General features: G+C 38.2%; 2 protein-coding genes and 1 long non-coding RNA gene across 5 annotated transcripts; 2 read left to right on the forward strand and 1 right to left on the reverse strand.

Moving 5' to 3' along the window:
* Nucleotides 1–28,012: 28,012 nt before the first annotated feature.
* On the reverse strand, nt 28,013–82,237 carry LOC121134179. The gene is made up of 3 exons (XR_005871221.1): nt 82,162–82,237; nt 80,020–80,077; nt 28,013–28,186 (listed from the first exon to the last, which is right to left on the reverse strand). It is a non-coding gene; the product is annotated as an uncharacterized LOC121134179 (long non-coding RNA).
* LOC101838740 (disintegrin and metalloproteinase domain-containing protein 26A-like) lies at nt 72,385–106,743 on the forward strand. 3 transcript variants are annotated; one of them, XM_040731975.1, is made up of 3 exons: nt 102,489–102,542; nt 104,001–104,085; nt 104,312–106,743. In XM_040731975.1, exon 3 carries the CDS (start codon nt 104,480–104,482, stop codon nt 106,586–106,588), a length of 2,109 nt encoding a protein of 702 aa, XP_040587909.1. In that variant the 5' UTR covers nt 102,489–102,542; nt 104,001–104,085; nt 104,312–104,479; the 3' UTR covers nt 106,589–106,743. The 3 variants fall into 3 exon arrangements, with proteins under 3 accessions (XP_040587910.1, XP_040587907.1, XP_040587909.1); XM_040731976.1 differs by lacking the exons at nt 102,489–102,542; nt 104,001–104,085 and adding an exon at nt 72,385–72,479; XM_040731973.1 differs by lacking the exon at nt 104,001–104,085 and having other exon boundaries at nt 102,455–102,542.
* LOC121134178 (disintegrin and metalloproteinase domain-containing protein 26A-like) lies at nt 72,395–95,434 on the forward strand. Its single transcript, XM_040731972.1, has 2 exons — nt 72,395–72,479; nt 92,858–95,434. The coding sequence occupies exon 2, from the start codon at nt 92,980–92,982 to the stop codon at nt 95,281–95,283; it is 2,304 nt and encodes a 767-aa protein (XP_040587906.1). The 5' UTR covers nt 72,395–72,479; nt 92,858–92,979; the 3' UTR covers nt 95,284–95,434.
* Nucleotides 106,744–144,179: the final 37,436 nt, after the last annotated feature.

Genomic DNA, 144,179 nt, shown 5'->3' on the forward strand with positions numbered 1-144,179 from the left:
TCAGAGAATTAATTTAAGAAATCAGAAATAATATATAACCTCAAGATTGGAAAACCTTTTAGTTCAATAGCTTCGTGATATTGCATCTACTTTATGTGTCAATTTTATAAACTGAACACCATTTGACCAGGAACCATTTAAAACATTCTAAAAATATATATTGACGATATGTATTTATTGATCTGCATAATATTTTATGGGTTTTTTCAAATGAGGAAGTTTAATCTCAGTAACAGTTAATAACCTATGCCAAGTTCCATAGTGAGTGAGACAGCAGATATTCAAATACAGACTTTGTCCACGTTAGTGTCAGACTGCCTTCTCAGCACATGTGACATGCAATATTGATGCTCACTGACCGTCTCTGGAACTGAGCACATTCCCTGAGTGTGACTGACAGCTACTAAGCTCGGTAAGTATTCATAGAAGTGAAAGTTCCAGAAAGGAAGTCAAGAAATTATTTAAAGAGATACTAATTCAACTTGAAAAAGGCACTTTCCCTGCCAGGCATATAATATAAAAGTACAGATTTGTACTCTGGTTGATAAACGCTCTTAAGAAATTCAGCTTTTAGGCCTGGGAAGAGAGCTCAGTGGTTAGGAGAGCTGGATGTTCTTCCACAGGAGCCCAGTTCAGTATTCTGTGGCTCCTAATGCTTGTAACTTTAACTCTTTAGTTAGAATTTAGAGCTCTAATTCCCTTCTGTGGCATGTGCACTCACTCATATCCCCATGCAGTCTCACACACACAGACACATGATTAAAAGTAAAACATATCATTAGAATATAACTTTTAAGTGAATCAGTCCTCTGTAATAGAACTGCAGTTTGACAATCAAGTTACTATCTAAGACTTTTGCTTCTGTGACATTTTCAAGGATAATTCACACACCAAGAAACGTGTCAAAAGCTGAAGGCAGAGTAATCCACAGAATTATAAATGTACAGTATTTAAGTTCATGAATGTGTGCATGGTGTGCAATGGTTATTATTGACCATGAGACGGAAATCCTTTAGTTTGTGGATTTATTTTCCTCTATATTCTCTGCTATAGCCGTTGCTCTCCCTCAGTTTTATCTCTTCTCGTGTTCACAGGCTTACTTAATTTCAAAGGCAATTAGATCAGCTCTAGTCATGATTCTACAGATGTGGAAGTATATCCTGAGATGACTACATTACGGACATAGCAGTAAGAAGAGAATGGAAAGAGAACAGCTGGATGTTTATCAGAGACGGCTTTATTGGTTGAAATAAACCTAATTTTATCTTGTTCTTTAATTAAGCAATTTTGGTGTGCTTTTTTTTTTTTTTTTTTGCTTTTTGAAGAATCAACAAAAGAGCAAAATCCTGGATGTTTTCCTCTTTGATGGCTGCTGCTAAACTGATGATTTAAAATTTTTAATTAATTCCTCAATGTGAAATGTATGTGGGCTACATCTATGGGACATAAAATCTAAGGACAGACATGTTTTATGGAATCATGTTCAAAGTACTCAAATACAATATGGACTTTATTGTGTAGACTTCCTCTACAGATGAAAATGAAAGAGAATTTTGTCTAATACAATCTTACCCTTCCTGTGTGATAAGAAATAATAAATATTTTAATAAATAATTCCTTCTACTGATGTAGAATAATAGAAAATAAAGGGTAGACTGTTCTAGGGAGATTTACAAATTTCTTATACACAAAAAAGAAAACTAGGATTAGTGACTAAAATGCCTTTTTAGAAACACATCGGTTCACTGTTCCAAGTAACAAGTTGTTCCTACTCTGTACAAAAAAAAGGACAAGAGTCCCCTGACATGACAATGAATTCTTCATGCAGTCTGACCACAGTCACACAGATTTGGGCTAGTTATGGGGCCCTTAAGTAATTTAAGGCAAACAATGAGTATTTAAATAAAAACAAATGTGGAGGTTAGCAGCTTTGGGACCTAGACTCTATTAAATCTTGGTTAAACTTTGGCCCAGCAAATGCTAGGGTTACTAACCTAAAGCAAGTTCATTACACTACTGAGGACCGTTGACTCAGTAAGTGGGGATAAGTGGGTATTCCTTGTCTATAAGGTCATGAAGATGATTAAGTGAGATAATGAACTGAAATGCTTAGAGTGGTGCTTGACTTAGTGTACAATACGTGTTCTACATTCTGCTTCCATGTTGTTGTAATTTTTATATAACCATATAGCCATATTCACTCCAGAAGGTATGTCCATAGTGTGCTCTTTCTTTCATCATTTCTGCTAATTATCAAATGCCATAAACTTTCTAAGATCTAACTTATTCATCATTACTATATTTTGCCAATCCAGTCTACCCAGAAGTTAATTTTTTCCAAATATAATATAATTCTAAAAGTCAACAATATTGCTACATAATTAATATTTAATTCTGATAGACCTAATGAGTGCTTGTGTTGGTAGGCATTTCTTAATGTGATACTTAGTGCCTTCAAGTAAGTTATCTTCAGTATCTCTACATATTTGACTTTACCGGCTACTTGTTGCAGTGATCAAATACCTGATAAGAAACAACTTGGGGGAGGAAAACTTCACAATTTAAGATGAAATATAGTCCATCATGATGAGGAAGGCATGGCAGCATAGGCAGGAGACATTTGATGCAGCTGACCCTGCAACCAAGAAGTAGAACATGGACAAAAAGTAGGATGAGCTATAACATCTTAGGGCCCACAGGCAGTGACACATCTCCTCTTGTGAGGTTCTGCCTGGTTCAAGTCTTGACCAACCTGCAGGCCCACAAAGCTGTATTTCTGAGGATACCTGTGAATGTAGTCCAACAGAGAATCATCTTTAGGTATGAGACTGCTTTGTGAAATTGGAAAATATAACTCAACTTTGCAGTTCTTGAGTGTGAACTTTGTAGATGATAGTGTTATTATCCAATGTTTCCATGATTGGAATACCTACAGAGTTCTACCTTTAGGAGACAGTACTATTAGTTGAGGACCAGGAATTAAAACACATTTCACACCTAAACTACACAGGTTTGCAAGAACTAAATATTTGTTTTACTTGATATAAAATGATCCCAGTGTTCCCAACTCATACATAAAATGGCCACAAAATCTCTTAATCATGAAATAACTAAGGCATATGTCATCATCCATTGTTTGAGAATGTAAGAAATATCTTTGAAATCTTATAATGAAAAATTAAGACAGCATATTTCAAAGGTAGGACTGCCTTGTTAAAAATCTGGGTTATATATGAGTAGATGATATACTTTGAGTGTCAGTCACCATATTAAACTGTTAAAAATATAATTTCTAGCTTTAGAGGTATTGTGGCTATAATCAGTAAGAAATGGAAAGGCTGTTCCAGGAATCTGAGAGCTGTCCTGAATTCCCTATGCTCTGCTGGTGAATATAAACTTTTTGAGAACACCATTATTAGACTAATCTTAGGAAAAAGGGAGTGTCTAGCTGCTTGTCCACTAAGCAAACTACTGAAATCAAACTGAGTTAAGAAAACTTTGGGAGCTGGAGAGATGGCTCAGAGGTTAAGAGCACTGGCTACTCTTGAGAATGTCCTGAGTTCAGTTCCCAGCAGCCATATGGTGGCTCATAATCATCTGTAATGAAATCTTGTGCCCTCCTGGTATGCAAGCATACATGCAGGCAGAACATTGTACATATAATAATTTTTTTTAAAAAATCATTACTTATTGTGGTAAAGCATGCAGTCTTCTGCATATAGTAACCCAGATAAGTATGTAGTCAAGGTAGGAATTAGGAAAAGAACATTCAGTGTTTCATAATATGGGATCCATCTCATGCATTGGTCAATGTAATTTTGCTTCTCCCTCAAGAGTCTGATGAGTCCTTGTTACAGTTTTAATGTGAAATATCTCCATAAGCTTATAGGGTATCTACTTGCAAGTTCTACAAATTTGAGACTCTGTGTCTTAGTTGGAAGAGCACATTGCAAGGCACTAGGTTTAGAAGGTTGTACCTTCTCCCAGTCCCTTCCTTATCTGGATCACTATTCACTATAGGATTCTACATACTTCTACAGCAACATTATGAGTCTTCTAAAATCAATAACAAAACATGTATGTACTTCTTTAAGGCGATTGTGGCAAAGATTTGGCATAGCAGTAAGAAAAGTTGTTAAAAATAGTTCTGTGAGCTGTTCCTCTGGCAGCATCAGGTAAACAGGCCGGCTTCCCGGCCTGCGTTCCAGTGCCTGCAGATCGCCTGGGAACTGCACAGAGCTCCTAATCCCTGTGGGAGCCAAGCACCCCAGACCCCAGATCTTCTCTCCCACCATCGAGACCAGGAAACCAGAGGAGTCAGGGAGACCAGGGGAGTAGCTGTTCCAGATCAGGTACAACAGGACCCAGCATAGGGTCCAGGGGGCCAGGTAGGAGGCTAAGCGCCCCAGATTCCTGTTCTTCTTCTCCACCCACGGGACCAGCATTTGGACAAGGAATAGAAGAACCACCAGATTATTGGACTTGCTAGCACCCACCAAAAGGGAACTCTGGTCCCCAGACCAGTAAGGGGCTCTTTCTGCACCCACTAGAAGAAGAGATGGGAAAGAGACAATACAAAAACACAGTCAGCAACAGAAGAACAAATATGACACCGCCAGATTCAAGAGACTCCACACCAGCAAGACCCCAACATTCTAATGCGAACAAAGCAGAAGAGAACGACCTTAAAAGCACTTTCATGAAAATGATAGAGGCCCTAAAAGAGGATATTGGAAAATCCCTCAAAGAAATGGAAGAAAAAACAAACCAAAAAATGCAAGAAATGGAAGAAAAAACACACCAAAAAATGCAAGAATTGGAAGAAAAAACAAACCAAAAAAGGCAGGAAATGGAAGAAGAAATGAAGCAAAAAATGCAAGAAATGGAAGAAGAAACAAAGCAAAAAATGCAAGAAATGGTAAAAAAAAAAACAAAGCAAAAAATGAAAATAATGGAAGAAGAAACAAACCAAAAAAGGCAGGAAATGGAAGAAGAAACAAAGCACAAAATGCGAGAAATGGAACAAAAAGCAAACCAAAAAATGCAAGAAATGGAAGAAAGAACAAACCAAAAAATTCATAAAAGGCAACAAACGGAAGAACAGATAAACATAAAATTGCAAGAAGCAATGCAAACACTGCAAGGGTTGAAAACTGAAATAGAGACATTAAAAAAACACAATCTGAAGAAAGGCAGAAAATAGAAAAGCTGGACAAACAGTCAAGCACTACCAATACAAGCATTACCAACAGAATAGAAGAGATGGAAGAGACAATCTCAAGTGTTGAAGATACACTAGGAGAAATGGATTTATCAACCAAAGAAAACCTTAAATCCAACAAATCCTTAACACAAAACATCCAGGAAATATGGGACACCATGAAAAGACCAAACCTAAGAATAATAGGTATAGAAGAAGAAGAAATCCACCTCAAAGGGGCAGAAGGCATATTCAACAAAATCATAGAAGAAAACTTTCCCAACCTTAAGAAAGACATGCCAATGAAGGTACAAGAAGCTTACAGAACACAAAATAGAGTGGACCACAAAAAAAAATCCCCTCGCCACATAATAATCAAGACCCCAAACATACAGAATAAAGAAAGAATATTAAGAGCAGCTAAGGAAAAAGGTCAAGTAACATATAAAGGCAGACCTATCAGAATTACACCTGATTTCTCCATGGAAACTCTGAAAGCCAGAAGGTCCTGGATAGATATTCTACCTACACTAAGAGACCATGGATGCCAGCCCAGACTACTATACCCAGCAAAGCTCTCAATCACTATAGACGGAGAAAACAAGATATTCCATGACAAAACTAGATTCAAGCAATGTGTGTCCACTAACCCAGCCCTACAGAAAATTTTGGAAGGAAAACTCCAACCCAAGGAAGCTAACTACAACCAGAAAAACATAAGCATTAGAGAATCCCTCTCTACCAACAGCCAAAAGAACAAAGGGGTGAAATTCCATACATAATTCCACCACCAACAACCATCGCAAATCGAAGAAGGATGAGCAATCAATGGTCATTAATATCCCTCAATATTAACAGCCTTGACTCACCCATAAAAAGACACAGACTAGCAGAATGGAATCGAAGACAGAACCCTTCCTTCTGCTGCATACAAGAAACACACCTCACCCTCAAAGACAGACATTACCTTAGAGTTAAAGGTTGGGAAAAAAATTTTCAATCAAATGGACCCAAGAAACAAGCAGGGGTAGCAATCCTAATATCTAACAAACTAGACTTTAAAATAAAATCAATCAAAAGAGATGAAGGAGGTCATTACATACTCATCACAGGTGAAACCCACCAAGATGAAGTGTCTATCCTGAACATCTATGCCCCAAATACAAAGGCATCCACATTTGTTAAAGAAACATTATTAGAACTTAAATCTCATCTGAAGCCCCACACAGTTATAGTGGGAGATTTCAACACACCACTCTCACCACTAGACAGGAATACCAGACAGAAACTCAACAAAGAAGCAAAGCGTCTAATAGAAGTAATGACCCAACTGGGATTAACAGATATCTATACAACATTTCATCCACATAAAAAAGAATATACCTTCTTCTCACCACCACATGGAACCTTCTCAAAAATCGACCACATACTTGGCAACATATCAAACCTCAGCAGCTACAAAAAAATTGGAATAACTCCATGCATCTTATCAGACCCCCATGCTTTAAAATTAGAATTCAACAACAAAACAAATTGCAGAAAACCTACAAACTCATGGAAATTGAATAATGCTCAACTGCACCATCCCTGGGTCAAAGAGGAAATAAAAAAAGAAATTAAAGACTTCCTCGAATTCAATGAGAATGAAGACACAACATACCCAAACCTATGGGACACTTTGAAAGCAGTGCTACGGGGGAAGTTCATAGCACTAAGTGCTCACATGAAGAAACAGGAGAACAGTTATACCAGAGAATTAACATCACAGCTGAAAGCTCTAGAACACAAAGAAGCAAACTCCCCCAGGAGGAGTAGACGCCAGGAAATAATCAAATTGAGGGCTGAAATCAATAAAGTAGAAACCAGGAAAACAATACAAAGAATCAATGCAACAAAGAGTTGGTTCTTTGAGAAAATCAACAAGATAGACAAACCTTTGTCCAAACTTACCAAACAGCAGAGAGTGAACACGCAAATTAACAAAATCAGAAATGAAAAGGGGGACATAACAACAGACTCTGAGGAAATCCAGAGAATCATTAGGTCATACTTTGAAAACCTGTACTCCACAAAATTCGAAAATTTAAAGGAAATGGATGACTTCCTGGACAGCTATCATTTGCCAAAACTACATCAAGAACAGATAAGCAACTTAAATAGACCTGTAACCCCTATGGAAATAGAAGCTGTAATCAAAAGTCTCCCAACCAAAAAAAGTCCAGGTCCAGATGGCCTCAGTGCAGAATTCCACCAGAGATTCAAAGAACAGCTTATACCAATTCTTCTCAAAGTGTTCCACACAATAGAAGCAGAAGGGTCTTTGCCAAACTCATTCTATGAGGCTTCAATAACCTTGACCCCAAGCCCACAGAGATACAACTAAGAAAGAGAACTTCAGACCAATATCCCTCATGAACATTGATGCAAAAATACTCAATAAAATACTGGCAAATCGGATCCAAGAACACATCAAAACAATCATTCACCACGATCAAGTAGGTTTCATCCCAGGGATGCAGGGATGGTTCAACATATGAAAATCCATCAATGTAATCCACCATATAAACACGCTGAAAAACAAAAATCACATGATCATCTCACTAGATGCTGAAAAAGCCTTTGACAAAATCCAACACCCCTTCATGATAAAGGTCTTGGAGAGATCTGGGATAACAGGGACAAACTTAAACATAATAAAAGCTATATACAGTAAACCAACAGCCAACATCAAACTAAATGGACAGAAACTCAACGCAATTCCTCTAAAATCAGGAACAAAACAAGGCTGTCCACTCTCTCCATACCTTTTCAACATGGTACTTGAAGTTCTAGCTATTGCCATCCGACAACAAAGGGGGATTAAGGGGATACAAATTGGGAAGGAAGAGGTCAAACTTTCACTGTTTGCAGATGATATGATAGTTTACATCAATGACCCAAAGAACTCTACCAGGGAACTCTTACAGCTGATTAGCACCTTCAGCAAAGTGGCAGGTTACAAGATCAACTCAAGAAAATCAGTAGCCCTACTATATACAGATGATAAAAGGGCTGAAAGAGAAATAAGAGAAACATCACCCTTTACAATTGCCACAAACAACATAAAATACCTTGGGGTAACGCTAACCAAACAAGTGAAAGACCTGTATCGTAAGAACTTTGAATCTCTAAAGAAAGAAATTAAAGAAGCCCTCAGAAAATGGAAATATCTCCCATGCTCTTGGATAGGTAGGATCAATGTAGTAAAAATGGCAATCGGCCAAAATCCCAGCACAATTCTTCACAGACCTTGAAAGAACAATAATCAATTTTGTATGGAAAAACAAAAGACCCAGGATAGCCAAAACAACCCTGTTCAACAAGGCAACGTCCGGAGGCATCACCATCCCTGACCTCAAGCTCTATTACAGAGCTATATTTCTGAAAACAGCTTGGTATTGGCAAAAAAATAGACAGGTAGACCAATGGAATCGAATTGAAAACCCGGCTATTAACCCACACACGTACGAACATCTGATCTTTGACAAAGAAGCTAAAAATATACAATGGAATAAAGAAAGCATCTTTAACAAAGGTGCTGGCATAACTGGATGCTGGCATGTAGAAGAATGTGGATCGATCCATGTTTATCGCCATGCGCAAAACTTAAGTCCAAATGGATCAAAGACCTCAACATAAATCCAGCCACACTGAACCTCTTAGAAGAGAAAGTGGGTGGTACCCTTGAACGAATTGGTACAGAAGACAGCTTCCTGAACATAACACCAGTAGCACAGACAGTGAGATCAACAATTAATAAATGGGACCTACTGAAACTGAGAAGCTTCTGTAAGGCAAAGGACACAGTCAGCAAGACAAAAAGGCAGCCCACAGAATGGGAAAAATATTCACTAATCCCACATCTGACAGAGGGTTGATCTCCAAAATTTACAAAGAACTCAAGAAGCAAGTCTCCAAAACACCAAAGGACCCTATTAAAAAGTGTGCTGCAGAACTAAATAGAGAGTTTTCAATAGAGGAGCCTAAAATGGCTGATAGGCACTTGAGAAAGTGCTCAACATCCTTAGCCATCCGGGAAATGCAAATCAAAACAACTCTGAGATACCATCTCACTCCTGTCAGAATGGCTAAAATCAAAAACACCAATGACAATTTATGCTGGAGAGGATGTGGTGAAAGGAGAACACTCCTCCATTGCTGGTGGGAGTGCCAACTGGTTCAGCCACTTTGGAAATCAGTGTGGAGATTCCTCAGAAAAATGGGAATAAACCTACCACAAGACCCAGCAACTCCACTCTTAGGCATATATCCAAAAGATGCCCATTCATACAACAAAGATGTCTGTTCCACTATGTTCATAGCAGCTTTATTTGTAATAGCCAGAACTTGGAAGCAACCTAGATGTGCCTCACCCGAAGAGTGGATAGAGAAAATGTGGTACATCTACACAATGGAGTACTATTCAGCAGAAAAAAATAATGGAATCATGAGATTCGCAGGCAAATGGATGACACTAGAAGAAACCATCCTGAGTGAGGTAACCCAGTCACAAAAAGAGAAACATGGCATGTACTCTCTCATATATGGATTTTAGACATAGATCTGGGGAATGCCAGCCTACAATCCTATGGCCAGAGAGTCTGGGAAACAGAAACTTCATTTAGTGGCTGATCAAAGAAGAGGCAGACTCCCTTGGTTAAGTACTGAGCTGAACTCAAGAAAGCCAGTAACAGAGAGGGAGGACTGGTGATCAAAGGGATTAAGACTGGGCTGGTTTAACCCCCAGAAACAGCTGGCCAGACAAAGGTTAACTCTTGAATCCCAGGCATCAGCCTGGGAATCCAGCATGGGACTGATCAAGACCCCCTGAATCTGGGTGTCAGTGAGGAGGCCTAGGGAACCTATTGAGCCTTGGGCAGCAGATCAGTACCCATCCCAAGTATACACACGGACTTTGGACTCCCATAGAACAATGTGAGGTGCACTCTCACCCTGAACTCTTGGGGAAGGGTCTAGACCCTGCCCTATATGAAATGACAGACTATGGACACCCCCATGGAGGGCCTCACACTCCCTGGGGGAATGAGGGGATAACGGGGGGGGGGGGCTGGGGGGAGGGCACGGGAGGAGGGGAGGGAATGTGAGAGGGACCTGGAACTGACTTGTGAAGCAACCTCGTTTCTTATCTAAATTTAAACTGGAAAATAAAATATAAAAAAAAAGAAATGAAGTGAAATAAACAGTATTCTCAAAGGAAAAAAAATAGTTCTGTTCCATTCACCTTAAATTTTTAATGTTTTTTTGTTGTTGTTGTTGTTGTTTGGTTTTTGGTTTTTGTTTTTTGGATTTTTTGGTGTTTCGAGACAGGATTTCTCTGTATTGTTTTGGAGGCTGTCCTGAAACTCACTCTATAGACGAGGCTGGCCTTGAACTCACAGAGATCTGCCTGCCTCTGCCTCTTGAGTGCTGGGATTAAAGGCGAGCGCCACCAATGCCAGGCTGATGTTTTTAATTAAATAAAATTCATTTTTTGTAATGAGCACATGCAGAATCACACAGCTGGATTACAGTAACTACTCAAAAAAGCATGTGAGGTAACAAGTCATATGACAGAGTATAGATTAAAATAAATGGGATGAATTAAATTATGAGATTTAGAGGGACACGTCTAAGCTAAAGCTAAGTTTTCATTATTAATATGTCTCCATGTCATTATGTGTGAGCTGGTGGCCCAAAGAAAAATTGGACATGGGAGAGGGCCTAGGCACTGCCCTGGATGATATGACAGACTCTGAAAACCCCTGATGGAAGCCCTTACCCTCACTATGATCTTTTGGGAGCCCTTCCATATTGCCCAACCTAAAATAAAACCCCTCTAATTTGTTCCCACTACTTTCTTTTATGATTATTATTTTAATTTTCTTTACTATTTATTATTGTGATCTCTGAATATTATATGTGGTCTCTTTGCTTACTAGAACTCTCCTCCTATATAAAGAATTCTGGGTAATTTTTTCATTCCTCTCTTTTTCTTCAACGTTTAGATAAGTGACTTGCACAGAATAAGTTTATTAAATTAAAATCACTGTTATAAGAGACAAGACTCCCTTTTCACTAAAATCTCTTTCTGTCTTTCTCTGTACCTTTATCTCTGCCTCTGACTCTCTCTGTGTATATCTCTGTCTCTCTCTGTGAATAATCTGCAATGCAATATTTCAGCATAATTTCCTCAATTACTTGTTGATGATTGACCCTTTATTCTTCAGCTCTTCACTTTCTGTTAATATTCAGAAATTAATATTCAGAAATTGATCTCCTTTTGCTTACTCCCCACACTATCTCTTGGGTGAATTCCTCCAGTATCAGATGTTCTATAGAGCTCATACGTGATAGGCTAGTTATTGTGCACTTTAAATGTTCATATCCTCGTTTCAAGAATGTGTGAGTATATTTTCTTGAATGATGAATAGGATATTGATAGTATGGAGTGGGTTAAGAATCTCAAAGTCAAAAGATTTTGTTGTTATTTGGTATTTGAAAACTGCCTTTCATATATTTTCAAACGTGTTTGGAAACTCGAGTGATTCCACTGTTTATATTGACCAGACTGCAAATTATACTCAGTGAATATTTTACTGACTAACGTTTAGTTAAACAAAAGTTACTAACACCCTTGACTACTTCAGTTTTTCATCAAAATGTTAAAGTAATTGTGCTGTCTATGAAGACAACTGCTATTCAGGAATTATGCTAATGAAAACATCAGTGTATTTTCCTCATATATAGAATTCTTTCAGGGTAACATTTTGAAACATTGGATGGCAGAGTCCTTAAGATGTAGATGTAAAAGATGGGTTTTGTTTTGTTTTTAGGTAATTTCGAAAAAACTCACAGCAAACGTGCAAAAACTGTCTGGTTTTCTTTTATTAAAAATTAGAAAAATTAAGAAATAGCTTTCTTTTCCTGAACTTAACTCTCTGCAAACTGTAAACAACAGCAGCGTTTGTTAAAGCTTGTCAGTCCCACTTAGCTTAAGAATGAAGACAGGGCCCATAATGGGCATCACCTAGAAAGCATTCCTCAGAAAATATTCTCTATTGGTTTTATCAGTCTGGCTAATAAATACAACAGTGACAGAACTAGCTGAAGAAAGTTGGTGATCGGTTTGTTTTCTTCTAGTAAAGAGAATGCGGAGGGTGGCGGACCCAAACTCACAGTAATGCATCTTCAAAACAAAGAGAATGCTTCAAAGCAACTAGGAAGCCACCACAGAGCAAAAGATTTCCACTACAGAAAAGATAATAGGTAGCATTCACAAAAGGCTCTCTGTGAACTCTTGAAAAATAATTATAAGCACATTGTAATGCACTTACAAACTTTTGAGTGTTCTACAAATGTCAAAAAGGAATGCATGCCTTGTCCAAATTTGATTAACTAAGTTTAGCTAGAAAGTCTGCTTATTCCCAGAGATGGTAAAATTGTTTCCCTTTAGACATTTCTCAGCTGGGTCCTACTAAGGAACAGCTTAAACGTAAGTATGCCCATACTATTACATACTAGTAGTAGTTGACTTGATTTCTCTACATCCACTGCTATCTTTTTGTTTTTGATAATTCCTCCTTTTGTGTGTCAAGTTATAAGAATAATTATGAAGTAGTGTTATCTAGCAAGAAGAGTTTTCCTGTTATCTGATTATTATTTTATCCCTGGAAATCTTGGGCAAGTTTTTTGCAATGAGATTCCAGAACTGAAGTCCAAGGGGGGGCACTAAGGTAGCTTGGCATTTTAGGAAAAAAGACTTATGAATACAATTGCTAATGCTAGAGACACAGTATGTGGGACTTCTTTTTTTTCTTTTTTTTCTTTTTCTTTTTGTTTTGTTTTGTTTTGTTTTGTTTTGTTTTTATGAGACAGGGTTTCTCTGTATTGTTTTGGAGGCTGTCGGTCCAGCCTGGCCTTGAACTCACAGATATCCGCCTGCCTCTGCCTCCCGAGTGCTGGGATTAAAGGCATGAGCCACCACCAACCGGCCATATGTGGAACTTCTAAGGAGAGTTTATACCCATGATGCAGAATCCAAGGGAACTATACAATGTAGTTGATGTGTAGCCCATACCATGTTCTTGTGATCAAGTTGTCCACTTACTGGATTGCATGGGGTGGAGGGGAGTGTCACAAAAGTTTGGCCTTTTAGTAAATTTGTGTCCACCCTATAGGATATTTACCACCTCTAACTTCTTGTTTCCTAGGGTAAACTTTCTTTATAGAAGTGTGCATTACAGATTCACAGGTAGACTATCTCAGTAGGGTGCCTGTCTTCCCAAATAGCAGTGAGAATTACAGAGCCAGCTATGAGGGTAGAGAGAAAAAGAGGTTACTGCAGGTGAGCATGGCCTGAATAACCTCTAGCCCAAGCTTACTACTGTGAGTAGAAAGTTGAGAGTTCTCAGTGTGTAGAGTGGCTCCCCAGTGCTTCCTAATCAGATGGCACCACGACAAAGCACAGAGGAAACAGACAGGTTCTGTGTTTGGTGTGATTCTGCTATGTTGTGCCGTCTTCCCAGGCTTCCTTAAGCCCTGAGCACCAGAACTGACATCATAATCCAGTGTCAGTACACAAGTTAGCCAGTGCTTGAGTATGTCAATAATACAGATATTTCATATCACATGGAAACTAGAGTCTACGGTTAAATTAATTAAGAGACATGGGAAGATGGGAAGAGAATTCCCCAAAAATCTCCATGCCTGAATTTTTCATTCACTGATGAGTGCTGAAGACATGGTACATGGGAATTTTTAGATGTCATCAACACTATCATTTTAAAAAATAATGAGCAAAATGTGAATGTTTTTTATCTACTTCATCCATTTTCTGCAGCATCAAAGGAACTGGAAGAATTGTTTTGCAAAGTTTTCTTTTTCATTTTTTGTAGTTCAAAAAATGTTGGCTGTCAGTATCACTGTGACTTTAAGATTCAAGCACCCCTATTTTCCTGACCATAAGCATCTAAGAAATAGTCACTTTTATTTAGAAATAAGCAAAATTGATGACATATAGTCCTTTTACTTTTGTCCAGCCAGTTTTTCAAGGAAGACAATATTTCATATTACTCTGCTAGAAAAATAATAAAAGACAATATAATTTTTAGATATTTTAATTGATTAAATAAATGATACAGTGGCAAGATTAAATACATATCAATAATTTTATAGGGTTTTTTGGAGGGATGGTTCTCTTTCTATGTAGCTCATTGAAAAAAGAAATTTCAAGGAACAAGCACTCTATGGGGGCTGTAAGGATCCACAACTAACAAGGGAAAATTATGATCTCTAGTAGTAGGTGATCTAGATATCATTCAAGTGGGTGGAGTGCTTGTAGATGAGCAAACTCAAAGAGGCAAGCAAATGAATAAAAATTAGATACAGATTACTATAATCTAGGAAAATCCATCAAGAATGAAGCCTGTTGCAAAATAATTAGAAAAAAATTAAAAGGTCATAGAGGGTCATCATTGTTAGTTGAACAAAGAAATGCTCAGGGGTTTGTTGAAACGTCTGTAAAGCATGTTAGTTGAGGAAACTATTGCACTTCCCCTGAAATTTAACTTGGTTCTTTCTGGAATCAGTTTATATTGTGTCAGAGGTCAGTTTCCTAACAGACCATAAAAAATGCAAAGTGCTCTGCAAACTGCTAGGGTTAGGAACTGTCATTAACAGTCTTAGGAGTAGAGCCTGTCTGTATGTGATAGTACTGACTGTATATGAAAGATGTGATCCCTGATGCAATAAAGGTAACTCTGTTATTGGGGAACCAACCACTTTATTGAATTTGAGTGAAACTGCAGAGAAAGAAATTCACATTTGGTACTGAAAACCCAGTCAAAAATGCCTGGCTGGGAAGATCATAAGCTCCAGTAGAAAATCTGTTGCTGTTGTTTTGCTAAACAGACACATTGTGCCTGTCAAATGCACTCTAAATAAATACATTTATGCCTATATGTTAGTGTTGATTTGGCCAAAGAAAATTCCTTCTGCAGTGGTCAGTGGTTAATTTCATAGACTCATATATAGTCAGAGTGCTGAGAATAAGTTATTATTGAATACTAAACCATAAATAGCACATCAATTTCACTCCCTAGAAGGCTCATGAAACAGGGCAGAAGAGAAGACGAAAATGAAGCAATTGAAATACCACCTCTGGGGACTGATACAGCCATTACATTCTTGAACATAAACCAGGTGTAACTACCTGCCGAAGCCTATGCAAGACTGGACCAACTAATGTGAAGGAAGTAGATTCAGAGGCCCCACTCTTTTGTGAGGATATTTAGACAGTCATGGTTGCCACACAGATGCGATGGGTAATTTTCAACTTGATGAGTTCTAGAATCTTCTCCTGGGAGACAGGCCTCAGGGAATTCCTCTGAAAGGCTCTCTTGTTTAGTTTAGTTGAGGCAGCATGCATACGGACTGTGAATAGAAGCATTCTCTGGCATGAAATCCTTGACTGTATAAAAAGGGGGAAAATTATCCTAAGTCCAAACTTCACGTCTCTCTATTTCCTGATGATGTGTGAATATTACCACCTACTTTAAGTTTCAGCTGCATTAAATTCCACACCATAGTGGAATGTATTATAGAACTGTGACCCAAAATAAACCATTTCCCTATTTAAGTTGCATTTGTCAGGTATTTTATCTATCAGGCATTTTATCATGGCAATAAGAAATGTAACTAAGGCAAAAGTTAAACGGGTTTTTGTTTGTTTGGTTTTGGTTTTTGGTTTTGGTTTTGGTTTTGGTTTTTGGTGTATAGCTAGTAGCAAGGCCTTTATGCTCCTCTAAATTACCTTCCTCCTATGCTCCTAAAAGCAACCATAATACCTCATCACAAAACACACACACACACACAGTGTGGACAGGGGGTGGGAGGGGAGTGGGTAAAAGAGGGACTAGTTGAGAAGAGGGAGATATCTATGGGATCATAAAGAGGACCACAAGGGGAAATGGAGCTTGAATATAATCAAAATCCATTACATGCATAGATGAATACATCATAGTGAAGCTTGTCACTATGACATACATTTAATCTATGCAAACAAAAATTCAAGTGGGTCAATGCTTTCTGATGTTAAATATTCATAATAGTTTACCTTGAAGGAAGGGCAGTCAAGTGGATTAAAGTATGTGAAGTTCATTGCCAGTTGTTATCTTTGAGAAGGATTTAAGCTCTCAATGTTGAGTCTCAAATGCATATACCAATATAGCAAGGGATGAATCAGTGGAGAGCATCATGGGTTTTTAGCTTAATTTTAGTTTAATTTAGCAATGTAAAACATCTGCTCTGGAAAGAGCTTAACTAGTTCTCATCTGATGTCACCCACTGCTACTAGGGAACATCATTGGAATGCATGGACTGATTACACCTCTTTTATTTTTTTAAGAAAATGTGTATAAATCCTGCCACCCAGAAGGTGAACAGATACTTAAGTTCTTCCATGCTTAAATTACCATGTTGAGGAAAATACATAAGATGATGTTTATTTTACATTACAACAGACTCATCCTCCATTGTATAATGAGTTAAACACAGTTATATTCTTGACTACATTATATTATTAAACAATAAATGAAACCACAAAGACAATCTCTGATGACCATGACGGTGCTTCCTGGGTCAGAAGAACCTCATCACGGAGAATCTTGATTCTGTCTCTTGCACAGTCAGTATTTAGGTATTCATTAAGTATGAAAGCAAAGTTGGGAGTTGAAATTCTATATTAATTATCTTTAGGGAGCAGGAAAATCTTCAGTTCTACTAGGCTTGATGAGAAGACATATGACTTATCTGGCCTTGACTCTTATCTCTAGAAACAAGTGCATTTTTGAAAGTTAGTGGTCACCAGCTCCAGAAATTCTACACCTCTTCAAGCTGTGCCTTACAGGGGAGATTCACTACCTGCCATGCTTCAAGATATAAAAGCAATGATTTAGCCAAGATCAGATTTATCCCAAGACTAGAAAGAAATTCTAGGAAGCAACAACAACAAATAATGAACTAAAAGTTGCAGCACTCCAATAAATTAATATAATGATGGCTTTTTGCTTGATACTTTTATTATATGCTTAAAATTATAATTCTATTAAAATAATACAATGTCTATGCTTTGTATTTTTCAGATTATCTTAGGGAGAACAATAGATTTTAATTTCTAAATATAAATGTGTATATACAATGCCAGTGATTGGACAAAGGTCATGATCATGGTCAAAGGAATATATCTTGTACCTCTGAGCTACAACTTATGAGGAAGACTTCTTTATATTTTAAAATTACCTAATTTAATATTTATGTATATTATCCAGCACCATAATATCACAGAGTTAAATTTCTCACTGAGAATCTGGGCCAAAAAATTAAACACATTCCTTTAAATTTTGTTTCTTTACAATAGCATTTATATGGAAATATTTTATGACATAAATGTCAGTAGAATTTCTGAAGACATACAAGCATGTAATAAAAGAACTTGGTTATCACACTTGTACCAAAACACGTACTTAAACTATTTTAGCACTCATTTTTTCATTCGGTGGACAAGAGAAATCAACATAGTCAGTTAGGAATTATAGAAGTTTCCACCTTTTTTACCATTGTCTCATCATTCTAGGAAAACACACAACTCCACCTCATATACACACATACCGACACAGTACAAGCCAACATGTATTTTGATTCAAACATGTTTGTACAGGCTGGTTTTGTGTCTCAACATGGCACAAACTAGAGTCGTCAGAGAGGAAGGAGCTTTAGTTGAGGAAATGTCTCCGTAAGATCCATCAGTTAGGCATTTTCTCAGTTAGTGATTAATGGAGGGGGACCCAGCCCATTGTGGGTAATGTAATCCCTGGGCTAGTGTTCTTGGCTTCTATAAAAATCAGGCTGAGCAAAGCATGGGCAGCCAGTCAGTGAGCAGCTCCCCTCATGACCTCTACATCAGTTCCTGCCTTCAGGATCCTCTTTCAGCTTCTGTCCTGACTTCCTTCAGTGGTGAACAGCAATGTAGAAGTGTAGGGTGAATAGACCCTTTCTTCCCCAGCTTGCTTTATGGAAGGTAAGTAATAAAACCTTCCCCTGAAAACACCCAAAAACTCGTTTCTCAGTCTTTATGAAAGCTGCCACAGCCAAGTAAATAATGCCCAAAAAGTAAAAGGTCTACCACATCAAGGATAGCTAGAACAAAATTCTGTTTCAGCCTCTATTGTCAAATTCAAGGACCTGTGGTTATTGACACATTGAAGAATTTGTGCAATACCTTCGTTTCATGACTCAGGTAATCTGTACACTTTAGTCAAAGAAAAACCAGCATCTCAATGCATTCAAAATAAACTTGTCACATTAAGGTTTTAAATATTTCTTGGTACAACAAGATCAAGTTGTAATATTTGCTTCAAAAAGGAGTTTCTGGTCTGTGTGGTTTGAAAGTTAAACTATGTGAGTCTGCATGTGATACACACTGTTTTCTGATCACACAACGTTTTTGGTAATTGTTTTCATTTTTAAAAATTGTATTCATTAATTTTGTGACAGTGTTCATGGGGAGATGAGAGAAAACTTGAGGGATTCAGGTCTCACCTTCCATTATGTGGATGCCCTGGATTGAACTCAGGTCACCAAGCTTGGTACCTCATCACCCACTGAGTCATTTCACCAGTGCGAAACTTTTGTTCAAACCAAACAGTGAGTTAAACTCAGGGGAAAAAATCTTTTCTGGTGCCCTTGATATTAATGAATGCAAGTAGACGTTGAAAAAAAAAACTGAAAGAACTCAAGGAGTAGCCAGCAGAGCAGCGCAAGGCTTTTTATGTCCTTGATATTTTCTTCCCTGCCATGATGACAAAATATAAACATTACAAGGCTGGGTTTTGTTCTGTAGGAAACCAGTGTTTCTTCAAGATAAAAACAGGGAATTAATTGTTTACATTAGAGCCTTTTAGGACTGGTGTTGTTTTATATGCAAATTTACTAGACCAATTTGTTTCACATGTATATTAAGTCAAATGAATCAAACTGTCTGAGTGGGTAGAGCCTGGATGATAGGCTATTTCATTCTGGTTGAAAAGAATTTGCAATTCAGCATTTTGCACAAATCTAATTGAAATGTAATCACAGCTCTGGAAGGCGGTGATAAACCTAATATATGGAAACAGTTATTAAGTGCCAATAAATTATCAAACCCCAGCAAATTAAAGAACAGTTATCAGGATGGCTGTTTAAAATGATATGACTAGTTTAAAATCTGGAGCAAAATAAATAAATAACAATAAAACCCAACTTATTTTAATGTTCAAAGGGCAGCTGGTGGAATGAAGTTCGTTTTTCCAACTACAATTAAATTTCTCTGTCAAATGATGATAAAAGAGTCTATCATGAGGTAGACTTTGTGTATCCCAGATGGGAACTCAGGAGTCTCACTGTTAGCTGAGCCCAAGCAGCCAGAATCTCCAGGCCTGCCCTCAGCACTCAGTGGCCTATGGCCTGTGGCCCGCACCAAAAAGTCTGTGATCATTGTGGAGGGAGATGCCTTGTTACCACAGTTAAAGGGTAAAATAGGACATTAAATTAACAAATCATTTAAGACTGTGTGGTTGGCTAATGTCAGCTGTTTTTTTTTTCTTCCACTTCCAGATGCCAGGCAGGATCATGGCCCTCTCCATATTATCTGGTAAGCTGGTGAAATAAGAAAGAATAAAAAAGTAGAAGGTCTCAGCACCCAAGAAAGCATTTTGTGGAATTATGTAGCAAGTTTTTTAAGTGCCTCTTATTATTCTGCTTTTGATTTTCTTTTGGTTTGGTTTTGTTCTACGATTTTTTTTTCTAAATAAATTTGATCTACAGTAGCTCTACTAGAAATGTCTCCTTTGCTAGCATTACTAAACTTTCTTTGTTACTAAATGTTGGGGTCCATGGAATAGCTTTACCTGACTGCAGTATAATTTGGAAATATTTGTGCTTTCATTGCACTTTGAAATGTTTTTAAAGCTGTGCAAGCTGGGACAAGCCTCTAAGTCCATCATGCAGAAGGTCAAAGTGGAGGAGCAGGAGTATGAAGTCAGCCATATTAATAGCTTTGCAATGAGATGCTAATGCAATATTTGTATAAGAAATTTCTGTTTCCTTTCTAGCATCTTGCAAAGTTCAGAATTTTAAAAGCAAGCTGCTGATTACCCTAGCTATCGGGCAAATTGTATTAATGACTTTTCCATTGCTATGACAAAACAATTGCCAGAAAGTATTTACAGGGAGAAATATTTATTTAACTTCACACTTACAGAGGATGTTATTGTCTCATGGATAAGGAAGCATGGGAGAACTCATGGCAGTATACCTGGCCTGTCAGAAATAAAGATATTTTATAAAGACATTTGTGTCTCTCAGTCTGACTATCAGATCTCTGAAACAATGAATCCCAAAGAAATGCAATTTTCACTGAAGTCTCATTCTGTAAGAAGGAAAAAAGCACCAGCCAGAGGGAGACTTGTGTCCCTAAAAGAGATTATACACACAACCAACAACTTGCTAGGCCACCTTATAGAATGGGACTAATACCCATACAATGATTAATATTCCATGGTGGATTGGACTACATCTTGACTTCATGTAGTTCACATTAGATGCATATATCTGGGCTCTTTGTTTGAACTTTGATATTACTTCAGAACATAGAAGGTGGAACTCTTTGTCCCTCTTCCCAATGTGGTCACTTTGGATATATCTTTGTATTTTTCGTTATGAATATGGCTCCCTTAATTGGCTGGTTCAAGACAGATGGCCAGATCTGTCTTGAGACACAGGAATGACTCCTCAGTCTGATAAGAGTAACAAAGCTTGAGGTAGACCAGTAGGCACAGATTGAGGCAGAAGTCAGGAACTAAGCTTTAGCCATTGAAGGCCTGTCCCTCTCAGCCTGCTTCTGCTACCTTGACCTCATTTCCTAAAACTTCCAGTTTCCAAAAGATTGCAATCATCTTGAGAGGACACTAAAAGCCTGGACTCTTGGGAAAACTTTGCAAGTTCAAAATAGAACTCAGGGTGATGCCAATGTTAGCGCAGAATGCAGAAGCTGAAGTCTAGCCCTGTACCATGGAACGATGTACTGCTCATGTGTCCTGCTTTACACAGGCATCCCTGAAAGGCTGATGAGCATCAGTCTTTGGAAAGAGGTCCAGCTCTGCAGGAGGAGAACATCTGTAAAGGTCCACAGACCACACCGGTTTCATTCCTTTTTTCAAAAACATATTATTTAGGATTTTGATTTTCCTGGGACAAAAAAAATTCACGGAGCATATGTAGTGAGAAATGAGTATCAGAAATAAATACTGAACGTAATCGAAGACCAGATTAGCAGACATACTGAAGTTACAGTCTCTAACATTCTCTCATTATGAAAATGTTTATTTGGAGGGTGAGTTTCTTCCTAGAGTTGTATGTGTGTGCATGTGTGTGTGTGTGTGTATATGCATGAGTTTGTGTGTGTTCATGTGTGTGTACCTGTGTGTGTGTTTGTATGTATGTGTATGTTCATGTGTTTATGTGTCTGTTCATGTGTGTGTATGTGTGCATGTTTGTATGTCTGTGTACATGTGTATGTTTATGTGTTTGTGTGTGTGTACTTGTGCATATATGTGTGTGTACTAGCGTGTGTGTGTGTGTGTGTGTGTGTGTGTGCCACTTAGAGAATATTCTGGGTGCTCTACTTCATATAACACCAAACAGACAAAGCAAAATGAAATGATGTTTAAATGTTGGTTATAGATTAAAGACATACTTGAGAAGCATTTTTAAAGTAAAATTGGAAAAGCATGAGAGATCCACCTAACGAATCATGTGCAAAGGGACTGTGACACAAATGCCATGTGCACACAAGTTTCAAAATAGAGAATCCAGTTGAAAGACTCATACAGACACCAAGAAGAAACCTAATTATTAAAATGAAAACATCTTCTCAAATGAATCAGAAGAGAAGGAGGAAGAGTTCCAAGAGCAGAATCCTCCACTCTAGTGATTGTATTCTTACCATCCCCAGGCACATTCATTGCACTGATTGAAAAGTCAAGATGTTGGTTACAACTGTCAGCCAATTATTAGAAACCTCCGATCCTGCCAAGTCCAAAACATAGTAGAATTCTATTCAAATAATTCTTTTTGTGAGCTGGATGCAATGGTACATACTTACAACTCAGCATCTCAAGACTGAGGTAGGAGAATCAAGAGTTCAACAGCCATAATGGGCTATATACTGAGACCCTGAAAAGAAAGACAGAGAGAGTGACAGAGTTTCTTATACACTTCTTCTATGTGTGGGAAAGAAATGATCGTTTATGAATATAGTGTGGATTTCACTTCTCAAAACGTTTTGGTAACAACTGGAGGAGTTTATTTTACTAAAAATACAGTACTTTTTATTTAGTTACCAGATGACATACTCCACACGTACTTTTTTCAAATAGGATGTGAAAGTCATGCTATATAACTATGTGAAAATCAACAGCCTCTTTAGCTATTCCTCTACTCATTTAGGAATTACTTGTTCTGTTAAATGCTAATTTCTAGAATCCTCTTGGAGGGTGTTATGTTTGTCATTTCATCACATGGCCTGGTCCTGGGAGATTTACTCAGTGTCTATGAAATTGCAATGTACAAGTAGATTTCTTAAATATCAAATATAATTAGGACTAAATATTCACATTATTATGAGACTGTTCCTGTAGATAGAAAGCAAAGTAAATTCCCAGCAGGTGATAATTCAGGGAATATTTGCATTTTTAACATTTGTAGCATTAAACCTGTCTTCCCGAGTTTGCATTAAAATTGCTTTAGTGACCAACTTTGAATGCTAAAGGGTAAATAAATAAATCAAAATCTGTCCTAAATGATAACTACTTGAGCAAATGTAATAATTTTGCTACAGACTATTGAATTAATTTTCATATCTAACAAGTTTTTCTCCCCTTAATAAGTAGGATGTACATACACCAACAATTTTACCAGTTTACAAATAACATTCTTTAATGATTTTTAAATGATTCTTAATCCTGTATAGGTTTAAATGTATGAAATCTTTATGACTGAGGAATAAAAATCCTTTACTGTGTCCTTTCTAAACACAGTTTGTCTTTCCTTTTTTTTTGTTTTGTTTTGTTTTGTTTTGTTTTTTGAGACAGGGTTTCTCTGTATTGTTTTGGAAGCTGTCCTGGAACTCACTTTTATATTCCAGGCTGGTCTCGAACTCACAAAGATCCGCCTGCCTCTGCCTCCTGAGTGCTGGGATTAAAGGTGTGCGCCACCAACGCCCAGCTCAGTTTGTCTTTCTTGATGATTCTTTTACACTGTGATTTCTTCAACTTCTTCCAATGTTGCGGAGATTAAAACCATAGTCTCAACTGTTTTATTCACAGAGCTATAAGAAAATGTTGCATGTTTGCCTGCAGGCCAGAAGAGGGCCCAAGATCTCATTATAGATGGAAGTGAGCCACCATGAGGTTGCTAGGAATTGAACTCTGGACCCCTGGAAGAGCAGTCAGTACTCTTAACCTCTGAGCCCTCTCTCCAGCCCAGAATAAAAGAATGGAAAAGTAGAGGAAATACAGAAGGCTTTGTAGTTAGGTTTTCTGGTAGTGAGCTCTATAATCTATTTCTTATAATTTCTTATATCAGTCAACATATTTTCTGAACCACCATAGATAAATGCCCAAGTCATACCATATCTATGACACTATCTGGATTATTTTCCATAGTGTATTCATTTGTTCCCAGGATTGGTGGTTAACTTAAATATACTATATGTATTTATTGTCAACTCATTTGCCAAGACTCATAAAAGTTATTACAGGTTGACAAATAGCATGGAGGTAAAATAACACACGTGGGTTCATCTTTGCATTCTGACACTTAAATGAGCTTGGAAAATTTGATTATCTCTAAGCTTTAATAAAATCCTCAGTACAGTACAATAGTGAGGAAAAAGAAAGAAAGAAAATGTTGCAGTCTAGGGGGTTTGGTCTGGTTTATTTTCCTTACCAGTTAAAGAATTAAAAGACAGGAAGAGTCTGGGGCAGGAACAGGGAAAGCTCAAATAGGAGCAGACAAAATTAGCAGCTGAAAAAGGTGATAATTGGGGATGAGGAGATAGGCACTGTAAAGTAGGGGGTGGGGGCAGGACTCAGAAGGTTCAACAATCCAGTTTCTTCTCAAGGACTGGGGTTTTTAAAGCCTCAGAGGAGTTTTCTCCCCTAAGTTAGTGCTGGTCACTTTGAAGAAAGATGGGGTGGGTGTTGGCCCCACAAGTGTAGTGTAACATGTCCTGATCTTGCCCTGAGCTTGTGGATCCATTCCATCATCAGGGAACCTTCGGGTGGCAGAGAAAAAAAATGAGGTGGTAATGCTACCATGAGCAAATGAAATCCTGAAAACTTTTGGTGAAACTTTTGTATTTTACTTTAAGCATGAAAGAAAGTAATTATGAAGATTCATAATCAATAGAAGAAATAAGATTTAAAGTTTTTTTCTTTGTATATATTCAGTGCGCATGGCATTTATTATGTGATGTAAAAACATTTATATGTAAGCATATGTTGTATATTGAGCATAGTCACCCTTTACCATGGCATTATTACCTTTTACCACTAGAAAGTTTTATTCTACATTCACATTATATATATATATATTCACATAATATATATATATATGTATATACACACGATTTTATGTATTTATGAAAAATCTAGAATACACATATAAAAGAAAACCTAAGATATTTTGCTCTCTGAGAGTGGCTTTATCCACACAGTAAGATTATATTCAACTGTATCCACTTTAATGCAAGTGAAATAACTTCATTCTTTATTATTGGTTGAAAAATATTGCATTATGCATGTGTACATTTCATTCATTTCTCTATTCTTGGCTTCCTATGTTTTTTTCTATAGCTTTGCTGTTGTGAGTAATGCTGCAAGAAAGATTGATGCGTAAGTATCTCTGGGACATGGTTACTGGTTTCAATTGCATAAATATTAGAAGTGTTATAATTGGGTTATATGGTAGACCTACTTTAAGGGTGGTCTTGTTGTTGTTTTAGTGTATATATGTGCATGTGTCTTTATAAGTACAGTCCATGTGGAGAGATGCCCTCAGAGGTCAAAAGGAGGTCACACAACTTCGGGAGCTACAATTATAGGTGCGTGTAAGCAGCCTGACAAGGTTGCTGTGAACTGATATCAGGTTCTCTAGAAGAGCATGAAGCCCCCTAACTGCTGAGACATTCCTGCCTCTGCTCTTCCTGTCTTCAGCATGTGTTTGAAAGAAACTTTGTCCCGATTTCCATAGCCATTGGACTAGCTTACATTTTACCACTTGGTGTGGAAGGGTTATTTTTTTGTCCACAACCTTATCAACATCCATTGTTGTTTTCTTTATGGCTGCTGCTATGACTGGGATGAGAAGGAATCTCGGTATAGGATTAGCTTAATTTCTCTGATGCTTAGGAAAACTGGACCTTTTTGTTTTCATGTCTATATTGGCTGTTTCTGTTTCAGTTTTGAAAACTGTAGATTCATTTTATTAACCCATGTTTTGATTGAGATATTTGAGCAATAGTTTTACTTTTTAAATTACTTTAATACACTGAATTTTAATTCTCTGGCAACTGCATAACTATCAAAGATACTCTCCCATCCTGAAATCTTTCTCTTCACTCATTGTACATTGTGTTTGCTATGGAGAAAATTTCTCATATAATGATGTCCCATTGGTCAAACACTGACATTACTTCCCCCGAGTGATCACATACAGTCTTATACAGAAAGCACTTGCCTATGTCTATGTCTTAAATTGTTTTTCTTAATTTTTCCTTTAGTAGCTTCAGTACACGCATCTTATACTAAATATTTGGGGTTAATCCTTGCACATAATGAGCGATAAGAATCTAGTTGCCTTCTACATGAGAATAGTCAGTTTTCCCTAGCACTATTTGTAAAACAATCAGTCCTTTTCTGTAATGCATAGTTTTGGCATCTTTGTTCAAAAGCACATATCTAGATCAGCATGGGTTTGTATATGAGTCTTCTGTTCTATTGCATTGATCTACATGTTTGTTTATGTCTCAGTAACCTGATGGTTTTGTTACAATAGCTCTGTAATAGATCTTGAAATGGATTCTGGAGACAGCTCAGCACTATTCTTATTGTTCAGAATTGGTTTTGCTACTCAAGGTCTTTTGTGTGTACATATGAATTTCAAGACTGTACTTTCTATTTATGGAATGAATGCTGCTGGAATTTTGATGAGGATGGCCTTGGATCTGTGGATTATTTTTGGTAGCATAAGCATTTCACAATACTAATCCTTTTTATGCATAAAGTTGCAGGTCTTCCTGGCTCTTAGTGTCTTCTATTTCATTTGGTAACTTTTTAAAAAATATGTATTTTTGTTACTTCTTTGAGAATTTCATTTGGTATGTTTTCATTATCTGCACATCCCCAATTCCTCACCAATTTACCCCCACTTCCCAACCCACCAAACCTTGAGTCCTTTTTAAAAGAAATTGAAAATATATATATAATTTTCCCCCTTCCTTTTCCAACAACTCCTCCAATTATCATCACCATCTACATCCAAAAATTATAGCCTTTTTTCTCTAGTGTTATTGTTATAGATGTATATTTCTTTATGTAATAGTTTATCAGTTCTCATGTTTGTTCTATACTATTGCTCAAACCTATGTTGTGTGTTGCCATTTCTTTCTTATTGATCTGTATTTATGTTGTATATTATTTAATTTGTAAAGTTGCATATATACCTAAAATTCTATTATAACATCATCTTATCATATATAACTTCCATCCAAAATGGAATCTCTTACCCATAGTATATAATGTAAATATGGGTTCATGTAAATGACATAAAATTTAACACAGAGAAGATTAACCATATGCTTCCAAAGTCCAGGAAATTACTAGAATCTGAAGGAAAATTATGAAATCAAATCATCCCTTAGCAACATCAGCAAATGTGTGGCTCAGAGGACACATTACATTGGGGTTATGGCTTTCCAATCTATCAGACAATAAATAGCTTCTGTTTAAGTTTGTGTTACTTTGTAAAGAAAGTTATCAAACACTAATTAGTAAAGTAAAGCTGTCTGATCAAATTAGGTCCTATTAACAGCTAATTGTGATAGAAGCTGTAAGCAATGTGTGAAACAGAGTAGCTCTGGACACAGTAAGGTGGAAGGATAATGAACACACTGGCAGAAATGACACGTAGATATTAAAGCCCTTTAGAAAAGAAAGAGTGATCACACTTGTTCCTAACATTTGTGCCACATGGCGAATTAAATGCACTCGCCTTGGATTGCTGTCTTTTCAATCATCAGCCCTTAAATGGCAGCTGTAATTCACCCCTATGCTGTTACTTTCCATCTTCTACATTCTGTTTTTCTTTTTCTTTTGTATGACAGTTCCATGGAAAGCAAAGACTTCTGCACCTGCAGATGTGCAATGATATTTGCTGAGTTACTCACTGACCTGAGAAGGATAACAGGGAACAGTGGACCCTCAGCTTTGGGGACTATTTTGAAAAGGGGGTAGAGTGATTTTCTTGGACTAGGAATAGGTTCAGTGTCCGATAACATACTTCAGTGTTGAGGAAATAAACACGAACGAGGTCTGTAACATGAAAGAAAGTATAGAACATAAACTAGTTATTTTTTTACCGTATTTAAGAAGCAAGAGGAATAACAGTGAGAAAATTTATTCAGATTAAAGTTACTGTAACAGAACAAACAAGGGTGAGTTACTCAGACTTGCTGATTTTGAGAACTAAATTTGGTTGAGAAGAAGTTGCAGAGTTGGGAGGCAGCTCAGTTGGTTGCCATGTTCTGTAGACTGGGAGGTTCTTGTTGCTCATCATGAGGAGTCTCAAATGTCTCTGCTCAAAAGATGGGTATATCAAAATGAGTCATGAAGAGAACCACACTGAGAAAGAATCATAGACATTCCCTCACCTGTTGGTAACCTTTTAAAGGAAAGCATAGATAATTAGCATATGATTATCTTCACACTTCCCATAATTCTTTTCCAATTGTCTGTACATTGAAATTGGCAAAATACTTTGTAATTTCATACATACTTTCTTCTATTGTGTTAGGTGAGGATAAACAGATGTTAATGTATTAAAGTGTAGTCTTAATGAAAGAGAGAATGTGTGGTCACTGATTTTTGAACTGATGTATTTATGATGTTAATGGATAAAAGATGACATGTGACATATTAACTACAAGACTCTGATTTTATGGATTATGGCTTTGTACCATTTTTATATGAAAATTGTATTTTCTCAGTGGTTGTTAGCTCTGAGATAATTGTGAGAGTAAGGTAAGATGGTCTAGTCCAAATATCCTTTCAAGTTTGTTTCTATCACAAGCTTCTAGAAAGAATTATGTGATTTAAATTCTGACAAACTTTTGTTGGTAGAGTCTCAACAGTGCCGCAGTAGTGGTAAATACAGCCTTTATATTATGGCACAAGTCTATACTCTTAAATTGTTACCAAGTATGAATCAAAACAGTCATGTACAGTGACAGCCTGACAGAATTTTAATCACAGTTTCAGGATCTTGTCCTCAGATGTCTTTTTCTGAACTTTCCCTTCCATGTTCTTGGCACTCTGTGTGGTGATGCTTCTATTTTCTTACTTGATTACTTCCTCCAAACATAAAGATGTTTATGGAGGGTTAGTGAAGTAACTCAGTTGGCAACGTGTTTGCTGTGCTGACACAAGAACAGGAGTTTAATTGTCACCACACCTCTTAAAAAGCCATGCATAACAGCATGTGCTACTAATCCCAGATCTGAAGCAGTAGAGACAGTTCATCCACAGGGCTTGTTTGCTAGATAACCACACTTAATTGGTTGGCTGGTCCAAGAGAAGACTCTATTTCCAAACTAATATGGGTGGAGCCTGAGAAACAAAACCTGATGTTTGCTTCTGCCACCTAGATATATGCCATGCACACTGGCACCTGCACCAGAACGTGTGTACAAGCACACCTACACACACTCACATGTCCTCAACACACACTACCCAGCATGTGAAGAAATACCCAAAGCACATACTACACATGTACAAACACATTCCTATACCATATAACGCATCATATGCATACAGATACCTCTGTAGACACCACTACACCAGCTATAAATAAATAAAAGTGTTTGGGTTTTACAATTTAAAGTACCATTACTTGTAAAGAGAAGCTTTTTCCTTGAGAGAAGCCTTCCCGACAGCCTGGTTCTAGAGCCCCATCAGTCCCAAATAAACACACAGGAGGCTATATTAATTATGAAGCTGTTGGCCTTGCTTGTTTCTTACTGGCTAGCTCTGACTTAAGTAATTACCCCATAATTGCTAATCTAAGTATGTCTCTTACCGGAGAAGTTTCCGGGCTTCCTACCTCATGGTGTTACATCTCGACTCTCTGTGTTTCTCCTTCCCAGAGTCCTCCTGGACTCCTAGTCCCACCTATCTAGATTCCTATTGGCCAGCAGTGCTTTATTGACAAATGCACAGGACTTCCCCCGAACATCTCCTCTTTTCTGTTTAAACAAAAAGAAAGGTCTTAACTTTAACATAGTTAAATTGTATATAACAGAACAGTTATCAAATAAGAACATAGTTACAATATTTTAGCAAGATTCATCCCATCCTTGTGAGTCCAAAGTTCTATATGTAGCTTATCTTTTATCATAACTAAGGAAAACTATAATTATAACTATCTGTCTTCAACTCCATCAAAGACCACAGAAGGATAATATATAAACACTAGGATTGACAGAGACATCTTACTGTCTGGACAATCACCCGAAGTTCCTCTGTAACGTTGGGGCATCCATCTTCAGCCCACAGGCCACAATGTGTCCAGAAGATTTCTCAGCAAAGCAGGAAATTTCAAAACTGTCCATCTGCATTGGCAGTCGGTCAGTCATTTTTCTTTGTCCTGCAGAAAGTCTCGTAGACTCTTCCATGAAGCAGGAACCCTGTAAGACTGAGTTCAGCTGTCACTTTCCTGTGGGTCCTGCATATCCAGATTATACAGCAACAGTCAAGCAGTCCAGGCAAAAGCAGTTTCTTGCCCAAATGGCTAATCTTGCCATGTTGAAAGCAAACTCCATAACGAGTTTCTTCGATGCCTATCTTCCTCTCAGACATAATTGGTGCTGCCAGGAGCAGACATTTCTCATTGTCAAGAAAAACCCTAAACCATTTTAAATGCCATTTTCTGAAGGTCTTTGAGAGGTTTGAAGACTGTTTATCTATCTCAAATATATTCCTGTATATCTAGAAAACCTAACTTACCTAACTATAAATTCTATTATAAGTAACTATCTATAGTGTGTATTCAATTATGCATTATGTTTTAAAAGATCAGTATAAGCACAATGCTTAATCAAAAGGAGAAATATACACATCATAAAATTGACCTTGAATTTGTATCAATAAATGAAAAACAATACCCATACCATAATTCCCCTTTTTACCATTAAAAAGAGATTGGTTGTGACCATTAACCAATTATAAACAAACAATCCCATTTAAATGAAAACAAAGATTTATAAACAAGATGGGAATTACGACGTCGCTCATTCCAAACTGCTTCATGCTGGAAACGGGCGCTGTTCATTTTATGGGGATCATGACAAAACTCAGAAACCTGTATAAGTCCTTATTTTCAGTGTCTGTGAAGCTCCATCATCTTAGCTGTCTCAATTGTTGGAACACCTGGCCCACTGCTTCCGGGGGTCTTGGTTCATCAAACCACAGAAGCCTGGAAGGAATCCTCAGCTTTTCATTTTCTGTAGAAACATAAGCAAAATCTCCTTTCCCAAGTAACATATCCTTATACTTAAATTTTGAAGTCAAGGCATTTTTCAAAAGATATAAGTTGAATTAATTCAGCAGCATTTATAATCAAGTATACTTTAGCAGTTGTTCCTTCCTTAGCAATGAAAAAACTGAAAAACACAATAGCGTACAGTATCCAGACTCTCTGTGTATTTTCCATCTTTATGTGGCTTATTTATTTATCTATTATTATTACTCTATTTCTTTTACTTTTATTTCTTTATTTATTTCTCTGAGACTGGGTTTCTCTGGAAATCTGCCTGCCTCTGCCTCTGCAGCAAATCTTACTCTGCCTCCCAAGTGCTAGGATTAAAGGCATGCACCACCAATGCCAGCTTCTCTATTTTACCACTATGCCTTTTCGTTTTCTCTCTCAATCTTACGTATATGTTTAAACACACTGTAAACCTTTAGAGGTTTTTTCCATCCAAGTCTGACTTTACTGTAAAGCTTTATGTTTTTCTGGCCACGTGTTTTATCTGTTAAAACTGCAGCAGTTTAAACTGCCGTTTTTCCAAGATGGCGGGCATAAGCGTGACTCCAGCTGCCGGCTTGGAGATGTGGTCACTGCCACTTCCAGCTATACGTACTTACCTTTTAATTGTTAGTACAGACTCTTAAAACAACCTTGCTGGCTGGTTTTTTTTTTCTTTTTATGCAGAGTCAGGAAGACTCCGGTAAGCGAGCCGTGTGAATCTCAGCTTGTCGCTAGCAAAACAGAGCCCACCTGAGAAAAATGCTGCTACCAAAAATCTGTACTTCTCTCTGTTCTTCTGTTTCTAAAATTCCTTTAAAGCTTTTGTCATACTACGTGGAAATTCATCATCCCACTCCTGATCACCATTTTGTAAAGAGAAGCTTTTTCCTTGAGAGAAGCCTTCCCGCCTGCCTGGTTCTAGAGCCGCATCAGTTTCAAATAAACACACAGGAGGCTATATTAATTATGAAGCTGTTGGCCTTGCTTGTTTCTTACTGGCTAGCTCTGACTTAAGTAATTACCCCATAATTGTTAATCTAAGTATGTCTCTTACCAGAGAAGTTTCCGGACTTCCTACCCCATGGTGTTACATCTCGACTCTCTGTGTTTCTCCTTCCCAGAGTCCTCCTGGACTCCTAGTCCCACCTATTTAGATTCCTATTGGCCAGCAGTGCTTTATTGACAAATGCACAGGACTTCCCCAGAACATCTACTAAAGTCAATAATAACAACTTATGAAAAGCATTTGAGGAGCCTATGTGCTGTTGAAGACAGGTAGAAAATTAAAGGAAAACTATAAAAACCATAGGAGCATTTGAGAAAAAATATACATCTTAGGGACTTTGGTCTTCAGGCTGAACTGTGTGTGACATGCCCTCATCTCCACTGGTTTGAACAATGTAGTCAGTAGTAGTGAGTCTAAAGCTTCACAGTGGGGATGACAGGCACAATTTGGGGTGTTTGTAAAGAAAACAAAGAACAGTTATGACACATCTAAAAGAATTAATGAGCTTTGGGTTAGTGATTGACTTTCTTGTGTAGAGGCACCTCAGTATCCCCCATCACCAGTGTTTACTCCATAGATATTTCAGCCTTCATTTTACTCCACATGACCAGTAACTTTGGAAATAATTTTTCCTTAAGAGATAATGAAGTGTGAACATCCTTGAGTATCAATTTAGCATCCCAGATTCCAAGATTCTGCTGGCTTCAGCTTTCCTAGTGTTCAGTTTAGCCAGCCATGGTGCATGTTATGGTACACAGAAATTATTTTGAAGGACACTGGTGCTTTGACACTAGCTTTGCAATTTGAGGGGATTAGAGGAAGAAAGAAAAGTTAATGGCTTATTCAATGAAATACATATTAATAGCCATGAATAATCAATGAATGTGTATCTTTAAAAAATATAAATAGTTCATTCTTTAAAATGTGAGTGTTGGTACTTATTCTATATTAGCATGAATACCCCAAAAGTCTCTTTCAGCTTCCCATTAGCACTCTTTTTAAACTACCTTTTTAATGAAAATGTTCACAAATGTACAGTTATTTTAAAACTTAATGAAAGCCATGAGTCCTTTATCTTCATTAAGAAATTCTCTCAGCTTATGCCAATTATCATTCTATATACCGACAGTAGTCTAACTGTACTTTACCACAACTATAGAGAGTAGAGAGCTGACGAGATGGCTCACTGGTTTGGAGAACTTGCTGCTCTTTCAGAGAGCTGGGATTGGGTTTTCAATAACTTATAATAATACTTAACTCCAGCTCCAGAATAGCCTATCCCTTCCTTAACATCTACTGGTACCATCACATATCTGAACACACACACATACACATAAGTAACTTTTAAAATAAATCTTGTTCAAAAATACTGAAGGTTAAAACAATGTATTAAGTCACACCTTGGTCAAATGCTGATTTCTATTTCTATTAGCCCATGGCCTGATTTTTCTCTTCTACCCTGATGTAGTCATGGCTTACCCCTACATATTTTTGCCTTCTTTCTCCTTTTTTCTTCAGTTCTCCTATCTTAATGGATTGACTGTACCAGAAGATAGACCATTACAAGTCAGTGATTAACACAACCAAGGTAAAGGGTACACACAAGAACACTAGCCTCTTTACAACACTCTATTGCTCTCATGTTTTGTTTGATACCCTGGTACATGTGAAGATCACTTTCCTGCAGGTTTGGCTGAGGACATGGCTCTTCCTATCTTTATGGTCACCGTCTTGGCATTTTGAACAATGCAGCATCCCACCAGAAGTGATGGTACCCTTGAGGGTCAGTGATATTAACAGAGACACTAGTCCTTCAAGATGGCTGTCCTACAGCTTGCATATTGAGGGTCAGAATCACATTATCTCCATGAAGTCCAAGAAAAATTTAGTATCCAAATATCTTTCTGTATTCCCTTACACTGATCAAGGTGCTCTCCATGAGGACCAGCCTTTTGTACAGAATGTCTGCTACTATCATGGCTATATAGATGGAGATCCAGAATCCATGGTTGCTCTTACCACCTGCTTTGGGGGTCTTTTATGACCACTGAAAATAAATGGCATAACTTATGAAATAAAGCCCAAAAGCTTTTCTTCCACATTTGAACAACTGGTTTGTAAGATGTAAAGTAAAGAGACAGAATCACTTACCATGAGATGTGGCTTAACAGAAGAAGAAATAACGGCAACTAAAAGTTGAAAATGATAATTTCACATTGAAGCAGAGCAGCAACACTGGCTGGGGGACCAACAGACTTACTGGGGAATGTACAATGGTGATAGACAAGTATCGATTTGTTTATCAGGAAATTAATGCTTCAAATGTATATGAGGATGTGATCACTGTTTTAAATGTAATAAGAGTCCATTTTTCTTCATTGGAAGTTGTGATTGTTTTAGTGGCACTTGAGATATGGAATAAAGAAATCTTATAGACATAGAAACAAAAAATAGCACCTCTTATAGGAAGAATTTGCACCTGGAAGATAGAGAACCTTGAACGTTGCATCTGTCATGATGTTGGACATCTTTTTGTAATTTACCCATATGGTACATTAACTGGCATGGCCTACATTGGAATGGTTAGCATTCTGGTCTTAATTGTGGCACTGATAGTTTCAGGGGTCCGTCAGCAACTAGCTTTGCCCAGACAGAGTCACATGTGTTAGGCCATAATTTGGGTACGCTTCGTGATGAAAGTAAAAATAAATGTACATATGGTCAAAAATTCTGTGTAATGTATCCAACAAAAGGTGATGGTGTAACATTTAGCCACTGCAGTTATGATAGATATTTTCAAACAAGTTTTGCAAGGACCTGCTAGCATGATTCACCAAATAAACAGGATACCATGGCATTGACAAAATGTGGAAATGGTGAGGCTGAAAATGGACAGGTATGTGATTGTGACACGCTTCAATCATGCTTAAAAGATTCAAGTTGCCAAAACAACTGTGTTCTGAAACCCAATGCTGACTGTGCTAGAGGGCTTTGTTGTAAAAATTGTCAGTTCAGGCCATCAGGCACAGTATGTAGAGCAAAACACAATGAGTGTGACCTTCCAGAGGGGTGCTTTGAAGAGGTGTATGTATGCAATGGTAGGCCTTGCCATGATGGTGTTTAGTGCTATGGGAAGAAATATAAAAATAGTGCAATGCAGTGTAAGGAAATTTTTGGGAGGGAAGCCAAGAATGCAGGCAAAAGTTGCTACATGGAAATGAATACCTGGGGTGACTGTTTTGGCAACTGTGGGATCATTAATGGAGGAAAATGTGTAAAATACAATATCTCAGATATCCTTTGTGGTTGAATTCAGTGTGGAAATGTGACAAGGATTCCTTGTCTGTCATTTCATTGTGCATTAGAGTCACTACAATGAGGAAAATTGCTGGGGTACAGACTACCATTTTGGGATAACCAGACATGACATTGGTGAGGTGGAGGATGGCACAGACTGTGCCCCACACCACATGTACATTAACAGAAAATGTGTTCATACATCCGAGCTGATAAGACATTGTTCACCAAAGACCATCAATTTGAAAGGGATCTGCAATAATAGAGATGACTGCCATTTCAACCCTGATTGGAGCTCACCACATTGCAAGGAAAGGGGCAATGGAGGGAGTGTTGACAGTGGCCCACCTCCTGGGAAAAGAGATAACGGAACAGCAAGGCTTAATGACCATACCTTAGGTTTGTTGATTCCTTTTGGGGTTATTTTTTTTGCTTGTTTCTAATTTTGTCTTGTATGAGAAACAATAAAGGGCACATCAAAGCATCACTTGACACAAAACAGCTAAATGGTAGACTTAAGGAAGAGTTCAATATTCAAACTTCACCTGAAATTGGAGAGGATAATGCTCACACCTCACTTGGGATGAAACAGCTCAAGGATAAATCCCAAACAAGGAAAAACAAAACGTGAATAGTCAAAGTCCAATAGAAAATGAAGAGCATACTGCACAAATTACAACTGGAGGTCAAATTTTTCCAACTTCAGAAATAATCTCAATTAATCTGGAACATCCCCTCCCCCACACACATTGCTCTGTAATGTGCTGGCAGTAACACTTTGACTGCATCTGTCAGAAACCTGGACAAGAGGTCCTGGAGAGCTACATTGTTTCTGGATCATCAGAATTTACTACCAAATAAATGGGATTCCTAGAAAACCCACACATATTACGTTAAGAATTCCATTGATTCATTTTTATTCAATTGTTATGTGTTCCCTAAGCATAAATCTAATTTTTTTCTAATGGTAATGTTTTCTCTGGTGAGTAGACTTTTCCATCCTTCACCTCTTCTCTGATCCATCTAGGTATTGGGGTCTGTTTTATACTCAAATTCTATGTGATGATCTTATTTAAATTCTATAAGTGGGTGGGATTATGTATAATATTAATCCTTGGTTTTTGTTTTCTTTCACTTCACTTATGTCCTCCAAGCCCATTCATGTTGTTTACCATGAGGTTTTATTCGTGGATAATTTATTCTATTCCGTATGTACGACACACTTTCTATTTCTCTGTTGATATACATGATAGGTTTATTTTTTCTGCCTTTGGCTATTAAATATAGTGTTACAGTAAACATGGCAGGATATGTCTGTGTTCCAATCACTGATTTCACTTACTTTTATATACAGTCGGAGTGGGATTGCTAAATCATATTATTGTTTTAAAGACTGTTTTTCATTTTGTTATAATTTTTTAGTTCTGGGTATCAAGTATAGAGCCTAAGCATGAGCAGAAAATATCCCAACTCTGAACTAAGATTTTCACTCTTGCATTTTTAGGGCTTTAGGACCTCTCAACTTATATAATAGTACCTGTACTAGGAAACATTCTCATAATCAACATGAGAGATTTCTCATTCTCAACCTTCTTACTCCATTTGCTTTATTAAGTGATTTTATTTTTTCATTGACTACTTCTTACATGCATATAAAGTGTCTGAGTTATGTTTCTATTGCTGTGATAACACACCTTGACCAAAATCAAGTTAGGGAAGAAAAGGTTTATTTGACTTACACTTCTATGACATAATTATTCATTGTAGGAAGTAGGACAGGAGCTCAAACATTTCAGGGATATGGAGGCAGAAGCTGATGTAGAAGTTAGGGATGAGTACCTGTAATGTGAACTCTTCCTGCTAGCCTGGTCCCATAGCCGCATCAACCCCAAATGAACACACAAGACTTATATTAATTATAAAGCTGTTGGCCATTAGCTGTGGTTTCTTATTAGCTAGCTCTGATTTAATTATTAACCTATTTCTATCAATCTATTTTTCTGGTCCTTACCAGAGAAAGGGTATGGACATGTTACTCCTCTAGAGTCCTACATAGTGACTAACTCAGTGTTTCCTCAGAGAACAGAAGAGAAGAGAGCAATTTCCTGTTTGTCATTGTTTATATATGGATTCTGCCCAGCTACGTCACTTCCTGCCTGTCTGTGCAGACCTCCAGACCTTTATGGTTAACTAGTGGCAGTTTCTGCCCAGCTATGTTACTTACTGGGATCACATGACGACTCCTCTCTGCCTACACTTCCATAAAACTCCTTGTCTCCTTGTCCTACCTATCATCCTGCCTGGCCAGTGTTTTATTCATTAACCAATAAGACAAACATATATAAAGATGAATGTTCCCCATCAAGTACCACTTATTGGTTAGCTTCCCATGGCACGCTCAGCTTGTTTTTCTATAGAAATGAGGATTACCAACTCAGTGAAGGCACCATCTACAGTGCAATGGGTACTCTCGCATCAATCACTAATTAAGAAAATTCCCTACAAGCTTACCCACAGTATGAAGACATTTTATTAATTGAGCTTCCCTCCTCTTAGATGACTTTAGTTTGTGTCGAATTGACATAAAGCTATCCAGTACATAAAGTATAGGAATACTTTTTGTGGTGGTTTGAATAAGAATGTCCCCCCTAAGCTCAGAGATTTCAATGCTTGGTCACAAGGGACTGGCAGTATTTAAAGAGATTAGGTGTGGCCTTGTTGAAGGCAGTATATAACTGAAGATTGGTTTTTATAGTTTCAAAAGTCTATGCCGAGCTGAGTGGCTTTCCCTTCCTTGTGCCTGCAGATCTGGATGTAGTGCCCTCAGCTATTACCTCCAGCACAATGTGTTTCCTACCATGATGATAACGGACAAAACCTCTGGAACTGTAAGCAAGCCCAATTAACTTTTTCTTTTCAAGAGTTACTGTGGTTATGTTGTCCCTTTACAGCAATAGAACACTGAGTAAGACAATTTTCATCCCCTATTACTCTCTGAACACCCCTCCAACTCTCTCAGTCTACCCCTTCTTGCTAGGAAGTCCCTCTCATATTCTTGTGTCTTTGGCATTTTTGCATATGCTTCTTTTGGCAATAGGTGGAAGCCATTACAAAAAGCCACAACTGATCAAAAATCAGAAAGTGTTGACTGTGGAGTTTTATCCCCAATTAATATATTTGCACCACAACCCCATCTCTTAAACTCCAAGCAACATGATTTTAGATGTTTTGATGTTGGATTCATCTATATTAAATTATCATATCTTCTTGTTGAATCTTTTAGTCACCATATCACTACATTTTTCTATCTCTAGTAATGAGCTTTAAAAAGCATAGTTTGTCTGATATAAAAATAATACCTTGTTTTCTTTGGTTTTTATTTGCATGACCTACCTTTTCAGTTCTTTGTTTTCATTCTGTATATTCACAGCCAAAGAGGCTCCTTTGAAGTCAGCATATATGTAAATGACATATATATATATATGTAAAGACACCAATATATTTAATCTTAAAATATTACTTTTGAAAACAGTATTTTTGACAGAGAAATTTCCATTAGCTTTGCAAGGTTTTTGTTCTCTTTTTAATGGAGATTTACAAATTTTGTGAAATATTCATATATTCTCCCTGAACTTGCCCCAAATTCTCTAACAGATCAGTGTACACAAAGCATCATGTCATTCCTTACTCTTAAAAAAAAAAGCAAAAATCAGAACACTGAGTCCAATTTGTGTCGGCTGATGACTCCTGAGCTTGGGGCCAGCTCTGGAATGTGATTGATTTTGCCAGTGTCACCCCATTAAAGAAATCTGACTTTCTCTCTCCCACCAGCTGTCAATTGACACTGTCTTCTTTACAAGGAGTGGGATGTCATTCCACCTTCCCTCCTCCATGCTGGGATTTTATCTAGCTAGAACTTGTTCAGGTCTTGTGCCTGGTGTGACATTCTCTGTGTATCCATTATGTGTTGGATCTATATGTGTATCCATTCGGTGTTGTCCAGAAAGCACTGTTTCCTTGTTGTCATCCACCACCTCTGACTCTTACAATCTTTTCCAATGTATCTTTGTCATAGATACCTGATATCCCATTTAGATCTAACAATTCCAAAGTTTATTTTCTCCATGTTGACTAGTTGTGGTTTTCTGTGTTGATCGCCATCCACTGCAAGACTAAGCTTCTCTAAGCTTCTCTGATGAAAGCTAAACAATGCATTGATCTCTGGCTATAGAAATATGTCATTGGGTGTCATTTTAGTGTTATGTTCATTTAGCAGAGTAATAGTAGTAGGCGTTCCTCTAGGTCTAATGGCCTATCCTCATGTTCATGGCTCATTGACAGTGTCTGTTAAAAATTCCATCTCATGGAGTGAGCCTTAAAAAATAAAAAGCTTAGTTACTCCCACCACATCTATACCATCATTACAACCAGTGGACATATACTGTCAGGATGGCCATTATTGTGGCTTACAGGATTTATAACTGGATGAGACTGATAGTTTCATTTTCAGTAGCTTGTGTAACATTGGAAATAATAGCTACTAGGGGTGAAGCTTTTAGGGGTATGTTACAAGTTTTATTTCTCCATGTTCTATGACTTAATTATATAATTTTTTCAACAATATTGTCTTACTTTCAAGCTCTGGAGGGTAACCAAACATATTGGCAATAGACTCATGTTTAAAGGCTATATGGAAATCTATTATCCAGCAAATCAAAAATATGTAAGTACTCCTAATGCTGGATGTATTATTTGGTGGCATGTCATTGCTTGTTGTAGATTTGTCTTATCCAATTATACAGTAGGATTCTATGTCTCTTCAATTCTTAAAGTTTTTATTGTATATTTTTTCACTTAATTACTTAATAGTTTTTCTAAAAACCTTTTGAGACTAATGGAAAAGATATTTTACGTCTTGTTCTCTGTGTTTTCCATTTGTGTATAGGAAAGCTACAAATTTCTGAATGTTTTATATACAACTACATTGCAGAGTATACTTACCAGCTGTACAAGTTTCCTGGAGTAGTCTTTAGAGTCTTTCATATATAAAATTATACCATTTGCCATTAAGGACACTAGCTTCTTTCTTTCCTATTTCTATTCCATCACTCTTCTTCAGATTTCTTATTGCTCTAGCTAAGATTTCAAGCCCCATACTTAACAGATACATAAAGAGTAAAAAAATCCTTGTCCTGTTCCTAATTTTAATGGAAATGCTTTGAGTTTCCATATAGAATTATGTGGATGTGAGCTCTCTGGAAATTTCCTTTATTACACCAATATATGTTCCTGTATCCCTTGTCTCTTTAGGACTCTTATCATGAAGGGATGTTAGGTTTTTCTCAAAAACCTTCTCTTCTAAGATAATCATATGGTTTCCATCCTTTAGTCCTTTTATGCAGGGTATTGTGTTTATTGATTTATGTGCATTGAGCCATCCCACATCTACTGGAGGAAGCCACCTTGAATATCAGAAAACCTTTTGTTGTGTTCTGGAATTTGGGATATAAGTACTTTATTGAGAATTTTACATCTTTGTTCACAATAGCTATTAGTCTGCACTGAATTTTTGAATCTTTGTCTGAATTTGGAAACAGAGAAACAGTGGCTTCATAAAAAGAATTTGGGAATGTTCCTTCATATGTTTAATAAAGTAACTTAAGAAATGTTTATATCAGTGCTTGTTTGAGAGTGTCATGGAATTCTGTACTGAATCTATCTTGCCCTGAAGTTCTTTAAGTTGAGATAAATTGCTTTAATTATTGCTTCGATACTGATAGATTTCATATGTCTATTAAAATTATTTGTTTCATCTTGACTTAATTTTGGAAGATTGTATATATTAGGAAATTCATTCTTTTCTTTTAGGCTTTTTGGTTCAGCGGAATACAGATTTTTATAGTGAGTTTATGATTTTCTAAATTTCTTCAGTGACTCTACAAATACTCCATTTTGATCTCCAATTTCTATTAACTTGGATCCTCTTTCCTTTGGTAAATAAGGCTAACAGTATGCCAATCTAAATTTTTTAAACAAATTATATGTTTCATTGATTTTTTTGATATTTCTTTTCATTTTTATTTCATTTTTATTGAATTAATTTTAGTCTTGAATTTATAATTCTTCCATTGAGTCTTCACAAATATTCTTAAAGCTTTCAAATTATATCAGTACTCCTCAATTTCTTGATGTAGTAGTCTTATGCTAGAAATTTCCTCTTAGACCTGCTTACACCGGGTCACTTACTTTGACATACTGTGTTTTCATTTACATACAATTCTGTAAAGTTTTGAGTTTTCTTCCTGATTTTTCCCTGAACCCAATTTTCTTCAGTAGTGTATTACTTAGTTTCAATAAGTGTCTATGATTTCTGTCACTTATTTTGTTGTTGATGTCCATCTTTGATTCAAGGGGTCAGGTAGGATGCAGGATGTGGTTCCAATTTTCCTAACTGTGTTAAGACTTGCTTTGTGTCCTGATATGTGGTCAATATTGAAGAAATTTCCATACATTGTTGAGAAGAAAGTATATTGTTTAATGTGTATATGGAACATTCTGTAGATGTCTGCTAAGTTGATCTTCATTTATGATATTATTTAATGCTAGTGTTTCTCCATTAGATTTTTGTCTGGATGAAGTATTGATGAATGTGTGAACTGTGTTGGGGTCAGTATAGGATTTTATATCCTGTGTTTGGCACGTAGATGTTTAGAATTGTAATAGCCTCTTGGTGGGAATTTTATTAATTGAATAAATACTGTCAATCGCCATCACTTCCGAATACTTTGGGTTTAAAGTCCATTTTGTCAGAATTTAATATGTGCACAACTTGTTATTTATAAGTTACATTCAATTGAAATTCCTTTTTCTGTCCTTTTAACCTAAGGTGGGGGCACTCCTTGGTGATGAAATATCATTCTTGGAAGTAGCTCAAGGATGGAGTCTGACTATAACCCAATCTAATATTCTGAGTCTTTTTACTGGATAATTGAGACTATAAACACTGAGAGTCAGTTTTGAGAAATGTCTGTTAGTTCAGGCTGTTTCATTGTTTTGATCATATTTTTAGAGTTATTTTGCTTAACTGTTCTGTGATTATTTCTGGTATTGGTAGGCTTCTCTTTAAACTGAAATATTTTTTCTAGAATCCTCTGTAGAGTTAATTGTTTTGGTGAACATAAATTCTTTATTTTTATCACAAAATATTTTTCTGTCTCTCTTAATCAGGTCAGATAGTTTTAATATTTAATATGTGTAACATTCTGGTATGGCTTCTGTATGGTTATTCATAGCTTGTATAGTATTAAATCAGAGCCTTCCAACCTTCAGAGTTTTGGGGTCTGGTTTTTTATTTTTATGACTTGGTTTTTTTCCTTGCAGCTTTTACTATCCTATTGTGTCATATACATTGAGTGTTTTGATTATTATATGCCATGGGAGTTCAATTTCTGATTCTATTATCTTTTGTTATTTATTAGTCTTGCATATTGTTAATCATCTCTTTCTTTATATTTGGGAAATAATGTTTGTGTATGAAATATTTTCTCTACCTTTGGTTTTGTCTCTTTCCCCTATACTACACTTACTGGTGGTAGGTTTGGTCTTTTCATATTGCCCATATTTCTTGGATATTTTGTCCCTGGCTTTGGCATTATTTGCATTTGTTTTACTGAATGTCTAAGATTTGATGTTCTTTATTCCACTTCATCCAACCTGTTGTTGGAGAGGCTTTCCTCTAAGCATTTTACTTAACTTACTTTCACATCCCACCTTCTATTAAGCCTACAGTCTAGGTAAGCCGCAGGTCTGTTTCTGGAATTTGGCAGGTAACAGGGTGGTCCCGAATCATATACTTTCTATTAGGGTCTTTTCTTATGAGTACGTGAGGCAGCCATATCTGGTTGATGGCCAGAGGTCCCTGACAGTACTTCAGCTATGTCAGTTTTCTAAGTGAGGATTAAAGGAGGATGCTGGGGTCTGAAGGAGGTATGTCATTGTGGATTTTCGCGTGTTTGTTTTGAAGATGGAGTCAAGGCATCTAGAGTCTGTCTTTGTGTGAATATCCAATCTTGCCTTTGTTGGATGAGTGTTTAGTTATTTATTTAATGTTACCCCCAACATGTCAAATGTATACCAACCAAATAATACTTGATTTTCAATCTGGGGCCACTCTGGGTTATTGGGTTCAAAGTCCTCATCATCCCACATTAGCACAGGAGGTAAGATTGCTGACAGAAGAGAAGACATGGAGGAAGAGGACTAGCTTTGCATATCTGTAACTGGGATACTGGGTTGATGTCCATGACATCTGGGAGAGGAGCAGCAAAATGAAGGAGGAAGTGGCTAAGAGTCTGGAGGTGAGTGGTCTGGCAGTTCCTTCCTGAAGTTCAGGTTTAGAGTCTAGGTTCACATTCCAAACTGTCCCAGATTGATGTGGGTGGGGTTTGTATGGTCAGCAGGTGCTGAAGATCCCCCATGGAGGGCCTCTTCCCCCCTCTGCTCCCATGGAGGGACTCTCTCCAGAGGTATTTTAGTAGAGTTTAGGGAATATTGCAACATGTGCTTAGGGCTCAGTGGTGAGTGGGATGGCTATCAGAAGAGTCCAGACTTGTCAACTCAAAGGTATGATTTGAAATCATGGTTCTGAAGCCAAGTGTGCTGGTTGATAAGTGAGCATGCAGGGAGAAAGAACTGATTCTAGAGACCTCTAACTAGGCTCCTGGGTGTGGCTCTCCATGGCCTAGGGTTTATTTCTGAGTGGGGTGGCTGACAGCAGAGTGTGTGAAAGCAGCTCTGGAATTTCCTACCTGAGGTTTTGATTTGAACTGCAGGTGCAAACTCATAGCATTAACAAATTGCCATGGTGGGTGGGTGGCTTGTTCTGTTCCTTTTTATCTTTTATGTATCTATTAAAAATTTGGTAATTATCAGAAAGCTAACACATTATGTTTTGTTTGTTATCTGGACATGGTTAGGAGTTACTTGAATCACCTTTATGAACAATACAAGATATCATATACTTTGTATATTCTGTAGTAATGAAGTTACATTGGTTACTTTTAATAATTATATTTTAGGAGCCGGGCGGTGGTGGCGTACGCCTTTAATCCCAGCACTCGGGAGGCAGAGGCAGGCGGATCTCTATGAGTTCGAGGCCATACTGGACCGACAGCCTCCAAAACAATACAGAGAAACCTTGTCTCGTAAAACCAAAAAAAATTATATTTTAGTTACATTTGTGGTTGAAATTATGCTTCATATCTTTGTCTTTTAACATAGAGTAATTATAATTAACTTGTACAGTACCACTTAATAATTGTTGCTATATATTTGTCTATATATTTGCTTTCACCAGTGAGATTATTCATTATGCAAGTATAATGTTGGTGAACTTCATCAGATTTTGTTGTCTAGAAAAATATTCATGCCTTTTCTTGTTACTAGGTTCTTTTGCCTGGTATAGCCTTCCTTACTACCATATTTCGTTCCTTCTTTGTCTAAAGTCATTAACATTTCTACTTAGAAGGTATAAGATGACTTTATGGGGTTTCCAGAATATATGAGGAGTTGTTTTTCACTTATTAACCTCAAAACTCGGTGTTTTTGACTTAGTATTCTTAGTAGATATCTTTGTAAATTTTCTTGTATTTAGTATGTTTGTGTGATGTGTGTCTTTGCAAATGTGTGTGCATGTGTTATTGTGTGATTGATGAATAACACATGAGTGTGAGAGGTCAGATCTCGGACCATTTATGAGACAGGGTACCTTTGTTTGCTACTCTTAGGGCAAAGTAGCTGGGCCTGGAGCTTCTGAGGAGCACCTGTCTCTGCTTCCCATCTTACCTCAGGAGCACTGGGAATCCAGATGTATGACACTTTGCCTGGTTTTGTGTGGATTCTGAGGATCCAAAAATTAGGTCCTCAACCTTGAGCAGCATATTATTAATATACTAAGACATCTCTCCAGTGCAATGTTGAGCTTTTAAAGACACTTGATTTACAAAACAAATATGAAACAGAATCATTATCCTATTAAGGCAAAAACAATATAAAGCTGAGAAGAGAACATTAGCTTCCTAAATGTTTGTTGTTGTTGCTGTTTGTTTTGTTTTGTTTTTTGAGACAGAGTTTTTCTGTATAATAGCCCATGATGTCCTGGAACTACCTCAGTAGACCATACTGGCCTTGAGCTCACTGAGATCTGCCTGCCTCTGCTTCCCCCAGTGCTGGGATTAAAGGCATGCACCACCACACCCTACTATTTCATAATTTTTATATGGATTATTGATCATTATGTTAAATAATTATCCCTAAACGAGTGACTTAACACACATGCATACATGACCTTAGTATCTCCATGAACAAGGAATTAAGGCACAGCCAATCTTTTTGAATGTTTTTTTCACTGGGCATCACTAAGCTATAAGTGAGGTATTTTGCAAGAAATGGCCAAGGAACAAACCCATTTTGTCACTCTTTCACATTCCTACCCTGACAGGTCTTCTGCTAGCAGTACACAGAGTCCCTAGCATCCTATTTCCTGTTGTCTTAGTACTTCCAACAGTTCACGGCTACCCTGAAAATTCACTCTGAGCATATTCAAAGTGAGGCTTAGAAAAATTTGCAATTTAACAGCTAACACTTCTGTGAAAGACCCAATGGTACTGATTCTGACTGTTAATATGCTCTATGCTATCTCCTTTAATCAATATTCTCAATGAACCTAGTCTTTTCCTTTAATTTTAAACTTTATTATGAAAACTTGCTGGGGAATTGATACAGAGTCCCATTGTCTAGTGCATAATTTCTGGAAGAAATACATCCTTAAACTGTAGATTTTCATTCGGTTTCAGGAACATAAATGGCTTATAGAAACATAAGCACTATACATACTACTTTTCATAAAGAATGTTCAAGGATTCCTCAAAGAATATGTTCCAGTTAAGCTTTACAGATGCTGCTTCTAAGGAAGGGAGGAAGATGTCTCTCTCACTGGGTTAATGGCCTTGTCATTTGTTATAATATTGGAAGCAAAAGAATTAGTAGAGAATGAGCTCATTATATGCTATGTAAAGTTTAATAGGTCATACATAATGTATCTTAAAAGTTAACATAATATCCTTGGTGAAGCCTGTCACTGGCAAAAATGAGTCATTAATAAAGACCACGTTCACCAGAATAAGAAGTGGGAGAAGATGATGTATGAGAACAAACTATGGTGGCACAAAAGCATGCAAGCTATTCTTTATTGTGAACGCTAACATAAAAACCTTTATCAAACGATCTCATGTAGTTCCCATTTGATAGTAATATGAATGATATTACAAAAATGCAATATCCACTAGCATATAGGATTAAGTTAGTATTATAAATTAGCTAGTTGAAGACTCATACTTGTTTCTTTTCACTTTAAAATCTAAGTTGACCTGCATTTATCTATAGGACACTCCTCAAGCTAGTAAGTGTGGTCCAGCTAGTCCAGCTAGTATAACAGTGGCTACCTATCAATGGAGGGTTCAATAATCTAGCAATTATTCAGCCCACAAGGCTGATGTCTCCACTGGTTTTAAGTTTATGCCACAATCCTGAAGAAATAGACTTTAATGATAATGAAGGAATAGCCTTTCCTATAAGAGGGAGAGCAAGCAAGGCAAAAGCACAACATGTCTGTGTCCTTTCAGTAGGCTACTGCCTGAAGGTAGGGCCCAGGATATGCCCACATCAGAAGATCTGAATTAAATATCTGTCTTCCCACTCCAAATGATTTAGTGAAGAAAAAAAGCCTTGGTTGCAATTCCTAGAGACTTCATCCAGTAGCTGAACAAAGCAGAAGCAGGTACCCACAGTTAAACACTGAACCCAACTCCTGAAATCCAGTTGTGGAGAGAGAGGAAGGATGAACAAATGAGTCAAGACTAGACTGGAGAAACACATAGAAACAATTGACCTGACCTAGTGAGAGCAAGGAAACCCTAGTCATAAAACTGGGGAACCAGCATTGGACGCAACCAAGCCCTCTTAATATCGGAGTCAGTTAGGAGGTCTGGGCAGTTTATGGGACCTCTAACAGTGGATCCAGTGTTTATCCCTAGTGCACAAATGGACTTTGGGAGCCCATTCCCTACGGAGGGATACTATTGCAGCCCAGATACACAAAAAAGGGCCTAGGCCCTCCCCCAAATGATGTGACAGACTTTGATGGCCCCCAGTGGAAGGTGGGTTGGGGGACTTAGTGGGGGCCATGGGAGGATAGTAGGAATTCGAGGGAATGGGAGAATTGATATGTAAAATAAGATTACTTCTAAAAAAAACAAAAAAACCTCTTACACATGTATCCAGCCACTTGAATTTAAGATAATTCCAGATGTACTCAGGTTGACAACCAAGAATGCCCATCATAAATCCTAAGAAACTTACAGGGAGCCTTATTTTTAGCTGCAGAGAGGAATGAGCATAGCAGAAAAACTGTGGAAGGAAATATGAAGTCATATTTAATAAAGCACAATATGCCATTGAGGACACAAATAATGCCAAAAATATACATGACAACCACAACTAACTATCACATACATTTCAATAATTTTAAGTATCAGTGGCCTCAATTGTCTAATCAAAAGACACAGACTGATTGAATGTGCTATAATCAAAGCAAAAGAACCCAAATCCACTTATCTTCTGTCTACAAGAACACATTTCAGTGTTAAAGGTAGGTACTGACTGCCTTAGAGTAAAAGGATAGACAAAAGTATTCTACCCAAAAGGGAACAGGAATGACGCTGGCATTGCTATCCAAAAATCCAACAAAATATATTTTAAACTAAAACTAATCAGAAGAGATAAACAGAGACATTTCATTTATATCGAGAAAACAGTTAACCAAGAAGACATAACTATCCTACAAATATATGCATCAAACTCAGGGGTAGCCCGTTTCACAATAAAATCTAACATCTGAATGAAAAATACAGATTAAAATTAATCCATTAATAGAATGTGATTGCAACACACTACTTTCTCCAATAGACAGATTCTGAACAAAACATGAACACAGAATTATCATACATCAAATGTATTTAATATACATCTACAGAATATTCTATCCAACACCAAAAAATGCACATTCTACTTAGCAACATATGGAATATTTTATAAAATAGACCACATGCTGGGACACAAAACAAGTCTTTATGAATTCAAAAGGATTGAAATCACTCCCTGAATACAATCTGATCAAAATGCAGTAACTTGAAATTGACAACAATAAAAAATCTCTAGTAAATACATAAACTCATGGAGATTAAACAACTCATTACTAAACAATGAAGGGGAGAAATCAAGACAGAAATAAAAAGCTTACTGGAACTAAATGAAAGTGGAAATACAACACAGCAAAACCATTAGGACATATTGAAAACTACCCCACAGAGGACACTGATAGTTCTAAATACCCATATTATAAAAAAACAACAACATCAGAAAGAACACCAATAAATGACTTAATGATTCAACTCAAAAATGTAAACAAACAAGAATAAACCTTTCAAACTCAGTCCTTGGCCAGAAACAATAAAAATCAGAGCAAGAATCAATGAAATAGAAACAAAGAAAAAGTACAGAAAATGAATACATCTAAAAGCTGTTTCCTTGAGAAGACAAACAAAATTGGCACACCGTTTGGCCAACTAACAAACAAAAAAGTAAAAGGAAGATCCAAATTAACAAAGTCAGAAATGAGCAATGAAACATTAGAGCAGAAACCAAGGGAATGTGCAATATTAAAAGTGATTATTTTTAAAATCTGCTTTCTGTGAAGCTGGCAAACCTAGATGAAAGGGCAATAGTAGTAAACCTAGAACAGATAGATTTGAAGCAAAATTCTACCAACAATTGAGAGATCTAGAGTCAGTTCTTAAACCATTTAAAAATAGAAACAGAATGAACACTTCCAAACTCATTCTCTGAAGTCAGTAGCACTCTAAAACAAAAATAAGGTCTAAACACAACAACAACAAAGAAAACCACAGGTCATATCACATATCCCTAATAAATATAGACTCAAAATTAATAAAGTAATTGCAAACAGAATAAAACTTAGACATTATGACTAAGTTTTCTTTATTCCTGAAATGCAGAGATGTGTCATCATACTTTTATCAATAAACATAATAAACCGTATATATGGACTTAAAGACAAAATTAAATGATCATCTCAATAGATGCAGAAAAAGCCTTTCTTTGATGATTTCCAATACACCTTTGTAATAAAAGCCTTAAGGTATAAGGAACTAGAGGTAACATACCTCAACATAATAAAAGGTAAATACAAGAAACCCACATCCAACATCATCCTAAAAAGTAAAAGGCTTCAAGCATTCCTGCTGAACTCAAGAAAGAGACAAGGATGTCCGCTATACCCCAAAAGGATATAAAATTATGTGTCAAAACAAAAACAAATACACATGTAAAAAAAGAATAATTTAAACACTTCTACCCTTTCCTCCCTCCAAATCCTCCGATGATATACCTCCTTACTCCCTTCAGCTTCATAACCTCATTTTTGAATTGCTATCACAGTTTGTATGAGCATATGATGAATGTGATAGCAATTATACATGTTTCTTCCTAAATATAATATGTTCTGTCCATCTATTACTACTTGTACGTATGTTTTCAGGCTTTGACACATGGCACTGGATAGCAATTGGTGCTCTATTCCCAGGGGCAGATCACGTCTCTTGATCCTAGCTTTACTCGGTTGCTTATAGTTCTTAGTATAGAACTGAGGCCTCATGGGGTTTTCTCCATCCAATTTGGCATAATAATTAGTGTTCTTCTTGTTCTACTCACATGTGGACAGTCATGAGACAGTATGGGTGTAGACACAATTTCATAACAAACTTTGTGATCTTTTCCCTCTTACAATTTCTCCACTCTCTCTTCTGCAATGTTCCCTAACCTTGGATGTAGGAGTGTTTTGTAGATGTAGCCTTTGAGAATGTACTCCACAACTCTGCATTTTAATTGATTGTGGTTTCCTGTAATACTCTTCATCAGTTACAGAGGGGAATTCCTTGATCAGCATGAAGACTACATGTGCCTGTGGATACAAGGACAAGTATTTATAGATTGTTGTTAGGTATTACTCTGATTCAGCACTGCACAGTAATTGTTGCTCTATTCCTTAGGGCAAAGTTTACTGTGGTTTCAGGAGCAAACTGAGTTCCCTTCACTGACCCTTTTTAACCTTTTGGCTCTATTTTCAAGGCTAAAACATACTTCTTTCACTGGCTCTTGTTCTAGAGCCAAAGCGCAATTCTTTGGTTTCAGTTTCAGGGCTAAAGCCTTTCTTCCATTGACTAGCGTTTCAGATCCAGGGGATGTTACTTTCACTGGCTCTGGGTTCAGGGTCAGGGTGCTAGATTTCATGCTCAGGGATTGGTTGGTTTTCCTGCTCAGTTGGTCAGAGGCAGAGTTGGCTCTGATCATAGGACCTAACCATGTTTCTTTCACTGGACATTTTTTAGCTTTTTGACTCTAATGTGGGGACCAGCGAGTATTTCTTTCACTTGCTCTGGGTCCAAGGTCAAAATGTGTTTTTTGGGGGGGGTATAGTTTCTGAGTCAGGGTGTGTTTCTTAGGTTCTGGGTTTAGGGATAAAATGCTTTTTGCAATAGCTTGGCTTTCAGTTCTAGAGTGTGTTTCTTTCACTGACATTGGTTTCAGGGCCAGGGTGGGTCGCTTTCACTAGCTCTGGTTTCAGGGCTAAGGTAGGTTTATTTGACTGGCCCCTTTTCCCTACAGTGGCTGTAGAAATTGGGGTTTTATTTATTAATTGCATTTTACCATATAAATCATGACACAAGTGAATGGGGTAAAATGCAAAAACAGACAAGTGACATGTAGAATTATGCTCCCAAAGCTAAGGGGACTGCAAGAAGTTGAAGGAGCCTCATGAAATTAATAATCACTTAGCATCATCAGAGGAAGGGTTTGTCCTGAGGACGACAAGATATTGATACTTTGGACTGAAAATATCTCAGACGGTAAATGAATGCTATTTAATAGGGTAATTTTTGTTACCTTACAATTAATGTGATAGAAAAATATTATGGAGATGAAAAACACCAGATTGAAAGAGGTCTGTTCAGTAACTAGTTGTGATGACAGCTAGAATAAAAGATGTGAGAGTCCAAAAAATGACACGGTGCACACATGGATATAAACAGTATAGGAAGATGGAAGGGTCAAGAAAGCCGACTGAGAGGGGTCAAGCCAACTGTAGCTAGAAGGTAGACTTGTTTCTGTCATTTGCTTTAGTCACACTGTTAAAAGAATTGGTCTTGGATTTTTTTTCAAGTATCAGCTACTAAACTGCCAACAAACTTTAGAACTGTTCTATTATTTTATCCATCCTTCTTCTTCTAATTTGTTTATGCCTTAGTTTTTATTACAACTATATAAGCTAGACAAAGCATCTTCACGAGCAGGTGGAGTGTCTGAGATATTCATTGACCATTGAAAAAACGAGAAGTGACAGAAGCTTGATTCCTTAGTCTCTGTTGTAAAAGGGGTGGGATGATTTTGGAGGATTTGAAATACTTAAGAGCCTTCCGTAGTATTGTTTGCTATTGATGAAATGAACTGGAAAAAAAGGTTGCAATATGGAAAAAAGTACAGAGTCCAACTGATTCTCTTGTTCTTACATGGTAAAATAAAATGGATGCAATAAAATGGGGTTGTCCATATTAGAGACACTGGGGAATGTCAAATGAGGGTGAGAAGGCAGACTTTCTTACAATGAAGAAGCCCTACTAAGTTTGGTAGAGATGTCTGGAGAACAGTTTGGGAGAACCTCATCGGTTGCCAAGTTCTATGGACTGAGAGGCTTCTGTTGCTAGGCACAGAATTCTAGAACTTTGTCCATGAGAAAGAAAGGAGAGATCTTGAGTTCTCTATGTCATGTGTGCTCTCAGGAGACAAGTATTGCAGATGATTCTGCAGCAGAGCCAGAACTAGAGCTGTGGGCATCACTCCTGTCGTGGTAGGTTTTTCAAGAGTGTCATTCTACGTGAGAAAAGGATAGATGATTACAAGGTGAAACACAATTCCCATAATTTTTTTTACCAATTGTTCAGATTTTGGTCACAGAATTCCCTTTAAATGTTTTCTAGTTTCCTCTTTTCTTTGTTGATTATGTAGAATTTTGGTTGTTCTTGTTTTTGAGAACAACTGTCATTATGAGGGATGCAGTTCTATTTATAGGAAAACCAGAAATACAATTTTAGTGTGGAGATTAAAACACATGTTTGTATATTTTTAAAACATTTATGCATTAAATATGCTATTTGTTATTAGATATTAGTACCAAGGAAATTCTGATATAGACCCAGTTTTTCCAAATTCTTTTGAATTTTTATGAAAGGATTTTCTTCATCACAGAGAATTCCATTATTTAGCCAGATGTTAATTTGTTTGTTTTTCAACAGGGTCTCATGAATGGTCTTGTCTTTGATATGTAGTTTGAACTACTGACCTTCCTGCCTTCACTATTTCTGGGGGATTGTTATATTAAACATATCCAATTTTGTACCAAACAGAAAGCTGCAAGCAACTGATTCTCAAATGTGCCAAGGTCTCACTCAGAGCTACTATGTCCTATGAGAAGCAGAGGGACAGACAACCCTGCAGTATGTGTCTTTGGACTCTGTGTTTTATGTGCAGGACTAGCCTTTACTGGTCACTATTCTGTTAGAGCTCATCCATCAGATGCCAGGATTAAAAAAATGTGGAAAACACGGACAGACACAGGCACAGGAGAACTATGATCAAGTTGGATTAGAGGATAAATTGACAGAGAATAGGCTAAAATGGGTTGGTGTTTGGTCCAAAGTATGTCAACATTGTATTTTCTGTTTAACTGTGTAAAAGTAAACTTGTTCCTTCAGAAGTATGTTTCTCATCCACCCCAGGCTTTATTAAAGTTCCTTTTTTTAACATTATTTCTAAATGATCCTGCTTTTGGCTTTTTCAAAAGACAAGCTTTTGGAGAAACACCACACTGTTCTCCATAGGGGGACCCACTACCTACAGTACCAACAGTAAGTAGTTATTTCTATCCCAACAACCCCATTTGCATTTGTTGTAAAGTTGTTTTCATGATGATAATCTTTCCAACTAGGGTTGATGGAATCTCATAGTACTTTAGTTTTCATCTCTCTGATGGATAAGATGTCACCATAGGACAGAACCAGGCCCCCTGAACATAGGTGTCAGTTAGGAGAGTTAGTACGGAGCCTCTGGTAGTGGAACAGTATTTATTCCTACTGTATGAAAGGACATTGGGAGTCTATTCCCTTAGAAACACAAGCGAGGGCCTAGGTCCTGCCCCACATGATTTGGCAGACTTTGATGATTCCCCCATGGAAGGCCTCACATTTTCTATGGAACAGAAGAGAGATGGGATGGGGGGTCAGTGGGGGAACATGGGAGGATGGGAGGGATAGGAAACTGGGATTGATATATAAAGTAAGATTGTTTCTAATTTAAAAAATAAAAAAGAAGAGGTCATTAATTTGAAGGAGGAAGAAATGAGAGAAGCAGGTGGGAGAAGAGAACTGATAAAATGATGTAAATACAGTACTAGGATATGAGAAGAATTTTCAATAAATTAACACACCTCTCGACTCTCAAAAACAAATGCATTTGTATTTTTGTGTGAATGCATGCACATTCATGCCGCAATACTCTTTGAGATTATAGGGACCAATTACATTCAAACTACCATGGGGTGGTATCCCAGTACTGGCGTTGAGATGTTTTTGAAATAAGCCACAGATTCAAGAAGCATGGGGTACCTTTTGTTGAGATTTAAATTAACTTGCATATTTGTATGATCCCATGTGACTTTTCATGTATCTCTGGCTTGGATAACACTTTTCCTTCCTCTCATACATGTTCACAAACTAATCCTCTAAACACATTATCGCATGCATTTTTCATGTCATATATGGGTTTGTTGGGTTGGGGGTTTTGGATTTGTTTTTGTTGTTGTTGGGGTTTGGGAAAGGACGTTGGGTTTTTTTTTCTTTGTTTATTTGGTTGTTTTTTTATTTGTTTCATTTTTGTTTTTCTGAGACAGAGTTTCATTATGTAGCTGTACCTGTCATGAACTGACTCTTTAGACCAGGTTGGCCTTGAGCTCATAGAGATCTTCCTGTCTCTGTCCCAGGAGCGATGAGATTAAAGGCTGTGCCATCATATCCATCTGTATCACATATGCTTTTTTATCCTTCTTAAGGCTTCTATTTTCATCTCATTTCCCTGCCATCCTTCTAGCTCCTAGACTCTACAGTCTCAAATTAAATAATCAAATCTACATATCCAAAAACAGGATCCACATATGAGAGAAAAATGATAGCATTGTACTTCTGTGTCAATCAATATTTTTGCAAAATTAATAATTTCATTTTTATAGCTGAATAAAATTCCATTGTGCATGTGTACCACATCATCATTATTCAATCATTAGTTAATAAAAATACATAGGATCTCATTATTTTACTATTTTTTCTCTTGTGAATAAAGCAGCAGTGAACACGAATGTACAAATATTTTTCTGCTGCAATACAGAATTCTTTGAGCATACATGCAGACAAAGTTTAAGTGGATCATATCTTACTTATGTTTTTAGTATTTTAAGATTCCTACAAATGAGCCAGATGTGGTGGCACACATCTTAATACCAGCTCATAGAATGCAGAGGCATGCAAATCCTTGTCTATGTACTAACATTCAGGCCAACACAAAATAAAAAATGAGATTATGTCAATAATTTAGAATGCCCTGTATTGATAATAGTAATTTATTTGCCAATTTATACTCACAGTGTAAAAGCCTCACCATCACTAGCTTTAACATATTGTAGTCTCCGTCTTATCCATTCTGACTGGAATAAGGTATAATATCAAAACTATATTGATACAAATAGGAAACTATAAAATCAAAACATTCATAATTACAAATCATGTAATTCTAAACATATCAGACCCTAAATTCTCAACTACAAAAACCTTAGAGTTTAGAAACACTTTCAGCAAAGTTGCAACATGTAAAATAAGAAAAATTTAGTAGCCATCCTACATAAACAGTGACAGAAGGAAATCAGGAAAAGAGTCAAATTTATAACAGGCTCAAAATAAAAAAAAACCTTAGGTAAATCTAACCATGGAAGTATAATAATTCTCTGATGAAGACTTTCAAACATTGAACAAAGCAGTAGAAGACACTAGAGGATAGAAAGTCTCCCATGCTCACAGATTATCCAGATTAATATTGCAAAAAGGACCACTCTAGCAACAACAATATATAGATGCTTTTGGCATTCTTCCTTTCTCTTTGAACATTGAAAGTTTGATTTAACATGTGAAGTGGCTGATTTTTGACTGGCTTTTATCAAACTCTTATCAAGTTATTTATTTTCTATTGGTTAAATTATGTAAATGGAGGACAGAGTAATGGAAATATCCTTACATGAGCTTCCATGCTCATGGCTTAAAAACTATGAAAGATAAAAAAGTAAAAAACAATACAGTATATTCCTTGTTGTACCACACATAGTATCAGAGTCACAGGAGAATGCAATATGGTTTATTAATGATAGAAATAATGTGTATTATTAGTTGTAAGAATTGTATAAAAAAAGAAAAGATTTCAACCCACAACTTCAGAGTGGATAACATGCCTCTCAAGGGTATTTTTTTCCTTCGTCATTCATTGTTTTATTTCTGGTAATCTTTTTTCTTGAGTTTATTTATCCTTCAAACATGTATTTTTCTTTCAGGTCAGTTCTTTGATTGAGCAATCTAATATTTTTTTGATTTTTATAATTATATTTTCCATCTCAAGGATTTTCACTGGGTTTCTGGATATGACAACTCGTTATGCCTGAAGAAGCATTTAAATTTGTTGATATTTTGTCAGGAGTTGCACATAAATTACGTTAAATCAGTCAATTTCATTTGTTTGGTTTACAGTTAACTTTAATGGTTTTGCCTTTTAAGCTTTACAGTAGTAAAAATTAAGTTATATGGGACCATTTGCTAACTTTAATATCATGTTTGTTTATTTATTTACACCACTGAGATGTTTATACTCATGTGAAAACTTTGTGTTTTTGAGCTCCACCATATTTTGTTTGTCTGGAATAGTCTTAATGTCTCTTTGGTGGTATAAGTTCATTTTCTTGACAAATGTGTTCCTGATTGACACATTATTCTTTATGACACTTTTAATAAACTAGCACCTCCTGTTTACTGCAGATCCTTTGAGAAATCCACTCAAAATACTCTGGACTTTCTTGGGTAGAGAGGAATTGCTTTTGATTTTCTCTTGCTACTTTCAAAATCCTCTCTTTAACTCTTGCCAATGTAATTATAGTGGGGTCCAAAAACTTGGTACACATCTACATTGATTCAAATTGACACAAATTATGCATATTTGAGAAGTATCCTGGGATTTAATTCAATATATTAACTGTGTGATCTTCAAGTCAGGGTTAGCATTTCAGTTTTCTGGTTCATTGCTTTTTGTTAAAGGCATTACAAATTATTAGTGTAAGTTATATTAGCCAAGAAGAAAGGGTTAAATATTGCATAATCACTATTAAATGTAAAATAAAAAATCAAACAAAGTATTGAGAGATTGGATGGCAATTGCAGGATGTGGGGGAAATTAAGTGCATGATCAAAGGGTACAAACTTCCGGTTGCAGGATGACTAAACTCTAAAGCTACATATGTAATATACAGCACAGTAAGCTAGTTGCTGTAGACAGTGAAGTTATTTGTTGTTACTAAAGTGGGAAAAGCATAAATCTTTTATTGATGGGAATATTTTGTTTGATTTGCTAACCATTGCAATAGTATTTTTATAAGAAAATTGCCAGATTTAGCAACATCAGTCTTCAAAGACAGACGTATGATCTGAGTATCATCCCTAGATGCTCATGTTCCCACAGGAAATTTAAATAAAATAAGTTGCTACATCAATGGGTATGCTTTCTGTTTCACTTTTAAAAATTCTTATATTAAATCATATAATTTGTATAACACTATGTATTTTCTATATTCTATCATGTTTCCATTTTTTTCCATTTTTCAAGTGCAGAGTATTATTTCCAGGTTCTAGACAGAAATTCTCAGATAGTAGACACACTGAAGACATTTTCCTTGGCTCAAGTCTTAATGTCTAAGGCACACACTCAAAAGCTGTGCAGGAAGAAAAAAGTACACCATAAAAGGCTCAGAGACTATAACCACGAATTATTTGCAAAGCTACATTTATACCTGAATAGAAAGATTTTAATGGGCTTCTCTTTAATTTTTTTCTTTATGGGTTTATCATTGCTTTAAAAGCAATTTCCACAAGCCTGTCATAAGTGTAGTAGAAATTTAATTAATGTCATTTTCAAAATTTGATACCACTGCAAGTGTTATTTACAAAATATTTTTTCCGATTTACATTTAGATATAACTCAAAAGCTGCATCGGGATGTAATCAGAGGTATTTTCAAGGTTGAAAACACCCATTTTTTTCCCTGCATTTGCCTTAAAATGCATACGAAATCCATTTCCTAAATGTCTTTAGTGATGTTTTATTTGCAATCATATAATTTTCAATTTCTTTTTGCTGCAAAGCAAAAGTGCATGCCCATTAAAGATATTGTATTAATGGAAATCCCTTATTCCCTGAACCTAATCTTAAAACAGAAATATCACAACCCACAGTGTCATTCATGGGTCCATTGTTTGCTAGAAAGTTAATGAAGCATGAAAAATCATTCTGAATCTACACCTTTGGTTCAGTTTCCCAACTGGGGATGTGAAGAAGCCCTATAAAAACACAGTAACTTACATACGATATGACTCCTGCTTACAATCTTATCTGTAATGAAAATGTGTTGAAGGATGACTACTAAATACCAGACTCCTGCCTAAACACATTACATACAAATGACCTTCTCTAATAACTATACCTGCCTAGAACAGTTACATTGTTATGAGTATTCCTTTTCAAATATCAAATAATGAAGGACAAAAGATTAAGAAATGGTGCAGTCACTAGGCCTTGGTGATGTCTGGGCCTGAGCTGCTGCCAGGGGTCATGTCTGGGTCCTTAGAGCTGCTGCAGTTGGGATGCTATAGCAGGAAAGCTGGTCCTGCCCCCTCAGGGGAGAATACTCAAGAAAGATGGCTCCAGCCCTCACCACAGTAGTGGACCTCACCTGGCCAGCACACTAGATTCAGCTCTAAAGACATAAGAGCTACAGAGCAAACCCCACCCACCCTTGTCTGCCATGTGATATGCAATATCAGTGATGAGGGAAAGATGCCCTTCTGTCTCAACCCCTTGCTACCTATAACAAGTGAGAGAGTTTGCACCTGGGTCACAAGAGTAAGAGAACGAGCCCCGCCCCTCATCATCTGCAGCACACAGGAGAGCAGGCCCTGCACCCCACCTGGTCAGCACACTAGAGCTGACCATGTTGTCAGGGGCACAGGTGAGTCAGTCCAGAGGGCTTGAGAGCAGGAGAGATGACACCCTCCCACCTCATATGTCCCCTACAGCAATCAGGAGAGAGGGAAAAACAGTAGAGTTGGTCCTGATGATGTGAATCTGAGGACCTGAGAGCAGGAGAACTGGTCCTGCTCCTCCCTGCAGGCTGCATGGACTGGGCTAGTTTAGGCAGTGCTGGAGAGCCTGCCTGGATAGTGACCATGAGGGAAAGCTGGCAGGCTGACCAATCCAGCTACCAACCAGGCCCAGAACCAGGACTGTGAGTTAGCCCACCCCAACATCCCCTGAATCTATGAACTGTTGGAGCATGTAAAGAGGATGAATCTACAGATCCAAAACAACAGGATCTCCATGATACAGGACAACAGGATATCCAAGAACCCCAGTGAGAGCCCATTATTGATGGTGCAGTAGAAACCAGAGGCCGCCAACCAGAAGAGTAACTCGAGGCAATGAACACTTGCACATAAAGATGAATGGGTCAACTGTGCGACTCAACAAGCCACAGTACAGCTTCCACAATAATATTCCTCTCCTATTGTTTTGCTTGCTTGTTTTGATTTGTGTTTGGTTTTGCTCTGTTTTCTTTGGGTTTTAGTTTTCCTTTTAAATTTGGTTTTGATGGGGGGGGTTGCAAAGGAAGAGTGTGGATACTAAGGAACAAAGAGGTAAGTGGGATCAGAATGCATGATGTAAAATTCACAAGGAACGATAAAAGTTAAAAAAACAAAACGCAGGCAAAAAATGTTGCTGGTAGATGGAGGACATAAGTGGTCTAAATGGGGCATCATCTGGGCTCTTCTTTTCTACATTCTACAGTCATGTCTTGCAAAAGTTAGAGAGAGCAAATTCTAACTACTCAAGGAGTTGTATATGGAAGGACTGCAAGAGAAGTACAGAAAATGAAAAGTTTCTTTGAGTTGAAGTAGTGAAAATTGAACAGATGTATTATGAATGAAGGATCTCATGAGAAGAGAGGAAGAGATCTTAAGGGAGGTGGGAAATAGAGACAGGAATGGAATCCATTGTGGGAAGACAGAAGGGTTGAGTGACTAAAGGAAGAAAAGAAAGCAGGTAGAATGGATGAATGGGAGAGAGGATGACAATGACAGAGGTGAATGAAACTAAGACACAGTGTATATGAAGACTCCATGATGAAACCCATTTCTATGTATGCTAACATAGAAACAATAAAGACACAAAAAAGGCTGCTACACTTAAATCGACTGATAGGCTGGTACAATAACTGACTTGTTAAACGCACTTGCATGGTAACTGATACAAAATAGGTGCTCATATATTAGCTAAGTGACTGAACATGTAATAAAGAAATGACACTCTAAAACTTCGTTCAGATCTCATCTCCAAAAACAAATGAGCAGTTTAGTTTCATTCTGTATGCCATAGTTCATGCAGGACATTTCATTGGCATTTCCTGTGCATTCAATCAGGCATTTCTAATTTTCATTCTGACATTTCTCATTCTGTTTGTTAAGATGCAGAGAGAGACAATGCCAAAGTATTTTTCATGAGTTCAAGACCAGCCTGGGAAGCAATAGGAAGTTCTAGGCCAGCATGGGCTATAATAGGTACTTCTAGGTCAGCTTGGCCTAGAGTAGACTCTTATAAACCAGACTGTAAGAGGAGAGAGTTCTGGGCCAAGCTGATGAAAATTATCTCAGAACTTTGTCTTTTTGAATGACACTTTCATAACTTCTCAGTGGCTCTTTAGACTGTGCTCTCTTCAACCTTATCATTGTTGCAGATGATATGATCACAACTTGATTTGCACAGTTACACAGCAAACTTGTGATCTGGTCCTTACACTACTTCTGCCTCATTTTCCCCAATGCTCTCTGAGACATAGATGGAGGAGCTGTACCCATTGGGTCGAGCTCTTCCCAACAGTCTATTAGTCTACATACTATGACTTGCTGTGAAAAGAGGACTCTTTGCTGAGGGGTGGCATCTGCACTTAAATAACAGCTTAAAGATAAGTTAAGTATATAGGATGGAATTTTGCTGGTCTTGCAAAGTGGTAGTAGATAGTTTTCTGTGATCCATGACCTCACTAACCCTGGGAAGTTAATTAGATATCCAATACCAGGCACACTTTCCTTCCTGGTAAATGGGTCTTAGGTCCAACTGGATTCCATCAACATATGAATGCCACTTACTGTACTTTTACATTTAGTAATCACAGGAGATTTCAGTAAGAATAGTTAACAATTTTGAAAACATACATCATTTGAACATATTTGAAGAAGTACCTCCTTGGGCTTTATTTATTTGATTTAACTAGTTTTTCTCCATTCTGTATTGCCTAACAGGACATAGGTCCTGAAATGATGTTACTGATGGGTTTATCAAACATTACCATGGTTTTATAACTGTACTTATTCAGATTTTCATCACAGTAACAAGTAATCAGAGTGAAAAAACTGTTTGATTTATTTAGGCTATGGGTTATTGAGATTTGTGTCCATAGTTATCTGTTTCAATTTCCTTAGTCTTGGGGAAGCAGGACATAGTGGTTGGTGCCAGGAACATGAGGCAGAGGTCATTCATCAGGAAGCAGAAAGTTTGGGCCAGAGAGATGGGTCCAAACACAGATATACTTCTCCAGGACTTGTCCCTAGCACCCATTACCCTATTTCATTAAAAACAACTCCAACTTACACAGTACTATCACCTCTTCCTCATGGTCTCATTACTTCCTTAAAACCCCACCTAAGAACACTGTTTCTATCCAGGACAAAACAATCACGACATGAGACTTTGCCTGGATTCCTTGTATACAGTATCAATAGTCCAAAGGAAGCTCAAATGTCTTCACATGTCTATCTCATTGAATCCCAAGTCTTATTTTTAAAAACTCCATTAGTAAGACTTTGAACTCCATTAGTAAGGATTAGATTCTGAGAAAAACATAGAATAACTCTCAATTTACCAATTCAAAATCATTTCTTTTCTTGACAATGTCTAATTTAATTTTGTAACCTGTATAGTCCAGGGTTCTCATGAAGAATGTAACTGATATAATGAATATGTACTCAAATGGGATTATTATATTTGCTTACACAGTAATGTCTGCAAAGTCCGGCAGTGGATGTCTTTACACCAGAGAAGGGAGAACCCATAAGGTTCCATGCTTCAATAGTACTATCGTGGCATTGTAAGTCTGGAGGATTCTTCAAGGTTTATGGGTCCTTTATTCCACATGGAAGACCAAAGAATCTGCATTCAGATTCTTTGTAGCATGGGATACTGCTATATCCTTGGTAAGGATAGCCCATGAACAATGTAAGGTAGATGAACTTGTAGACAGTCTATATAAAATCATTTGCAGGGTCTGACAACTGTAGCAAGTGCCTTTAATCCTAGCTCTCAGGAGGCAGAGGCAGGTGGATCCCTCTAAGTTTGAGGCTAATATGGTCTACAGAGCAAGTTCCAGGAAAGGCTTCAAAGCTACAGGGAAACCCTCTCTCAAAAAAGCCAAAACAAAAATCACTTGCAAAATGAAAGACAATGAAGGAAAGAAAAAACAAAACAAAATAACAAACAATGAAGCTTCTCCCCTTATACTTCCTTTTGTCTGGATGTACCAGAGAGGTCTACTTTCATTTAATGTGGCTCTTCCTGTACAAAATAAACTTATGAAGAAAACCCCTTACAGGTGTACTCAGTGGGGTTCTCGTAGTTGATTCCAGATCCATTCAAGATGATAACAAATATTCATCATAGCAACTTTTATAGAATTAAGAGACAATTTTTATTCTTACATAATGCTCAGAGAAATATTTTAAAAATTCTAAGGGCAAAATAGTATCAACACATTTCTGTGAATGATACGTACACTAACTGTAAAAATTAGAAGTCCTGTCTTCAGTCCCAACAATTTCTCATGTGCTTTCAGCTCAACAAACGCATTTCAAAGTCTCCTACCCTAAATGGAAGTAATGTAGACATGGCTAGCTAACAGGTGTCATAATCTTACATCCATGGACTGTCGCTTCTGATCTTGGAAAAGCATAGAGGTGTCATTGCTCTGTCTGATTTGAAAAAGGTCTCTGCCTATTGAATTCCCTTGGAACTTCATTTTTATTAATGAGTTTGAAAATGTGTATTTCTGTGTCTTTTACTTAAAGTAGATTGCTGTATATCATATGCACCAAACACAGACCCTCAAGCAGAATTTTGACATTGAACAATTCATTGATATGATTTTTCTCTGGGAAAGATCACCTCTTCCACTTCCAGTCCTCCTGCATTGCCTATGGATCTTTGTATAGGATTTAGGTCTTGTGAGCTTATCCCTAACCAACTATCAATGTTATTTGGTATCATCTTTCTTCAGCTCTCATTTGGGCAGTCATGTGAAGCCAGTACATTTGTTTAAACTTCAACCTTACTCTCTTATGAAAAATTGTTGGAGATTTGATACAAATTTGCATTGATGGAATGAATAATTTCTGGAGTAAATAAACACATTAAACTCTAGGCTTTCTTTTTCATGGATACAAGTGGTTTATAGAAACAGAAGCACTACACATACTTCTTTACATAAAGAAAGCTCAAGAAGTCACAGGGAAATGTGTTGTAGTTCAGCTTTATAGGGAGGAAGAGAATTAGCAATCATCAGGTTATTGTCCTCAGTATTGGATTATGAACTAGGAAGCAAAAATATTATTGTGAAATAAATGCTTTATAAGTCATGCAATAATTGAGATCACACATATTGTAATCCAAAAAGTTAGCATAATATCACTGATCAAGCCTGTCATTGACAAAATTGGATTGCTTGTCAAAGAGATTTTAATAGATAAAGATATGGTATGAACAATGAATGACAAAAAAATATTATGGCACAGATGTCTGAAGATGCCATGATGAAATCCATTACTGTGAATGATACCTTAATAAACTGACTAAAAAAGATTATTATTCCTCTATTAATGTTATGTTAATATTACTAAGTATGAATAACTACACAAAGAAATATAATAAAAATTCATTAGCATATAGAAATCAGTTAATATATTAGCTATTTTTAACTGCATTTTTGTTTCCTTTTCATTTTAAAATCAAATAAATTTATTCATTTTTCTTTTAAACACTGCAATTTGTTAATTTTATGTTGTACATCCCTTTGGGTATTCAGGATAAACTGATTCATTCATTAATAATGACAAAATCAGAGCAGTTATTGTCATTCCCAGAAAAAAAGTTATTTCTTTGATAAAAGTTTCCAGCTCCTCTAATTCTTCACAATATGTACCTCAGAGTTAAAGGTTGGGAAAAAATTTTCCAATTAAATGGACCCAAGAAACAAGCAGGGGTAGCAAACCTAATATCTAACAAATTAGACTTTAAAATAATATCAATCAAAAGAGATGAAGGAGGTCAATACATACTCATCACAGGCAAAATCCACCAAGATGAAGTGTCTATCCTGAACATCTATGCCCCAAATACAAAGGCATCCACATTCGTAAAAGAAACATTACTAAAACTTAAATCACATATAAAGCCCCACACACTTATAGTGGGAGATTTCAACCGCCACTCTCACCACTAGACAGGAATACCAGACAGAAACTCAACAAAGAAGCAAAGGGTCTAATAGAAGTAATACCCAAGTGGGATTAACAGACATCTATAGAACATTTCATCCATATAAAAAAGAATATACATTCTTCTCACCACCACATGGAACCTTCTCAAACATCGACCACATACTTGGCAACATATCAAACCTCAGCAGGTTCAAAAAAATTGGAATAACTCCATGCATCTTATCAGACCACCATGCGTTAAAATTAGAATTCAAAAACAACACAAATTGCAGAAAACCTACAAATATACAATGGAATAAAGAAACCATCTTCAACAAATGGTGCTGGCATAACTGGATATAGGCATGTAGAAGACTGTGGATAGATCCATGTCTATCGCCATGCACAAAACTTAAGTCCAAATGGATCAAAGACCTCAACATAAATCCAGCCACACTGAACCTCTTAGAAGAAAAAGTGGGTGGTACCCTTGAACGAATTGGTACAGGAGACTGCTTCCTTATCATAACACCAGTAGCACAGACAGTGGGATCCACAATTAATAGATGGGACCTCCTGAAACTGAGAAACTTCTGTAAGGCAAAGGACACAGTCAGCAAGACAAAAAGGCAGCCCACAGAATGGGAAAAAATACTCACTAACTCCACATCTGACAGAGGGTTGATCTCCAAAATTTACAAAGAACTCAAGAAGCAAGTCTCCAAATCACCAAATGATCCAATTAAAAAGTGTGCTGCAGAACTAAATAGAGAATTTTCAATAGAGGAGTCTAAAATGGCTGAGAGGCACTTGAGAAAGTGCTCAACATCCTTAGCCATCCGGGAAATGCAAATCAAGACAACTCTGAGATACCATCTCACTCCTGTCAGAATGGCTGAAATCAAAAACACCAACGACAATTTATGCTGGAGAGGATGTGGCAAAAGGGGAACACTCCTCCATTGCTGGTGGGAGTGCCAACTTGTTCAGCCACTTTGGAAATCAGTGTGGAGATTCCTCAGAAAAATGGGAATAAACCTACCACAAGACCCAGCAACTCCCCTCTTAGGCACATATTCAAATAATGCCCATTCATACAACAAGGATGTCTGTTCCACTATGTTCATAGCAGCATTATTTGTAATAGCCAAAACTTGGAAGCAAGCTAGATGCCCCTCAACTGAAGAGTGGATAGAGAACATGTGGTACATTTACACAATGGAGTACTATTCAGCAGAAAAAAAAATAATGGAATCCTGATATTTGCAGGCAAATGGATTATACTAGAAGAAACCATCCTGAGTGAGGTAACCCAGTCACAAAAAGAGAAACATGACATGTATTCTCTCATATATTGATTTTAGACATAGATCTGGGGAGTGTCAGCCTACAATCCCATGGCCAGAGAGTCTGGGAAACAGAACCTTCATTCAGTGGCTGATGGAGGCAGAGGCAGATTCCCATGGCTAAGCACTGAGCTGAACTCAAGAAAGCCAGTGACAGAGAGGGAGGACTGATGCCAAAGGGATTAAGACTGGGTTGGTTTAACCCCCAGCTGACCTGACAAGGGTTAACTCTTGAATCCAGGATGATGCCTGGGAATCCAGCATGAGGCTGATCAAGACCCCCTGAATTGGGGTGTCAGTGAGGAGGCCTAGGCAATCTACGGGGCCTTTGGTAGTTGACCAGTATTTATTCCTGGCATACAAATGGACATTGGGTGCCTATCTCATATTGAGAGATGCACTCTCACCCTGGACTCTTGGGGGGAGGTTCTAGGCCCTGTCCTGGATGAAATGACAGACTATGGAGACCCCATGGAAGAACTCACCCTCCCTGGGGAAAGGAGGGGGTATTGGGTGGGTGGTGGGGGGGTGGGAGGAAGGGAGGGAAAGGGAGAGGGATGTGAGATTGACATGTGAAGAAACCTTGTTTCTAATTTGAATTTAAATTTAAAAATAAAAATTTTTGGAAGATCTTTTCCCAGCCCTTTACTCTGAGATAACGTCTGTCTTTGGTGTTGAGATGTGTTTCTTGTATGCAGCAGAAGGAAGGGTTCTGTCTTCGTATCCATTCTGCTAGTCTGTGTCTTTTTATAGGTAAGTCAAGCGGGCGTAGCAATCCTAATATCTAACAAATTAGGCTTCAAATTAAAATCAATCAAAAGAGATGAAGAAGGGCACTTCATATTCATCAAAGGAAAAATACATCAAGACGAAGTCTCGATTTTAAACATCTACGCCCCAAATACAAAGGCACCTACATTCGTGAAAGAAACATTACTAAAGCTCAAAATGCACATAAAATCTCACACACTAATAGTAGGAGACTTCAACACTCCGCTCTCACCGTTAGATAGGACCTCCAGACAGAAACTTAACAAAGAAACAAAAGAATTAATAGAAGTTATGACCCAACTGGGTTTAACAGACATCTATAGAACATTCCACCCAAATACAAAGGGATATACCTTCTTCTCGGCACCACATGGAACCTTCTCTAAAATTGACCACATAATAGGAAACATAGCAAATCTCCACAGATACAAAAAAATTGGAATAACCCCCTGCATCTTATCAGACCACCATGCATTAACATTAGAATTCAACAATAACACAAATCGCAGAAACCCTACAAACTCATGGAGATTGAACAATGCACAATTGCACCATCCCTGGGTAAAGGAACAAATAAAAAAAGAAATTAAAGACTTCCTCGATTTCAATGAGAATGAAGACACAACATACACAAACTTATGGGACACTTTGAAAGCAGTGCTGAGAGGAAAGTTTATAGCACTAAGTGCCCACATGAAAAAACTGGAGAACAGTCATACTAGAGAATTAATAGCACAGCTGAATGTTCTAGAACAAAAGAAGCAAACTCCCCAGGAGGAGCAGACGCCAGGAAATAATCAAATTGAGGGCTGAAATCAATCAAGTAGAAACCAGGAAAACATTGAGAAGAATCAATGAAACAAAGAGTTGGTTCTTTGAGAAAATCAACAAAATAGACAAACCTCTGTCCAAACTAACCAAAAGACAGAGAGAGAACATGCTAATTAACGAAATCAGGGATGAGAAAGGGGACATAACAACGGACTCTGAGGAAATCAAGAGAATCATCAGGGCATACTTTGAAAATCTGTACTCCACAAAATTTGAAAATTTAAAGGAAATGGACAATTTCCTGGATAGATATCACTTGCCAAAACTAAATCAAGAACAGATAAATAATCTAAACAGACCTATAACCACTAATGAAATAGAAGCAGTCATCAAAAGTCTCCCAAACAAAAAAAGCCCAGGCCCAGATGGCTTCAGTGCAGAATTCTACCAGAAATTCAAAGAAGAGCTCATTCCAATACTCGTCAAAGTATTCCACACTATAGAAGCAGGAGGCTCACTGCCAAACTCTTTTTACGAGGCTACAATTACCTTGATACCCAAGCCACACAAAGACACAACTAAGAAAGAGAACTATAGACCAATTTCCCTCATGAACATTGATGCAAAAATACTCAATAAAATACTTGCAAACCGGATTCAAGAACACATCAGAAAAATCATCCACCATGATCAAGTAGGCTTCATTCCAGGAATGTAGGGATGGTTCAACATTAGAAAATCTATCAATGTAATCCACCATATTAATAATCTGCGAAAGAAAAACCACATGATCATCTCACTAGATGCTGAAAAAGCCTTTGACAAAATCCAGCACCCCTTCATGATAAAGGTCCTAGAGAGATCAGGGATAACAGGAACGTACCTGAATATAATAAAAGCAATATACAGTACACCAACAGCTAACATCAAACTAAATGGAGAGAAACTCAAAGCAATTCCTCTAAAATCAGGAACAAGACAAGGCTGTCCACTCTCTCCATATCTCTTCAATATTGTACTTGAAGTTCTAGCTACAGCAATAAGACAACAAAAGGAGATAAAGGGGATACAAATAGGAAAAGAAGAAGTCAAACTTTCATTATTTGCAGATGATATGATAGTTTACATAAGTGACCCAAAAAGCTCCGCAAGGTTACTCCTAGAGCTGATAAACACCTTCAGCAATGTGGCAGGATACAAGGTAAACTCAAAAAAATCAGTGGCCCTATTATATACAGATGATGAAGTGACTGAGAAAGAAATCAGAGAAACATCACCTTTTACAATAGCCAAAAACAGCATCAAATATCTGGGGATAATGTTAACCAAGGAAGTGAAAGACCTGTATATCAAGAACTTTGTGTCTTTGAAGAAAGAAATCAAAGAAGATACCAGAAAATGGAAAGATCTCCCATGCTCTTGGATTGGTAGGATCAACATAATAAAAATGGCAATCTTGCCAAAAGCAGTCTATAGATTCAATGCAATCCCTATCAAAATTCCATCACAATTCTTCAAGGACCTGGAAAGAACATTAATCAACTTTATATGGAAAAACAAAAGGCCCAGGATAGCTAAAACATCCCTATACAATAAAGGACCTTCAGGAGGCATCACCATACCTGACTTCAAGCTCTATTATAGAGCTATAGTCCTGAAAACAGCTTGGTATTGGCACAAAAATAGGCAGGTAGACCAATGGAACCGAATCGAAAGCCCTAATTTTAACCCACACACCTATGAACACCTGATTTTTGACAAAGAAGCTAAAACTGTACAGTGGAAAAAAGAAAGCATCTTCAACAAATGGTGCTGGCATAACTGGGTAGTGGTATGCAGAAGACTGCAGATAGATCCATGTTTATCGCCTTGTACAAAACTTAAGTCCAAATGGATCAAAGATCTCAACATACATCCAGCCACACTGAAACTTTTAGAAGAGAAAGTGGGAGATACTCTTCAACGAGTTGGTACAGGAGACCACTTCCTAAACATAACACCAGTGGCACAGGCACTGAGATCAACAATTAACAAATGGGACCTTCTGAAACTAAAAAGCTTCTGTAAGGCAAAGGACACAATCAAAAAGACAAAAAGGCAGGCCACAGAATGGGAAAAGATATTCACTAACCCTACATCTGACAGAGGGCTAATCTCCAAAATTTACAAAGAACTCAAGAAACAAGTCTCCAAAACACCAAAGGATCCACTTGAAAGGTGGGGTACAGAGCTAAATAGAGAATTCTCAGTAGAGGAGGCTAAAATGGCCAAGAGACACTTAAGAAAGTGCTCAACATCCTTAGCCATCAGGGAAATGCAAATCAAAACAACTCTGAGATACCATCTTACTCCTGTCAGAATGGCTAGAATCAAAAACACCAAAGACAATTTATGCTGGAGGGGATGTGGAGAGAGAGGAACACTCCTCCACTGCTGGTGGGAATGCCGACTCATACAGCCTCTTTGGAAAGCAGTATGGAGATTCCTCAGGAAAATGGGAATTAATCTACCACTAGACCCAGCAATTCCACTCTTAGGCATTTATCCAAATGAGGCAGGTTCATACAACAAGGGCATCTGCTCCACTATGTTCATAGCAGCATTGTTTGTAATAGCCAGAACCTGGAAGCAACCTAGATGCCCCTCAACTGAAGAGTGGATAGAGAAAATGTGGTACATTTACACAATGGAGTATTACTCAGCAGAAAAAAACAATGGAATCTTGAAATTCGCAGGGAAATGGATAGCACTGGAAGAAACCATCCTGAGTGAGGTAACCCAGTCGCAAAAAGACAAACATGGTATGTACTCACTCATATATGGATTTTAGATATGGATCAGGATAGTGCCAGTCTGCACTTCCACAGATAGAGAGTCTGGGAAACAGGAAAGAACCTAAAAGATATGCATATATGCATAGTACCCAAGAGAAGAGGATGGAGACAAGATCCTCTGAATGGATGGGGAACAGGGCGAGGGGGGGTAGTGGGACCTGGGAAGAATAGAGGGGGTAAAGAGGAAGGGAGTTGGTCATGGGGGAACAGGAAATTGAGGGGGTGGGGGTAGAATAGGGGGAAGAGGGAATCATAGGATCGAAGACAGATCAGGCACCAGAGTGACCTCGAGTGATCTAAAGGTATAACATCAATTGGCAAGCTAAGCAATAGTGGAAGGACCACCTCGAATGCCCATTCCTGATAATGAACTTGATGTCTATAACTATCCGGGAGCCTACATCCTGGGACTGATGGAAGCAGAGGCAAACACACAACTAAGCACTGAACTGAACCCAAGGAACCCAGTGACAGAGAGAAAGGAATGATGAGCAAATTGGCAAAGAATGGGCTGGCAAAACCAGCAGAGACAGCTGATCTGAACAGGGGAGTGCTCTTGGACCCCAGACCGACAGTGGGGAGGCCAGAATGGGACTGATCTGGACCCCCCAAATGTGAGTGTCAGTGAGAAGGCCTGGACAACCTATGGGGCTCTGAGCTGTGGATCAGTGTCTATCCCTGGTATACAATCTGTCTTCATGTGCCTATAGCACAAAGAGAGATGCTCTCTCAGCCTGGACTCTTAGGGGAGTGCCTTGACCCTACCAAGAGTAAAATGATAGACTCTAGACATCCCCTATGTGGAAGGATTTGGCAATAGGGTGGGAGGGAGGGTGGAAGGGGAGTGCGGGAGGAGGGGAGGGAGAGGGAACTGGGATTGACATGTAAAACAAGCTATTTAAAATTAAAATAAAAAATAAATAAATTTTATTTATTTTAATATTAAAAAATTCCAGCTCCTGTAATTCTTCACAAAATATGTAAAAAAGTATTGTAAAATCACACTCTACGGCTGTTCCAATCTGTAATTATTTGGCTAAAGGCTTTCTCCATATTCAATCTATTGGTGGGAATTAGATTTAGAAGCAGCCCAAAAACATATATTAATCTGACAATAGTTGCTTGTATAATTAATACATCCTGATAAATTATATATGTATTTAATACATTTCGAGTATTCCAAAGACATGACATTTTTACCATATGTGATTTTGACTGTTGAATTGGGATTTTTGCTTATTAGTTGGCTCTTGTAAATTGTGTAAAGCTTAAAGACAGACAATGACATCTGACAAAAAGCATTGTGGTACAAAGACTGGGCAACTGTGATAAGATTAAGGAATGTCCTGAAGATGGAAGGGTCAAGGAAAACATTGGCAGATGGTAAGGCAACTTTAATTAGTAAGTAGACTTGTTTTCAACATTTTTCCAACCCATCCTGTTAAAAACATTGATCTCACATTGCTATTTTCTCAAGAAACAGTTAGTTGCCAATAAAATTTATCCCTATTCTACTATTTTATTCCCATATCTTAAGTTCTCTCTAAGCCTTATTTTTATGACAGGTATAGGAAATAGACAAAGTATCTTCATGAGCAGATGCAGTGTCTGATATATTCATTGACCACTGAAAGGCACGAAGTGACAGACACTTTATTCTTTAGGCTATGTTATGAAAGAGGTAGAAAAATTCCTGCATATTTGAGTGATTTAAGAGTCTTCCATAATGTTGTTCACTACTGAGAAAATGAACTGGGAAAAAGGTTGCAACATGAACAAAAGTACAGAGTTCTTCTGACTTTACTATTCAAATATAGTAAAATAAAATACATGTAATGAAATGGGGTTGTCCATATTAGAGGTACTGGAGCACATCAAATGAAGATGAGAAACTCAGATTTATTCACATGGAAGAAGTCCTAACAAGCTTGGTTGAAATGGCTGAAGAACAGTTGGGTAGAGCCTCATCAATTGCCAGGTACTGTTGTCTGGGAGGCTTCTGTTGCAAGGCACAGGGTTCTAGAACTTTGTCCACCGGAGACAAAAGAGAACCCTTGAGTTCCCTTTATCCTGTGTGGTCTCAGAAGATAATGCTACAGCAGAGCCAGAACTAGAGATATGAACATCACTGTGTCGTAGCAGGTCATTCAGCAGTGTCATTCCACAGAAGACAACGACAGATGATTACCAGGTGACTAAATATACAACCCATAATCCCTTGCCAATTTTTTAAAATTAGGGGGGAATGATATTTCCTTTAATATTTTCTGCTTTTCTCTCTTTCATTGGTGACTCACTAGAGTTCTAGAGTTTTTGTCATTCTGTAGTTTTTCATGTCTATGTGTAGAACATGTTACTGGGGAAGACAGTTCTACACATAGAAAAACCTGCAATTTATATTTTTGAAGATTAAAGAGCATACTCATTTTTAAAAATGTTTCTGCATCATATATGATGTTTGATGTTGAATAATCATAACAAGGAAACTGCTAGGTAATCTGAGTTTACTAAACTGCTTTGAATTTTCATGAAAGTGCTGAACTTCATGAGAGTATTTCTTCATTTAGCCAGATGATGTTGTTTTTAAACATGGTCTCATGAATTTCAGGCTGAGCTTGAACTTGCTATGTAGTTTTGAACTACTGGTCCTCTTTCCTGTAGCCCTGAGTGCTAAAATTATAATCCTCAAAATAAGAAGCATAGCATACTTGGTGGTTAGTACATGTGCTTGTGTAATGCATATAGTGCTTTATGCTGTTTTTAATTTGATTAAACTCATATTCCCTAAATGACAGAGAACCTGGAAGTTAAGTTTCTAGTTATTGATGAAAATAATGGAAAAAACAATAGATAAAAGATGGTATTTGATAGTTGTCTGGAAGACTCCGTTAAGGTCATTCTGTACCAGATTTTCAATAAAAGTATTGTATTTTGTCAAGACCTTTGGGCTCCAGAATCATTTTAATACAGTAATTTAATGAATGCTAAGTCAGGCTTGTACAAACATGCTTTCCAGGTTTTATCCTGTTACATATTTCTGAAATACCTTTTTAATATAAGATCCTGAGGCCCACATTGGTACAGTTTTAACAGGACTACATTAAAAATGTATATCATTTTTATACAACACAAATCTATGGTCTCTAATAATTATGAAATATCATTCAAAACCATATTGAACAGTGACTTTGCATGTCAAATTCTAAATCCCAAGTTCAGGATTGCCTTCAAAATCTATTTCACTAAAGAATTATCTTCTATGGCCTTTTGGCACTGTGTGTAGCAATTCACATTTTTTTCTTAGTTTTTCTCTACTGTTAGGACAATTCTTGTTTCTATGAAAATGAGCATACTAGATGCGAGAGACAGATGAGTTGGTAAAGGAGATGCATCATAATCATGAAGACTCAAGTTTGAACACGAGCATATTCTTAACAGCCAGGCACCACCAACATCATGTGTTTGTCTGTCCAGCCATCTTTAGTGTGTTTAAAAATATACGTGAGATTGAGAGAGAAAATGAAACGGCAAAGGGGTATATAAATACAAAAGCCGGCGTTGTGGTGGCGCACGCCGGTAGGATTTACTCCAGAGGCAGAGGCAGGCAGGTTTCCAAAGAGAAACCCTGTCTCAGAGAAAAATAAATAAAAGTGAAAGAAATAGAGTAATAATAATTAATAGATAAATAAATAAGCCACGTAAAGATGGAAAACACACAGAGAGTCTGGATACTGTATGCTATTATGTTTTTCAGTTTTTTGCTTGCTCAGGAAGGAACTGCTACTAAAGTACACTTGATTATAAATGCTGCTGAATTAATCCAAGTTCTATCTTTTAAAAATGCCTTGACTTCAAAATTTAAGTATAATGATATGTTACTTGGGAAAGGAGATTTTACTTATGTTTCTACAGAAAATGAAAAGCTGAAGATTCCTTCCAGGCTTCTGTGGTTTGACGAACCAAGACCCCCGGAAGCAGTGGGCCAGATGTTTCAACAATTGAGACAGCTAAGATGATGGAGTTTTACAGACCCCGAAAATACGGACTTACACAGGTTTCTGAGTTTTGTCATGATCCCCACGGTATGAACAGCGCCCCCTTCCAGCAGGAAGCAGTTTGGAATGAGCGACGTCCTGATTCCCATCTTGTTTATAAATCTTTGTTTTCATTTAAATGGGATTGTTTATAATTGGTTAATGATCACAACCAATCTATTCTTAAAGGAAAAAGGGGATTATGGTATGGAAATGAATACTTTGTATTGATATGGTTTTTCATTTATTGATACAAATTCAAGGTCAATTTTGTGATGTGTGTATTTCTCCTCTTGATTAAGTATTGTGCTTATACTGGTCTTTTAAAACGTAATGCATAATGGAATACAGACTATAGATAGTTACTTATAATAGAATTTATAGTTAGGTAAGTTAGGTTTTCTAGATATACAAAAATATATTTGAGAAAGATCGTCTTCAAACCTTTCAAAGACCTTCAGAAAATGGCATTTAAAATGGTTTAGGGTTTTTCTTGACAATGAGAAATGTCTGCTCCTGGCAGCACCAATTACGTCTGAGAGGAAGATGGGCATCGAAGAAACTTGTTATGGAGTTTGCTTTCAACATGGCAAGATTAGCCATTTGGGCAAGAAACTGCTCTTGCCTGTACTGCTTGACTGTTGTTGTATAATCTGGACATGAAGGACCCATAGGAAAGTGACAGCTGAACTCAGTCTTACAGGGTTCCTGCTTCATGGAAGAGTCTACGAGACTTTCTGCAGGACAAAGAAAAATGACTGACAGACTGCCAATGCAGATGGACAGTTTTGAAATGTCCTGCTTTGCTGAGAAATCTTCTGGATACATTGTGGCCTATGGGCTGAAGATGGATGCCCCAACGTTACAGAGGAACTTTGGGTGACTGTCCAGGTAGCAAGATGTCTCTGTCAATTCTAGTGTTTATATATTATCCTTCTGTGGTCTTTGATGGAGTTGAAGACAGATAGCTATAATTATAGTTTTCCTTAGTTATGATAAGAGATAAGCTACATATAGGACTTTGGACTCACAAGAATGAGATAGATGATATTTTCTTTAAATCTTGCTAAAATATTGTGACTATGTTCTTATTTGATAACTGTTCTGTTATATATAATTTGACTATGCTAAAGTTAAGACCTTTCTTTTTGTTTAAACAGAAAAGAGGAGATGTTGGGGAAGTCCTGTGCATTTGTCAATAAAGTACTGTCTGGCCAATAGGGAATCTAGATAGGAGGGACTAGGAGTCCAGGAGGACTCTGGGTAGGAGAAACACGAGGAGTCGAGATGTAATGCCATTGGGGTAGGAAGCCCGGAAACCTCTCCGGTAAGAGACATACTTAGATTAACAATTATGGAGTAATTACTTAAGTCAGAGCTAGCCAGTAAGAAACAAGCAAGGCCAGCAGCTTCATAATTAATACAGCGTCTTGTGTGTTTATTTGGGGACTACAATGCGGCAGAGCCCGGGTGGCTGGCGGGGGATAAACCAAAGCGGCTAGCAAAGAAAAAGCTTCTCTTAACATTATCCAGTAAATTCAGCAGCTGTAGTAATGCTTGGTTTGTAACATTTTCAGAAGATGTGTTTGAATGATGTAACACTTGAAAAAAGACTAGTGACTCTGAAGCAATGTTGGAATAGTTGGATTGGACACAGAGAGTAATGTCACTGTGGATCCTCTGAATACTAAAAAAGTGACTAAGGTTGTCAAGAGCACTGCCTTCTGCAACCTGATGTTCCCTTTATTGGTGATCTCTACACCAACCTCATATTGTTGTGTTACTGTAGCACTGTAGTTTGACTTAAAATTGGGATTAGAATATCTCCAATAGGGTCTTGTGGCTCTTGTTGTTCATAATGATTTTGAGTAATTAACAATCATTATCACTAAATAATTATCTTGAATAGGAAATGTTAAATAAATAATTATTTTGAATATTAATTATTAAATTATTTATTTAATGTGAGTGTTATTTTCAGTGACTTTGCTTAATAGATTTATCAACTATAATAGTCTTATGGTGGAGATATTAGGGACTTTTACATATGCTTCGTCTTCAAATAAGGATACTTTGACATAGTACTGCTGTATATCCTACACTTCTCTTATTGGTCTAGTTAAACCTTCAAGCATTGTATTTAATAGATATAAGAAGAATACACATCCTTTCCTTGTTCATGAGTTTCATAGAGATGCATCTAAGATGGTGTCTGTAGATTGCTTTAGGTACAATGTCCATATATATTATATTGATCCCACTGCTCCATGAGCATTGGAGATCTTTCCATACTCTGGCATCTTCTTCAGTTTCTTTGTTCCATGTCTTAAAGATTTTGTCATACAAATCTCTTGCTTGGTTGGTTATAGTTAGACCAAGCCTTTTTTCACAAACACACCCCACAGCCATTGTGAAAAGCTGTTACATCTCTGCTTTCTTTTCTAGTCCATTTGTCACTTATCTTTTGGAAGCCTATTGAGGTTTGCATCCATTGTAGCAGAAATTGCATTTGCCAGCTTAGCCATCATCTCTTTGTCCTTTTTCCAAAAAATGACGGAAAGATTTCAAGTTGGTGAGTCAATGTGTTTCATTGGAGTCACTCCCAAGAATACGGACTAGTGGTATCATTCAGCATAGGAAATAGCTCAGATACAGCTAAATTAGCAAAAGTCCAATATAGCATGGGTTCATGAAACCTAGAAACCTAGAGCATACCACACAAGTGACACTGTTCACCAGGCAGGAGAAGGTCGTTTCTAGACAGTACACTTGGCCTGGGGCAATACGAGGCAGCCCAGTCTTTCTCTACTCCTTCCAGGAAGTTCAGCTGGTCTCTAGCTCCTCCAGGTAGATCAGCTGTTTTGAGACTCTCAGCAGTTCTTATTACTTACATATGCTCCTAAAGAAGAGTCCTAGTGAATTTGGTTAGTGAAGTGAACAGTTTACTTCCTGAGCTTAACAAACTGCATCAGTAGCTGGAATGTTTCACTAATCCATAGAAATTCCTTCTGTTTCATCTTCTTTTCAACATCCTGTGGTTGAACAAGCCCCCCATCTTAGAACATTCTTTTGGTTCTCATTCCTTTCAGTACCCTTAATCTTAAAGATCATTCCCTTACTGATACAAGAAGAAACTACCACACAATAATCCCTCTCACCCATGCCAGAATGCTGGGTGGCTTGAATCTAATTCTGGTGTTGTTCACATAACTTCTATTGTCGTGAGCTCATGATTTCAACAGCTACATTCTCTCAAAAGAGAGTGTACCCTTTTCATCTTAAGTTATTTTACAACCCCTTTCTGTGATGTTCCCCTAAGCCATTTTGGGAAGAGCACACAGAAGTCATTTATTCTAAGCAGTTAGGTCAATAATTACTTTCTGAATTAATCAATGCCCATTATAAAATATAATTCTTCTGAAAAAGATCGAGACCATTACTACTCTATGGAAATAAACATTTTGAAAACAAATTGACAACACAATAAGTTAATAAAACAACACTAGTAATTTCTCTCCTGGAGACTGTTGTGGGAACACATTTTTTAGTATATACTTCTGTTTTTCTCTTAGCAACAAGGCAGTTTTGTTACTCTGGTTCTATGATATAGTTTTAACTGAAGGAATAGTAAGGGTTAGTATTTAGGTATTTGTCCTGGCGTGTCTTTGGAGTTCTGACAAGATACACTCTCAGCTGCTGTTACTAAGAAAAGCACCTGTTCCCTTTTCAAAGGGCCCTGACCACCTCTCTCCCCCCCACTCTGTTCCTCTCTGTCTCTTCTCTCTCTCTCTCTGTTTCTCTCTCTGTCTCTCTCTCTGTCTCTCTGTCTCTCTCTCTCACACACACACACAGGCACACACAGACACACACAGACACACAGACACACAGACACACACACACACACACACACACACACACACACACACACACAATCAAAGAAACTCCTGGAATCTATTTGGTTTAGTTCAGGTATGCCTGAGCATTTGCCCTTTCTGAATGATAGCTGATATACATCATGACAATCTATTGAAGGATACTGTTTTTCTCTCTCCCACAAGCTATTAATTCTAAATAGCTTCTTGGATATGGATAGGACTTTGTGCTCCTTTCCCATTAACCCTAATGAGTTTTGCTTTATTAGAGGTACTGCAGACACACCATAATCACCAACGCCTTCTCTGTCAGTTCTTTTGTATACCAGCCCGGTGTCTATAAACTGCTAATTCGTTGGAATCATCTTCCTCTAGCTCTTATAGTCTCTCTGCCTTCTCTTCCATATAATTCCCAGAACATTGAGGGTAGGGGAAATGATACAGACATCCCAACTAGGGCTGTGTGCTTCAAAGTAGCATACTCTCTGCATGAGGTCCTATCATGGGTCTCTTTGTTCATTTCCACCTACTAAAAGGAAAAGCTTCTCTGATGAGGGTTCAATCATGTAGTGATCTACAAGCATAGCAGAGTGTCATTAGGAGTCACTTTATTGCTATGTTCTTTAAGCATAATGTTTGTTATGGGATCTCCCCTTGGACTCATGACCAATCTAGTTACAGATTTTGACCACTTTAGCAGTGTCAGAGTTTTATAGAGTTTATATGGAGTTACCAAATAATGACGGATTCTCCTAAAGTGCACCTTAAAGGCAATACAATCTTTGGGAGGCTTACACATACAATATTTGTGGCTCCATTTCACTGGACGATATATGGTGCCAGGACATTGCTATTGGAGCATACAAAGTACATAGTTGGTGAGAATGGTGACTTCAGGAAGTATGAACATTAGTCAAAAGGAGGAAAGAGTGTGATTAGACACGAGTGACATTTATCCTGATCTGATGACATAAGTATTTTTTACCTTCGGAAAAGGTTTTCACCACTAGGTTATGAAGAATAACCAATAGCGCTGGCAATACTCTATAACATTTGGGTTTTCTATGGTACCCTATTAAATGACAAAAATTCAAAAAGATGAAATCAGTGGTTGGTGCTGAGAGGGTAACTGGGACAAACAAATGTCTTTGGGGGGGCATTGTGTCTCTCATGATATGACAAGTCTATATAAACTCTATACAAATTAGGAATGTTTGTGGTAGATTTCCACGTGGAGTTTCAAAAGGCCATTAGTGTTCGTTATCCCTCCTCATCTCTTCCCATGTCTTGTTCCTCTCCCAATTCATCCTCTTTTGATTTCTTCCTTATCCAATTATAGCACTATGTTCTCTTTCCCCTCCTTGGAAGGACCTCTCTTTCTCTTCTCTAGCCCTTTCCTGGCTACCTAACTTGTGTGGATAGTCCAAATGAAACAAACATTGTTAAGGCATAAAAGGCACCACCCAAAAAGAAGAGAAAGTATGCAATGTTTATTATGGGGTGTCTGGGTTGCTTCAATAAAGATATTTGTCTCTAGCTCCAACCTCTTATCTGTAAATTCTATAATTTCATTTTCCTTAACCGCTGAACAATATTGTCTAACCTAGGTAGGCTGTCTCTATTTCCTGACTACTATAAATAGAGCATCAGTGACCATGGGTGATCAGGTATTTCTGTAGAAATATGTCAACTGTTTGGACAGATGCTCTGGTGTGGTAGAACTGGAGCTTGTGCTCAATAATTCTCAGCTTTATGAGAAACCTTCAGACTGTTTTCCAGAATGCTCTATCAGTTTGTGCTCCCACAAGCAATCAATGAGTGTTACCTTTTTTCCATAGCCTCCGGAGCATCTGCTGCTGTTTGTTTCATTGATCTTGGCCATCCTGATTTAGGTAATATAAAATATCAAAATTAACTGGATTTCATTTAAAACTACAGAGCTTCAACATTTTATGTGTTTCACAACCATTTTTTGACTCATCTTTTGAGAACACTCTGTTTAGTTCTATACACCATCTATAATTAGGTTATTCATTTCCTGAATGTCCAGTTTATTTGAGATCTTTGGATATTCTTATTAATGACCCTTTTTGAGATGTACAATCACTAGAGTTTGGCCCATCCTGTTGGTGCCTATTTGCTTGAATGATAGTTACCTTTGCTATACAGTAAGTTTTTAGTCTCGTAAGGATGATTAATGATTAATGCAGAAAGCCACAACTCTATTGGGCAATGCTACCTGAGGTTTGGTAGTCCTACATGTATATTTAGGTTGTGAAAGCTATGAGGAGCAAGTCAGTAAATAGCACTTCTCCATGGCTTCTGCTTCAGTTCCTGCCTCCAGCTTTCTGACCTGCTACAGTGTTTTCCTGACTTCACAGTGATGGACTATGAGATGAGTTTGTAAGCAGGAAGAAACGTTTTCTCACCAAATTCCCTTTGGTCATGGCGTTTTATGCCAGAAATATCATTCTACGGAAGGAGAATATACATTGATATGTCATGATTCAAGTTAGTGTGGAGGCTCTTTAAAAACCTGAAAAATCAATCAACTGAATACCCAGCTACACCACTCTGAGGCACATGCTCAACTGGCTCTGAATCTTATTACAAAGTTACTTGCTAATTCACATTTGTTGCTTCTCTGTGTATAGTAGCCAGTAATTCAAAAAAGCCTGCCTGCCCATCATGTTAAAATAGAAATTTTATCATATATGACTTTTACTCACAAAATAGTTTTTTTCTTAATAATGAAATTTTATGATGCAATTCACAGTTCATTTAAATGGACTAAAATTTGGACATTGGATATAATGGTAAGTAACAAATAGCATAATGTTCACTCCTCAAGGAAACACCAGACTGAAGCAGTATCTTGAAGCTAATCATTCCTTAACAACATGAGATAAAGTTTGACTCTGAGGACATCACATTATTGAGATTCTGATCTCTAAATCCACCAGACAACAAATTTAAGCTACTTAATGCAGACAAGTTCATATTACCTTATAATGAACACTATAGAAAACTTTTAACAGTGGAAAAATCAGCTGGGTGGTGGTGGTGGCAAACACCTTTAATGCCAGCACTCGTGAGGCAGAGGTGGGCAGATCTTTGAGTTCAAGGCCAGCCTGGTCTACAAGAGCTAGTTCCAGGACAGCTAGAGCTGTTACACAGAGAAACCCTGTATTAAAAAAAAACAAATAAACAAACAAAAAGAGTAGAAAATCAGGTCAAATTTGGACTATTTACAAACAAGTTGTTAGGATGTATAGAATAAACAGTTTTGAAAATCCAAAGAAGGGGCATCAGCCTGGGAATCCAGCATGGGACTGATCAATACCCCCTGAATTTGGGTGTCAGTGAGGAGGCCTAGGGAATCTATTTAGCCTTGGGCAGCAGATCAGTACCCATCCCAAGTATACACACGGACTTTGGACTCCCATAGAACAATGTGAGGTGCATTCTCACCCTGAACTCTTGGGGAAGGGTCTAGGCCCTGCCCTATATGAAATGACAGACTATGGACACCCCCATGGAGGGCCTCACCCTCCCTGGGGGAATGAGGGGATAATGGGGGGTTGGGGGGGGAGGGCACGGGAGGAGGGGAGGGAATGAGAGAGGGACCTGGAACTGACTTGTGAAGCAACCTCGTTTCTTATCTAAATTTAAACTGGAAAATAAAAAAAAAAGAAAATCCAAAGAAGGTCATAGCGCAGATATGGAAATAAGAAGGAAGGGCCAAGGAAGAACACTAGCATGTAGCAAGCTTCCAGGTATGACCAAGTTTAATTAGCAAATAATTAAAATTACTCTTATGTTGATAATGCAGAACAGTTACTAATTGCGAGTGGAAGCACAAGCTAGTATACCCTTTATGGAATCAGTGTGGAGGCTCCTCAAAAAATTGACCTGATTTTACTCCAAGGTCTATCTGTATAAATCAGAAGCATGAACTACATCTTACCATAGAGATAATTGCTCATCCTTGTTACTTCATATTATTTGCGTGAATGATGGCAAAAGATGACCATTACCTGCTGAAAAGATAACAAAATCTAGTATTGTTAGACTATGGGATAGTATTCAGTTGTTAAAAAATAAAATTTACAAGTAAACATATGGATATAAAAATAATCATCTTGAGGAAGTTAAGCCAGACCAATAAAGACAAGTATTACACATTTTTCCTAAATGTGGGTTAGATACATGTGTTTGACTTAGAATGAAAACAGCAGTTAGGTGTCTAGTAAAGGACCAGAGGAAAAAAGAGGATCTTCCCAGGAAGGATTTGTAGAATGTAGAATTATAACAAAGTAATGGAGACATTAGAACAGAAGTATTAAAGGGTGTGGATGATGGGAGGACTGAATAAAGGCAGGAATATAGAGACTAATAGCTAACAATAAGGCTGTAAAGAAATTGTATGAAACCTACAATTGTAAACACATTCAAAATATGTACGTATATGAAAGGAATTTAAATGGAGTTACCATATAATGAGAAAAACTGGACATCTAAAGTTATCATATTAAAACTCCAGTACCTAGAGTGGGTTACATCTTTTTGAATTGTTGTAGTGTTTCATAGAGCCCTAATCAATACAGGATGTTGCTCATTTGATTGGTAACCAACTAGAGTTAATGGCAAGACTATTGATTATGATACCACACTTATGGTATTTAACATAGAGAAACTTGTTTCTGTTATTTTCCCTCACCAGCTTAGAAAACACACTGGTCTCAGACTGATATTTTCTCAACTATATACCAAAGAAATTGAATCCTACACAGTTACCCCTCTAATTCCAAGTTCATGAATTAATGTTAATAAGTTGTATGAAATAGACAATATATACATCTACATGCACAAGGGTGCAAAGCCTCTTAGATACTTATTGACCTCAGGAAGGTAAACTAATGGTAGACAATTGATCCCATAGAGCACTGGCTCTCAACATGCTAATGTTGTGCGGTAACAACCAACAATAAAATTACGCTCATTGCTTCTTTGTAGCTTTAATTTTGTTACAGTTATGAATTGTAATATAAATTTTTATGTCTTTAAATGGTCCGGAGAGACCCATGTGAAAGAGTCATTTCACCCTCAATGGGATTATGACACCCAGATTGAGAATCACTGCTTTAAATTATTTTCTAGAAGTCATGGAATTATTTTCTAGGATTCCAAATATTTGAGCATTCCATATTAGATTCAACACTGTGTAAATAAATAGCAAAAATATTTATAATATAAATAAAAACACAGAGTTCAGCTTATTTTACAGTATATGAGGACAATTAAAGTAAAGAATTGAAATTTATTCACTCTGGAGATAGTAGAGGATAGCATATAAGGGGAAGGAAGTCGGGCTTACTCACATGGAACAGAAACCAAAAAACATGTTGAAGTGGTAGAGGCATATTTGGGAAGAGGACGGCCTCTATCCATGCAAGAGGAAAGCCACTAGGGTATTAGACCTACCTGCTCCCACCTACTTGAAAGGAACCATAGTCATATACCCATCAGGAGAGGAAGAGACTCCTTCTGCACCCACAGTAAGAAATGATGGGAAGGAGAAAATATACAAACACACCCAGCAACAGAAAAACCAATACAACACTGCCAGAGACCAGAGACATTACACCCTCAAGACCTGAACAGCAGATGAGAAAGACCTTAAAAACAACTTCATGAAAATGATAGAGGCCCTCAAAGAGGACATGAGAAAATCCCTTAAAGAAATGGAAGAAAAAAACAACCCAAAAAATGTAAAAATTGCAAGAAATAGAAGAAAAGACAAACCAAAAAATTCAAGAAATGCAAGAAAGAGAGGAAAAGACAAAGCAAAAACTGCAAGAAACAATTCAAACAGTGCAAGGGTTGAAAGCTGAAATAGAGAAAATTAAAAAACACAGTCTGAAGGAATGCTGGAAATAGAGAAACTGGGGAAATAGTCAGGTATTACAGATGCAAATAACCAACAGAATACAAGAAATGAAAGAGAGAATCTCAGATGTTGAAGATGCACTAGGGGAAATAGATTCATTGACCAAAGAAAATCTTAAATCCAACAAATCCCTAACACAAAATATCCAGGAAATTCTGGGACACCGGGAAAAGACCAAACCTAGAATAATAGGTTAGAAGAAGTTTAAGAAAACCGTCTCGAAGACGCACAAAACATATTCAACAAATCTTTGCAACCTAAAGAAAAACATGCCAATGAAAGTACAAGAAGCCTACAGAACACCACATAGAGTGGACCAAAAAGGAAGACCTCTTGCCACATAGCAGTAAAAACCCCGAACACACAAAATAAAGAAAGAATATTAAGAGTAGCAAAGGAAAAAGGCCAAGTGAGATACATAGGCAAACCTATCAGAATCACACCTGATTTCTCCATGGAAACTCTGAAAGCCAGAAGGACCTTGAGATTCTACCAAGATTAAGAGACCATGGACGCCAGCCCAGACTGCTATACTCAGCACAACCTGCAATCAATATAGATGGAGAAAACAAGATATTCCATGATGAAACCAGATTTAAACAATACGTATCCACTAACCCAGCCCTACAGAAAGTTCTGGAAGGAAAACTCCAATCCAAGGAAGTTAATTACAACCAGAAAAACATAGACAATAGATCATCTCACCATACCGACAGCCAAAAGAAAAAAAGAGGTGGAAATCCACATATAATTCCACCACCATCAACCATTCCAAAAACAAACAAGAATGAGCAATAAGTGGTCTTTAATATCCATCAATATTAATGGACTTAACTCACCCATAAAAAGACACAGGATAACAGAATGGATTCAAAGACAGAACCCATCCTTCTGCTACATACAAGAAACACACCTCAGCTTCAAAGACAGACATTACCTCAAAGTTAAGTATTGGGAAAAGATTTTCCAATAAAATGACTCCAAGAAACAAGCAGGGGTAGCAATCTTAATATCTAACAAATTAGATTTTAAAGTGAAATCATTTAGTGGAGTGAGGCATGCCCTTGGGCAGCTGGCCTCTCTCCGGAGGTGAAGTACTTCGGCCTGACCATGTGAGAAACCTTAGCACACCAGATGAATATTTTCATGACCTTAGGTGCTTTCATATTCAGCCCAGAATTCAGAACTCAGGACTTGGCAAGAATTTCTATGTTGTCTTCTCAGTAGGACACCCTGGTTCTTTGATGCAGCCACTTTCCTGGGTGAAATGCAGATGGCTTTCTAAGGGTGCCTCCAAGGTTTGGAGTGGAGAGATTCCTCTTTATTCCACCTCAGACGCAGCACAGGCACACTGGAGCATGCAGAAGAAAAAGCCAGCAGGCAAGAGTCTTCTGCTATAGTCTGCTTCACTAGGAAGATGCAGGTTGCAAGTGGAAGGGAGATGTTTAATTTGAAACAGGCACTTAGATTATGCATCATGAATTCTTCCTTTTAAAAGCTCCAAACAGCAAACTATACAAATACCATGTGTGGATGACTTCAGGTTTCATTTTGTTTTTTAAGTCTGCCAGTTTTAACATTATTATTAGCACAATGAGACTGCAGTGGTAAATTCCAAAGATTCATTATAACTTGAGGTGAAAGAAACATTATCTAAACCCTGGCTCAACCTTTGACAGATTTCTTGGGCAAAAACAAATCTCTGGTATGATTACAGCAAAAAGCAAGAAAGATATCAGGGTTGATTTCACATGGAAGTGAAACCAATGCAGTTTGTATGCAGAGTCACATATTTATATGCATAATTCCACTTTTTTAATATGATTTTTCTCTTGGAGAAGAAAGCTATGGTTTCATGAGAAGACTTTGAACAGTTTGATGGTCTTCAAGTATTTGAGTTTTGTCTCATTTGCTTTGCTTTTCCATCCTCCTCAGAGAGGACCAGCTGGCCTACAGCTAGTTCAGAGTGGGAGGAGACCAGGCTGGGGTGATGCTTGCCTTGAACTGCCAGTACCTGGGAGACTGAGGCAGGAAGATAAGTTCATGTCCAGCTTGAGCCACATGGTAAAACTATTTCAAAAACAGCTGAAAAGGAAAAAATAACTTGGCATATAAATCCTGTCTTCTAAGAAAAAGAAGCAGCGATGTCTTATGTGGCATCATCTGACTTTTCAGCATTTTTACATTATGTTCTTGCATTTTTTATAAAAGCATAAATGACCTCCTTCATCCCAAGATAGGTACTTGAACATTTATTTTTCTAAGTGGTAATGTAACGTAAGGCTGAAATTCTGGGACTCAGGTAAATTTTCCCAGTTTGCATTGAAATTCCTATCAGGGGCCGGGTGGTGGTGGCACACGCCTTTAATCCCAGCACTCGGGAGGCAGAGGCAGGTGGATCTCTGTGAGTTCGAGGCCAGGCTGGACCGACAGACTCCAAAACAATACAGAGAAACCCTTTCTCAAAAAAACCAAAAAAAAAAAAAAAAGAAAGAAAGAAAGAAAGAAAGAAAGAAAGAAAGAAAGAAAGAAAGAAATTCCTACCAGGGAATGGACCTCAGAAGGAATGTTCATGGTCCTGTGGTCAACCAACTCTATCTACTCTTGGAAGAAATTCAGGATCTAAAAAAACTTCAAAAAAAAATAGCGGGTCCAGTAAGAACTGTGGATCCTGTTGCCAGTCACTCTAGATTTAAATGAAATTCAAGTTCGGGGTGAGGAGACCTCAAGAAAACTAGTTCCAAGAAAAAAAAAGAATAAATAAATAAATAAAATCAAAAGAGATGAAGGAGGTGATTTCATACTCATCACAGGGGAAATCCACAAAGATGAAGTTTGAATTCTGAACATATATGCCCCAAATACAAAGGCATTCACATACATAAAAGAAACATTACTAAAACTCAAATCACATTGAAGCCCCACAAACTTATAGTGGGAGACTTCAACACCACACTCTCATCACTGGGCAGGTCTACTAGACAGAAACTTAACAAAAAAAGCAAAGGAACGAATAGAAGTTATGACCCAATTGGGATTAACAGACATCTATAGAACATTCTATCCAAATAAAAAAGAATATACCTTCTTCTCAGTGCCACATGGAACCGTCTCAAAAATCGACAACATACTTGGCAACATATCAAACCTTAACAGGTACAAAAAAATTGTAATAATGTTGAGGAACAAAAAATTGTAATAACTTCATGCAAGTATCAGACCACCATGCATTGAAATTAGAATTTAGCAACAACAAAAATTGCAGAAAACCTGCAAACTCATGGAAATTGAATACTACACAATTGCACCATTCCTGGGTCAAAGAATAAATAAAAAAAGAAATTAAAGACTTCCTAGAATTCAATGAGAATGAAGACACAACATACCCAAACTTATGGGACACTCTGAAAGCAGTGCTATGAGGGAAGTTCATAGCACTAAGTGCCCACATGAAGAAACTGGAGAATAGTTACACTAAAGAATTAACAGCACAGCTGAAGGCTCTAAAACACAAAGAAGCAAACTCACCCAAGAGGAGTAGATGCCAGGAAATCATCACATTGAGGGCTGAAATCTGAAAGTAGAAACTAGGAAAAAAATTCAAAGAATCAATGTAACAAACAGTTGGTTTTTTGAGAAAATCAAAAAGAAAGTCAAAACTTTATTCAAACTTACCAAACAAAATCAGAAATGCAAAGGACATAACAGCAGACACTGAGGAAATCCAGAGAATCATCAGGTCATACTTTGAAAGCCTATACTCCACAATATTTGAAAATCTAAAGGAAATGGATGACTTTCTGGATAGCTATCACCTGCCAAAATTAAATCAAGAACAGATAAGCAATTTAAATAGACCTATAACTCCTAAGGAAATAGAAGCAGTCATCAAAAGTCTCCCAACCAAAAAAGCCCAGGGCGAGATGGCCTCAGAGCTGAATTCTATCAGAAATTCAAAGAACAGCTTATACCAATTCTTCTCAAAGTATTTCACACAATAGAAGCAGAAAGGTCTTTGCCAAACTCTTTCTATGAGGCTTCAATAACCTTGATACCAAGCCACACAAAGACACAACTAAGAAAGAGAACTTCAAACCAACTTCCCTCATGAACATTGATGCAAAAATACTCAATAAAATACTGGCAAATCAGATCCAAGAACACATCAGAAAACTCATCTACCATGATCAAGTAGGCTTCATTCCAAGGATGGTTCAGCATACAAAAATCCATCAAAGCAATCCACCATATAAACAAGCTGAAAAACAAAAATCACATGATCATCTCACTAGATGCTGAAAAAGCCTTTGACAAAATTCAACACCCCTTCATGATAAAGGTCTTGGAGAGATACAGGATAACAGGAACTTAACATAATAAAAACTATATACAGCAAACTGACAGCCAACATCAAACTAAATGGAGAGAAATTCAACATGGCTCCTCTAAAATCAGGAACAAGACAAGGCTCTCCACTCTCTCCATAACTTTTCAATATTGTCCTTGAAGTTCTAGCTAGACCCATACCACAACAAAAGGAGATCAAGGAGATACAAATTGGAAAGGAAGAGGTCAAACTTTCACTATTTGCAGATAATATGATAGTTTACATAAGTGACTCAAAAAACTCTACTGATAAACTACTACAGTTCTACCAAGGAATACTTTTAATAAAGTGACAGGATACAAGATCAACTCAAGAAAATCAGTAGCCCTACTATACACAGATGATAAAAGGGCGGAGAAAGAAATCAAAGAAACATCGGGATTTACGATAGCCTCAAACAACATCTAATACCTTGTGGTAACTCTAACCAAACAAGTGAAAGACCTGTATCGCAATAACTTTAAGACTTTAAAGAAAGAAATTAAAGAAGATACCAGAAAATGGAAAGATCACCCATGCTTTTGGGTAGGTAGGATCAACATAGCAAAAATGGCAATCCTGCCAAAAGCAATCTACACATTTAATGTAATCCCTATTAAAATACCAGAGCAATTTTTCACTGACCTCGAAAGGACAATTCTCAACTTTATATAGGAAAACAAAAGACCCAGGATATCCAAAACAACCCTGTCCAACAAGGCGCCATCCAGAGGCATCACCAACCCTGACTTCATGTTCTATTACAGAGCTATATTCCTGAAAGCAGCTTGTTATTGGCACAAAAATAGACAGGTAGAACACTGGAATCGAACATCAAGACATTAACCCATAGATGTATGAAAACCTGATCTTTGACAAAGAAGCTAAAATTATACAATGGAAAAAAAGAAAGCATCTTGAACAAATGGTGTTGGCATTACTGGATGCTGACACGTAGAAGACTGCAGAGAGATCCATGTCTATTGCCATGTACAAAACGTAAGTCCAAATGGATCAAAGAATTCAACATAAATCCAGCCACACTGAAACTGTTAGAAGAGAAATTGGGAGGTAACCTTGAACAAATTGGTACAGGAGATAGCTTCTTGAACATGACTCCTGTAGCATAAACACTAAGATCAACAATTAATAAATGGGACCTCCTGACACTGAGAAGCTTCTGTAAGGCAAAGGACACAGTCAGCAAGACAAAAAGGCAACTGACATATTGGGAAAAGATATTCAATAATCCCACATCTGACAGAGGACTGATCTCCAAAATTTACAAACAACTCAAGAAACAAGTCTGAAAACACAAAAGGACCCAGTCGAAAAGTGGGGTACAGTATTAAATAGAGAATTCTCAGTAGAGGAGTCTAAAATGACTGGGAGAAACAAAAGAAAGTGCTCAACATCCCAGCCATCAGGGAAATGCAAATCAAAACAACTCTGAGATATCATCTCATTGCTGTCAGAATAGATAAAATCAAAAACTCCAATGACAGTCTATGCTGGAGAGGATATGGAGAGAGGGGAACACTTTTCCACTGTTGTTGGGAATGCAAACTCATACACCCACTTTGGAAATAAGTATGGAGATTCCTCAGGAAAATGGGAATCAGTCTACTACAAGACCCAGCAACTCCACATTTAAGTATATACTCAAAAATAGCACATTCATACAAGAAGGACATCTGTTCCACTATATGCATAGCAGCATTATTTGTAATAGCCATAACCTGGAAGCAACCTAGAAGCCCCTCAACTGAAGAGTGGATAGAGAAAATGTGATACATTTACACAATGGAGTTCTATTCAGCAGAAAAAGCAATGGAATCTTGAAATTTGCAGGCAAATTCAGAAGAAACCATCCTAGGTGAGAGAACCCAGTCACAAAAAGAGAAACATGGTATGTACTCACTCATATATGGATTTTAGACATGAATCAGGGGAGTGGGGAGTGCCAGCATAAAATCCCATTGCCACAGAATCTGCGAAACAGAACCTTCATTCAGTGACTGATGGAAGCAGAGGCAGACACCCACAGCTAAACAGTGAACTGAACTCCTTGAATCCAGTCACAGAAAGGGAGAACTGATGAGCAAAAGAGTTAAGACTGGGTTGGTTTAGCCCACAGAAACAGTTGAGCTGAACAAGGGGGAGCTCTTGGACCCCAGATTGATGGCTGTGTGGAAAGCATGGACTGACCCAGGCCCCCCTGAATGTGGTTGTCAGTGAGGAGGCCTAGATAATCTATGGGGCCTTGCATAGTATTTATCCCTGGTGTACAAATGGACTTTGAGCACCCATCCCACGTGAGGGATGCTGTCTCAGCCTGGACTCTGTTGGAGGGCCTAGGCCCTGACCTGGATGTAATAACAGATTCTGGAGATACACTATGGAGGGCCTCACCCTCCCTGGGAATCAGAGTGGAGATTGGGTTTGGGTCTGGGGAGCCTAGTAGGGAAGGGCAGGTGAGGACGGGAGGGAGAGGGAGCTGGGATTGACATGTGAAACAATCTTGTTTCTAACTTAAATTTAAAAAAGGAAAGAGACATAAAATACTTCATGAGCAAGGACAAAGCTAGAAGAGACCATATGCATCATGGTATCTTGTGGCAAGTATTTCAGGAGGTTCATTGTAAAGGATAGAAGCACGAAAAAATTATGAGGTGGACACTTGTGTCCCATAATTATTTGCTAATTGTTCAGATCCAGGGATGGCATTTCCTTTCATTATTTCCAATCTCTTCAATTTTAGCATGGTTACTCTAAAGTTTTTAATATGATAAATATATCCTAAATTATAGAAAGCTTATAAGGTAAATGGCTAGCTATTGGTGAAATTGAAGAAGTTAACAGGAGAAAAAGAGGTAAGGTAAAATATGACATCTGAGAATCAACTTTAAATCTCTGTTGTTAGAGATGTACCATATTTCGAATGACAATGTTATCTTTTCTCCATAGTTCTATATTCTAGAGTTATTTCAAAGTAATTAAATTAATGTAAGACTATGCTTGCTCAATTATTCCTTAAAGTGTTTTTCTTAACCTTCTGTTCATTACTGTAGTTTTAGTAACTAATTCTGATATACATTGGTTGGTGCAATCTCAATATTACTGTATTAGTAATAAATAATTCCTTTCTGTATATCACCAAACTATGTGGTATAAGAATTATTAAATCTAAATTAAAACACTCATGGATAATGAATTATCGTGTCAGGATTTTAATCATAATTCCATTATATTGTCCTTAAATATCCTTTTATTGTTTTTCTTTTGTAGGCTCTTAGCACTGTATTTGGTACCACAGTTCATTCCTTACTTGATTACTTTTTGTTTTCAAATAACTATACACGAAGATGAGGATACAGGACAGGGTAGATTGGTGGGTTGGTAAAATGAATATTCCACAAGCAAAGGAACATGAGAATGACCCTTGTTAACAATATAAAAAGCCTGGTTTGGTAGTCTGTACTTGCAATACCAGCAATGGAGAAGAAACATGCAGGTTACTAAGGCTGGCTGAATAGACAACCTCCCCACTTTAGTGAGTGCTGTGTTAGAGACCAACTTTGTGTCAAAAACCAAGGTAGATAGTGACTTAGGAAAGATAACCAAGGATAATTCTTGGCCTCTACATAACCCCCGCCACACACACACACACACAGCCCCATGCACATACACACACTCATATCAATACAGATATATAATAACTAGATAAAATATTAAAATGTAAATAATAATTGCATAAGCAAGGTATATGGTTTCTGAGGACCCACTTTAGAATGAATTATGCCCTCCATACAGATATTAACAGGAACACAGGCTTCATGTTCACACTAGTGTACATGCTCCCATGGACTAATAATAACAAACAAAGAAAATAAAAAATACACTTGAGAAAACTGCTCAGTGTGAGAGAAGCTTCTTATACCCATGGTCATGCCAAAGCAATGATGGAAAGGAACATAGGATTACTCAATAAGCAGGAAAGCAGTTAGGATTTTATAATTTAAATTAACAACATTGAAATATGAAAGCAAAGATGATGTTAAATTTCAGCTATGACCTCTTTCATTGCTATTGAGGAAAAGCTGAAGATTAAAACATTCATAAATAATGTGGAGAAAGGGGGCAAATTTTTAAAATCCCAGAGTGCATTAGAAATATATTTGCACAAGAACAAATATACTTTACCAAAATTAAACCGAAAATCCATGAACACTGTTGACACATCTTGGATAAATAATTGTTTTGAGCCAAATTTTTGTTATTCTATCTTATAACCTGATATCATCATGAGTTACTTATGCATGCCCTTTGTTTAATGCTGTCCTTTAGTCCTGATGTTCTGACTGACCAACTCTGCCAGAAGACACACCATTGAAGACAAGTGCTGAATGAAACCAGAAAAAGTAAGACTTCTGGTGCCTGTATGAGAGGCCCTGGTCCATGAGAGGATCATGGACTTTCATCTCTACCTGTGGATGGTGCTCCTCCTCTCCACATGGTACCCAACTGGACATGCTGTGTACAGTAGCCCTCCTGAAGTAGTGATTCCCTTGAGGATCAATGACACTAGTAGACACGATACTTCCCCAGACAGGCTGTCCTATAGCCTGCATATTGGAGGAGAGAGACACATTATTACCATGAAGCCCACAAAATACTTCATATCCAGAAACTTCCTACTGTTCACCTACACTGACCAAGGTGATCTCTTTGCAGAACAGCCTTTTGTGCAGACTGACTGCTACTACCAGGGCAATGTAGATGGAGACCCAGATTCCATGGTGATTATTAATACCTGTTTGGGGAGTTTGCAAGGCATGCTAGAGATAAATGGCACAGCTTATGAAATCATGCCCAAGAAGTCAACTTCCACATTTGAACACCTTGCTTACAAAATGGACAGTGAGGACTCAGAATCATTTTCTATAAGATGTGGGTTAACAGAAGCGGAAATAGCTCGACAAATTAAGATTCAAGAAAGCAAATACCCCATGCTTATGCAAAGCCAATATGAGAACTGGTGGACCCATCACAAATATCTTGAATATTATGTGGTGATTGATAACCAACGATATGTTTATAGAGCAAGTAATGTCACAGTTTGTATGCAGGAAATGTTGCAAATAGTCAATGGAATAAATGGTTATTATCGTCAGATAGATGTTGAGGTGATTTTAACTACACTGGAAGTTTGGACTCAAAGAAACCATGTCAATGTAACAAGAAATGTAAATAGAGTCCTATCTGATTTCTGCAGTTGGAAGGCAAGAAACATTGACAGACGCGTTAGAAATGATCTTGCACATCTTTATGCCAGGCAAGTATATCCTGGCGTGTTGGGGCTAGCTTATGTAGGTACAATTTGCGAAAGGAATGGCTGTGCAGTGAACAGTTACATGACAAATTCTATAAAAGATATTGCATTCATTGTAGCACATGAGATGGGTCATAATTTGGGTATGTCTCATGATGAAAAATACTGTACTTGTGGGACAAGTAAGTGCATAATGGCCCCATACAAATCTGATTCCCTTAAATTCAGTAACTGCAGTTATGGTTATCTGTATGGAAAGATTACCAGAAAATCTTGTTTACACAATTATCCAGACACAGTAGTCAGAATGAATGCAACCCTGCCCGGTCCAGCCCAGTGTGGAAATAATATAGTTGAAGATGGAGAGCAATGTGACTGTGGGTCCCCCAAATTATGTGTAAATAACCCATGCTGTACGGAAGACTGTGTGTTCAAAACTGGTGCTGAATGTGCTTCTGGGTTTTGTTGCAAAGATTGCAAGTTCATACCAACAGGCACAGTGTGTAGAGAAAAGAAAAATGACTGTGACCTTCCAGAGTGGTGCAATGGAACGTCACCTGAGTGTCCAGAAGATGTGTACGTGGCAGATGGAAGCCCATGCAGGGGTAGTGGTTATTGCTATAATATGTCATGTCTTAAACGTGAAGAACACTGCTGGAGGCTTTTCGGCAAGAAAGCCAAGAGTGCAAAGGAGATTTGCTACAAGGAAATGAACAAACGGGGTGACCGTTTTGGTAACTGTGGTAATGACAGCTTCAACTACAGAAGATGTGCTGATGCTGATGTACTCTGTGGACGAATTCAGTGTGACAATGTACAACAGATTCCAAATAGGAGCAGCCATGAGACAGTGCTTTGGACTCACTTCATGCATGAAACCTGCTGGAGTATAGACTTTCATTTTGGAATGACAATAGAGGACAGTGGAGCAGTGAGAGATGGAACACCTTGTGGTCAAAGTAAAATATGCATTAAGAGGAAGTGTGTCCCTCGGTCTATTTTGTTTAATAACTGTACAGTATACTATTGCAATATGAATGGAGTCTGTAACAATAAACGTCACTGCCATTGTAATGCCAAATGGGAGCCACCAGACTGTAATCTAACTGGCTTTGGAGGTAGTATAGACAGTGGACCACCTCCAAGGATATATTTTAAGAAGAAGCCCAAGGAGAGTCAGTTCACACTAGTTTTTTCAATTCTTTTTTTGGCTTTGTTATTTTCCTTGATTTTCCTAATTACAAAAGTAAAATCACACCACAAACTCGAAGTAGAAGAAACACCAGGACCTGAACTTGGACCTGAACCTGGACCTGGACCTGAAACTGAACCTGGACCTGAACCTGAACCTGGACCTCAATCTAAACCTGAACCTGAGCCTAAACCTCAATCTAAACATGGACATGGGGACACAAAAATCAAAAAACAAAAGAAGAAATAAATGTTTGCTCTTTAGAAAATTCATCATGTATTAGTGTGTAGACTTCAGAACACAGAAATGTCTCTCTGTGTGTAAAAAATTCCCAGACCAGAAATTCTGGAGTCCTCCTTCTTTGAAGATCAAAACCATCCACCACCAAATAAAAGGATGTGCTACCACACTCACAATTTTTTTATTATAATCAAATTGTTGCCTTATTTTCAATTGAATTGCTGTATGTCAGCCATTTGCATAGGTCCAACCCAAGGTCTTCTGCATGTGTTTCTTTGCACCTGTTTCTGCTCCAAGTACCTTTCCCTTTCCATTCTGCTGCATCACATGGAGAAAGGGAACCTCCAAATCCCATTTCATCCTAGCAATTGCTGTCTGCTAGAAACTGCCTCTTGGAGGGCCAGAGTGAGGTTTGAAACTTGAGAGAACGATTTGAGGTCCCTGGCCTGGTTGCTGCATCTCAACTCTCATCTTGATGGCATCAGTAGATCTCACTCTACAGACGATTTTCACACAGATTAGCAAACTCACCAACAGATCTGTTCTAGTTAAGGTTACTCTTGCTAGTATGAAACACCATTACCAAAGCAAGTTGGGATAGAAAGGATTTATGTGACTCTCATTTCCTTTTGACTATCCATCATCTGAGAAGGTCAGGAACTCTAATAGGGAGGAACCTAGACTCAGGAATTGAGGCATAGGCCATGGAGGAGTATTGCTTGCTTGCTTACTCCTCCTGATTTTCTCTGACTGTTTTCTTTTAGAACCAAGGATCAAAAGCCCAGAAGTGGTACCACCATAAAAGGGTAGGGCAATCCCCCATGAATCACTAAATGAGAAAATGTGTTATAGACTTGTCTACAGCCTAATCTAATGCAGGTATATCCTCAATCAGGGCTTCCCCTGCTCACGTGACTATATCTTGTATCAGCTTAACATAAATTTAGCCAGTACAATGCCATTGTCAGCTGCAGAGAGTCAGCATACCTATGAAACACAACACCAAGTATTATGATCTCTGATCTCTGAGCCCCGTACTGCTTCCAGACATGACTACACCAAATATCGCCTTGGATATTATCCTCAAACAGATTCAAAGCCATGAACAACTATTCATACCTACATCCAATTGATAACTACTTGCAGTGTAGAGAACCACACATTCCAGTCAATATGCTTGGTCAGTTCCAGGATGAGTGTTTCTAATGATGGAGATATACAACACTACTCTTATGCTGAAATCTGAGGATCACCATTTCCATTTACTAATATGAAAAGATAATTTAACCTTGGGTATTATTTCCTTTAAATCTATGACCAAAAAGGCAAATCCTAATAATCAATAATTAATCACATTCATTACAAAATGAAATCATGAATATACTGACAAATTTGTGTCAGGCATTGGTGGCTCATGCCTTTAATCCCAACACTCCAGAGGCAGAGGCAGATGCAGGCAGATCTCTGTGAGTTAGAGGCCAGTCTGGTCTACAGAATGAGTTCCAAGACAAACTCCAAAGCAATACAGAGAAACCCTATCTTGAAAACCAACATGGAGGGCCTCACCCTCCCTGGGGATCCGGGTGGAGATTGGGTGCAGGACTGGGGATGCCTGGTGGGGAGGGCAGCGTAGGAAGGGAGGGAGAAGGAGCTGCAATTGGCATGTGAAACAAGCTTATTTCTAACTTGATTTTTTTAAAAAAGGGAAGATAAAAACATCGGTACCCCTACTATATACAGATGATAAATGGGCTGAGAAAGAAATCAAAGAAACATCGCCCTTTACAATAGCCACAAATAACATAAAATATCTTGGGGTAACTCTAATCAAATGAGTTAAAAACATTTATCACAAGAACTTTGAGTCTTTAAAGAAAGAAATTAAAGAAGAAATAAAAAAATGGAAAGATCTCCCATGTTCTTTGTTTTAGGTAGGATCAATACAGTAAAAATGGCAATCTTGTCAAAAGCAATCTACAGATTCAATGCAATCATCATCAAAATCCCAGCACAATTCTTCACACACCTTGGAAGAATAATACTCAAATTTATGTGGAAAAGCGAAAGGCCCAGAATAGCCAAAACAACCCTGTACAATAAAGGAACTTACAGAGGCATCACCATCCCTGACTTCAAGCTCTATTATAGAGCTATAGTCCTGAAAACAGCTTGGTATTGGCACAAAAATAGACACATAAACCAATGGAATCAAATTGAAAATCCTGATATTAACCCACACACTCAAGAGAGACATGGTCCCTTGAAGAAGGGGAAAGGGGCAAGATCTCCCGAGCAAATTTGGAACACTGGGGGGGTTGAGGAGAGGGAGTTAGGAGATAGAAAAGGGGAGAAGAGGAGGAGGGAGGAGGGCATGAGGGAACAGGAAGATTGAGTGTGGGGGGGGGGGGAAATAGAGGAGAGAAAGAAATGAGATACCTTAATTAGAGGAAGCCATTATAGGTTTAAAGAGACATCTAGCACTAAGAAAATGTCCAAATATCTACAAGGATGATGCCAACTAAGAATCTAATAGTGGAGAAGGTACCCTAAATGCCATTCTCTATAATGAGATTGATGGCTACATTATATACCATCATAGAGCCCTCATCCAGTAGCTGATGGAAGCAGAAGCAGAGACCCACAGCTAAGCACTAAGCTGAAGTCCTGGAATCCAGTTTTAGAGAGGGAGGAGTGATGAGTAAATGAGTCAAGACCAGGCTGAGGAAACTCACAGAAACAGCTGACCTAAACAAGGGGGATCTCATGGACCCCAGAATGACAGTTGGGAAACCAGTAAAGGACTGAACCAGACCACCTAAAAGAGGGTGTCAGTTAGGACACATGGGCAGTCTATGGTAGTGGAACAGTATTTATCCCTAGTGTACAAACAGACTTTGGGAGTCCATTCCCAATAGAGCAATACTCCCTCAGCCTATACACATGGGAAAAGGCCTAGGATCTGCCCCCAAATGATGTGACAGATTTTGATGATTCCCCCATGGAAGGCTTCATCCTCACTGTGGAGCAGAAAGGGGATAAGATAGGGGATTGGTGGGGGTATGGGAGGATGGAAGGGAGAGGCAAGTGGGTTGATGTATAAAATAAGATGGTTTCTATTTTAAATTTAAAAATTCCAAAAAGGAAAAAAATAAGAACTGGTTCTTTGAGAAGATAAGCAAAATCGTCAGATCCTTCACCCAATTCATCCAAAGAAAGTAAGGACCCCAATTTTAATGGACTCATAAGTAGAGAGGGAAACATTACAGGGTACATTGAAGAAAATGATGGCAAAAAAATACCAATCTCAGAATAAGTTTGCTTTTCCATATAAAATTGATTATTGTTCTTTCAAGGTCTGTGAAGAATTGTGCTGGTGTATTAATGGGGATTGCATTGAATCTGTAGATTGCTTTTGGCAGGATTGCCATTTTTACTACATTGATCCTACCTATCCAAGTCCATTGGAGATCAAAAGACCCAGGATAGGCAAAACAACTTTACTCAACAATGCAACATCTGGAGGCATCACCATCCCCAACCTCAAAATCTATTATAGAGCTATAGTCCTGAAAACAGCTTGGTATTGGCACACAAATAGGCAGGTAGACCAATCGATCGAACTGAACACCCTGACATTAACCCATACATGCATGAACATCTGAACTTTGACAAAGAAGCTAAAAATATACAATGGAAAATAGAAAGCATCTTTAACAAATGATGCTGGAATAACTGGAGGCTGGCATGTAGAAGAATGCGGATAGATCCATGTCTATCACAATGCACAAAACCTAAGTTCAAATGGATCAAAGATCTCAACATAAATCCAGCCACACTGAACCTCTTAGAAGAGAAAGTGGGTGGTACCCTTGAACAAATTGGTACAGGAGACGGCTTCCTGAACATAACACCAGTAGCACAGACAGTGAGATCAACAATTAATAAATGGGACCTCCTGAAACTGAGAAGCTTCTTTAAGGCAAAGGAAACAGTAAGAAACACAAAAATGCAGCCCACAGAATGGGAAAAGATATTCACTAACCCCACATCTGACAGAGGGCTGATCTCCAAAATTTACAAAGAACCCAAGAAACAAGTCTTCAAAACAACAAAGGATCCAATTAAAAGGTGGGCTACAGAAATAGAGAATTCTCAATAGAGGAGTCTAAAGTGGCTGAGAAGCACTTAAGAAAGTGCTCAACATTCTTAGCCCTCTGGGAAATGCAAATCAAAACAACTCTGAGATACCATCTTACTCCAGTCAGAATGGCTGAAATAAAAAACACCAATGACACTTTATGCTGGAGAGGTTGTGGTGAAAGGGGAACACTCCTCCATTGCTGGTGGGAGTGCCAACTTGTACAGCCACTTTGGAACAGTATGGAGATTCCTCCGAAAAATGGGAATAAACCTACCACAACACCCAGCAACTGCACTCTTAGGCATATATCCAAAAGATGCCCATTCATACAATAAGGATGTCTGTTCCACTATGTTCGTAGCAGCATTATTTCTTTTTTTTTATGATCCACAACCTTTATTTTATACTCTTAGCTAACAGTGTGATAACATGGGAAACAAATGCAACAAAGGAAAGAACAAAATAAAATAATAATGTAACAAGCACCAGAGTTAGGGGGGAAGCGTCTCTCTCCACCTGTGCCTAGCATAAGCAATGGCACTCAGAAAGCATTTAAAGTACAGGTATGATTTTTTCAAGTCATTTACCAACACACTAAAGTCATGGTATATTTATGCATTTTCTTAGTTAACAGATCCCAGAAATATGAGTGTTAGCAGATCAAGCAGCATTATTTCTAATAGCCAGAACTTGGAAGCAACCTAGATGCCCCTCAACCGAAGAGTGGATAGAGAAAATGTGGTATATTTACACAATGGAGTGCTATTCAGCAGAAAAAAACAATGGAATCCTGAAATTTTCAAGCAAATGGATGGCACTAGAAGAAACCATGCTGAGTGAGGTAACCCAGTTACAAAAAGAGAAACATGGCATGTACTCTCTCATATATGGATTCTAGCATAGATCTGGGGAGTGCCAGCCTACAATCCCATGGCCAGAGAGTCTGGGAAACAGAACCTTCATTCAGTGGCTGATGGAAGCAGAGGCAGACTCCCATTGCTGAGCACGGAGCTGAACTCAAGAAATCCAGTAACAGAGAGGGAGGACTGGTGACCAAAGGAGTTAAGACTGGGCTGGTTTAACCCCCAGAAACAGCTGACCTGACAAGGGTTACCTCTTGATTCCCAGACTGAAGCCTGGGAATACAGCATGAGGCTGATCAAGACCCCCTGAATGTGGGTGTCAGTGAGGAGGCCTAGGTAATCTATTTAGTCTTGGATAGTAGATCAGCATTTATTCCGGGTATACAAATGGACTTTGGACTCCCATCCAACAATGACAGATGCACTCTCACCCTGGACTCTTGGGGGAGGGTCTAGGCCCTGCCCTGGATGAAGTGGCAAACTATGGATACCCCCAGGCACACACCTTTAATCCCAGTAGTCAGATGCTAGGAGGATTCAGAATGGATAGATCTCTCTGAGTTCAAGAACACTTAGATCTACACCAGAGTGAATCAGTCTAAAAGAGAATTACAGGTCACACCTTTAATCCCAACATTAGGGGTGTATATAAAACAGAAGCAAGTTCTCAGTTGAGGAATCATTCTCCAACCACATTGAGAATGGCAGTTTGAGGCTTGGTGAGGTGTTCATGAATCAGCCCTTTCTGCCCTAGCTAGAATAAGAAGCTAGTGGCCAACTGCTTTGCTTTTCTGATATTTAACATGACATTTGAACCTAAATATCAGTCTCTGGGTCATTTATTTTTGTGTTACACATGATCAGAGATCACTGTGTGAACATGAAGAAAAGATTCTATAAGCCAGAGGTGATACATGACTTCAAGGAAACATCATTTTCCAAATACAACAGGACAGACATGTATGAGCTCATAGAAATGGTAAGGAAAAGGCCTGCACAAGTTCAATCCAGACAGAACCCCTATAATAAGAAATGAGCACCAAGTCCCACCCCTGATAAACATGACCAATATATATTGTATTAAAATTTTCACAAAAAAAGGTAAAAAAAATAAAACATGCCAAGCCATGTACTTATTTGAAGCAAAAATTGCAGGGAAACACCAAAAAATCAATGTTCTTCAATGGAGTGAAACTATGTAAATCAACCACACTCACTGACTCTCTCACTCCACAGCAGACAAGGATCACATCTAGTATGGCAAGCACAAAGCAGACTTCAAGGTTTTTAGTGTCACTTTCTTTGTGTTTCACTTTTGCTGTTTTGTTTTAAAAAAGAAAACAAACATGAACTTAGGTGGGTGGGAAGAGGGGATGAATCTAGGAGTAGTCACAGAACAGGAAAGAATGTAATAATATATAAAGTATAAAATTCTCAAAGAAAATAGTGATAAAAAAGATGGAACCGTCAATGAAATGCACAGGTAGGCCACCAAGTCCCAAATATTAGCAATCTTAATCAGCAAACAAATGTGTTCCCACCATTTACTCTCATCAACCCATGAAATGCATGGCTGTCAGATTGATGTTTTATCAATTATCAGTTAGTTCACTGCAAAGGAAATTTACCCTACACTGTTCCTCACCTCTTCTAAATTCATTTCTAGCATGAGTTTAATAACCGCTGTATGACATAGACAATGAATCTACACGAGCAAATGTTCTATGTCCCTGTGACAGTCATTGACCACGGGAAGATGCAACTAATGGCAGACACTCATTTCCTTAAGAGTATTTTTTTAAAGGAGTGGAATTATTGTCTACAATTTGAAGTGCTTTGAGTATCCCTTATTAGAGTCAATACAAAGTAAATAAATAGGAACAATGATTACAATATAAACAAAAATGAAGAGTTCAGCTGATTTTACAGTGTGTAAGTTAGGAAATAGAATTGATTTATGCTAGAGATACTGGAGCATGGCATATGACAGTAGGGAAATGAGAGTTATTGACAATGAAGAGCAAATCCAAATCACTTTGGTAGAAGTGGTAGAGGAAACATTGGAAAGAACCTTACCAGTTGCCAGGTTCTGTTAAATGTGAGGCTCCTGTTGCTAGGTTCATGAATCTAGAACTTACTCCATAGGCAACAAAGGATTTATACTCCATTGAGCATTCTCAAACAAAAATCTTTGTTCTTAAGATGGGTTTTAAAAATATTTTGTAAGAAAGACCATAGGAACACATGCATCACTTTACCTGATGGTAAGTCTTTAGAAGATTCAGGGAGAGACAAAAGTATAAATATTTAGAAGGTGAAAGAATATTTCCCCTAATTCCTGGACAATTGTTCATAATTTGGGATGGAATTTCCTTTAAATATTCCCACTCTCTTCAATTTTATGATGGAGACTCTAGAGCTCTTAGTGTGAATCAATACATCTTACATTATAGAGTGCGTGGGTGGTAAGTTGGCTACCTATTGATGATTTGAAGCTCATGGGAGAAAAAACTGGTGGTAAAAGATGATATTTTAGAGATAACATGAAATCTAGATTGTTATAGTTGTACCAAATTTTGGATAAAAAAAATGTATCATTTCGCTAGAGTTCTGGATGCTTTAATCATTTTCTCCAGTAATTTAGTAAATGCAAGATTCAACTTGCTCAATTATTCTCTAAGTTTTATTTTTAACCTGTCTACTTCTATAGTTTTAGTCACTAATTCTGACATATTTTTCTTGGTGCAATACCAAAAATGGTAGCTGCATTTTCAATAAATAATCCTTTTCTCTACACCAGAATTATACTTGCCATATTAATTATCAAATCTAAATCAAAGTATTTTTGGATAGTGACTTAGTATGTCAAGGTTTTAATCATGGTTTCATGCTACTCTCCTTAAATGACTTGTATTGCTTAATTAACTTTTCAAAAGATAACAAACTATAGATGATGGTGCCAAATAGGAGAGATCACTCATTTGGTAAAGTGAATGTTCTGATAGAATACAGACATGAAAATAAAATCCTAAAACCTATGTAAAAAGCCAGGTTGAGGGCCTGTGTATGCAATGCCAGAAATGATGAGACAGAGATAAGCACGTTGCTAAGGGTTGCTGGCAAGTCATTCTTCCCTCTTTGTGAGCATGATGCCCATGACCAACTTTATGTCAAAAGCCAATTTGGATGAGCAATGCTACCCAAGGCTAATTATTGGCTTCTCTTGACACACACACATGAATATACACACACTCACACAAACACAAATACAAATACATGCACAAATATACATACATGCACACATGCTTACATAAATACAAGCAAACAAACAAATAACCAATCAATAAAAAATAAAATACTAAACTGTAGCATTAACTGCACAAACAGGAGGATTCACTAGCAAGGATCAACTGTGACCTCAAAACACATATTGACATGCACACAGGGTTCTCCTTCACACTATTGTACATAGTCACATGCAGTAAGATTTTAAGAAAAATGGAAAATAGAAATGAGAATAATTTACCTGAGAGAAGTTTCTGCCACCAACAACAATAACAAGGCAATGACAGAAAGAAGCATACAAATGTACTCAATGAGCATGACAGTGTTAGAAGAGGGTTAAAATTTATAGTGTGTGTGTGTGTGTGTGTGTGTGTGTGTGTGTGTGCGTGCACGCTCGCTCGCACACACCCACGAGGACAATTTCATTTCCCACTAAGGAAATCTACAGTTGGTGTTGAGGAAAGGTTGAAAATTAGAACATTCAGAAACAATGTGAAAATGAGAGCAAGTTATCAAAAAATTGTAAGTATATTACTAAGAGCTGGGAGAGTCCTGGAAACTATTTGTAGTGAGACAAAGTATACTTTACTAACAACTAAAAAATAATAATCCAAGCACAGTGTTGAAACCCCTTGGGAAAAAAAGACTAATTGAACTTAGCCTGTTCTCTGTTCTTTTCTTCTCTAACCTGATTTGCTTCTGACATATGTATGGCCATGACTGCCCCTCTTTTCCCTGTTTCTTTCAGTTCTGATGCTCTGATCGTTCAACTCTGCCAGAAGACACATTACAAAAGGCCAGTGCTGCATACAACCTGACAAACTGAGGTCTAGGAGAGCAAGCCTTCTCATGATCCCCCTTTGTTCTCTAACAGGACATAGTGTCTGTGGGTGAGGCCCTGGCCCACGAGAGGATCATGGTCCTTCAACTCTGCCTGTGGATCGTGCTCTTCCTCTCCACATGGGCTCCAACTACACATGCTGAGTACAGTAGCCCTCCAGAAGTAGTGATACCCCTGAGGGTCACTGATACTAGGATCCATAGTAGTTCTCCAGACTGGTTGTCCTATAGCCTGCGCTTTGGAGGAGAGAGACATATTATTACCATGAAACCCACAAAATACTTCATATCCAGAAACTTCCTACTGTTAACCTACACTGACCAAGGTGATCTCCTTGCTGAACAGCCTTTTGTGCAGACTGACTGCTACTACCAGGGCAATGTAGATGGAGACCCAGATTCCATGGTGATTATTAATACCTGTTTGGGGGGTTTGCAAGGCATGTTAGAGATAAATGGCACGGTTTATGAAATCATGCCCCAGAAGTCAACTTCCACATTTGAACACCTTGCTTACAAAATAGAGAGTGAGGACTCAGAATCATTTTCTATGAGATGTGCGTTAACAGAAGAGGAGATAGCACGACAAAAGAAGATTCAAGAAAGCAAAGACCCCATACTTATGCAAAGCCAATATGAGAACTGGTGGACCCATCACAAATATCTTGAATATTTTGTGGTGATAGATAACAAACGATATGTTTATAGAAACAATAATATCACAACTTGTATTCATGACATTTTGCAAATAGTCAATGGAATAAATGGTTATTATCTTCAAATAGATATTGAGGTGATTTTAACTACACTTCAAGTGTGGAGTGAACAAAATCACATCAATGTAGAAGAAAATATATATAGTGTCCTAAATAGTTTCTGCAGTTGGAAGCAAAGAAACATTGGCAATCAAATTAGATATGATATCATACATCTTTTTCCCAGGCAAGGCTATGGTATCTATTTAGGGCTAGCTCATCTAGGTACACTTTGTTCACGTTATAATTGTGCTGTTAACAGTTTTGCATCTGATTCAATAGCAGAATTGGCATTCGTTTTAGCACATGAGATGGGTCACAATTTGGGTATGCATCATGATGACCGTGATTGTACTTGTGGGATAAGCAGCTGCATAATGGCCGCACACAAATCTAATTCCCATAGATTCAGCAACTGCAGTTATGCATATCTCTATGACACTATTACCAGAAAAACCTGTTTGCACAATTTTCCAGAGGAAGTCGTCGGCTCAAACCTGACCTGGTGTGGGAATAATATAGTAGAGGAGGGGGAGCAGTGTGACTGTGGGTCCCCTCAATTATGTGAAAATGACCCATGCTGTAGGCCAGACTGTGCGTTCAAACCTGGTGCTGAATGTGCTTTTGGACTTTGTTGCAAAGATTGCAAGCTCATTCCCACAGGCACAGTGTGTAGAAAGCAGAACAATGAGTGTGACCTTCCAGAGTGGTGCAATGGAACTTCAGCTAAGTGCCCAGAAGATGTGTACGTGGAGGATGGACATCTCTGCAGTGGTAGTGGTTATTGCTATAAAAGCGTATGTCATAAACATGAGAAACATTGTCAAACAATTTTTGGCAAGGGAGCCAAGAGTGCCAATGAGATTTGCTACATGGAATTGAACAAACGGGGTGACCGTTTTGGTAATTGTGGTAACAATAGCTATAACTACATACAATGCAATAGCAACGATGTACTCTGTGGACGAATTCAGTGTGAAAACATAACAGAGCTTCCCCATACGGGAAAACATGAAACAGTACATTGGACTCACATCAAAAATGTCACCTGCTGGACTGTGGACTACCATTTTGGCATAACCAAAGCTGACATTGGGGCAGTGAAAGATGGCACTCCTTGTGGTCTAGACCATTTATGCATTGACAGGAAGTGTGTCAATAATTCTTTTTTGTTAAGTAACTGTTCAGCAACCCATTGCCATAAGAGAGGAGTCTGTAACAACAAACATCACTGCCATTGTGATGTCAGATGGGAGCCACCAGACTGTAGGGTAAGAGGTTTTGGAGGTAGTATAGACAGTGGACCACCTCCAGGGAGATTCTCAAAATCCACTCGGGGTAAATATTTGGCATTTTTTTTAATTCTTTTTGTGGTTTTGTTACTTTGCTTAAGTGGCCTAATGAAGAGGATTCAATATTCCTTAAACTAAAATGACAGGGAGTGCCACGAGCAGAACCCACATCTGGTGTTAAAATTTCACCTGAAAAACAAAACTGCAACCTTGAATGTTTGCCTGCAGAGGAAGATGCCAAAGACTAAAAGAAAACACAAAGGAAAGAATAAAAAATATGTATCCTATAAGAATTCCTTTATGTATTAATGTGTATACTTCTGAAAATAGGAATAACACTGTGTGTGCATGTGTGAAATCCCAGGCTAGAAGTTCTGTTTGAATATCAAAAACATTCACCACCAAATAACAAGGTCTTAGTATATTCATACTTTTCTTTAGTTTAGGCAATTTCTTGCCTTGTTTTTGATTGAATTGATGCTGGTCACCCACTAGCTTAGGCCCAACCCATGGGCATATATATTTGTTTTCTTGTATTTAGTTTACCTCAGCTCTAAACTGCTACCCCTCAACATTCTGCTTTGTCACACAGAGAGGAAGAAACCTCCAAATATTATTTCCTAATGGCAAAATCCTGTCCACAAAAACCTGCCCCTCAGAGAGCCAGGGTGGGATTGGAAATGTAGGAGAATGTTTTCAGTTCTTATCATGGCTGCTATAGCCTCTTCGCTCAAGTGAATTCTATCAGTAGTTCTTGCTCTGCTGGAGATTTTTAGCAGTTTTCAAAACCACCCAGCACAACTGTCCTAGTCAGGGTTCCCATTGCTGTAAGGAAACACCATGATGAAAGAAACTTGGAAAGGAAAGTATTTATTTGGCTTTACACTTTCTTATCACTTTCCATCACTGAAGGAAGATATCTGGAAATCTCACTAGTGCCACATCTCTCCTCAAACCTATAGTGGCTCCCTCTGTATAGTATCTCTCACCCTGCCCTCCCCTACTCTCCCCACTATTAAACCTTGTTGCTCCCCCATGTCCTCCTCTCCCCTCCTCTTCGACCTCTCTCTTTCTCCCAGCTCCTTCTCTCCTCTTCCCATGCTCCCATTCCCCTCAGGAGATCCGGTTCCATTCCCCTTCTCTGGGGTACCATGCATATCTCTCTTATGGTCCTCTCTCATACCCAGACTATCTGGCATTGGGATTGTATGCTGACACTCCCCTGTTTCATGTCTAAAATCCATATATGGGTGAGTTCATACCATGTTTGTCTTTTTGTGACTGGGTTACCTCACTCAGGATGGTTTTGGTTACCTTACTCAGGATGGTTTCTTCTAGTGTCATCCATTTGCCTGCAAATTTCAGGATTCCATTGGTTTTTTTTCTGCTGAGTAGTACTCTATTGTGTAAATGTACCACATTTTCTCTATCTACTCTTCAGTTGTGGTTCATTTAGGTTGCTTCCAGGATCTAGATACTACATATAATGCTGCTATGAACATAGTGGAACAGACAGCCTTGTGTGAATGGGAAATTTTGGGGGTATATGCCTAATAGTGGAACTGCTGGGTCTTGCGGTAGACTGAATTCCATTTTCCTGAGGAATCTCCATATTCATTTCCAAAGTGGCTTACAGCCCAGTCTTACAGGGACATTTTCTCTATGAAGGCTTCCTCCACTCAGATAACTACTCCATTTGCCAGGGTGACAAAAGTCTATGTAGCATAGCACCATTGTCATCTCTAGGGATTCAGCACAACTGCAAAAACATCACACCTGTAATTATGAGCTCAGTTCTCCAGGAATTTCAGCATCCAAGTTTGTCCATAGAGATTAGCCTCCCGAAGCCATGGAATGGCCTTCAGAACCCTGAACAGCTATCCATACCTTCTTCCCTTTGATGTCCAACCCCAATGTAGAGAACTGCACCATCCAGTTAGCAGCCTTGGTCAACACAGGCAATGACATTTCTAATTATGGAATAGTGGCCCATGTTAGACCTATGCTGAAACCAGAATTCCCCCACTTGCCTTTACCAATGTGGGAAGACAATTCAAGCTTGGGTATAATTTCCTTAAAATGTCTAACAGAAAATCATAGACCCCGACACTCAATTCTTGGTCAACTTTTCTTGACTATAAAATGAGATTAAGAAGACATTCACAAAGTTGTATTGAAATAAATAAATATCAGCAAATGCTATTTTCTTATGAAATGAAATTAAAATCCTGTGCTAAACTTTAAAAACCCAATTTTAAAGGCAGACAGGATCCTGTCCTCAAAACAGTAACTGGGGCTAATCTGACCACTCAACCTTACTGTAGCCAAGCTTTATAGATTTAGTGCCAAATACTACCCTATCTGCATGCACTGCAGCTGAAATCTCAATAAAAACGGTAAAAGCCAGGAAAGCTCCAACAAATGAAATCCAAGTCCTAAAATGCTAGGATTGCCAATCTAGAATAATATAACTTTGAAATACCATCTTGCTCCTGTCACACTGGCTAAAATAAAAAACATCAATGACAATTTAGGCTGGAGAGGATGTGGAGAAAGCAGAACACTCCTCCACTGCTGGTGGGATTGGAAACTCGGACAGCCACTTTGGAAATCAGTATGGTGGTTCCTCAGGAAAATGGGAATTACTCTACCACAAGATCCAGCAATTCCATTCTTAGGCATATAGCCAAAAGATGCACATTCATACAACAAGGACATCTGTTCAACTATGTTTATAAAGCACTAATTGTAATAGCCAGAACCTGGAAGCAACTAGTTGTCCCTCAACTGAAGAATAGATAAAGAAAATGTGGTACATTTACACAATGTAGTGCTACTCTGCAGGAAAAAAAAAAACAAAAACAATGGAAGCTTGAAATTCACAGGCCAATGGATGGCACTAGAAGAAATGATACTGAGTGAGGTAACCCAGTCACTAAAAGACAAACATGGTATGTACTCACCCATATATGAATTTTAGACATAGAGCAAAGGATTACTAGCCTACAATCCACACCTCCAGATAAGCTAGGAAACAAGGAGGACCCTAAGAGAGATATACATGGTCCCCCAGTGAAGGAGAAAGAGACAAGATCACCTGAGTAAATTGGGAGCATGGGGGGAGGGGAGAGGGAGTCAGGAGAAAGAGAATGGGAGAAGGCAGGGAGGACATGAGGGAGCAGGAAGATTGAGTTAGGGGAAGAATAGAGGAGGGCAATGAAAGAGATACCATACCAGCGGGATCCATTATAGGTTTAAAGAGGAATCTGGCACTAGGGAAATGTCCAGAGATCTACAAGGATGATGCTAACAAATGCTCTAAGCAGTAGAGGAGAGGCTACCTTAAATGCTCTTTCCCTATAATGAGGTTAATGCCTACCTTATATGCTATCCTGGAACCTTCACCCAGTAGCTTAAGGAAGCAGAAGTAGGTACCCACAGCTAAACACTGAGCTGAACTCTGGAATCCAGTTGTAGAGAGGGAGGAGTAAAGAGCAAAGAGGTCAAGACCAGGCTGGGAAAACCCACAGAAAAGAGTTGATCTGAACAAGGAGGAGCTCATAGACCCCTGGCTGATAGCTAGGAAACCAGCATAGGACCCACCCAGACCCCCCGAACATGGGTGTCAGTTAGAAGGTCTGGGCAATCTATGGGGCCTCTGTTCGTGGATCAGTATTTATGCCTAGTACACAAATGGACTTTGAGAGTCCATTTCACATAGAGGGATATTCTCTCAACCTAGACACATGAGGGAGGGCCTAGGTCCTGATCCAAATGATATGATAGACTTTGCAGATCCCCCATGGAAGGCCTCACCCTCCCTAGGGAGCAGAAAAGAGATATTATAGGGGTGAGGGGGCAGGGTTGCAGGGGAGGGAGAGGGACAGGGAAATGGGATTGACATGTACAACAAGCTCGTTTCTAATTTAAAGGAAAAAAAGAAATAGTATACGAAGAAATAACAAGCTTAATTGACAACATGCATCAAAATCGACTTAACACATATCTGCAGGATATTGTACCCAAACACCAAAAAACATAGACATTCTTCTCATCGGCACATGAAAGTACTGGAGAGCAACCCAAGACTTTCTCACTTTCTTACAAGGCCCGATGAAAAGATAAATGGAACTTTAGTTTTGTTTCCTTGCCCACCTTGGCTGGTCCCAAGACCTCAAAGGAAAAAAGTAGTCAGTTCCTAGGAACTGGGCTTTCCCCCTGAAAGTCTGTGGTTATCAGTCCCAAAGCTGCTCTATACTTGTCTGTGACACACTTGAGATAACCTGTATTGCCTTTACACTGCACTGCTTGATAATCCTCCTGTTGATTCTATCTCATTCTGTGACAGTTTTCTGCTGACTCTGTCCATGTTTCCTACTGCAGCTAGTACACTAAACGATGCTGCTTAATAAACTTGCGGGCATGAGCCATCAGCTTCTACAGTCCTCATGATCCCAGCTTTCCGTTCTGGTCCTGTTTATTTTGTTATCCCTTGTTCTCCCCCATTGAAAGCTCTCAATTCTGAAGCTTCACTCATGCTGGTTCAAGTCACTGAGGCTTTTCTACTGCAATGGGGGACACAAAGCAAATAATTACAAATTCTATGATAACAAATCACTCAGTGTATCATATCTGATTTATGATAAGGCTGACCAACCAGAGTTCTACTGACTTTTACTAACTAAAGGTACTTTACAAACTCACTTTCCTATATCTTGAAAAATAAAGGACCCAGAGATGGATATTGGGGTTGAAGCTTCAAGCTGAAAATCAGAAAAGCAAAGCAGTCACTCTTAATTCTACCTCAGCTCAGACCAAAGGCAATCTTCAAACTGCTCCTGACTTCCCTGCTCCTCAGACTCACTCAGACTGCTATGCTCCCCTCAGTGAAGCAACAGACTAATTCTGATACTGACTACTGAAGACCGTGATCCTATCTTTTATTTCTCTCTAGTGCTGAGATTAAAGGTATGAGCTCTGTTACTCCTTTAGACTGATTCAATCTTATGTAGCCCGGGGTTACCTTGAACTCAGAGAGATCCATCTGCCTTTGTCTCCTGAGTCCTGGGATTAAAGGTGTGTGCCACCACTGCCTGATCTCTATAGCTTGAGGCTGTTTGCTTTCTGAATCTCCAGGCAAGCATTAATAAATCATAAACAATACATCACCACACTTTCCTTAGCTTGCAGGGAGATCTTTTCATGTGTAGGTCAGGTAATCCTGATTTCTATAAGAAAGCAAGCTCAGCAAGTCATTAAGAAGCAGGGAACACTTTGGACCAACAGCCGGGGAGCCTACATGTGACCTACCTGGGCCCTCTGCACATGAATGATAGCTCGGTGACTGGGGTGAGGTAGGGGAGACGTGAGGGGGATCAAGAGGAAGAGAGAGAATGGGAACTGTGGTTGGTATGTAAAATGAATAAAAATACTTAAATTTTAAAAAGAACAAGTCAGCAAGTGTGCTCCATCAAAGCTTCTTCATCAAGTCCTGCCTCCAGGTCCCTGCCTTGAGTTCCTGTCTGACTCTCCGTGGAGTGTGGACTACAAGCTACAAGATGAAATAAACCCTTTTCTCAAGTTCATTTTTGGCATGCTGTTTTCTCATAGATAACAGAGTAACCCATTGCAATGCCCAGTGTAGGATTGACAATAGATTACTCTTTGTTAAAATAGTTAAAAGAGAATGACATATAACTCATAAAAAGCTTGTTTGTTCACTTGGGGTTTTCTTATTTTTATTTTTTATTTTCTTTAATAATTACCATGAAGATATATACATTTTGGACATAGATCTGGGGAGTGCCAGCCTACAATCCCATGGTCAGAGAGTCTGGGAAACAGAACCTTCATTCAGTGGCTGATGGAAGCAGAGGCAGACTCCCAAGGCTAAGCACTGAGCTGAACTCAAGAAATCCAGTGACAGAGAGGGAGGACTGACCACCAAAGGCATTAGACTGGGCTGGTTTAACCCTGACAAGGGTTAACTCTTGAATCCCAGACTGATGCCTAGGATTCCAACATGGGACTGATCAAGAACCCCTGAATGTGGGTGTCAGTGAGGAGGCCTAGGTAATCTTTTGAGCCTTGGGTAGTAGATCAGTATTTATCCCAGGTATACAAATGGACTTTGGACTCCCATCCAACAATGAGAGATGCACTCTCACCCTGTACTCTTGGGGGAAAGTCTAGGCCCTGCCCTGGATGAAATGACAGACTATGGACACCCCCATGGAGGGCCTCACTCTCTCTGGGGAAATGAGAGGATATTGGGGGGGTTGGTGGGAGGACACCGGAGGAGGGGAGGGAAACAGAAAGGGACCTGGAATTGACATGTGAAGCAACCTTGTTTCTAATTTAAATTTAAATTTAAATATATATATATATATAATTAACATGAAGAAAGAATTGCAGTTTTCAAACATCCCCTGAAAAACAATACCTAATTATCCAAATTTCAGTTGAGAAAGCAGAGCCCAGTGTTCAACTTTAACCTAAAAAGAAAGAGTTCAATGCGGAAACTTCACCCATTTATAAAAAAAAAATATCCCAATGTTCAAGTTGTACCTGGAATGCAACATATAAATATTTTATAGAATAATACTAGTCCATTTGGAACTACCCATACATTAGTCCATGATATCCTGGCTGTAGAAATGCTGCTACCTGTGTCATAAACCCTCCAAAAGAAATTCTAGACAGTTACATTATTTTAGGATCCTAAAATTTCAAGACTAAGTTAAAAAAAATGTTCTAGCATATTTGCCCTTTGTTATTTTAAGGCAATTTATTTTTAATGGAATTAGTGTCTGGGGTCCATAAACATGAGAGGAACTTGTGGGTCATCTGTGTACATTTTCACTGGGCATCTCAGCTTCAAAACATGTTCATTATTACACTTTGATTTATTATTTATAGAGTGGGATCCCACAAAAACCATTTGGTGTAACCAGACCATACTAATAGAATCTGCCTATACAGCAGTCTGATTTGGACATGAAAAACTGTGCAATTGTCTGAAGAAAGTTGTTTACTATGTTGTTTTGTCATGACTCTCAGCCAGGTGACATTTGTAGGTTGTAGTCTGAAATTAATTAGCACATTGACTGGGACGTTCTCTAAGCATCTGCACTGAAAGCTCCAGAGATACAGCACTGTTCTGAAACAACCTGTCTGAGACATGGTTTCAGGGCTTTGAGTCCCCTAGAAAAGTCCAGAGGGTGATCTACTTCTGCCCATACTCAGGGCAGAGGGCAGAGGTGAGTGCCCGTCCCCATCTTAGACCAAAATGCCTCCTGCTCACACTCTCTTGGATACCCTGGCCTAGGGACCACACCCAGGTCAACTTGACCCTGGACAGATGACCAAGAGACCAGGAGCCTACAAAGAGAGCCAGTCTACTCAGGCCTGCACTCAGGGCAAAGGGCAAAGGATAGAGAGCAGACGCCAGAGAGTATTGTAATTGCTTGCACCCACCAAAAGGGAACCCTGGTCACCTACTCACCAGCAGAGGAAGAGACTCTCTCTATACCCACTGGAAGATGTGATGGGAAGAGGCAATATAAGAACACACAGCAACAGAAGAACAAATATGACAACACGAGAGTCTAGAGATTCTACACCTGTAAGACCTGAACACCCCAATGAAGATGAAGCAGAAGGAAATGACCTTAAAAACACCTTCATGGAAATGATAGAGGCCCTCAAAGACGATGTAAAAAAATCCTTAAAGAAATGGAAGAAAAAACAAACCAAAAAATCCAACAAATGCAAGAAAGGGAGGAAAACATGAAGAAAAAATTACAAGAAACAATTCAAACAGTGCAAGGGTTGAAAGCTGACATGGAGGCAATAAAAAAAACACAGTCTGAAGGAATGCTGGAAATAGAAAAACTGGGTAAACAGTCAGGTACTACAGATGCGAACATAACCAACAGAATACAAGAGATGGAAGAGAGAATCTCAGGTGTTGAAGACACACAAGGAAAAGTTAAATTCATCAACCAAAGAAAATCTTAAGTCCAACAAATCCCTAACACAAAATATCCAGGAAATATGGGACACCATGAAAAAACCAAACCTAAGAATAATATGTGTACAATAAGGTGAAGAAACCCAACTCAAAGGGACAGTAACCATATTCAACAAAATCATAGAAGAAAATTCCCAACTTTAAAGAAAGACATGCCAATGAAGGTACAAGAAGTTTACAGAACACTAAATAGAGTGGGCCACAAAAAAAGTCCCCTTGCCACATAATAATCAAGACCCCAAGCATACATAATAAAGAAAGAATACTGAGAGCAGCTAAGGAAAAAGGTCAAATAACATATAAAGGCAAGCCTATAAGAATGACACCTGACTTCGCCATGAAAATTCTGAAAGCCAAAGGGTCCTGGATAAAAATTCTATTAACACTAAGATGCCAGCACAGACTACTATACCCAGCAAAGCTTTCAATCAATATAGATGGAGAAAACAAGATATTACATGACAAAACCAGATTTAAACAATACATATCCACTAATCCAGCCCTACAGAAACTTCTGGAAGGAAAACTCCAATCCAAGGAAGTTAACTACAACCAGAAAAACATAGACAATAGATAATCCCACTTTACCAACAGCCAAAAGAGAAAAAGTGTGGAAATGCACATACAGTTCCACAAAGAACAACCATTCAAAAACAAACAAGAAGGAGCAATCAAAAGTCATTAATATCCCTCAATATTAATGGCCTTAATTCATCCATAAAAAGGCACAGGCTAGCAGAATGGATTCGAAGATAGAACCCATCCTTCTGCTGCATACAAGAAACACACCTCAGCTTCAAAAATAGATCATACCTCAGAGTTAAGGGTTGGGAAAAGATTTTCCAATCAAATGGCCCCGAAGAAACAAGCAGGTGTAGCAATCGTAATATCTAACAGACTAGACTTTAAACTGAAATTAATCAAAAGAGATGAAGGAGGTTATTTCATATTCATCACAGGAAAAATCCACCAAGATGAAGTCTCAATTCTGAACGTCTATGCCCCAAACACAAAGGCATTCGCATTCATAAAAAGAAACATTACTAAAACTCAAACCACACATAAAACCTCACACACTTATAGTGGGAGACTTCAACACCCCACTGTCTCCACAAGACACGACTACCAGACAGAAACTTAACAATGAAACAAAGGAGTTAATAGAAGTTATGACCCAATTGGGTTTGACAGGCATCTATAGAACATTCCATCCAAACACAAAAGAATATACATTCTTCTCAGCGCCACCTGGAACCTTCTCAAAAATTTACCACATACTTGGCAACATAGCACACCTCAACAGGTATAAAAAATTGGAATAACTCCATGTATCTTATTAGACCACCATGTGTTAAAATTAGAGTTCAACAACAACACAAATTGCAGAAACCCTAGAAACTCACGAAAACTTAATAATGTGCAATTTTACCACTCCTGGGATAAAGAAGAAATAAGAAAAAAGAAATTAAAGACTTCCAAAAATTCAATGAGAATGAAAACACAACATACCCAAACTTATAGGACACTTTGAAAGCAGTGTTAAGAAGAAAGTTCATAGTACTATGTGCCCATATGAAGAAACTGGAAAATAGTTACACTTGAGAATTAACAGCACAACTAAAAGCTCTAGAATGCAAAAAAGCAAACTCACCCAGGAGGAGTAGATGCCAGGAAATAATCGAATTGAGGGCTGAAATCAGTAAAGCAGAAACTGGGAAAACAATATAAAGAATCAATGTCACAAAGAGTTGGTTCTTTGAGAAAATCAACAAGCTAGACAAACCTTTATCCAAACTCACCAAACTACAGAATGTGACCATGCAAATTACCAAAATCAGAAATGAAAAGGGGATATAACAACAGACACTGAGGAAATCCAGAGAATCATCAGGTCATACTTTGAAAACCTGTACTCCACAAAATTCGAAAATTTAAAGGAAATGGACAAGTTTCTGGATAGATATCACCTGCCAAAATTAAATCAAAAACAGATAAGCAATTTAAATAGACCTATAACACCTATGGAAATAGAAGCAGTCATCAAAAGTCTCCCAACCAAAACTGCCCAGGGCCAGATGGCTTCAGTGCAGAATTTTACCAGAAATTCAAAGAACAGGTTATACCAATTCTCCTCAAAGTATTCCATGCAATAGAAGCAGAAGGGTCTTTGCCAAACTCTTTTGATGAGTCTTCAATAACCTTGATCCCCAAGCCACACAAAGACACAACTAAGAAAGAGAACTTCAGTCCAATTTCCCTCATGAACACTGATGCAAAAATACTCAATAAAATAGTGGCAAATTGGATCCAAGAACAGATCAGAAACCTCAACTACCATGATCAAGTAGGCTTCATTCCCGGGATGCAGGGATGGTTTAACATACAAAAATCCATCAATCCACCATATAAACAAACAAGAAACAAAAATCACATGATCATCTCACTAGATGCTGAAAAATCCTTTGATAAAATCCAACATACCTTCATGATATCCGGGAGAGATCCGGGATAACAGGAACATACCTAAACATCATAAAAGCTATATGCAGCAAACCAACAGCCAACATCAAACTGAATGGAGAGAAACTCAAGGCAATTCCTCTAAGATCAGGAACAAGGCAAGGCTGCCTCCTCTCCCCATATCTCTTCAAAATTGCACGGGAAGTTCTAACTAGAACAATAACACAACAAAAGGAGATCAAGGGGATACAAATTGGAAAGGAAGAGGTAAAACATTTACTATTTGCAGATGATATGATAGTTTGCATAAGTGGCTGGAAAAACTCTCCCAGGGTACTCTTGCGGCTGATGAACACCTTCAGCAATGTGGCAGGATACAAGATAAACTCAAGAATATCAGTATCCCTACTATATACAGACAATAAAAGGGCTGAGAAAGAAATCAGAGAAACATCACCCTTTACAATTGCCACAAACAACATAATATACCTGGGGGTAATGCTAACCAAACAAGTGAAAGACCTGTATCACAAGAACTTTGAGTCTTTAAAGAAAGATATTAAAGATGGCACCAGGAAATGAAAAGGTAGGATCAGTGTAGTAAAAATGGCAATCCCACCAAAAGCAATCTACAGACTCAATGAAATCCCCATCAAAATCCCAGCACAATTCTTCACAGACCTTGAAAGAACAGTTCTCAACTTTATATGGAAAAACAAAAAACCCAGGATAGCCAAGACAACCCTGCTCAACAAAGCAATGTCTGGAGGCATCACCATCCCTGACTTCAAGCTCTATTATAGAGCTATAGTCCTGAAAACAGCTTGGTATTGGCACAAAAATAGACAAGTAGAACAATGGAATCGAATTGAAAACCCTGAGATTAATCCACAAACCTATGAACACCTGATTTTCGACAAAGAAGCTAAAAGTATACAATGGAAAAAAATAGCATCTTCAACAAATGGTGCTGGCATAACTGGATATAGGCATGTAGAAGACTGCAGATAGATCCATGTCTATCACCATGCACAAAACTTAAGTCTAAATGGATCAAAGACCTCAACATAAATCCAGCCACACTGAACCTGTTAGAAGAGAAAGTGGGATCTACCCTTGAAGGAATTGGTACAGGAGACTGCTTCCTGAACATAACTCCAGTAGTACAAACACTGAGATCGACAATTAATAAATAGGACCTCCTGAAACTAAGAAACTTCTGTAAGGCAAAGGACATAGTCAACAAGACAAAAAGGTACCCACAGATTGGGAAAAGATATTCACTGACCCCAGATCTGACAGAGCACTCATCTCCAAAATTTACAAAGAACTCAAGAAGCAAGTCTCCAAGATATCCAAGGACCCAATTAAAAAGTGGGGAACTGCGGATTTGCTTGCTGTACAACATCCCAAACTTTTGTTTGACCTGATGCCCATCATATGGATAAAACCAAATGAAAAGTCTAAGTTGGTGAAGTCAAATGCCTATCTCTGTCCCCTCTACAAGACAAGTGAACCTAAAGGAACTCTTTCCACTACAGGACACTCTACCAACTTTGTCATTGAAATGTTGTTAAAAACAGACTATGCTGTTCAACATTGGATCAAGTGTGGTGTGGCTATGCTCTGTCAGTTGGATAACTAAACTGAACAAATTTAGAAAACACCTCATACTTTTTTAATTTTCACTTACTTAAAAAAAATCCCAAACTGAAAAATAAAAGAAAAGTTGGGAACTGAACTAAATAGAGAATTCCCAATAGATGATAAGGTTGATGACTATTTTATATGCCATCCTAGAACCTTCATCCAGTGACTGATGGAAGCAGAGACAGATACTCACAGCTAAACACTAAACTGACCCCCTGGAACCCAATGACAGAGATGAAGGAGTGATGAGCAAAGGGGTTAAGACCATGCTGGTGAAACCCACAAAGACAGCTGACTGGACAAGGGGGGGTGCTCTTGAATGCCAGACTGATGGCCGAGAGGCCAACAGGGGACTGATTAGACTCTATGAATGTAGTGTCAGTGTGGAAGCCTCAGAAATGTCTGGGGCCTTGAGTAGTAGATTAGTGTTCACCATGGTTTACCAATGATCTTTGGGAGCCCATTCCACATGGAGGAATGCTCTCTCCGCCTGGACACCATGGGAAGGACCTAGGTCCTGCCCTGGATGAAATGACAGACTCTAGAGATATCCCCAAGGAGGGCCTCACCCTCCCTGGGGAATGATGCAGGGATTGGGCTGGAGGCAGAGGGGCTGCTGGTGGAGGGACAAGAGGGGGGAAGCTGGGATTGACATTTGAAGCATGCATGTTTCTAATTTAGATAAAAACATAGAAATAAAGATAGTGAATTCAAAAAATAAAAGAAAAGTCCAGAGAATCAATCACCAATGTGGCTCTGTCCTTGCCTAAGGGACTTCCAGGTTCTTATGTTCTAGATGGATAAGACAGACTCCTTAGACATGGTTGACTATCCCCTCTTTCTTTGCTTTGATCTGTCCTAGTGGACAGAGTACTCTATCTTGTTAACCATTCGTGGTTTTCTCAGTGATGTGCTTTCCCATTTTGGAAGTGAACTAAATGATTCATAGCTTCCTACAGCCCAGTTGATAACTATGATGGTGTGAGGGTTTTATCAAAGCCTTTTAAAGTTACATAGACATGATTTAAGGGTAAGGAGAATTTCATTAAAATATGTAAACAGAAAATAATAGACCTTCCCACCGAAGCTTTTATCAACTTTGCTTATAAAATCGATTCATGTGAAGGGCAAGACATAAGCATGTTGAACAGAATTTAATCCCTACAACCTACATGATAGAAGGAGACAACTGACCCCTGAGTATGTTTTTGACCTCCCCAAGGTTACCCTGGGGGAGTAACAAATGTTTCTATGCAAGGACAATCAAGAAATAAATAAACACATTAATTAATACATACATAAGCAATACTAGGAATATTTTAGAATTTTATCTTTTATAGAATACATATTATCAAATCAAGTTTTCTTTGAATAATAAAACACAAAAACTCAATTTAACTCTAAAATCGTATTTTAAAGACTGCTGAGAGCCAATGATCAAAGTAACTATGAAGAAAACATTTCAAATATAGAAAATCATTATGGAATGAGATGAACTGCCCTCCATTCTTTCTCCACACCACTAAATGAGGCTGCATCTGAGTTGAGGATGGAGGTTCCCTCAGTAAGAAAAGATAATTTCTGCTTAGAATAGAAAATCTCCAATTCCCTAAGATCTACCCAAGTCTATGTTTGTAGATTATGTATGTGGAGACCTCAACTCCTTATCATTGTATCTCATCTTTTATACTTTTATTGATATTTTTGCACATATTTTCTGGGTCTATATCATAGTACAGAGATACTTGTTAATTACCTGTTTTTACTACTCTATTCATAGTAACTAGCAAATTAGACACAGCCTAGACATGCAACAACTGCTGAATGGATAATGATAAAATTGGTATTTTATCATGTATGACTTTTACTTGCAAAATGATTTTTTCAGGGTCATTGTATTTTAAGATGGAAGTCGATTATGTTTGCAGCCACGACTGCACAGCCGTTCTCTAACACCAGCACCTCCTCTTGATTGCGGAGCTCCAGAAGAAGAGGGATAAGTACGCAGGTGTCCATTCCAGAGCTCATGCAAAGCAGACTGCTCACAAATCCACAGGTGGTAAAGTACCTAGGAAACAACCGGCTAAAATTGCTGCTTACAAGAAAAAAACCTCATTGTTACAGGCCTGGTACTCTGGCATTCTGTGAGATCAGATGCTGTAAGAAATCCACTGGACTTCTGATACACAAGCTCCCCTTCCAGCGTCTGATGCAGGAAATCGCTCAGGACTTCAAAACAGACCTGAGTTTCTACACTGCAGATGTGGTGACATAATCGCTTCTGATCAATTAAAGCCACTGGAGATCAAAAGAGCAAAACAGCCATACTAATTAGCCATAGAAACCAGGCACACTTCTTTAATCCCAGGACTCAGGATTAAGAGGTAGACATATCTCTGTTAGTTCAAAGCCACACTGACTACATGGAATTGATCCAGTCCTGAGAGAAACAACTCACACAGAGGTGGTCTCAGCACATAGGATCACATGTCTTTAATCCCAGCACTAGGGAGGTGGACAGAGAAGGATATGGCTGGGTGGAGAAAGGAATAAATGGAGGAGGAGACAGGAATTAACAGTCTTTGAAAACTTGTGGAGACAGGGTTGCCATTTCAGATGGGTAGAGGAGTGTGGCTGCTTTACTTCTCTGATCCTCAGTTTGAAGCTTGAACCCCATTATCTGTGTCTGGGTCTGTTATTTATCATGCTAGATGCATCTCTTGGTACTTTCCAGGGAGCAAGAGAGGCTCTTGGTCTTGGTCTTCTTGGTCTTGTTGAAGATACCAACCTGTGTGCTATTCATTCCAAATGCAGAACAATTATGCCAGAAGATATCAAGCTAGCATGCCACACACAGAGAATGTGCTTGAGAAGAAAAACATTTCATTCTCGAAAATATTTATTCCTCTTCTCCCTGTTATCAATTATTCTAAATGTTAGGTATTTTTTCTATGGGGTCAAAAGGTACCTAAGTATATGATTGTGAGTGAAAAAATAGGAAACAGAAATCAGGTATTGGCAGCTTTTCCATTTTCATTTGTGTGTGAATTCTTAACATAAATGCAAGATGTAAAGCATTAAATCCAACCAAAGTGTTTCAGGGAACATATTTCAATAGTTCAGTTTTATAACAATTATAAATAACCCTGTTAAAATGTTAAATATGTATATATATGTATATCGTGTATATCACAGTTCATTTAAATGGAGTAAAATTTGCACAATATCTTCTGTTCAGGGACCCACGCGGCGTAAGAAGCATCCTGGAATTAATCATTCCTTAGCAACACAAAAAGAAATGTGGATTTGAGGACATCATGTTATTGAGTTTCTGGACTCCAAATGAGCCAGGTAATAAATTTATATCATAATGCTGTCACTTTATATCACTAATGGTGAACATTATAGAAAAATATTCAGGACTAGAAAACATTGGGTCAAATTTATGCTGTTTAGAAAAAAGGCATTATGGCATCTGGATGAAGAAGATGTAAAAATCCAAACAGGGACATAGTGCAGATATGAAAATAAGAAGGAACTGACAAGGAAGAACACTTATATGTACCAAGTTTCCAGATGTAACAAAACTTATTTAGGAATTAATTAAAATGACTTTGAAAATTCATTTTATTCTGGTTGCAATGGGCAAAATTAATAAAAACGGATATGAAATGCTGGCTAGGATGCACATTATGGCAATTAATACAAATCTGTGTGGATATTCCTCAAAAAGAGGAAAATACACTTATCATTACCTTTATCTGTATGAGTCTTGAGTACACTCCTAAAGGACTGTACAGTTTACTACAGAGGTAATTATGATTCTATGAGCCAGAGGTGATAGGTGGAAACAGCATTTTCCAGATATGATATGACAGACACAAAGGAGAAGAAAAGGCCTGCACATATTCAATCAAGACAGAACCCCAAAAGGAAGAAGAGGGCACAAAATCCTATCCCTGATAAACATGACCAAAATACATTATATTAAAAAATTCACACACACACAAAAAAGCTACTCCAAACCATGTACTTCTTTGCAAGTGAAAATTGCTGGGAGACAAAAACAAAAAATTTTTTAATGTTCTTCAATGTCGCATATGTTGTGGACAGGTGTTTGTGGGGTTTGCAGTCAGGACCAACCTAGCTGTCCCAGGTTTATTCCTGAGTGGGGGGGGGGGCGGGGGTTGTGGATGAGGAAAGGCTAGCTATAGACGTTAAAGTAAAAACAGAGACATGGGATAGTGTCAGGAGGGCAGTTTCAGTCCAGACTGAATACACCTCTGTTTATTCATACATTTCTCTTAAGTAACCAAGCAAAGGTGGAGACAATGGCAGAAGACTTCTATTATCATGTATAAAGGGCAAATAGCAATTACTTCTTTAGCCCTAAAGATACCCCACAGCTGGACATACTACTTGGCCTTCACCTAGCTTTCAAGATGAGTGTAAACTGGCCTGGGTCCTAATCTATTGTTATTTAGATGGGAGTCATTTACCAACCAGGCCAGAACATCCTGCAGTCATTAAGCTAATATCTTAAAGACAATGGGAGTGATTTGAGCTCTATGAACTTCTAGCAAGACAGAATGGACTTCCATATTTGGGTCCAGACACTTCAATGGAGTGAAACTATGTAAGTCAACCACACTCACTGACTCTCTCACTCCACAGCAGACAAGGATCACATCTAGTGTGGCAAGCACAAAGCAGACTTGAAGGTTTTTAGTGTCACTTTCTTTGTGTTTCACTTTGCTGTTTTGTTTTAAAAGAGAAAACAAACATGAACTTAGGTGGGTGGGAAGAGGGGATGAATCTAGGAGTAGTCACAGAACAGGAAAGAATGTAATAATATATAAAGTATAAAATTCTCAAAGAAAATAGTGATGAAAAAGATGGAACCGTCAATGAAATGCACAGGTAGGCCACCAAGTCCCAAATATTAGCAATCTTAATCAGCAAACAAATGTGTTCCCACCATTTACTCTCATCAACCCATGAAATGCATGGCTGTCAGATTGATGTTTTATCAATTATCAGTTAGTTCACTGCAAAGGAAATTTACCCTACACTGTTCCTCACCTCTTCTAAATTCATTTCTAGCATGAGTTTAATAACCGCTGTATGACATAGACAATGAATCTACACGGGCAAATGTTCTATGTCCCTGTGACAGTCATTGACCACGGGAAGATGCAACTCATTTCCTTAAGAGTATTTTTTTAAAGGAGTGGAATTATTGTCTACAATTTGAAGTGCTTTGAGTATCCCTTATTAGAGTCAATACAAAGTAAATAATCAGAAACAATGATATATACAAAATAATTTTACAGTGTGTGGGGAAACCTGTAAGTTAGGAAATAGGATTTATTCATGCTGGTGATACTGGATCATAACATATGACAATAAGGAAGTGAAACTTATTAATATGGAAGAGAAAATCCAAATAACCTTGGCTGAAGTGGAAGAGGAATGGTTGGGAAGAGCCTCACCAGTTGCCAGGTTCTGTTAAATGAGAAGCTCCTGTTGCTAGGCTCATGAATCTAGAACTTACTCCATAAGAGACAAAGGATTTATATTCCCCTGTGAATTCTCAAATAAAATTCTTTGCTCCTAAGATGATTTTTTTAATGTTTTATGAAAAAGGTCATAACCAAGAAGGAACACAGGCATAACTTCACCTGATGGTAAGTCTTTAGAAGATCGATTAAGGGACAGGAGCACAAATAATTAGGTAGTTAATGCCTACTTTCCCCAAATCCTGGACCGTTGTTCATAACTGGGGATGGCATTCCCTCTAAATATTTCTACTCTCTTCTATGTTATTGGGGAAATTCTAGCATTTCCCCAATTTACTATGATTCAATACATCCTAAATTATAGAGAGTTTAGGTGGAAAATTGGCTATTGACAGTTTGAAGTTCAGGGAGAAAAAAGTTAAAGTAAAAGATGATATCTGAGAATTAACATGAAATCTAGATGGTTATAGTTGTACCATATTTTGGATGAAAAAATGATATCTTTTCTCTAGAGTTCATTGTATACAGTAACTTAATGCATGACTCAGCTTACTCAATTATCTTTTCATTATCCAAGTGCTTATTTACTTTTTATTTTTTTTAATAATACCTTTTTTATTTAACTTTTTACACATGTTACTCCCAGTTCCCTCTCCCTCCCCTCCTCCTCTGGTCCCACAATTCCCCCAACCCCCACCACCACCACACTCCATTCTACCCTCTGCTCCCCAGGGAGGGTAAGGCCTTCAGTGAGGGATTTTCTGAGTCTGTCATATCCTGGGCAGGGCCTAGTTTCCTCCCCCATGTGTCCAGGCTGAGAGAGCATCGCTCCATGTGGAATGGGCTCCATTTGTATTCCAGGAATAAATACTGATCTACTCTCCAAGGTCCCATTCATTGGTGAAGCCTCTATGATACCCAGGTTCAGGGGGCAGGGGTCTATCTGGATCAGTCCCATGGTGACCTTTCAGTCATCACTCTGGGGTCCATACATTTCCCCCTTGTTTAGGTCAGCTGCCTCTGTGGGTTTTGCCAGCAGGGTCTTGATTCCTTTGCTCATCACTCGTCTTTGCAACTGGATTATAGGAGTTCAGTTTATTTTTAGCTATGGGTGTCGGCTTCTGCTTCTGTCAAGCCACTGGATGAGGGTTCTAGGATGGCATATAAGGTAGTCATCAATCTCATTATCAGGGGAGGGCATTTAAGGTATCCTTAATGCCAGTTGGTGTCATTCTTGTAGATCTCTGAAAATCTCACTAGTGCCAGATCTCTCCTCCAACCTATAATGGCTCCCTCTATTATGGTATCTCTCATCGTTCTCTCCTCTATTCTTACCCTGACTCAACCTTCCTGTTCCCCTATGTCCTCCTCTCCCCTCTTCTTCTTCCCCTCTCTTTCTTCCACCTCCCTCATCCCTCCCCACTCTCCCAATCCAATTAGGAGATCTCATTCCATTCCCCTTCTCCGGGTTACCATGCATATCCCTCTTAGGGTCGGTCCTCCCTGCTTCTGAGACTCTCTGGCAGTGGGATTATAGGCTGGCAATCCCCTGTTCCATGTCTAAAATCCATATATGAGTGAGTACATACCATGTTTGTCTTTTTGTGACTTGGTTACCTCACTCAGGATGGTTTCTTCTAGTGCTGTCCATTTGCTGGCAAATTTTAAGATTCCATTTTTTTCCACTGAGTAGTATTCCATTGTGTAGATGTACCACATTTTCTCTATCCACTCTTCAGTTGAGGGGCATCTAGGTTGCTTCTAAATTCTGGTTATTACAAATAATGCTGCTATGAACATAGTTGAGCAGATGTCCTAATTGTATGAGTGTATATCTTTTGTGTATATACCTAAGAGTTGAATGGCTGGATCTTGTGGTAGACTAATTTCCATTTTCCTGAGGAATCTCCATTCTGATTTCCAAAGTGGTTGCACAAGTTGGCATACCCACCAGCAGTGGAGGAGTGTTCCCCTTTCTCCATATCCTCTCCAGCATAAACTGTCACTAGTGTTTTTGATTTGTAATTCCCTCTCTTTGTTGTGTATTTGTGTGGTTTGGATACTAAGGTATCCTTGTAAAAAGAGTTTGGCAGTGATCCTTCTGCTTCTATTGTGTGGAACAATTTGAAGAGTATTAGTATTAGCTCTTCCTTGAATTTTTGGTAGAATTCTGCACTGAAGCCATTTGGTCCTGAATTTTTTTTGATTGGAAGACTTTTTATAACTGCTCCTATTTATTTAGGGGTTATAGGTCTGTCTAAATTGTTTATCTGCTCTTGATTTAATTTTGGTTAGTGACATCTATCCAGAAAAAATCATCTATTTCCTTTCAATTTTTTAATTTAGTGGAGTACAGGTTTTCAAAGTATGACCTGATGATTCTTTGGATTTCCCCAGTGTCTGTTGTTATATCCCCCTTTTCATTTCTGATTTTGTTAATTAGCGTGTTCTCTGTCTGTTTTTTGGTTAGGTTGGATAAAGGTTTGTCTATCTTGTTGACCTTCTCAAAGTACCAAGTCTTAGTTTCATTGATTCTTTATATTGTTTTCTTTGTTTCTACTTTTTTATTTCAGCTCTCAATTTGATTATTTCCTGGAGTCTACTCCTCCTGGGGGAGTTTGCTTCTTTTTGTTCTAGAGCTTTCAGGTGTTCTGTTAATTCTCTAATGTGACTCTTCTCCAGTTTCTTCATGTGGGCACTTAGTGCTATGAACTTTCCTCTTAGAACTGCTTTCAAATTGTCCCATAGATTTGGGTATGTTGTGCCTTCATTTTCATTGAATTCAAGGAAGTCTCTGATTTCTTTATTTCTTCCTTTACCCATGGGTGATGCAATTGAGCATTGTTCAATTTCCATGAGTCTGTGGGGTTTCTGCAATTTGTGTTGATGCTGAATTTTAATTTTAAGCTGTGGTGGTCCTACAAGATACAGGGGGTTATTCCAATTCTTTTGTATCTGTTGATGTTTGCTTTATTGCCAAGTATGTGGTTGATTTTAGAGAAGGTTCCATGTGTGCTGAGAAGAAGGTATATTCTTTTGTGTTTGGATAGAATGCTCTATAAACATCTGTTAAACATAACTGGATCATAACTTCTGTTAGTTCCATTGTTTCTTAAACAAACTTCTGTCTGGTGGACCTATCTAGTGGTGAGAGTGGAGTGTTGAAGTCTCCCACTATAAGTGTGTGTGTGTGGTTGAATGTGTGATTTGAATAATGTTTCTTTTATGAAAGTGGGTGCCTTTGTATTTGGGGCATATATGTTCAGAACTGAGACTTCATCCTGATGGATTTTTCCTATGATGAGTATGAAATGACCTTCTTCATCCCTTTTGATTTATTTTAGTTTGAAGTCTATTTTGTCATATATTAGGATAGCTATTCCTGCTTGCTTCTTACGTCCGTTTGATTGGAAAATCTTTTCCCAACCCTTAACCTTGAGGTAATGTCTGTCTTTGAAGCTGAGGTGTGTTTCTTGTATGCAGCAGAAGGATGGGTTATGTCTTCATATCCATTCTGTTAGGCTGTGTCTTTTTATAAGTGAGTTAAGACCATTGGTATTCAGGGATATTAATGACCATCGATTGTTGATTCTTGTTTGCTTTGGATTCATTTTTTGGTGGTAGTATTGGGTGTGAGTTTTTCCCCTATTTCTGACTTCTTGTGAAGTAAGATTATCTATTGCCCATGTTATTTTGAGTGTAGTTAACTTCCTTGGGTTGGAGTTTTCCTTCTAGAACTTTCTGCAGGGCTGGATTTGTGGATACGTATTGTGTAAACCTGGTTTTGTCATGGAATATCTTGTTTTCTCCATCTATAGAGATTGATAGTTTTGCTGGGAATAGTAGTCTGGGCTGGAATCTGTGGTCTCTTAGTGTTTGTAGAACATCTATCTGGGACCTTCTGGCTTTCAGAGTTTCCATGGAGAATTCGAGTGTAATTTTGATAGGTTTGCTTTATATGGTACTTGGCCTTTTTCCTTTGCTGCTCTTAATAGTCTTTCTTCATTCTGTATGTTTGGTGTTTTAATTATTATGTGGTGAGGAGACTTTTTTTGGTCCAGTCTATTTGCTGTTCAGTAAGCTTCTTGTACTTTCATAGGCATCTCCTTCTTCAGAATGAGAAAGTTTTCTTCTATGATTTTGTTGAATATGTTTTCTGTGCCATTGAGTTGGGCTTCTTCGCCTTCTTCTATACCTATTATTCTTAGATTTGGTCTTTTCATGGTGTCCCATATTTCCTGGATATTTTGTGTTAAGGATCTGTTGGATTTAAGATTTCTTTTGTCGATGAATCTATTTCCTTTAGTTTATCTTCAGCATCTGAGATTCTGCCTTCCATCTCTTGTATTCTGTTTGTTATGCTTGCATCTGTAGTTCTTGATTGTTTATTCAGCTTTTCTATTTCCATCATTGCCTCAGTTTGTGTTATTTTTATTGTCTCCATTCTCCATTTCAGTTTTCAGGTCTTGAACTGTTTAAATTGTTTCCTTCATCTGTTTGATTTTTTTTCTTCCTTTGATTTCCTTAAGAGATTTGTTGATTTCTTGCATATCTTTGGTTTGTTTTTTCTTCCATTTTTTAAAGAGATTTTCTCATATCCTCTTTGAGGGTCTCTATTATTTTTATGAGGTTGTTTTGAATGTCATTCTTTTCTGTTTCATCTGAGTTGGGATATTCAGGTCTTGCTGGTGTAGAGTTTCTAGACTCTGGTGGTGTCATACTGGTTCTTCTGTTGTTGGTTCTGTTTTTATAATTGCCATCTTCCCATCCCTTCTTTCAGTGGAAGCTCATGGGATCTCTTCCTCTCCTGGTGGGTTTGGGTCTAAGGATCTCTTCCAGTGCATTCAGGCAGATCCAATACTCCGATGAGTCTCACAATTGGGTGCAGGTTGTTCTGAGACACTCTCAAGCACAGGGAGGAGAATAGAGGGGACTGAAGACTCAGGCACAGGACAGGGGCTGGAGGGGACTGAAGACTGAGGTGTGGCCAGACTCAGGGTAATCCTTTCTTGTGGTCCATTCCAGGTGCAGAGAATGCCCAGGAAGATGGAAGCAGGGGGGTGTCAGGAGTTGGGGACCCAGAGCAGAGCCCCCACTCACCTCAGGAACAGGGCAGGGGCTGGAGGGGACTGAAGACTGAGTTGTGGCCAGAGTCTGGGTGATCCTTTCACACTCAATTATTCTTAAAATTTTTTTAACTTTCTGTTACTGTAGTTTTAGTCATAAATTCTGACATAATTTTGTTGATTCAATTTCAACATGCTGCATTATTAATAAATAATTATTTTCTTCATATCAGAAATCAATGTGCTATAATAACTATTTCAAATCTAACTCAATGTACTCATGGAGAGTGGCTCAGCAGGTCAAAGTTTTAATGAGAGTTTCATTATATTGTCCTCAAATGCCTTTGCCGATCCTTTTTCTTATGCAGGCTCTTGGCACTATATATGGTAGTAAATCACATTCCTTAATTGCTTTTCCCAAATAATAATACACTAAACACGATGTTGCCAGACAGGGTAGATAGGCCATTTGGTATAATGAATGTTGTACCAGTATAGAGATATGAGACTGATCCTGGGGACCTATGTAAAAAGTCTGGGTGGTGGCCTGTGTTTGCAATGCCAGTTATGATGAGACAGACACATGCACATTGGTAAGGCTTGATGGCCAGTTGTTATTTCCTCTTTTGTGAGCACCATGTAAGTGACCAACTCTGTGTCAAGCACCAAGCTGGATGGTCACTTAGATAAGTTATCCAAGACTAATGATTGGCTTCTACAAACACAAACATACATAAACACACACATACATATACACATGTTCATAACCACACAAACAAATAAATAATAAGGAAATAAAACTCTAAACTGTAGATATATAAATAAGGCATATAACTTAGGAGGACTCACTAGCTGAGATAAAATGTGGCCTCCAGACATATATTAATTTGTACACAAGCTTTGTTGTCAGACTAGTGTACATACTCACATGCAATATTCATAATAACAAAAAAGAAAATGGAAAATACACATGAGAATGATACTGATTTCAAGAAAATTTTCTACCACACATGCCAATAACAGGACAAGGACAGAATGGATCATAAACTTGTGTTCAATAACCATGAAGGTACAACTTAAGAATATATATAATTTTCAGCTAAGGAAATCTTCAGTTGCTATTGAATGTCAAACATTAGGATATTCAGAACCAATGTGAAAAGGGGTGCATTACGGAAAGCTGTAAGTGTACTGGAAATATATTTGTACAGGAACAAGAATACTTTTCAACACTGTTTGATTTTCATCCATTCTCTGCTGTTTTCCTCTTTAACCCAACTTGGCCATGACTTACTTACACCTATGTGTGACTTTCTTACCTCTGTTTCTTTTAGTCTTGCTGCTCTTTTGTGTCAATTCTGCCAGAAGTCACAATATTGAAGGCCATTGTTGCATGCAACCTGACAAACTGAGGTCTAGGAGAACAAACCTCTCATGCTCCCCCTTTGTTCTCTAACAGGACATAGTGTCTGTGGGTGAGGCCCTGGTCCATGAGAAGATCATGGTCCTTCAGCTTTGCCTGTGGATGTTGCTCCTCCTCTCCACATGGTCCCCAAATGGACATGCTAAGTACAGTAACCCTCCAGAAGTACTGATACCCCTGAGGGTCACTGACACTAGGAGACATAGTAGTTCTCCAGACCAGTTGTCCTATAGCCTGCACTTTGGAGGAGAGAGACACATTATCACCATGAAACCCCAGAAAAACTTAATATCCAGAAATTTCCTACTGCTCACCTACACTAACCAAGATGATCCCCCTGTAGAACCGCATCTTGTGCAGAGTGATTGCTACTACCATGGAGATATGGATGGAGACCCAGAATCCATGCTTGCAAGGCATTCTAGAGATAAATGGTACAGTTTATGAAATCATTTCCAAGAGCTCAGCTTCCATATTTGAGCATCTGCTTTACAAAATGAAGAGTAAGGAGACAGAATCACTGCCTTTGAGATGTGGGTTAACAGAAAAACAAATAGCACGACAAATGAAGCTTCAAAAAAGTAATGCTGACACTCTTAGGAGGGATGGTGGACCCACCGCGGGTTTCTTAATATTTTGTGGTGTTAGATAATAAATGATTTGTTCATAAGGGCAGTAATGTCACAATTTCTAGCAATGAAGTGTTATCAGTTTTCAATGGGATGAATGGCTATTACGTTGCAGTAGAAATTGATTTGATTTTTGTTGGTCTTGAAATCTGGGCTGAACAAAACTATATAAAAGTAGAAGGAAAACAGTTTCTGTTCTAATTTCTTTTTGCCAGTGGAAGGTAAAAACCGATAACGATCACAATCAATATGATATCATACATTTTTGGGTCAACCAAGGATGTGGTGTAAATTTAGGGATAGCTCATTTAGGTTCAGTTTGTTTACCACATACTAACTGTGCCATTAACAGTTTCCTGTGGGACACACTAGGCCCTGTATCAATCACTATAGCACATGAATTGGGTCATAACTTGGGTATGCTTCATGATCAAAAGACATGTATGTGTAGACATGAAACATGCATAATGTTCAAAGGGATAACTCCGTCTACTAGATCCAGCAACTGTAGTTCTACTGCAATGTAGGATCATATTTCCCAACGGACCTGTTTATGCAACATTCCATATAAAGAAACTGTAATGCCACGGCCTTATGTGAGAATACTTTGGTTGAAGAAAGAGAGCAGTGTAACTGTGGATTGTTTGAATCCTGTAAAAGAGATCCATGCTGTAGTTATGATTGTGTTGTGAAACCTGGTGCTGAAGGTGCTACTGGGCCTTGTAAAGACTGCAAGTTCATGCAATCAGGTACCTTGTGTAAAGACAAGAACAATGAATGTGACCTTCCTGAGAGGTGCAATGGGATTCAGCTGAGTGTCCAGAGGATGTGTTCATGGAAGATGCAAGCCCTTGTAGCGGTGGCTGTTGCTACAAAAAGTCATGTAATACCCGTAAAAACCACTGTCAGAAGATATTTGGCATGGGAGCCAGGAGTACAAATGAGACTGGCTACAAGGAAGTGAACAACAGGATGATAGTTTTGGAAACTGTGGCAACAATAGTTATAAGTACATACAATGCAATGACTCTCATACACTCTATGGAAGAATTCAGTGTGAGAACATGACAGAGCCTCCACTTTTGAAAGACCATGAAACAGTGCATTGGACTCACTTGAACAGTGTCACCTGCTGGACTACAGAGCACCACTTTGGTATAAACATAGCTGACACTGGAGCAGTGAGAGATGGCACACCTTGTGGTCCAAAGCATATATGTATTAACAGGAAGTGTATCAATATGCCCTTACTGTGAATAACTGCTCAGAAATCCTATGCAAAATGCAAGGTGTCTGCAACAATAAACATCACTGCCATTGCAATGACCAATGGAAACCACCAGATTGTGTTCTCAGTGGCTTTGGGGGTTAGTATAGACAGTGGCCCACTTCCTGTCAGATTACCTAAGAAAAAGTCAAAGAGCTACATGCTGGGTGTTTTAATTTCTTTTCTGTTTTTGATACGCTGTTTGATTTGCATATTTAGAAGGATAGAATGTTACCACGACATAGAACCAACATAGAAGCAACACCAGAAGCACCGCACTGAAATGAAATTCCTTTGAGAAACAAAAGCTCAATCTTAAATGTTTACCTGCAAAAGAAGATGCTAATGAGAAACATAAAGCACAAAAGAAATAATAAAGGAAATTGTCCTATAAGAACTACTTCATGTGTGTAGCTTCCTGAACATAGAACTATCACTGTGTGTGTGTGTGTGTGTGTGTGTGTGTGTGTGTGTGTGTGTGTTTTGAAATCCCAGGCTAGAAGCTCTGGAGATTTCCCTTGTTTCAATATCAAAAGCATTCACTGCTGAATGAAAAGAGGTCCTACTATATTCATACTTTTCTTTAACTTAAGAAATGTCTTGCATTTTTAAAAAATGGAATTGATGTCTGTCATTCACTAGCATAGGGCCAAGCCATGGACCTCTGCATGTGTTTCTTTGTATTTGGTTTCTCTCAGCTCTATACTCCTTCCCCTTTTCATTCTGCTTTGCAGCATAAAGAGAAGAAGTCTCCAAATTCCATTTCGAGGCAATTCCTAGCCACAAGAATCTGCTGCTAGAAGCATCATAGTGAGACTGGACGCTTGGGATAATGTTTAGAGGTTCCTGCCACACATGCTGTAGCCTCTGCTCTCACCTGTGTGCCATCAGTGGTTCCCACTCCGCTGGTGATTACCACATAGCTCTCAAGCTTCCTACATACAACTGTCCTATTAAGGTCACTATGACTGTGATGAAACACCATGGCCAAGGCAATTTGGCCAGGACAGGGTTTATTTGGCTTACACTTCCACATTATGTTTCATCATTGAAAGAAGTCAGGATAGAAACCCAAACAGATTAAGAACATGAACTGATGCAGATGCCATGGATGGGGTGTTGCTTACTGGCTTATTCACCCTGGCATGCGAACCCTGATTTTTTATACAACCAAAGATCAGCACCCCTGGGGTAGCACTACTCACAATAGCTGTAGCCCTTCCCTATCAATTGCTAATTGAGAAAATGTTCTACAGGTTTGCCTACAATTAGATCCAATGAGGACATTTTCTCAATCAATGTTTCCTGCATTCAGATGACTCTGCCTTGTATCAGTTACATTAAGTTTAACCAGAACAACACCATTGTCAGTTCTAGAGATTCAAAACAACTATGAAACATCACACCCAGAATTCTGGTCTCAGATCTCTAAGTGCCCCACTGATTCCAGAAATTCCAGCACCAAATCTGTCCTTATAGGTTAGTCTCTCACAACAAGGAAACAGCTTTCAAAGTCTTAACTATCCACACCTTCTTCCCTTTGAAATCTAGTCCCAGTATATAGAGCTACACATTCCAGTTACACATTCTAGTGGGGGTGTTAAAGGTGTTCCAGAATGGTCCAGTAGTTAATTTTACATAGGGTATAGGTCCTTGGAGAAGAGTAAGCTTTGATGTAGTGCAGGATGGTTGATCGGATTAAACTGGGTGATGGAATGTAAGATGTGGGACATTTCAGAGGCCTAGAGGCCAGATGCTGCATGGCCATAGCTGGCAAGACTGGGCTTGGCACTTTTTTGGGGTTTTGTTGTTGTTTTCGTTTTTTTGAGACAGGGTTTCTCTGTGGCTTTGGAGGCTGTACTGCAACTAGCTCTTGAAGACCAAGCTGGTCTTGAACTCACAGAGATCCACCTGCCTCTGCCTCCCGAGTGCTGGGATTAAGGGCATGTGCCACCACCACTGGGCTTGGCACTGTTTTTAGATCATCGATAGATATACCAGGTTGCATAAAAACACAGGTAAACTGGTTTGGAGTCCTAGGCAGGCTATACCCTAGGTATTGCGAGTTGTGGTGGAAGCAGCAGAGAAGGGACCTATGGATAAATGCACTTAGGATACTATGTGGGGAAAGCTAGAGCTTGTGTAGTATAGGGTGGGTAGTTAGATTACGCTGGGGTTCAGACACCATTTTGAGTGGTTGGACATCAACGCAGTCACATAGCTTTGACCCGCAATTTGTCCTGCCTGCAAGATGTGCTGAGGTAATTGTCTCACAGAATTTGTGGGAGTGGACAACCAGTGACTGGTCCAACCTGAGGGCCACACCATGGAAGGGAGTCCACTCCTGATACTGCCTGTGTGGCCAGTACCAGAGGCTAGACAGCCCAGAGACCTAGGATAGAACCAAACACAATGAGAAAAAAAAGTCAACGAAATGATTCCTAATGATATTTCTGCTATATTCTCAGATTGGAGCCTAGCCCAACTGTCATCAGAGAGGCTTTATCTAGCAACTGATGGGAGCAGATACAGAGACCCACAGCTAAACATTAGGTGGAACTTGAAGAATGCCACAGAAGAGGGGAAGAGAGGATTTTAGAAGCCATAGAAGTCAAGGACATCAGGAGAACATGGCCCACAGAATCAACTAAGTAGAATTCAAAGGGCCTCATCGAGACTGAAGCAACCATCACAGAGCCTGAAAGGATCTGAGCTAGGTCATCTGCATATATGTTATTGTTGTGCAGCTTGCTGCTCTATTTTGACCCCTAACAGTGGGAATGGGAACTGTCTTTGACTCTTTTGCCTGTTCTTAGGACCCTTTTCCTTCTACTGGGTTGCATTGTCCAGTCTGGATATGAGGGTATGAGCCTAGTCTTATTGTAATTTGTTATGCCATATTCAGTTGATATTCCTGCTCTTTTCTAAAGGGACAGAGGAAGAGTGAATATGCAGGAGAGGCAATGTGTGTGTGTGTGTGGAGGAGTGCTTTCATTTTATTAGAAAGTACTTTTAAATTATTAATTGACAATTTCAGACAACATAAAATGCATCTTAATCACATACACCCTAGCCTTGCTAACCCACTCCTCCTTGGCCATTCCTAAATACTACCCTCCAACTTTCTTGCTGTTTTCACTTGCTTAATATAATAGTAGTAATAGTAGTAATGTTCTCCTCTAGAGAAAAAAACTGATAGAATAAATATGTGTATGTTTACAAATTATATGTATACATTTAAACATATGGAAATTATATTATATATGTTGCTTACAGGTTGTGGTCCAGCTAGTCTAACAATAGCTGTCTAGTAGGGAAATTGTGAAATGTAGCAGTAGTTCAGCTCACAAAGCTGGGTGTCTCAGCTGGTCTTCAGTATACACTGAAATCCCAAAGAACTAGGCTCTAATACTAGTGAAGAAAACTGGACTTGCCAACAAGAATGAGGGCAAGAAGAAAAGAGCAAAATCTTCCTTCTTCCAGGTCCTTTATGTGGACTGCCACCAGCAGGTGTGGCCCACAGTAAAGGTGGATCTTCCTGCCGCAAAAGATCTTAAGTACAGATGGATTTTCCCATTTCAAATGATTTAATGGCGACAAATCCCTGTACCCAGCTATTTGGGTTTTAGTTAATTACAGATGCAGTCAAAGTCAAGGTTACAACCAGGAATAGACATCAAAAGTACACCCCTTATCAACTAACACACAATCTTATCTCTTTAGGTCATGTTTAATTTCAAAATGAAAACAATAACCTGGTCATAATTATGCCTAACATGATGTAATTATCCCATGTACAACAGTTAATGCATTATATGCTTAACCAGGTCATAATTTATGCTTGACATGATAGAATGATTCCATAAACAGCTGCAAATGCATCATAAATTTTAAAATAAGTGGCAATGTCACTTAAATCACATTCATAGTATCTAAAAACTTAAGTGTTATGACCACTGACATTCTCTTGAATTGTATTTCATTGAGCTTGCTTACTGGAATATGGATTAGGGTTCTTTCAGAACAGGAAATAGCTTTAAAAAGCTGAATCAGCAAAAGCCCAGCCCAGCATAGGTGACAGCTCATGAAACCTAGAACTCTGGAACACACTGCACAACTGGCAGATTCTCAATATGTTGGAGAATGTCCTTCCCAGGTCCCACAGTTGGTCTGAGCTACTTCTAGGCAGTTGGGTCAGTACCAATTCCTTCCAGAAAGTTTAGCTTGTCACCAAATCATCTGGGTAAAGCATCTGGTCTGAGAGTATTTCGTAGTACTCCTATGACTTACATATGATCACAAAGGAGGATCTTAGTGAATTTGTTCAGTTAATGGGAATTCCTGAAGCTATTGAATCTTTATTCCTGAGCTTAACAAACTGCACTGATGAATGAAATGTTTTACTTCCCCATAGAAAAGTCTATAGGTTTGCCTCCTTTTCAGCATCATGTGCCTAAGCAAGACTCCTTGTTAGATCCTCCTGTTGGATCACGTTTCTTTCAACAATATTTTATTTAGAATAGTCATGTAATGTTCCTCAGGTCCAATGGTATATAATTTGGGGTATCTGCTGTGCCTTTGTCTGACTTATATTAGGTAATACTGACTTTATACAAATAATCTGGAAGCATTCTACCCATTTTCATTTTATGAAATATTTTTAAAACATTGATATTAATTCTTCTAGGGAATTGAATAAGAAATATCCGCCAAGGTTTTTGACATTTGAACACTTCTCATTTGATGGTGGTTCTTGGGGAGGTTTAAGAACTCTGACCATGTTGGAGGAAATACGTTGCAGGGGGCAGGTGCTGGGTGTTTAAAGACACCTGCTGTTTCCAGTCATTCTCCATCCTCCAGCTTTGTGGTTCCATGAGTTCTCACGTTTATCACGCTGCTGCCATGCTAGCCTTTTGCTTTCTTGTCGTCCCCACCATATGGACTCTAAACCTCTAGAAATCGGAGCTAAATATACCCTTCCTTCTAAGTTGCCTTGTTCAGTTCATTTTGTCACAACCACAGAAGAATGACTTATGCAGTTCTTATTTAAATGTTTGGTAGAATCTTCAGTGAATTCACCTTAACTTCAGTTATTGATTTTTGTTTTGTCTCTCTCTCTCTCTCTCTCTCTCTCTCTCTCTCTCTCTCTCTCTCTCTCTCTCTCTCTCTCTCTGAGTGTTTTTGCTTTATTATATGAGAATTCCACACTTGTATATAACATAATTTAATCACGTTCTCTCTCACTCTCTCACTTTGAAGAACTAGTATTAAAGACACATGCTACCATTTCCAACTTCTGTGGGATCTGTGCATCTAAAGTCAGGTGATACACTGTTGTATGTACTTCCCCCACAGGTCCTGTTCCCTGAGCTCAAGCTGGTTAGTTTTTTTAGTTTTAATTTTTGAAATTTCTCATACAATATTCTTGTCGTTATCTTCTCCTTCAATGAGCTCCTCTCAGATTCATACTGTTTCCTTAAAAAAAAGCAGACTTAATACAAAATGAAAACACACATGTAAAACATAAATACAGCCACCAAAGCAAAACAAGACAAAACTGTGGATTCCATTTTTTATTGGCCAGATATTTGCCCTCTTCTGGGTTATGACTGACAGTGTCCTTCTATTGAAGAATGCTGGTGTTCTTTGGCCTAGAAGCTATCACTAGCATATAGCTTCTTGATTAGCAATGAGATACTGTTCTCATTCTGCATTATCAATGCTGGGATTTTTGTCTGCTTTGAAGCTGTATAGAATAAAGTTGTACTAAAGAACTCCATCTCTGTAAATTCATGAGTACACCAGGCCATATATGTCAAGAAAATGCTATCACCTTGGAGTCTTCACCACATCTGGCCCTTAAAATCTCCCTGCCTTTTCCTCCACACAGATCCTGAAGAGTTGAGGTAGACATGTGACACAAAATTTCCATTTAGGATTGAGTGCTCCAAAGTGTATTACTCTCTGCAAGGGACCAGTTATGGGTGTCTGTGATAATTGCCACATAGCATATGAAACTTCTCTGATTACAGATCAGTGATGTACTATTGGCATAACAGAGTATCATTAGGAGTCATCCTATTGCTATGTTCATTTAGCAGAATGTTTGCTGTAGGTTTTCTCCTTGAACCTAAGGTTGATCTAGTCTCAGGTCTTGACCACTTTAGCAGTATCAGATATGGGTTTCATCTGGTGGAGAAGACCTTAAAGACATTTTAAAATTACTGGTTACACCCAGAATGTTTGTGGTCCTATTGCACCAGAGAATATAGCGTGCCAGCAGGGTGTTACTTAGCTCACAGGGTTCATAGTTGATGAGATTTATGACTGCTTTTTCTTCAGTAGTAGACAGAATGACTTCCAGTACTATGGTCATTAGTCAAGAGGAAAGAAGGTTCTAGTTGGACACAAGTACAATTTTGCCATGTTCAAGCATGAGTATGTTGATCTCTCCTAGCATTCAGGAGGGAGAGGCAGGTGGATCTCTGAATTTGAGGCCAGCCGAGTCTACAGAGTGAGTGCCAGAACAGTCAAAGCTACAAGAGAAACCCTGTCCCAAGTGACAAAATATGTTGTTTCTTCAGAAATGGGATTTTTACCATCACATTGTGAAGGATAAACAACTGCAATGTCAATAGCATATAATGTTTGGATGTGCATATGGAACCCTTTTAGACAACAATTCAAAAAGATATTCCTGGTACTGGGAGTTTAATTTGGCAACATAAAATGGCTACTACAGACATTGCATTCCTAATTATATGGCAACTCCAGCTAAATTCAACTTACATATACAAATTTAGAAGATTTTACAGTTAATTTCTATGTGAATTTTCAAAAGGTCTTTAGTATTAATTATCCTTTATACTTCCCCCTATTCCCTGTCTTCCCATCATTCTCCCCAATTCTTCCTTATATTCTGAATTCCTCTTTACACTTTTATAACAACATGTTCTATTTCATCTTGCTTGGAAGATGCCTCCCCCTCCCTGGCCCCTTACTAACTACCTAAATTATGTGGATATTTCAAATGAAACAAACATACATAAATATAAATATATCACGTTTTCATCATTTCAACAAGTCAAGGGACATCTACACTATTTTTTCTTTCTGAATATTATAAATAAAAATTCAGTGACATGAATGAGCAGGTATCTGTAGAAAATGATCAGTAATTTGGGTGAATGCTCTTGTGTGGTAGAACTGGATCACTGGCAGCGACTTATGAAAACTTCACACTGATTTCCATAGCAGCTCTACCAGGTTGTGTTCCTACCAGTAATCCAGTAATGAGTTATTACTCTTTACCTACATCCACTCTGGCACCTGCTCTCATTTGTTTTATAGATCTTGTCCTTGGGTGATACAAGATCTCAAAATAGTTTGCATTTGTAACTATGAGGTCTACAGAGTTCCAACCTTTTAAGTGTTTCACAACTACTGTTATTTTCTAATTCTATTCCAATTATTATAATTCAGATATTTGTTGTCCTGTTGTCCAGTGTCTTATTTTGGTTTTGGTTTTTTTTTTCTGTTTGTTTGTTGGTGTTAGTTCTTTGGATATTCTCATTAATGGTCCCCTGTCAGATGTACAATTGGTAAAGAGATTTTGCCCATTCTGCTGTTGCCTCTTTGCTTGAATGATGGTGTTCTTTACTGTACAGAAGATGTTTAGCTTCAGAGTTTTGATTTATGACTGATGTGGAAGGCCCCAACTCTCTTGGGCAATGCCACCTCAGTATTGGTGGTCATGCACACTACAATAATGTACACTGACAAAACCATGAGGGGCAAGACAGAGAACAGCCATCGTCTATGATTTCTATTTCTGTTCATGCCTCCAGCTTCCTGTCCTGTTTCATCTACTTCCCCAAATCCCCTCTATGGTGGTCTTTTATGGGAGCCTATAACCTGAAAGAAACCTTTTCTCAGCAAGTTTACTTGGTCAGGGTGTTTTTCCCAGCATTGGCAATCTAAGTAAGAAAGAGAACAAATTGATACAATCACTGTATGAGAACCAAACACAATATCTAGTTATGCCCCTCTTGGGCAGATACCCAAAGCTCTCAACATCTTACTACAAAGATACTTGCTATTCCATGTTTTTGCTACTCTATTCATAGTAGCTGGCATTTAGAAACAGCTTCGATATCCATCAACTGCTGAGCAGATAATGACAAAATTAGCATTTTATCATGTATGACTTCTACTTGCAATATAATTTTTTCATGGTAATTGTATTTTAAGATATAGCTCACAGTCATTTAAATGGAGTAAAATCAGCACACAGACAGTGGTAGGTAAGAAAAAAAGTAGCATAATGTTCCTCTGCTCAAGGACCCACCAGACTGAAGAAGTGTCCTGAAGTTCATTGACCTTAGCAACATGAGAGGAAGTGTGGCTATGAGGACATCATGTTATTGAGATTTTGGACTCTAAATCTGCCAGACAATAAATTCATGCTATTTAGTGCTACAGTCAGTATGTCTTACCTTATGATGACCATTACAGAAAATTACTAAAGAGTGAAAAACATCAGGTCACTTACAGGCTGTTTACGAACCAGTTGTCAAAATGTCTAGAAGAAAAAGATGTGAAAATCCAAAGAAGGGCACAATATTAGGGAAGCATGACAGACAGGTGGCTGAGTTTGCGGCCAGCCTGGTCTACAACAGCAAGTTTCAAAGCATCCAAGAAAATCTTGTCTCAAAAAAGAAAAAGAAAAGAAAAGAAGGAAGAGGAAGGGTCAAGGAAGAACATTCCTGTAAGATGATAAATAAATGACCCAGAGTCTGATATTGAGGTTCAAACTTCAAGTTGATGATCAGAATAGCAAAGTAGCAGGCCAATAGCTTTTACCCCTACCTCCAGGTGAGATGGCTGGTCCTTCTGCCTCTTCTCAGCATGGCTGGAGAATCCTGAGACTGAATGTCTTCCTATCCTCAATGTGGGAGGAGAATGAATCCTCCTCTCCTCAATGTGGCTAGAGAAAGATTGCCTGATTCTAGGATCTTTCTCCTGTCTTATATATCTGTCTAATGCTGGGATTAAAGGTGTGTTATCCCAGGTGCTGGTGCTGACATCATCTTTGTGTGAGCTGTTTCTCTCTAGGACTGGATCAATCTTGTGTAGTTCTGTGTGGCCTTGAACTGACAGAGATTGGTCTACACCTTCATCCTGAGTCCAGGGATTAAAGGCATATACCACCACCTACTAGCTTCTGGCTGCTGGGATTAAAAGGTGTGCTCCTGGCTGACTTTGCTTTCTGAATCCTCAGGCAAGCTTTAATAAATCATATGTAATGTATCACCACACATCCCTATTTGTTAAGCTTCTAGACGTAACCCACTTTCAATAGCAAAAGACTGAAGTTACTTAGAAATTTCATATTATCCCCATCACAACAGCCAAGATTCATAAAACCAAAAAAATAGCACATGCTGATTAAGATGAGATAATAGGGAAGTTATTTACTGCTGGTAGAGTGCAAACTACTACAGCCACTATGAAAATCATCATGGAGATTCCTGAAAAGGAGGAAAATAGATTTACCACAAGCTATATCTGTCTGAACCTTGAGCACATACCCAAAGGACTCAACACCTTACTGTAGGGATAATTACTCATCTATGTTCAAAGCTGACCTATTCATAACAACCAGAAATAAAAGCAGCCAAAATGACTCTAAGATGACAAAAAGATAATGCAAATGTAATACACTTAGACAGTAGAATATTATTAACTAGTTAAGAATAGTTAAATTTGCTTGTATGTTGACAGAGCTAGAAACAATCATCCTGAGGAAGTTAAACAAGCATTGCATATTTCTCTTAAAAGTGGATAGGATGTTGCACTTTATCATTTAGACATGTATCTTTCGTTTATACTATACACAGAGGTTAGGTGTCCAATAAGGCATGAAGGGGAATAGAAGGTCTGCCCTGGAAAAAAATATATAGAATACAGAATTACAAAGGAATATAGGGGAAATTAGTTCAGGTTGATTAAAAGTGGTGGGTAATGGGAGGACTGGATAGATGCAGAAATATGGGGAAGGATAGCTAACAGTGAAGTCATTAGAAAAGTCCAAGGAAGACGTACTACTGTAGAAACATGTGTTTGCATACATACATACATACATACATACATATATGCATACTACACACATATAATTTTAATGGAGTCATAGTTATAATAGGTGAGACTGTGTCCCTACTTAAGCTAACAAAACATCTTTTTCAGTGTTAGTCAAAGTGGTTCATAAACTCTCAACGACTAAAGGATATTGCCAATGCTGTTGGTTACCAGCTACAACTAATGGTAAGACACTATTGATGGTGATACAACATATTTGTGACATGTAATATGGAGAAATCTTGATGATAGTAAACTAGACGCTTCACCCATACAGACAAGCTTTCACATTTGTCTTAAATGTACCATATATGCTTTGAGAATAGAGACACAATCATCAGCCTCATACAGCTGTAATATACCTATGCCAAGCTGTAATAATGACTTGCCTACAAGATATTCTCACTGGTACAATAGTGGAAATAGTGCTAAAAGTGTTGAGGGACTCATCAACCCAACTTTCAATTGGATTACACTCCATGATATAGAACCCATACTTGCTATTGGTTATGCTTAAAATAGTTAAGTCTTGGGGCCTATGTAGAAACCTACACCTACAATTCCACTACAAACAAAATATTACAATAAAATGACTTATGCAAATGACCTATTGCTATACCCATAGATGAGAGTTTTACACAATTCTCACCAAAGAACCTTCTTCAAGCGGTGGATAGTAAATAACACAAAGACCAAAACTGAACAACATGCAGAAAGTGAGAGATTTTGGGGGTGCTTCTCTCTAAATGATATGTCTTTATCCCCTTGGGGCTCAAAAATTATTGTACAAAAGAGAAAAGAAAGACTCTAAGAGCCAGGGATTACACATGATTAAGAAAACAGCATTTGCCAGACAAATATGATAGACTCACTTATGAACTCAGGAAAACAGTGGTGAAAAGACCTGGACAAATTCAATCCATTCAGAATCCCAACAAGAGCCGGGCAGTGGTGGCGCACACCTTCAATCCCAGCACTCAGGGGGCAAAGGTAGGCGGATCTCTGTGAGTTCGAGGCTGGGCTGGTCCGATAGCCTCCAAAACAATACAGAGAAACCCTGTCTCATAAAACCAAAAAAAAAAAAAAAAAAAGAATCCCAACAAGAAGAAGTGGGAATAAAGTGCCACCAGTAGATAAACATGATCAAAATACGTTGTATGGAGTGGAGAAACATCATCAAAAAACTGTTTCAAAAGGCCCACTTCTAGCTAGGAAGTTATTTGCAAGTGATAATTTCTGGGAAAAGAAAAAAGTGGTTATCTTCAGTGCAATGAAACCCAGTTTATCAACCACACTCACTCATTCCTGGGCAGACACAATAATCACATGTACTTGGCCAGCACTAATCAGATTCTAGACTTTTTAGTATCTTTTTATTGCTTGTTTCATTTTTTGTTGTTTTTGTTTTTTAAGGCAGAAAAATAACATGAAGTTTGGTGGGATAAAAGGGGGCATGGATTCTGAAAGAAAATAAGAATAAAAAAATAGACGTGTCAACGAAGCACACAAATAGGTCAACACATTCCCAGATATCTTATCAGTAAAA

This window comes from Mesocricetus auratus, unplaced genomic scaffold (genome assembly GCF_017639785.1).
Source record: "Mesocricetus auratus isolate SY011 unplaced genomic scaffold, BCM_Maur_2.0 Super-Scaffold_100026, whole genome shotgun sequence".
Taxonomy (NCBI): Eukaryota; Metazoa; Chordata; class Mammalia; order Rodentia; family Cricetidae; genus Mesocricetus; species Mesocricetus auratus.

Excerpts from the sequence above, each read along its gene's own strand:
- LOC101838740 (XM_040731976.1), top strand. The coding sequence starts at position 104,480 with ATGGTCCTTCAACTCTGCCTGTGGATCGTGCTCTTCCTCTCCACATGG.
- LOC121134178 (XM_040731972.1), top strand. The coding sequence starts at position 92,980 with ATGGACTTTCATCTCTACCTGTGGATGGTGCTCCTCCTCTCCACATGG.